Source organism: Chiloscyllium plagiosum, unplaced genomic scaffold, assembly GCF_037043375.1.
Source record: "Chiloscyllium plagiosum isolate Xiang-an unplaced genomic scaffold, Cpla_swu_hap1 HiC_scaffold_30, whole genome shotgun sequence".
Taxonomy (NCBI): Eukaryota; Metazoa; Chordata; class Chondrichthyes; order Orectolobiformes; family Hemiscylliidae; genus Chiloscyllium; species Chiloscyllium plagiosum.
Genome location: NW_028270168.1, coordinates 46,173,773 through 46,316,272, shown reverse-complemented (window position 1 = coordinate 46,316,272; position 142,500 = coordinate 46,173,773). Strand labels below are relative to the sequence as shown.

General features: G+C 42.8%; 1 protein-coding gene across 3 annotated transcripts; it reads right to left on the bottom strand.

The window, feature by feature from the left end:
* Positions 1-45,823: 45,823 nt before the first annotated feature.
* stk40 (serine/threonine kinase 40) lies at positions 45,824-122,483 on the bottom strand. 3 transcript variants are annotated; one of them, XM_043717907.2, is made up of 11 exons: positions 122,322-122,483; positions 98,652-98,778; positions 96,717-96,802; positions 94,990-95,130; positions 94,445-94,666; positions 93,171-93,223; positions 73,733-73,848; positions 61,156-61,300; positions 56,257-56,376; positions 54,703-54,787; positions 45,824-49,796 (listed from the first exon to the last, which is right to left on the bottom strand). In XM_043717907.2, exons 1-11 carry the CDS (start codon positions 122,322-122,324, stop codon positions 49,581-49,583), a joined length of 1,314 nt encoding a protein of 437 aa, XP_043573842.1. In that variant the 5' UTR covers positions 122,325-122,483; the 3' UTR covers positions 45,824-49,580. The 3 variants fall into 3 exon arrangements, with proteins under 3 accessions (XP_043573842.1, XP_043573844.1, XP_087833037.1); XM_043717909.2 differs by lacking the exon at positions 122,322-122,483 and adding an exon at positions 120,673-121,020; XM_087976911.1 differs by lacking the exon at positions 122,322-122,483 and adding an exon at positions 120,894-120,967.
* Between the last annotated feature and the right edge of the window lie 20,017 nt (positions 122,484-142,500).

Sequence of the window (142,500 nt, the reverse complement as noted above, 5' to 3'; positions counted from 1 at the left end):
TTTCCAAATGCATGTATATCTTATCTCTCAGAATCTTCTCAAGTAACTTACCCACCGCAGATGTTAGGCTTACTGGTCTATAGTTCCCAGGTTTTTCTTTGCAGCCCTTCTTGAATAAGGGCACAACATTCACTACCCTCCAATCTACTGGGACCTCACCCATGGCTAATGATGATGCAAAAATATCAGCCAAGGCTCCTGCAATTTCTTCTCCAGCCTCTTGCAGTGTTCTTTGATATATCTGGGCGTGAGGCCCCTTTCAGTCATGGCTGATAATGGGTTGCACCCTCATTGTTCTGGTTTTCTGCTTCCCTGAAGCAACGTTGCTGGTCAGGACCAGGAGATTTATCCACTTTCATACTTTTAATACATCCACCACCTCCTCTACTGGGATATGGACTGTCCCCAAGGTATCATCACTAACTTCCCCAAGTTCCCAAGTCTTCATGTCTTTCTCCATGGTAAACACAGAGGAGAAATATTCATTGAGGACCTCACCCATCTGCTGTGGCTCTACACCTAGATGTCAATGCTGGTCCTATAGGAGTTCTATTCTCTCTCGAGTTACTCTTTTTTTCTTCAATATACTTACCTTTTTGGATTCACCCTAATCTTCTCAGCCAAGGCTAACGCATGCCCCTTTTTGCCTGCCTGATTTCCTTCGTCAGTAAATTCCTGTATCCCCCGTTTACCTCCAGGGATTTCTTTGATCCCTGCTGCCTGTACCTGAGCAATGCCTCCTTTTTTCTGGTTATTCAGGGTTCCATGTTCCTGCCAAACTTGCCTTTCACTTTCACAGGAACATATAGACCTTGAACTCTAAGCTATCTCGCTTTTTGAGGCCTCCCACTTGTTAGAGGTCCTTTTGCTTGCAAATAGACAACTCCAATCAACCCCTGCAAGTTCCTGTCTAATTCCATCAAAATTCGATTTGCGCCAGTTTAGAACTTGAACCTGTGGGCCAGTTTTGTCCCTCTCCATAACAATTTTAGAATTATTAGAAACATGGTCATTGGTCCCAAAGTGCTCCTCCATTGTAACCTCCGTCACCTGTCCTGCCCTATTTCCCAAGAGTTGGTCCAGTTTTGCCCCTTCCCAAGTAGGAACTTTTATATACTGCTTGAGGAAAATTTCACCCATCAAAACCCTTAATGCTCTGGCAGTCCCAGTCTACATTAGAAAAATTAAAATCCGTTACTATGACAACCCTACTGCTCCTGCAAGTCTCCTCACTCTTCCTGCATATTTATTCTTCTAATTCCTGTTGACTATTTGGAGCCAATCATACATTCCCAACAATGTGGCTCAGAAGGGAAAAGGGGAGAATAGAAAAGTGCTAGTTTTAGGAGACTCAATAGTTAGAGGAACGGACAGGAGATTCTGTGGTTGCGAACGGGACTCCCAGAAGGTATGTTGCCTCCCACTTGCCAGGGTCCGGGATGTCTCTGATCGAGTCTACAAGATTCTGAAGGGAGAGGGTGAGCAGCCAGAAGTCGTGGTGCACATTGGCACCAATGACATAGCCAGCAAAAGGGATGAGGATCTAAAAAGTGATTTCAGGGAGTTAGGTTGGAAGCTAAAGAGCAGAGCAGTAATCTCAGTTTTACTACCGGTGCCACGTGCATGTGAAGCGAGAAACAGGAAGCTAGTGCAGCTAAACACGTGGCTACAGGGCTGGTGCACAAGGGAGGGCTTCATTCTGGGCAAGGTAGGACCTGTACGTGAAGGACGGGTTGCACTTAAACTGGAGGGGCACTAATGTCCTGGGTGGGAGATTTCCAAGAACACTTTGGGAGGGTTCAAACTCATTTGGCAGGGGGATGGCAACCAGAGCTACAGATCAGAGGAGAGGGTAGTTGTTGAACAGGCAGAAGTAAAATGCAGAGAGTCTGTCAGGAAGGATACACAGTTGATAGGGCAAAGGCATGGGTTAAAGTGTGTCTATTTCAATGAGTGTCAGGAATAGGAGTGATGAACTTAGAGCATGGATACGTACTCGGAACTACGATGTTGTGGACATAACGGAGACATGGATTTCATAAGAGCAGGACTGGTTGCTGGATGTTCCAGAGTTTAGATTTTTTAAAAAGAACAGGGAGTAGGATAAAAGAGGAGGGGGAGTAGCATTGTTAGTTCGAGAGTGCACCACAGCTGCAGAAAAGGAGATTGTTGAGGAGGGTTTGTCTACTAAGTCAGTATGGGTGGAAATCAGTAACAGGAAAGGAGCAGTCACTTTATTCGGTGTTTTCTATACACCCCCCTCCCAATAGCAGCAGAGAGATGGAAGAACAGATTGGACAGCAGATCCTGGAAGGTGCAGAAATACCAGGGTTGTTGTCAAGGGTGACTTCAACCTCCTTAATATTGATTGGAACCTCCTAAGTGCAAATAGTTTGGATGGAGCAGATTTGTCAGGTGTGTCCACGAAGGATTCCTGACTCAATATGTAGGTAGGCCGTCTCCGGGGGTGGCCATATTGGATTTGGTGCTAGGCAGCGAGCTAGGCCAGATGTTAGATCTCTCGTTGGGACAGTGTTTCGGTGACAGTGATCATGACTACCTCACCTTTACCATCACCATGGAGAGGGACAGGAGCAGACAGTATGGGAAGATACTTAATTGGGCAAGGGGAAATTATACTGCTATTAGTCAGGAGCTGTGGAGTATGAATTGGGAACAATTGTTCTACGGGAAATGCACAACAGAAATGTGGAGGATGTTAAGGAGCACTTGTTGTGAGTGTTGGGTAACTTTGTCCCACTGAGAGAGGCAAGGAATGGTAAGGTGATAGAGCCTTGGATGACAAGCGCAGAGGAGCTTCTTGTCAAGAGGAAGAAGGAAGCTTACTTAGTGTTGAAGAAGCAAGGATCTGGCACAATTTAGAGGATTACAGGGCAGCTAGGAAAGAACATAAAAATGGACTAAGGAGAGCTAGGAGGGGGCACAAAAAAGCCTTGGTGGGAAGGATTAGGGAAAACCCAAAGACATTCTACACTTACGTCAGGAATAAGAGAATGATCAGAGAGAGAGTAGGGCCGATCAGGGAAAGTGGAGGGAACTTGTGCCTGGAGTCTGAAGAGGTTAGGGAGGCCCTAAATGAGATTTTTGCTTCAGTATTCACTAGAGAGAGGGACCTTGTTGATAGTGAGAACACCGTGGACCAGGTTAATAGGCTTGACCAGATTGATATTAAGGAAGTGGATGTGCTGGAAATTCTGGGAAGCAACAAGATAGATAAGTCCCCAGGGCCAGATCTGATATATCCAAGATTACTATGGGAATCGAGAAATGAGATCACTGCGCCTCTGACAGTGATCATTGCATCCTCACTCTCCACAGGACTAGTACCGGATAATTGGAGGGAGGCGAATGTTGTTCCTCTATTCAAGAAAGGGAATAGGGAAATCTCTGGGAAATACAGACCAATCAGTCTTACGTCTGTGATAAGCAAGGTACTGTAAAGGATTCTGAGAGATAGGATTTATGACTACTTGGAAAAACATAGTTTGATTAAAGATAGTCAGCGTGGCTTTGTGAGGGGCAGGTCTTGCCTCACAAGCCTTATTGAGTTCTTTAAGGATGTGACGAGACAGGTTGACAACGATCGAGCGATGGATGTGGTGTATATGGATTTCAGGAAGGCATTTGATAAGGCTCGCCACGGTAGGCTAATTCAGAAAGTTAGGACGTATGGGATACAGGGAGGTTTGTCTGTCTGGATACGGAATTGGCTGGCCAAAAGAAGTCAGCGAGTGGTAGTGGATGGAAAATATTCCGCCTGGAGGTTGGTGACCTGTGGTATCCCGCAGGGATCTACTCTTGGGCCTTTGCTCTTTGTAGCTTTTAAATGACTTGGATGAAGAAGTGGAAGGGTGGGTTAGTAAGTTGCCGATGACACAAAGGTCAGCGATGTTGTAGATAATATCGAGGGCTGTTGCAGCCTGCAACATGACATTGATGCAGAGCTGGGCTGAGAAGTGGCAGATGGAGTTCAACCTGGATAAATGCGAAATGATTCACTTTGGAAGGTCGAATTTGAATGCTGAATACAGGGTTAAAGACAGGATTCTTGGCAGTGTGAAGGAACAGCGGGATCTTAGGGTCCACATACAGAGATCCTATAAAGTTGCCACCCAAGTTGATCGGGTTGTTAAGAAGGCATATGGTATTTTGGCTTTCATTAACAAGGGGATTGAGTTTAAGAGCCGCGAGGTTTTTCTGCAGCTCTATAAAACCCTGGTCAGACCGCACTTGGAATATAGTGTCCAGTTCTGGTCGCCTCATTATAGGAAGGATGTGGATGTTTTAGAGAGGGCGCAGAGGAGATTCACCAGGATGCTGCCTGTATTGGAGGGCTTCTCTTATGAAGAGAGGTTGAGTGAGCTCAGGCCTTTCACAATGGAGAGAAGGAGGAAGAGAGGTGACTTGATAGTGGTGTACAAGGTACTGAGAGGCATAGATAGAGTAGATAGTCAGAGACTTTTCCCCAGGGCAGAAATGGCTGTCACAAGGGGTCATAAGGTGATTGGAGGAAGGTATAGGGGAGATGTCAGAGGTAGGTTCTTAACGCAGAGAGTGTGTGTGTGGAAGGCACTGCCAGTAGTGGTAGTAAAGCCATTAGGGACACTTAAGCGACTGCTGGACAAACACATGGATGGCAGTAAATTGAGGGGTGTGCCGGTTATGTTGATCTTAGATTGAGGTAAATGCTTGGCACAACATCGTACGCCGAAGGGCCTGTACTGTGCTACACTGTTCTATGTTCTATGTCACATTTCCCTTCTTATTTCTTAGCTCCACCCACAAAGCCTCACTGGATGATCTTTCAGTTATTTTATGTCTGATCACTGCTGTGATACTCACCTTAATTAAAAATGCAACTCCCACTCCCCTCCTTCCACAACCTCTGTCCCGCCTAAAGCACCTGTACCCTGACACATTAAGCCGCCAGTCCTGTCCCTCCGTTAGCCAAGTTTCTGTAATGGCTATAATATCCCAGTCCCACTATAATATCCACGCCCTGAGTTCATTGGCCTTATCTACTGTGTTAAAAGGGGCCATTCAGCCTATCAAATCTGCACGGACCCTCTGAAATATATCCCACCAGGTCCAGCCCTCTACTTTATCCCTGCATTCCCATGGCTAATCCTAGTCTGCACATCCCTGGACACAATGGGCAATTTAGCACGGTCAATCCACCAAACCTGCACATCCCTGGACACTATGGGCAATTTAGCACGGTCAATCCACCAAACCTGCACATCCCTGGACACAATGGGCAATTTAGCACGGTCAGTCCACCTAACCTGCACATCCCGGGACACAATGGGCAATTTAGCACGGTCAATCCACCTAACCTGCACATCCCTGGACACAATGGGCAATTTAGCACGGTCAGTCCACCTAACCTGCACATCCCGGGACACAATGGGCAATTTAGCACGGTCAATCCACCAAACCTGCACATCCCTGGACACAATGCGCAATTTAGCACGGTCAATCCACCAAACCTGCACATCCCTGGACACAATGGGCAATTTAGCACAATCAATCCACCTAGTCTGCACATCCCCTGAACAGAATGGGCAATTTAGCACGGTCAATCCACCTAACCTGCACATCCCTGGACACAATGTGCAATTTAGCACAATCAATCCAACTAGTCTGCACATCCCTGGACACAATGGGCAATTTAGCACGGTCAATCCAACTAGTCTGCACATCCCTGGACACAATGGGCAATTTAGCACGGTCAATCCAACTAGTCTGCACATCCCTGGACACAATGGGCAATTTAGCACGGTCAATCCAACTAGTCTGCACATCCCTGGACACAATGGGCAATTTAGCACGGTCAATCCACCTAACCTGCACATCCCTGGACACAATGGGCAATTTAGCACGGTCAATCCAACTAGTCTGCACATCCCTGGACACAATGGGCAATTTAGCACGGTCAATCCAACTAGTCTGCACATCCCTGGACACAATGGGCAATTTAGCACGGTCAATCCAACTAGTCTGCACATCCCTGGACACAATGGGCAATTTAGCACGGTCAATCCACCTAACCTGCACATCCCCTGGACACAATGGGCAATTTAGCACGGTCAATCCACCTAGTCTGCACATCCCTGGACACAATGGGCAATTTAGCACGGTCAATCCAACTAGTCTGCACATCCCTGGACACAATGGGCAATTTAGCACGGTCAATCCAACTAGTCTGCACATCCCTGGACACAATGGGCAATTTAGCACGGTCAATCCAACTAGTCTGCACATCCCTGGACACAATGGGCAATTTAGCACGGTCAATCCACCTAGTCTGCACATCCCTGGACACAATGGGCAATTTAGCACGGTCAATCCACCTAACCTGCACATCCCTGGACACGATGGGCAATTTAGCACGGTCAATCCACCAAACCTGCACATCCCTGGACACGATGGGCAATTTAGCACGGTCAATCCAACTAGTCTGCACATCCCTGGAAGCAATGGGCAATTTAGCACGGTCAATCCACCTAACCTGCACATCCCTGGACACGATGGGCAATTTAGCACGGTCAATCCACCTAGTCTGCACATCCCTGGACACAATGGGCAATTTAGCACGGTCAATCCACCTAGTCTGCACATCCCTGGACACAATGGGCAATTTAGCACGGTCAATCCACCTAACCTGCACATCCCTGGACACGATGGGCAATTTAGCACGGTCAATCCACCAAACCTGCACATCCCTGGACACGATGGGCAATTTAGCATGGTCAATCCACCAAACCTGCACATCCCTGGACACGATGGGCAATTTAGCACGGTCAATCCAACTAGTCTGCACAACCCTGGAAGCAATGGGCAATTTAGCACGGTCAATCCAACTAGTCTGCACATCCCTGGACACAATGAGCAATTTAGCACGGTCAATCCACCAAACCTGCACATCCCTGGACACGATGGGCAATTTAGCACGGTCAATCCACCAAACCTGCACATCCCTGGACACGATGGGCAATTTAGCACGGTCAATCCACCAAACCTGCACATCCCTGGACACAATGGGCAATTTAGCACAATCAATCCACCTAGTCTGCACATCCCCTGAACAGAATGGGCAATTTAGCACGGTCAATCCACCTAACCTGCACATCCCTGGACACAATGTGCAATTTAGCACAATCAATCCAACTAGTCTGCACATCCCTGGACACAATGGGCAATTTAGCACAATCAATCCACCTAGTCTGCACATCCCCTGAACAGAATGGGCAATTTAGCACGGTCAATCCACCTAACCTGCACATCCCTGGACACAATGTGCAATTTAGCACAATCAATCCAACTAGTCTGCACATCCCGGGACACAATGGGCAATTTAGCACGGTCAATCCAACTAGTCTGCACATCCCTGGACACAATGGGCAATTTAGCACGGTCAATCCAACTAGTCTGCACATCCCTGGACACAATGGGCAATTTAGCACGGTCAATCCAACTAGTCTGCACATCCCTGGACACAATGGGCAATTTAGCACGGTCAATCCAACTAGTCTGCACATCCCTGGACACAATGGGCAATTTAGCACGGTCAATCCACCTAACCTGCACATCCCCTGGACACAATGGGCAATTTAGCACGGTCAATCCACCTAGTCTGCACATCCCTGGACACAATGGGCAATTTAGCACGGTCAATCCAACTAGTCTGCACATCCCTGGACACAATGGGCAATTTAGCACGGTCAATCCAACTAGTCTGCACATCCCTGGACACAATGGGCAATTTAGCACGGTCAATCCAACTAGTCTGCACATCCCTGGACACAATGGGCAATTTAGCACGGTCAATCCACCTAGTCTGCACATCCCTGGACACAATGGGCAATTTAGCACGGTCAATCCACCTAACCTGCACATCCCTGGACACGATGGGCAATTTAGCACGGTCAATCCACCAAACCTGCACATCCCTGGACACGATGGGCAATTTAGCACGGTCAATCCAACTAGTCTGCACATCCCTGGAAGCAATGGGCAATTTAGCACGGTCAATCCACCTAACCTGCACATCCCTGGACACGATGGGCAATTTAGCACGGTCAATCCACCTAGTCTGCACATCCCTGGACACAATGGGCAATTTAGCACGGTCAATCCACCTAGTCTGCACATCCCTGGACACAATGGGCAATTTAGCACGGTCAATCCACCTAACCTGCACATCCCTGGACACGATGGGCAATTTAGCACGGTCAATCCACCAAACCTGCACATCCCTGGACACGATGGGCAATTTAGCATGGTCAATCCACCAAACCTGCACATCCCTGGACACGATGGGCAATTTAGCACGGTCAATCCAACTAGTCTGCACATCCCTGGAAGCAATGGGCAATTTAGCACGGTCAATCCAACTAGTCTGCACATCCCTGGACACAATGAGCAATGTAGCACGGTCAATCCACCAAACCTGCACATCCCTGGACACGATGGGCAATTTAGCACGGTCAATCCACCAAACCTGCACATCCCTGGACACGATGGGCAATTTAGCACGGTCAATCCACCAAACCTGCACATCCCTGGACACAATGGGCAATTTAGCACGATCAATCCACCTAACCTGCACATCCCTGGACACGATGGGCAATTTAGCACGGTCAATCCACCAAACCTGCACATCCCTGGACACAATGGGCAATTTAGCACGATCAATCCACCTAACCTGCACATCCCTGGACACAATGGGCAATTTAGCACGGTCAATCCACCAAACCTGCACATCCCTGGACACGATGGGCAATTAAGCACGGTCAATCCACCTAGTCTGCACAATTTGGACTCTTGCAGTATTCTTGGATGTATCTGGTGGGAGACAACCAGAGCAAACCCACACAGACACGGGGAAATGTACAAACTCCACATCGACAGTCACCCAAGGCTGGAATCATACCCAGGTCCCTGGCACTGTGAAGCAGCAGTGCTAACCACTGAACCACTGCACCATTCCAACTCCATTGAATTGTAGTTAAAAAAACAGCCAATTACTCATAGCAAACTCTGACAACGCAAGCGGTTTTAACTAGAGGCAACTTGTTCTTCTGAGTGATGTTGCGTTGGGGGACAAATACCAATCAGGACACTTGAGAGAGTTATTTCCTCTTCTTCAAGCTATGCAAGGGGATCATTTATATCTGCCTGAGAGGACAGATGGGGATTCTATTTAATAGCTTATCTGAATGACCTCACTTCCAACAATGCAGCACTCCCTCAGTACTGCCCTGGAGTGTTATAGATCGGAATACAGAAACTAGGAGCAAGAATAGGCCATTCAGTCTTTTGAGCCTGCTCCACTATTCAATCTGATTATGGCTAATCATCCACCTTGTTCCTGCTTTCTCCCCATACTCTTTGATCCCTATAGTCCTACGAACCATATTTAATATCTTCTTAAAAAATTCAATGTTTTGATTGCAATCGTTTTCTGTGGTAAAGGTTTCCACTAAGTCTCTTGGTGCATTTCTCTTTATCTCACTCCTAAATAGTTACCCTGTATCCCTGTATCCCTGTAACCCTGTAACCCTGTAACCCTGTATCCCTGTATCCTGTAACCCTGTAACCCCTTGTCCTGACTCCCCAGTCATTGGGAACACCTTTCCTGCATCTACCCTGTCTAGCCCTGTTAGAATTTTATAGGTTTCCATGTGATCCCTCCTCATTCTTCTAAACACCAGTGAATATAGTCCTAACCGATCCAATCTCGCCTCATATGTCAGTTTTGCCATATCAGGAAAATCTCAATGTTCACCTTGATCTGTGTGTTCAGGTTTCTGCAGTGGAACTTTGACACACTGTCCCTTGATTAAGTTGAGAGTGTCACCACTGAATCACAGCTGGCAGTGAACTAGCAAACATGAGCTCCATCAGGGCTCTCCCTTCTCATGACTATTCTAAAAGACAGACATTTGCTGGGGCACAAGGCACTGGCAGCACCTCAGGGGTCCCATGAGACACTGGAGTCATTATCAACATTTTATTGTTTAAGATTCCAGTCGTAACCTTGGTTACATTGGCCAAGCAAACTGGGGGGAGATGATCCTGATCTTGATCCCCACTTTGATCTAACTCCTGACACCAGCCATGATCCCAAACTTGAAACCAATCCCAACTATAACCCTACCTCCAATCCCACCTCATGATCCAGTTCTGAACCATGCTGACACTAATGAATTGAATTAAATTGAACTGAATTGAATTTATTGTCACGTGTACCAAGGCACAGTGAAAAGCTTTGTTTTAGATCACAGAGTTAAGTAGCATAGATACTACATAATAGGTAAACAGCAGCAAAACGAAAACACAGGTACAGGCGAATGTTAAAAGTTTGTGAGTCCATTCAGTATTCTAACAACAGTCGGGTAGAAACTGTTACGAAACCGGCTGCTGTGTGTGTTCAGGCTTCTGTACCTACTCCCCATGGTAGAGGTTGTAGATTGGAATGGATCTTTGAGAATGCTGGCAGCCTTTCCTTGACAGCGGGCCTGGTAGATGGATTCTATCGGTGGGAGGTTGGCCTTTGTGATTGCCCGGGCCGAGTTCACTACTCTCTGTAACCGTCTGAATGGTACAGTTGCTATACCAGGTAGTGATACATCCAGACAGAATGCTCTCGATGGTGAACCTATAAAAGTTGGCAAGGGTAGTCACCGTCATGCCAAATTTCCTCAGCTGCCTGAGGAAGAAGAGATGTTGTTGGGTCTTTGTAACCAGTGTATCCACATAAAGAGTCAAAAAAAGCTTGTTGTGGATGACCACTCCCAGGAGCTTGACACTCTCGACACGTTCCTCCTCTGTGCTGTTAATGTGTAGGGGTCATGAGAAACATCTCGCTGAAAGTCAATAATGAGTTCGTTGGTTTTGCCAGCATTGAGAGCTAGGTTGTTCTCAGTGCACCATTTTGCCAAGTCTTCCACCTCTCGTCTGTAATCTGTTTCGTCGCCATCTGAGATTCGACCGACTATGGTGGTGTCATCAGCGAACTTGTAGTTTGATATTCGGCAATGCAGCCATGGGTATACAGTGAGTACAGTAGGGGGCTGAGTACACACACCTGGGGGCTCAAGTGTTGAGTGTTAGTGACGATGAAACATTGTCCCAATCTTCACTGATTGTGGCCTGTGGATCAGGAAACTGAGGATCTATTTGCAGAGTGGGGCTTAGTCTGAGATCACTAAGTTTAGTAATCAGTCACGAGGGGATAATAGTGTTGAAGGCTGAACTGTAGTCAATGAGTAGGATTCTTATGTAGCTGATCTTGGTGTCAAAATGTTCTAGGGAGGAGTGAAGGGCAAGTGATGCACCATCTGATGTGGATCTGTTGGTCTGATAGGCAAATTGGAGTGGATCAAGAGTGGTGGGGAGACTGGAGTTGATTAATGCCGTCACCAGCTTTTCAAAGCACTTCATGACCACTGAAGTTAGGGCCACTGGGTGGTAGTCATTGAGACATGCTGCATGGGCCTTCCTAGGCACAGGGATGATGTTGGCCATCTTGAAACAGGCAGGGATAGTGGCAAGATGAGGTGCTAAGAGTCTATGTTCAGCCTGTTACTGTCCCACTAACGTGGATGAGGAGTCATGTGTAGGCTGACCATGGCATTTTCCCTTCCCTAAAGGACATTACTGAACCAGATGGCTTTTTATGACAATCAATATTGGTTACACAATCATCGTTAGGGTAACCTATAATTCACACCTTTCTTGAATTTGAGCTTTCACAATCTGTCAAGGTGAGATGAATCCCCATGCCTGAGGTTCTGGTTTCCTACTCGAGTGACATTACAACAACATCACCATCTCAAAATAAAGAACACTAAACAGTAGAACTGTGTAACTTAATCCCAGTCGTGCTGAAGGGAATGTGTTTAGATTGCGCGTAGTGTGGCTATCACGTGGGAAATTTGCCTTTTTATTGGAAGTGTTATTTTGACTTAATTCATATATAATCAGTATAGGTTCTGATTCTTGTTAAAGTAAAAGTTACCACAAGTGAAATCTTCTCAGCAATTTTTTCATTGGGTGGTTGCTTGATAACTTTGGTTAACAGTTGTCCCAGGGGGATTGGTAATACTTTCAGGACTAAGATCAACAGATTTCTATTGGGTAAGGGAAAGAGGCGGATGGAGCTGAGGAGGGTAAATGAGCCAGGAACTAACAGAAGGAGAGAGGAAGAGGGTGAGAAGCTGAATCAAGTACTCCAGCTTCACAAGCGGGTCTTGAACCCAGACCTCCGGGTCTAGGGGTAGGGACACTACCACTGCACCACAAGAGTGCCCCTCCCAAGATTTCCAATGTGTATTTAACCTATTTTTCTAATCAATCTGTTCAGAGATGTTATTACACACTTCTGGAGCAGGTGGGACTTGAACCTGTGTCTCCCAGTCCAGAGATAAGGATACTACCATGGGGCCACAGCACGGCTATATTTCCAATTGACAGTCTACAATTGTTTTCAGGCAAGAGACAGTCAGCAGCTGCTGAAGATCTTCCAGAGCCTATAAAGTATAACCTAGTCAGTGTCGCTGAGCACATTTTTCCAATATTGGACAGAAGCTTTCCATGTACTTTCAAGTCCAAGAAGATAGTCACTATGTATTCAGACATAATTGATTTCCTAACATCAATAAGAAAAAGGCTTTCTTCACGGAATGATCTGCATCTTGGAATGTGCCAGCCCTCTTATTTACAGAGATGACGATGATTGATAACTTTGGCATGTTTGAACTGTTATCAGAGAGTCTCCTGTGGTGAGGTCAAAGTGTCTGTTGAAATGGTTGGTTTGAATGTTCCTGCAGCCGAAATTTCACAACTGTGGCTGAAAATATTCCAAATCAACAGGTTTTACAATTTTACTCTTGTTGATGAGGAGCAGGGGGCCATCAAGTCTTTCAAACCTTTTCCAGCACTTCAGTTGAATGACGTCTGTCTGTGTCCATAACCCTCCTTAACCAAATCAACAGCTATTAATCTTAGTTTTGAAATTTTTAATTTTTGGTGAATTCCACATTACCACTAGCCATTGTGTGGAGAAGTGTTTTCTGATATTGTCCTGAATAGCCTAGTTGGATTGTCCAACAAAAGGAATTAGTTTTTCTCAATCTATTTAAACAAATCTTTTGATAATGTTAAACACCTCAATAAGATCCCTTGTTAGACTTCTAAATTCAAGCAAGTACAAGCTCAGTCAATGCCATGATCACAGATTGTAACCATAATCACTTTTAGACCTCACGAACCTTGACTCCAACGAGTGTATTTTTGAAAGAGGACTGATACAACCAAATAACTGAAGATGTAATTTCAGTGGTTGTCTGGTGAAAATTTCTCAAATGTTACACCTGTACAGAATCAGTGAAGCTTCAAAGGGATGGACTTAAAGGGGACAAATAAACTTAAATCTCCTGCGAGTTTGTGAACATGACAGCAGTCTGGGTGTGAGACATTTTTGCCTTCCGCTTTCAAGAATATAGAAGAATACAGAAGATGTGGTAATGAGCTGACATGCTCATTTGAACTAATCTGGCTATGAGCACCAATGCATTGGAAAGTCCTTTGTTATTCACCTTATCTATGCCCCTCATGGTCTTATAAACCCCTTTAAGATCATCTCTCAACCTCCTATGCTCCAGCTAAAAAAGTCCCAGCCTATCCAACCTCTCCTTCTAACTCAAACCTTTCAGTCCTGGCAACGTCCAGGTAAACCTTGTCTGAACCCTTTCCAATTTAATAATATCCTTTCTATAGCAGAGTGACCAGAACTGGACACAGTACTCCAGTAGTGGCCTCTGAAATGTTCCATACAACCTCTATATGATGTCACAACTTCTGTACTCAATAGTGTGAGCAATGAAGGAAAGCATCCTAAACATCTTCTTAAACACCCTGTCTACCTGTGACACAACTTTCAAAGAACTATATACGCAAACCCCTAGGTCTCTCTGTTCGAAAATACTATTCAGGTCCCTACCATCAATGGTATAAATCATGCCCTTGTTTGTTTTACCAAAATGGAATATCTTGCATTTATTCAAATTAAATTCCATCTGCCACTCCTCAGCCCAATGGCCCAAGATCTCTTTGTAATCTTAGATCATTTTCTTCACTCTTGACGACATCACCAATTTTGATGTCATCCGCAAACTTACTAACCATGTCTCCTAAATTCTCATCCAAATCGTTTATATAAATGACAAACAATCGTGGACCCACCCCAATCCCTGTGGAACACTGCTGGTTCCAGGTCTCAGATATGAAAAATAACCCATCCACCACCACCCTCAGTCTCCTACCATCAAGACAATTTTATATCCATTTGGCAAGCTCTCCCTAAATCCCATATGACCTAACTTTACTAGTTCGCCTACCGTGCGGAACCTTGTCAAAGGCTTTATTAAAGTCCATGTAGACAATATCTACCGCTCTGCCCTCATTAATCTTATTGGTTATGTCCTCGAAAAGCTCAATCAAATTAGTGAGACTCTATTTCCAAGGCATTCAGCCATGTTGACTATCCATAATCATTCCTTGCCTCTCCAAATGCATGTAACTCCTATCTCTCAGAATCCCCCTCGAACAATTTACCCCATCAGTGATGTCTATAGTCCCCTGGCTTTCCATACAGCCTTTCTTAAAAAGAGGCAAAATGTTAACTACCCTCCAGTCTTTCAGCAATCCACCTGTGGCTGCAAATGATACAAAAATCTCTGCTAGGGATAGTACAATTTCTCCCCTATCTTCCCACAACGTCCTGGGATACCCTTGATCAGGTCTCTCTGGAGATCTATCCACTTTTATGTTTTGTAAGATCTCCAGCACCTCCTCTTCTGTAATGTGGACTCTTTTCAAGACATCAGTATTAGTTTCCTTAAGTCCCAGAACTTTCATATCTTTCTCCACAGTAAAAACTAAAACTAATATAGAGGAACCTCGATTATCCAAATACCAATTATCCAAATATCGAATTATCCGAAGGGGATCTCAAGGTCCCGATAGAAACATTGTGTCAAAGAGCCAGTGTTGGCCAGGATTGGGGGTGGTCGGGGCGGGGCCGGATGGGTTTGTGGGGGCAGGCGGGGTGGGAGTGGAGAGGGTTTGGGGGCGGGCGGAGGGACAGACAGTGTTGGGGGTCAGGGGCTCACGCTCACTGCTGCCTCGTCTCCTGCATGGGGAGCAGACTTCACAGAAAACTCCGAGCCCCAGAGAAAATCAATTGACCGAATAATAAATTATCCGAATGAAATAGTGCCCGCCCATCTCGTTAGGACAATTGAGGTTCCTCTGTATTCGGTAGTATCTCATCATTTTAAAAGATAAATTCACTTGGCCATGATTTTGATACACAGACAAAACAAAATGTTTAGAGTGGGCAAATTGTCACTTTTAAATCAAAATCTAAAAAGCTGCGAAAGGCTCTTCTTGAGATCGCTCTGCTACAGTGTAGAGATGTACGTATTCTAAGCCAGCACATTCCTAGAAGAATTAGGGTAAATTACTCTTAAGGATTTAGAAGTTTTGTCCCTGGAAGAGCTAAGAGACTTAGTGAGGCACTTGGGGTTAGGATTTCATTTGAAAGCCGGAAAACTGTGGAGTCTTGTATAAAGTGGGGGCTTGAAATGGATAAAGTTGTGATAGAGAGATTACAATTGGAATAGAGGAAATCAGAACTTCAAGAAGAAGAGGAAAGAGAGAAAAGAGAGAGAAAAATGGGAAAAAGAATGGAGGAGGAGAAAACAGAAAGAAGAGTCAGGGAAAAGAGAGAGAGTTTGAATAAAGACAGTTCAAACCAAAGAGCAAAAGTTCTACTGTGTTTCATGAAGACAGCATTGGCTGGGAGTTAAAGTCATCATAGTCTTAGCAAACACACAGGCTTGGTCTTCCATTAGAGAATTGACTGGTGGTGGTTTAACCTGAGGGTAACCACACCTCAGACAAGGAGAGAAGAAGTGTCCTTCATGGTAACCTCAGCCAGTGTGAGAATGGAACCCAGCTTGTTGGTATCACTCTGCATCATAAACAAGGTGTCTAGCTGACTCCGCTAACCAACGAGACTTAAGGGTAAGAGCAACACGGTTGGTTCCTAAATTCCTAAGTTTGAGGAGGAAGAGATAGAAGCTTTCATTGGAGTCATGTTAACACCAAAGGCAAAAAGATTCTTCAATTCCCTCAAACCAATGGCTCCTCACAGTCAGCAGGTAATGGGAAAGCTTAGGTGCACTCCTGTGAATTTCCTGTTCTATGTTCTATTTTCCAAAACCAATAGCTGGACCTAAAAGAGAAAAAAAAAGTCTACAAAATTAAACTATTTGTATTGAATATGCTTTGTGAAAAAAATGGTTGGCTTATTTACAGTAGAGATGGGCATTGTGTATGTATGTGAGGCAGCCTCTCAAAACAAGAATGACACTTGCTTAGGGCAAGATCCTGTATGTAGAGGCTTTTAACATGGGAGGCTGTTGTACTGCAAGTACACATTGACAACCTCCCACTCTTACTGCCTCCCATCCGTGTACCAGGAGGAGTTACAGATAAATCATCAATCTGTCTGACTGCTTTAGGACACATTCCACTGCTCTGATGCCCTTAAGTGGGCGTAGACCCTGGACCTTCTGGTCCACAGATAGGAACATTACCAACTGCACCACAAAACCTTCTGGAGAGAGACTCACCCTTTTTTTTTAAGGATTGACAAAGAGGCAAAGCCTTGCTCATTAGTTGGATAAGTGATGCATCAATCACAGTCTTATCTCTGAAGACCCAGGTCAGCTTCTCATCCAGTCTGCTGCTGTGCTGAGGGAGAACATACAACATTGCAACAGGGCTGCTCTTCACATAAGGCACTAGCAATTCAAAGCAGACAAAAATGGGGAGTGCTTCAACAAACACTTTCCTATCATATTCTCCTGTCTTCACAGATGCATGTTTTTTTAAACATTTAGAGGAGGTTTGAGGTCATTACATTCCTTAGCTATATCCATCATTTCTAGAAAGGTTTCAGTATGTGAAACGACTTGTTTAACATTTCAAATGATCTGACTGCTATAAGACCAATCTTGTGGGCCCTTGATAAACCTTCCAGCTACAATCAACACTGACTTATAACTAATTCAAACATGTCAGTGAATGAGAGAAATGAGTGTTTGACATGGCTCTGCATAACTTGTCTCCTGGGGCAGGTTTTACACTGAGCACTTAATGTGCCCTTGTTAAAACTGACCTGTACAGGTCTGTATGGATTCTTTGAACCTCAGGGAAAGGAATATTTACAGAGTGCTGAATGAAAGGGAAGCTGCCGGCTTTTCCAATCTAATTCACGAGTTGCCACGAGCCACAGGATAAATATCTAACTTTGCAGAAGGCGGTGCATTCCTAACCCACCTTCCAGTGTAGCTTGCTCACAGTCAACTCACATGGACCAGAGGATTAAAGCTAATCGACAGTGTGTCTCATATTTAACTTAATCCTTCCAAAATAAACGTGATCAATTCTTCCTTCGAATCAATACGAAAGCAGTACTATCACTGATAAAACAAAACCAGTGCTCTCTGGTGTTAGGTAGTGCCTGTATCGAAGTCATTTGGAATCCTAGTATGTTTTACAAACAGCTTTCTCACTCAGTAACTTACCAATGGGTCCAGTAAGCAGGCCTCATCTCCTAGAGACTTACCTTGTACACGGTAGTTCCGCAGTAGGCATACATTATCGCAGCATTAACTATCACGCCATCTGCAGCCATCTGGATATTACATAGTCTGCTACACACTGCGGCAACAAGCTCTTGATCATCATGAAGTACACATTATGTTGTACACACTGTTTGGCTGAATGGCCTGTTTCCACATTGGAGGAATTCTATGAATGAACTTGCCGAGGGCTTTTTTTTTAATAGGTCAAGCCAACTTATATCTACATTTAGAAATAATAAGTAAAATGAAACAACAATTCTGCCATTGGGAGAGAATGTTAATGAGAGATTAGATAGAGGTGTTTAACATGAAAAAAGGGATTTAGCAGAGGAAACAAGGAGAAGAAGCTACTGTTAGCAGGAAGGTCAATAACTAGAGAAAAATTGGCAAAACCAAAAGCTGTGGGGAGCTGGGGAGAATTGTTTTACACAGTAGATGCTATGCCTGTCTCTTTGTTGGCTACGTAGAGCAGTTGATCTTCTGTAATTACACCGGCACCACTCCCCATCTCTTCCTCCGCTACATTGATGACTGCATTGGCGCCACCTCGTACTCCCGCGAGGAGGTTGAGCAATTCATCAACTTCACCAACACATTCCACCCTGACCTTAAATTTACCTGAACCATCTCTGACACCTCCCTCCCCTTCCTGGACCTCTCCATCTCCATCAGTGACGACCAACTTGACACTGACATTTTCTACAAACCCACCGACTCCCACAGCTACCTGGATTACACCTCTTCCCACCCTACCTCTTGCAAAAATGCCATCCCGTATTCCCAATTCCTCCGCCTCCGCCGTATCTGCTCCCAAGAGGAGCAGTTCCACCATAGAACACACCAGATGGCCTCCTTCTTTAGAGACCGCAATTTCCCTTCCCACGTGGTTAAAGATGCCCTCCAACGCATCTCGTCCACATCCCGCACCTCCGCCCTCAGACCCAACCCCTCCAACCGCAACAAGCACAGAACACCCCTGGTGCTCACCTTCCACCCTACCAACCTTTGCATAAACCAAATCATCCGCCGACATTTCCGCCACCTCCAAACAGACCCCACCACCAGGGATATATTTCCCTCCCCACCCCTCTCCGCCTTCCGCAAAGACCGTTCCCTCCGTGACTACCTGGTCAGGTCCACGCCCCCCTACGACCCACCCTCTCTTCCTGGCACTTTCCCCTGCCACCGCAGGAACTGTAAAACCTGTGCCCACACCTCCTCCCTCACCTCCATCCAAGGCCCTAAAGGAGCCTTCCACATCCATCAAAGTTTTACCTGCACATCCACTAATATCATTTATTGTATCCGTTGCTCCCGATGCGGTCTCCTCTACATTGGGGAGACTGGGCGCCTCCTAGCAGAGCGCTTTAGGGAACATCTCCGAGACACCCGCACCAATCAACCAAATCGCCCAGTGGCTCAACATTTCAACTCCCCCTCCCACTCTGCCGAGGATATGGAGGTGCTGGGCCTCCTCCACCGCCGCTCCCTCACCACCAGACGCATGGAAGAAGAACGCCTCATCTTCCGCCTCGGAACACTTCAACCCCAGGGCATCAATGTGGACTTCAACAGTTTCCTCATTTCCCCTCCCCCCACCTCATCCTAGTTTCTAACCTCCAGCAACACGATCCCCTTCACTTGTCCGGACTTGTCCGACCTGCCCAGCTCCTTTTCCACCTATCCACTCCACCCTCTCCTCCCTGACCTATCACCTTCATCTCCTCCCCCACTGACCTATTGTACTCTATGCTACTCTATCCCCACCCCCACCCTCCTCTAGCTTATCTCTCCACGCTTCAGGCTCTCTGCCTTTATTCCTGATGAAGGGCTTTTGCCCGAAACGTCGATTTTGCCTGTCCTCGGATGCTGCCTGAACTGCTGTGCTCTTCCAGCACCACTGATCCAGAATCTGGTTTCCAGCATCTGCAGTCATTGTTTTTACCTTGCAGTGTGGAATGCTCTGCCTGACAGAGAGGTGGAAGCAGATTTAACAGCAACTTGCGAGATGGAGTTAGATACAGACATTTTTTAAAAATTGTAAGACTTTTTGGGTAAGAGTGGCAAAGATGCACTAATTGCTTCGCGCTTTCAAAAAGCCACTTTATTAATGATTGGCAAAAAGGTCTCCTTCTGTACTGTATGATTCCAAGTACCATTACTACAAACTTCATTAACATAATGGGAATGCTTTTATTGAATGGTAACATGAACAGACCCTGCATACTGGCCAAATTCTAGGTTGTCTGTATAACAGAAGTAGCACAATCGAATCAAACTAATGTATCTACATTATCTTTGAATTGCAATACACAATTGGAGCTTTTTCAGTAAACCAAAGGAGATGATCAAACATTATGCTAAAATTACACTCAGTGCTACTGGCTGAAGGAGTGGAAAAACAGAGCAGCAGAATTCATTTTCCTTTCCCACAGATCCTGTCCTAAAATATCCACTGGGAAGGACAGAGTTGAGCTGAACTGCAGTGCCACTGAAAGAACAGTGGCCCAGTTAGTAGCATGCTTCCCTGTTCGCAGTGATCACATACTCAAGTCACATTTCAGAAACTCTGATTGATGGCACTGAAGGCGTGCTGTTCTGGTGGCGTTATTGCCTTATGTTTGAGATATTAAATCAGAGTCCTCATCGTCCCTCTCAGGTAAACGTGAAGACCCTAATCCTGCTAATCCATGGAGATCAGTGGAGTTCTCCCTAATACCTTGATAAACATTTCTCAATCAATATTTTTAAAACTGGTTAGTTATTATCACACTTTTGTTTGTGGGAACTTGCTGTGAACAAATAGCACAAACTGCACCTTCTACTTTCTACAGCAGTGACTAAATTTAAAAGCTTATTCATAGATTGTAAAACATTTTGGGATGCAGTTCAAGTCCTTCTGTCTTTTAACACTCATTGGTTTCAGTTTTGAAGGATCAATGCAGTCTAACCAAGCTACCCTCACATTCTGGTAGTGAAGAAGTAAGACAAACCAGGGCAAGATTTACACAGTTAATGATTGATCCCTTGGGAGAGCTGTTGAACAGAGAGATCTAGGGGTTCAAGTACACAATTCTTTGAAAGTGGAGTTGCAGATGGACAGGATGGTGACGATTGTGTTTGGCACAATAGAGGGTTTGAGTTATAAGGAGAGGCTAGATTGGCTGGGACTTTTTTTCCCTGGCGTGTTGGAGGTTGTGGGTTGAATTTATAGAGGTTTTAAAATCATGAGGGGCATAGATAAGATAAATAGCCAAGGTCTTTTCCTAGGGTAGGGAAGCTCAAAAGTACATGACATAAAGAGAGAGGGGAAAGATTTAGAATGGGCCTGAGGGGCAACATTTTCTCACAGTGGGTGGTGCATATGTGGAATGAATTGCCAGAGGAAATGGTAGATGCAGATACAGTTAGAACATTTAAAAAAACATTTGGACAAACACTGTACATGAACAAGAAAGGTTTACAAGGATGTGGATCAGATGCAGGCAAACGGGACTAACTTGGTTTGGGAAACCCTAGTTGGCATGAATGAGATGGGGGAAGGGTCTGTTTCCATGCAGTATGACTGTATGACTCTGAGCTCCTTGTGATCTTCAGGCCTCAACTTTATTTAAATCTGGTAGGCCAGCAGCCAAAACTGAAATGGTGGTGGGTGTCCCGGATATAGCACAGGTGTCTATCAGTACTCAGTGGGGACCTACTTCCTGAAACAGCCAACCACTTTCAACACTTGACAGTAAGCCCCATTACTGCGAGGTGAGGAGACTCAAAACAACCCCATTGTCTTCACTCAAAGTTGGCCATTGGGGTGAGGTCCTGAAAGATGGACACATGGAAGGAGTCTGTTTGGGAAAGAGCAGGTGAGTGGGATAAAGAAAGAAATTTACATCTGAGAAAGGTTGAACAATAAAACAGCTAAGGAGCAGTTGCTGTATGAATAATTATTTCCCAATCCCACACAGATGAGGAAAGCATCCCTTGAAGAGGATAGAGAAAGCCAAGTCCGAACAAATCAGCCATTCACTGCTTATTGAGTTCAAGGTGCAGTTTATTTTGGCAAAATAAAATTTGAAAGCAGCAGGCATTTGAGAGCTGCTGATCCCTTTCCTGACCAGGAGTACAGCAGATAAATTGTTTGAGTTCAATCAGCACAGACCACTCAGTGAGCCCTTTCCCTTGGGTTAGAATCCAAGAGTCAGAGAGCTGAATTACATTCAACTGAGATACAATTTGGGAAATCCATACGTTATACTTTCTGAGCAACTGTGATCAGAACTCAAGGTTTCTACTGTTCAGGTGACATGGGAGCACTGGATAGAGGGTGTAGCTTGGGGAAAGGGTGAATTTAAGTTGCTCAGGCCTAAAGGATATGTCACTGAGTCTTCTGACTGACTGAGCATTGCAACCTCAATTTCCTTCTCCTGCCCAGAGGGGCAAAAACAGTAAAATAAAAGGATAATACTTGAAAGTGCACATTCTGGTCATTCTGGACACCATTTTGAAGTCAGAACAATGGGCAGAATCTTATAATGGGCGTGTGCCTTGGCGAGATGTGTAGCAGAATCAGACAAAAAGCGCAGCAAAGTCTAACCCATCTGGATGCTGAGATTATCTCATTCCATCTTTTATAATTTTCGCAAACAGTGTGGTGAGATTCTCATCAGGCAGTGGTGAGATTCCAACTGATGCTCGCTTGCTAAACACTTTGTTAACTCCTCACAGCCTGAAGCCCTCCCACACTCACATTCCAGCCTGAGTTACTCAATCGTGATTATGAGGGGAATTTCCTCTCACCTTCATTCTGTGTCTGCAGACAGTGGGGGCCAATGATAGTCTAACTGCACAGCTGGGAATAGCTAACACAGCATAAGCAACAAATGAAACCTCAAATGTTCTGGTCCATATAAACTTGTTACCACATTTAGTTTTGAACTAAAGGGAAGGACGTTTGTTTACTTAATACATTCCTCCATCAATTTACTACAAAAACATTTACTGCAAAGTCTAGGTGCAGGGTCAACTTGTAAAAGTATCGATTATGAACTCATCTGGAGTGTTATGGAATCACTGTTAACAAGGTCAGTTGTAGTAGCTGAAGGTAACATACTAGCTTTTACACACTAAATATATCATTTTTTTTCTCCTGAAACACAATTACCTGAAATTGGGCAAAACCTATCAGATGGATGAAACCTATCCCAGTGTTGGGGAAGTTCTGAACCAGGGGGTCACAGTCAAAAAGTAAGGGGTAAGCCATTCAGGATTGAGATAAGGAAGAATTCCTTCACTCAGAGAGTTGTAAACCTGTGGAATTCTCTCCCACAGGGGCCAGTTCATTAGATATATTCAAGGGAGAGCTGGATGTGGCTCTTGCAGCTAAAGGGATCAAGGGGTTTGGAGACAAAGTGGGAGGGAGATACTGAAATTGCATGATCAGTAATGATCGTATTGAATGGTTAGTGCAGGCTTGAAGGGCCGAATGGCCTACTCCTGCACCTACTTTCTAAATTCCCATGATTTTCTAATGTGGGGAAATGTAAGGTTATACACTTTGGCAGAATGAATAGAGGAGCTGAACAATAAAGGTGCAGAGAAAGACATTTGGGTGTATTCGTACATAAATCACAAAAGCTAGCTAGCATCCACGTTTAGCAGATAATAGGAAAGGCTAAAATGCAATGTTCATCTTTATTTCAATAGGAATGGAGTTGTAAAGTGGGGCAGTTTTGCTAAAACAGCTGGAATATTGTGAACAGTTTTGGATCCATTATCTAAGGAAAGATAGACTGGAATTGGAAACAGATCGGAGAAGGTTCACCAGCCTTATCCTAGTTGTGAAAGAACGATCTTCCAAGGAAATGTTGAGTGAGCTGGGCATGTACTTGTTGGAGTTTAGAAAAATGAATGGTGACCATATTGAAATGTACAAGATTTTAAAGGAGCCTGGCACGGAGATGTGGAAAGGTTGTTTCCCTTAGTGATGGAGTCTAGAACCCGAGAGTATAATCTCGGGTCACACTTAAGAGAGAAAGGGCCACCTTTAAGAGAGAAACGAGGAGGAATTTCTTCCCTCACAGTGTACTGAAATTGTGGAATTCATGACAGTAGAGGACTGTAGATGTGTGGTCAGTAAGTATGTTCAAGGCTGAGATGGACAGATTTTTAATCAATAAGTGTTTCGAGGGTTATGGAGAAAAGGTAGGAAAGTGGAGTGGAGAATGATCTTTGTGATCTCATTGAATCTAGGAGCAGACCCGATGAGCTGAATGGCCGATTTCTGTTCCTACGTCTATGGTCTTAAACCATCAACATTCCCATCATTGCCAAATAGTTTGCCTTACGAAGCTCAAATAGAAACAATGACCATTGCGGGGGCTCAAACAGAACCGAACCACAGCAAGAATCTTTCAGAAAGGACGAAGGAAAATCTCTTGGGGTGCGAATATAAAAAGGTGTCTTTCTGGATGGGGAACTTTCAGTGAAACAAATGATGTGTTTCTCTGGAGGCTGAACAGTAATCCTGTTATGTTGGTGCAGATTCAACAGGATATGATAAATCTGGCTCTTCAAAGCTTGTACAATCCGTCTCAGAATGGGGACATCTGGTTCGCATGTGACCTTCTGGTTTAACAGAGCGTTCATTGAAGCAACAACCTTCAGGACAGCGGAAGTCTCAGCTACAGCAGCCAAGCAGTGTTTGTGCTGAAGGCCAGCACAGCTCACAAGGTAAAAGCAGCAAAAGAAAATAAAATGGTGGCAGTCCATCCTGTACATTATTGATTCTCCATGTTGGACACATGCAAAGGAAGTGCAGTCACATGTAGTGAGGGGGAACCCCTATATCCAGATAACTCCACATTCTTAGATTGTATTAGGGACAATGAGAGTCTTTCACAATACAAAAATAGTGTCCAGGGGTGTGCAGGCTAGGTAGGTTAGCCATGGGAAATGCACGGTTACAGGGATAGGGTAGCAGGGTGGGACTGGGTGGGATGCTTTTTGGAGGGTCAATGTGGGGTCAATGGGCCAAATGGAACTGCAGGAATAATGGAACTGCAGGAATTCTATGATTCTATGGGAGTGCAGTAGAGGAATGGGTGGCACGGTGGCTCAGTGATTAGCACTGCTACCTCACAACACCAGGGACCCAGGTTTGATTCCAGCCTTGGGCAACTGTCTGTGTGGAGTTTGTACATTCTCCCCGTGTCTGCGTGGATTTTCTCCCACAATCCAAAGATGTGCAGGTTAGGTAGATTGACCATGGTAAATTGCCTGTAATGTCCAGGTATGTGTAAGTTACGTGAATTAGCCATGGGAAATGCAGGGTTACTGGGATGGGTTGGGTCAGAGTGGGCTGCTCTTTGCAAGGTCTGTGTGGACTTGAGCTGAATGGTCTGCTTCCACACTGTGGGAATTCTATGAAATGAATAACAGAGACATGGATTAATACAAACAGAGGATCCTTGGAGGGTACAGACTCACTAACATTTATGTCATTTACAGAAGGAAACCACTCGCTCTATTGTGTCCCCAACAGTCAACAAAGATCTGATTGCCAGCTCTTGGCCATAACCCTGGAGGCTATGGCGATGTGAGTGAATATCTGAAGACTGCTTAAATGTACGAGAGTATCTGACTCAACCACTTCTTCAGGCAGAGTATTCCACACTCCTAACACCCTCCAGCTGAAAAGAACCTCTTCTCAACTCTCATCTTAATCTTCTATCTCTTACATTAAATCTCTGCTCTCTGGTTATTGAACCCTCTACTAACAGTAAAAGGGCTTTGCTCTCCACCCTATTTGTGCCCTTCCTCAAACTGTACACCTTCATTAGGTCCCTTCTCAACCTTCACTGCTCCAAGGGAAAGAGCCCCATCCTAGCCAATCTTTCTTCATAGCTCAGGCCTTCCAGTCCAGGCAGCATCATGGTAAATCTCCTCTGTACTCTCTCTAGTGTTATCACATAATCCTCCTGTAATGTGGTGACCAGAGTTGTACGCAGTACCCCAGTTTTGGCCTAACCTCCCCACTTTTTATTCTATGCCTTTGCTAATAAAGACAAGTATCTCATCTGCCTTTTTCAACATCTTATCTATCTGACCTGCTCCTTCAGGGATTCAGGGATGTGCATAAGAGGGTCCCTCTGATCTTCAGTTCTTTCCAAATCCTACCATCTAGGATGTAATACTTGCCTTGTTAACCCTCCCCAAACACATTTTCCTGTTGATAGATTTTCGTTTTTGATTTCACTTTCTTCCAGCATTCTGGGACATCCCCATTCTTTATGTCATTTGTTCACTCTTGGGATGTGGGCACCGCTAGCTGGGTCAGCATTTATTGCCCATCCCTAATGGCCCTGGAGAAGGTGGTGATGTGCTGCCTTCTTGAGCTGCTGCAGTCCATTTGGTGTATGTACACTCCTGATGCCCTTAGGGAAGGAGTTGCAGGATTCTGAAGCAGTAACTCTGAAGGAACAGTGATATCTTTCTAATTAGGCAGAGTGAATGGCTTGGAGGGCAAATGGTAGAGGTTGTGGGTTTGGAGGCTGCTGTTGGTAAGCTATTGCAGTTGGTAAGCTGAGCGTTGATGGTGAAGAGGGTGTGTGGGTGGACTTGTTCAGACCTAACTGATTATCTGCCTCCACCAATGAGAATCTGTGCTGTATTGCACTCCAATCCCCTATTAAGAACAGACCAGTGATATTCTCAGCAAATCAATGGTCTCCTGCCTCATCAAAAGTTGCCAGCCAATCAGAGACCATTGGATTTTGGGGTGTAGAGACCATCATTGAGGTCTAACCTTCAAAGGATCAACGATAGAAAGGTAGGCCATTTGCTTTTGGGTCTCACAGGGTGGGGTTGCGGTGTAAAAGGAATATGGGGTCTGAGGCAAACGTAAGGAGTATGGCTTCCAATGACCATGCCAAGCCCAATATCCCAAGTGACCCCACACCAGTGCAAATAGCCCACCCCCTTAACCTGTTGGGCAGGTCACCCTGGCTTCCCAATCGTGAAACTCACTCTATTTGCCATGTGCAGGGGAGCCAGGTAACCAGGTTGGTGGTGAACTGATGCCCTTGGCAAGGCTGCCAATTCATAATTGAAGGGAACTCATTGATGGCATGTTGAGATGGCCTCCACTGGATCTTCTTGCCCGGCATTTAATTGCTGAGGTGGCACTAATTGGGTACATTTTGATCCTGGGACAAATCGCCCAATTATCCACCCTTCTCGACAACTTCCTTGTAAATCCAGAGAGAGGGGAAATTGTGCTCAGTGTAAATATATGTCATAGACAGGAACCATTTAGTTTACTGTATGTGATGTCCAAAGTAAATCTAGCCAACTTCATCACCAATGTTTCTGCACATGGTTTGTAGCTGTGTCGTTACAGTACCTCAAGCACATATCCAAGTGTTTTATTTTAAATGTGATGAGGGTTTCTGTCTCTCCCACTTTTTCAGGAAGGGGGTTCCAGACATCTAAAACAGTTTAATCGAAATAACATTTCCTCAACTCACATCTGATCCTTCAGGCTATTATTTTCATTCCAACTTCCCAAGTTATTGCTTTCTCTACAAAGGGAAATATTTCCTTCCTATCCACGCTATTGTGGTCCATCATAATTTTACCCACCTCAGTTAAATCCCCCTTGGCCTCCTCTGTTTCAAAGAAAACAGCCCTAGCCTGTGGAAAGCTATCCCAGCTGATGCAGTCCCATCAATAACGGAGATACCTGCATACCCCTGAATCTGGGTTCTTCATAACTCTCGGCGTCATTCATTCCTCACTATTAGTTGCTGAGTCTTTATTTACCAAAAGCTTTAAAACTCCCTCCACAAATCTTTCCATCTCTCTCTCTCTCCCTTTTGCTCTAAAATATTCTGTAAAACCCACGTTCAATCCTAATTTCATTTTATATTGTTCTGTGTCAAATTGTGCTAGGTGACATTTCTATGGGGCACTTTGGGATATTTGCTGCGTTAAAGGTGCTTTACAAACACTTACTTAAGTGATTTAATTTTGAATCACTTCTTCCTCATCTCTGGAATTCTGCTCTGTTGTCCGCTCTTGGAGAAAGGATGTAATGAGGTCAGCTGCTGTGTGGCCTTGAACAAAACCCAAATTGAGCACCATTGAATGGTAGTTGTGAGTAGGTGTTACACAATCAAGGATCCTCCCATCACATGATTAATGACTGAATGATTGATGGGTCAGCAATTGGCCAAGTTTGATTTGTCTATTTTTCTGTGGACAGGACATACCTGGGCAGTGTTTTGCTTCTTCAGGTGGATGCCAGTTTTGTAGCTGCACGAGAACAGCTTTGCTGAGAGAATGCCTCATTCTGTACAACAAGTCCGCACGTTGACATACCTTTGATTCATCCAGTGCCTTCAGCCAATACTTGACATCACGTGAAATAAGTTGAAATGGCTTGCAAGTTGACAAATATGAAGCTGGGATCTTTGGGAGGAGACATAGATAGATCATCTACAGGCCACTTCTGGCCAAAGATGGTTGTAAATGCTTCAACCTTGTCCTTTGGACTCATATGTGAGGCTCCCCCCACACATGGAGTGCCTTCCTCCTGTTACTGGTTTAATTGTCCACCCACATTCAAGATGTAGCAGGACTGCAGGGCTTAGTCTCAATGGTTGGTTGTGGGATTACTTCGCTCTGTTTCTACCATTAGGCCTGTATGTAGCCCTGGCTTGTGGTTTCATCTGATGCTGCCCTGGGGATCTTCCAGTGAAATCAACATTGAACCAGGAGTGTGTGAACATGATGAAGGCCTGGGGGAAATGCAGTGCTGGAAGATCACAGGGGATTAACATTTTGCTGTAATGGTTCACAGCATTACATCGATTTCTTGATCAAATCTGAATATCTAGCATGATGGCAATGCTAAATAACACAAGTCTCCACAAGAACTGTGAGGTTGTCACCTCTACCAATACTCTCAGGCACAAAGTGTCTGTGACATGGAAGTTGGAGAGGACAAATCAGGTATTTTATTTTTCATATTGATTCTCTCACCACCAACAAATTTGATTTGGTAGCTATGTCCATAAACTCAAGCCACTCCTATTGATGGACCAAAGTATATTCTGTTCCCTTCCTACCCTCAATGATTCTTCTAAGTGCTTTTCAACATGATAGAGCATTGATTTAACAGCTCAGGGAAAGGGTGGAATGGAGATTTTGTGGCTGTGCTTGGCCAGAAGCCGCAAGACATCATAGAGACCCATTATTGTTGTGGTCTCCAAGGAACAGTACCATCAGACTGTAAGTATCCCACTCTCTCCAATGAGGAGGACAGGACATATTCATAGAATCCCTACAGTGACAGAAGCAAGCCATTCAGCCCACTGAGTCTGTACTGATCCTCCAAAGAGCATCCGATCCTCCCTATCCTTTTCCTGTAATCCTACGTTTCCCATGGCTAATTCACCTAACCTACACATCCCTGGACACTACAGGCAATTTAACATGTTCAGTCTATCTAACCTGCACATAGAGTCATAGAGTCATAGAGATGTACAGCATGGAAACAGACCCTTCGGTCCAACTCGTCCATGCCAACCAGATATCCCAACCCAATCTAGTCCCACCTGCCAGCATCCGGCCCATATCCCTCCAAACCCTTCCTATTCATATATCCATCCAAATGCCTCTTAAATGTTGCAATTGTACCAGCCTCCACCACTTCCTCTGGCAGCTCATTCCATACACGTACCACCCTCTGTGTGAAAAGGTTGCCCCTTAGGTCTCTTTTATATCTTTCCCCTCTCACCCTAAACCTATGCCCTCGAGTTCTGGACTCCCTGACCCCAGGAAAAGACTTTGTCTATTTATCCTATCCATGCCCCTCATAATTTTGTAAACCTCTACAAGGTCACCCCTCAGCCTCTGACGCTCCAGGGTAAACAGCCTGTTTAGCCTCTCCCTGTGGCTCAGATCCTCCAACCCTGGCAACATCCTTGTAAATCTTTTCTGAACCCTTTCAAGTTTCACAACATCTTTCCGATAGGAAGGAGACCAGAATTGCACTCAATATCTTTGGACTGTGGGAGGAAACTGGAGCAGCTGGAGGAAACCCACGCAGACATGAGGAGAATATATAGACTCCACACAAACAGTCGCCTGAGAGTAGAATCCAATCTGAGTCCCTGGTGCTGTGAGGCAGCAGTGCTGACCATTGGGCTGCCATGTCGTCCACTATCTGGGAATAGTGATGGAGATGTTTGAAATGTCTGTTGATATATGACCCAGGAAGTGTGATTATGTCAAACTGTTAGGTGACTGGCTGGAATAAATTTCATCAGTGGGAATACCAGATCAGTCCCCAGATGTTAGTGAGGAGGATTTTGCAACATCAAGTGGACCCAATGTGCATTTCCTGGGTCCAACTCAATGCCAGGGTCCCAGCTGAGTGTTCCAATCAGTTCTATTCTGGCGTCTTTACAGCAATTTGATACAATTGAGTGACAGTTAGAAGCCAATGATATGAGTATGAAATTCTTTACACTTGCACCCCCCTGTTCCTATTATAGAATGGAGGTATTATGCATCAATATATTAGAAAGACAAGAGCAGCAGACATATAGGGACATCTTCACCTGCAAATTCCCCTCCAAGCCACTCACCATCCTGACTTGGAAGCATATCGTCGTTCCTTAACTGTCGCTGGGTCAAAATCCTGGTGCTCCCTTCCTTAGGGCATTATGGGTCAACCTCTAGTACATGGACCTCAGCGGTTCACAAAGATGAATCACCACCATCTTCTCAAGGGCAATTAGGGGATGGACAATAAATGTTGGTTTTGGCTACCAAGTCTGCATCCCGAAACTGAATTGAAATAAAATGATCTAAACTGTGTAATGAGAACTTTTAAACACATATCCATTATATATGCTTTGTCTACGTTTATTGTGTGAAAAATGCTACTGACTTTCCATGCATATTTGAATTGTCAAACAAATGCATGATACAAAATAAGATATTTCAGGTATTTTTCTAATCAACCTGCTCAGAGATGGTATTACACACCTCTGGAGCAGGTGGGACTTGAACCAGGGCTTCCCAGTCAGGGGTGGGGACGTTACCACAATGCCACATAACTATATTTTGTGATAATTGAAGTGAAAGGCACAGGCAAGTTGTGTGCTGTGCTGATTTCTTTTTCATTTGTTGATGAGGAGTGAGTGTCACTGGCTAGGTCAACATTTACTTCCAATCTCTAATTGCCCAGAGGCCAGTGAAGAGCCTACCAGCTTGCTGGGTTAGGATGGTAGATTGGTGTCTCTAAAGGTCATCGTGAAGGAAATGGGTTTTTAAATGATAACCAGCAGTGGTTACAGATATTTCTGCTAATCAACGTGTTCAAGGATGTTATGACACCCCTTTGGAATAGGTGGGACTTGAACTCCCGACGCCTAGCCCAGAGATAGAAATATTACCACTGTGCCATGAGCACCATTTTGATAATGGTTACACAGTTGCAATTTGGCCTGCTTTTTAGTAAATTCAAACTTCTCCATTTGCCTTGGTGAGATTCGAACCCATGTTCCCTGAAAATTAGTTTGGGGGTAACTAGTTCAGTTGGTGTGTTGGGGTGAGTGGTCAGGGTGAATCAGAGCTTCAGTTCCATAGTTACCCAGGAGTTACAGTAGGTTTTATCCTTTAACCATTCCTGGGTAGCTATTAAGCATATACAAGTTGGAAGCTTCTAAATTCTCCAACTTTAAGAGGCTTTTGCTAAGGGTTCCAGACCCAGGGGAATTGCCCATGAGAATTTTCAATTACTTTGGCAATTTTCAGGGACTGTGCTGCATTGGGAATTCTGCATGGTCCCAATGTGCAACTCCAGTCTGTGCTGCAACAACTACTATCTGGCCATCAAAGTATCTGGGCCAATAATAACTAAAGACTTCTCTCTTATAGCATTCTTTCAATGACTTCTTTAGTGATGAATGTATTTGATTCAGTATCTGTGAAAGGCCTACTGATTTTGATTTGATTCGATTTATTGTTGTTGCATGTATCAAGATACAATGAAAAGTGTTGCTCTGCAGGCAGGTCGTACCTTCCAAAATGCATCAGGTAGCAAAACAGAGTGTAGAATACAATGCTACGGCAACAGAGAAGGGGCAGAGAGAGAGATCAATGCATTCCTGATGAAGAGCTTATGTTTGAAACGTCGACTCTCCGGTTCCTTGGATACTGCCTGACTGACTGTGCTTTTCCAGTGTCACACTTTTTAACTCTGACCTCCAGCAGCTGCAGCCCTCACTTTCACCTATTAATATTTAAGAGGTCCATTCAAAAGCCTGATACTCGTACTGAAGTTACAAATCACACAACACCAGGTTATAGTCCAACAGGTTTAATTGGAAGCACTAGCTTTCGGACTGCCGCTCCTTCATCAGGCAGTTGTGGAGTGCATCGCTGTGAAAGCTAGTGTGCTTCCAATTAAACCTGTTGGACTATAACCTGGTGTTGTGTGGTTTGTAACTTTGTATACCCCAGTCCAACAACCAGCATCTCCAAATCATTACTGAAGCTGACAGCCATAAGACCAACAGTGCCACTGCCTGGTGGTTTGCAGTATCACAAGTACAGCCCATACTGTATAAACCTTTTCCTCAAAGTGAATTACCGTACTCAGAAGAGAAGGAACAACTTGATTCACTTTACAATCCTGAAGCAGGCAGTCAGTACTTGCAGCTGCATTGTATTTCCCCCTTCCCCAGCTATTCCCATGAAAGACTGGCTTAACGCTGCTGCTTCACAGTGCCAGCGACCCAAGTTTGATTCCGGCCTCAGGTCACTACCTGTATGGAGTTTACGTGTTCTCCCTGTGTCTTTACGGGTTTCCTCCAGGTGCTCTGGTTTCCTCCCACGGTCCAAAGATCTGCAGGCTAGGTTGATTGGCCATGATAAATTGCCTATAGCGTCCGGAGATGTATAGGTTGGGTAGACTGGCTATGGGAAATGTAGGGTAACAGGGATACAGTTGGCATGGGGGTCTGGGTAGAATGGGCTTCAGAGGGTCGATGTGGGCTTGATGGGCCTAATGGCCTGCATCCACATTGTAGGGTTCTATGATTCTCCAGCTCAGTGCTAACTGTGGCCAGTAGGGGGCAGCACTTACCTTATCATGACAGGCATACTTTCAAGTTCTATTTCAGTGTCTTGAGCACAAAATATTGTTACAATCAAGAGTGCTGCATTGTTGGTACTTTTATTTTCAAGCTTAGGCTTCCTCCACCATTTCTGTATTGACCCAACTCTATGGCATTATTTGAAAAGCAGGGCAGTCTGTTAGTGTCCTGGACAACGTATATCTAACAACCAACCTAGGTTTGAGGCAAAATGCTACCTATATCTTGGAAAATAAGAATCAAAGTACAAGAGTCACAAGGGACCCAGAGGTACAGATACACAAAACTATTAAAAGTGGCAAGATTGACTTAGTGGGTGGCATGGTGGCACAGTGGTTAGCACTGCTGCCTCACAGCGCCAGAGACCCGGGTTCAATTCCCGCCTCAGGCGACTGACTGTGTGGAGTTTGCACATTCTCCCCGTGTCTGTGTGGGTTTCCTCCGGGTGCTCCAATTTCCTCCCACAGTCCAAAGATGTGCAGGTCAGGTGAATTGGCCATGCTAAATTGCCCGTAGTGTTAGGTAAGGGGTAAATGTAGGGGTATGGGTGGGTTGTGCTTCGGCGGGGCGGTGTGGACTTGTTGGGGCGACGGGCCTGTTTCCACACTGTGAGTAATCTAATCTAAAGACTTTAAAAAATGCAAATTGTTGACATTTATTTGAAGAATGACTTCCAAAGAAGAGAATTTATATAAAACATACGCAGAGCCTTGTATGACTTCAGTTGGACCTCTGTTTTCTTCATTATAAAAAAAAACACAGGCCCTAGAGAAAAGTGGAATAAAAGATTTGCAATGATGATACCAGCATCAGGACAATACAACTATAAAGACAAATTATAGAAACTGGGGCTCTTTTCCTCAGCAAATGAAAACTAAAGGCTGATCTGTTAGAGGTCTTCAAAATTATGCTGATTTGATTTGATTTGATTTATTATTATTGTCACGTGCACCTCGGTACAGTGAAAAGTTTTGTTCTGCGTGCAGCACAGGCAGATCATACCATACCAAGTACATTTGGGTAATAGAACAGAGCGAAGAATACAACATTACGGCTACAAAGAAGGTGCACAAAGAGCAGGATAGGCATTAAATTTGAAATTTGAGAGGTCCATTCGGAAGTCTAATAAGAGTGGGGAAGAATCTGTTTTTGAATGTGTTGGTACGTGAGTTTAAGCTTTTTATCTCCAGCTCGTTAGAAGAGGTTACAAATTTTCAGTGGGGTAGATGTAGAGATACTTCCACTGGTGACAAAATCCAAAACTAGGATAATAAATGTAATATAGTCACTAATAAACTCAACAAGTCAATCCACTTCCTTTGGAATGTGATGAGAATGAAAACCTTACTCCCATGTGGAGTGTTTGAGATGAATAGTATCAAATACATTTAAGAAGTAGTCACTTAAAATAGCGAAGAAAACAAGAACCCTGATGAAGATGGTGGGAGCAGGAGGGTGCATGGGGGTTTTGAGGGAGGGTCTTTTAAAAATTCCTTTATGGGATGTGTACATTGCTGGCTGGCCAGTGTTTATAGCCCATCCCTAGTTGCCATCCTGAAACTCTGCAGTGCACCTGCTGTGGGGAGGACATTCCAGGATTTTGACCCAGTAACGGTGATACATTTCCTAGTCAGGATGGTGAGTGGGGGAACTTGCAGGTGGTGGTATTCCCATATATCTGCTGCCCTTGACATTCTAATGAAAGTAGTCATGAGTTTCGAAGAACCTGATTGAGGATCTTTGGTCACTATCTGCAGTGCATCTGTAGATTGTACACACTGATGCTACTGAATGTCGGTGGTGGGGGAAGTGTATGCTTGTGGATGTAATGCCAATCAAGCAAGCTGCTTTGTCCTGGTTGGAGTCAAGTTTCTTGAGAGTTGTTGGACTTGCATCCAGCCAGGCAAATGGGGAGTATTCCACCACAGTCCCGATTTGTGCCTTGTAGATGGTGGATGGGCAGGAGTCAGGAGGTGAGTTCCTCCCCACAGCATTCCTATCCTCTGACCTGCTCTTATAGCCACAGTGTTTATGTGGTGAGTCAAGTTAAATTTCTGGTCAATGATGACCCCCAGGATGTTGAAAATGGAGGATTTAGTGATGGTAACACCATTGAATGTCAAAGGGTGGTGGCTCGATTGTCTCTTAATGGTGATGGTTATAGTCTGGCATTTGTGTGGTACGAATGTTACTTCCCACTTGTCAGCCCAAATCCAGATATTGTCCAGATCTTGATGTATTTGGACATGGATTGTTACAGTATCTGAGGAGAATTGCTGAACACTGTGTAATCATTGGCGAAAATCCCTACTTCTGACATTATAATGGAGGGAAGGTCATTGATGGATAATGGTTGGGTCATTGTTCAAGAAACATCAGCATAGACATAATGAACCAAACAGGTTTTATTCTGTTACTGTAAGATCCTATTTTAAAGATTTTAACATTTCTTACACCAACGTTCTTCATAGGATCTTGCTGTGCTCCAATTTGGTATATGTTTAAAAATTAATTGGAATATCTTGAGGTCATGAAATACATCATGTAAATGCAAGTCTTTATGATGCGTTTGTGTCCCACCTCTATATCTCTGCGATTGGTAGTGGGACACTCGCTCAGAAAAGCAGCCGTGGGAAATGGACTTTCGGATCTCTTTAAAACCTTCTGAGCTGGTTTCTATAAGGGTGATACAGGAAATGAAAGACATGTGTCACTACAATAGCAGACAGCCTGTTCCTGCCACCTCCTCAACACCAACAACTTCAACTGCCTGCCTTCTGAATCAAAGTTCATTTATACAGTGCAAAATCAGAGGATATGATTTAAACTTAATAATCAGGAAACTGGTAGTCAAGTATACTTGTCAAGTAATGGTACATGCTTCTCAAACAGATGGGGCGGGTATCAGCTATACAAGGCAAGTAGATTCTTTTCTTAAAAAAAACTGGAAATCAGAAACAAAAACTAATATTGCTGGAAAAATTCAACAGGTCTGGCAGCATCTGTGGAGAGGAAACTGAGTTAACGTTTTGGGTCCAGTGACCCTTCTTCAGAAGAGGTTCATTTCTTGGTGTGCGTTTTTCAATTCCTTCGGACCAGGAATTTGTATCCTATCCCTTTCTATCTCTGCTGCTTTAAAATGGGATTTAAAGTTGAACTCTCGCCAAGTTGTAAATAGATTAGAACCCTACAGTATGAAAACAGGCCCTTCGGCCCAACAAGTCCACACCACCCCTCCGAAGAGTAACCCACCCAGACCCCATTCCCCTACCCTATATTTACCCCTGACTAATGCACCCTAACACTATAGACAATTTAGCATGGTCAATTCACTTAACCTGCACATCTTTGGATTGTGGGAGAAAACCTATACAGACGCAGGGAGAATGTGCAAACTCCAGACAGTCGCCTGAGGCTGGAATTGAACCTGGGTCCTTGGTGTAGTGAGGCAGCAGTGCTAACCACTGAGCCACTGTGCCACCCCAAGTTGTTAGTCAAATTGTTTGCTGAGGAGTAATTTTCTTTCTGATTCTTCTCATAAGATTCTTGGTGTTTTAGTGTGTGATATAAGTTGCTGCTGTTCTTTGTTCAATGAAACACTCTTAGCTGTGGTTGCAGTAGATGGGTACCATCAGCATGGAGTTTAGCCCCAGTTACATCCCTGTACCCATCTTCACTCTGTACAGGGGTAGGCTGGTCTCCAGCTATGCTGCCTCCCATAGTTTCACAGCTAATACACATTGTATGTGTCCAATACATACTCATGTGGAGGTGATGGCCTAGTGGTAATTATCGCTAGATTATTAATTCAGTGGTCCCAGAAATAGTCAGGAGACCTGGCTTTGAATCCTGCCATGGCAGATGGTGGAATTTGAATTAAATAAATATTTGGAATGAGAAGTCTAATTATGACCATAAATTCATTGTCAGGAAAAACCCATCTGGGTCACTAATGCCCTTTATGGAAGGAAACTGCCATCCTTATCTGGTCTGGTCTACATGTGACTCCAGACCTGCGGCAAAGTGGTTGACTTTTACTGGAATTAGGGGTGGATAATTAGTGTTGGCCTGGCCAGTGATACCAACATCCTGTGAATCAATTTTTAAAAAAAAAAAGTTGTCACTTTATCAAGATACTGGAATCTTCAATGCTTGTGTAACATCACTCAGCTTGCGTCCACATCATCTTCAAGAGATGACAGGAGAATATAGAACATCACTCGGAAGGTGGTAATCAGACCTGACTAACTCCATCATCATAAGTCAGCATGGATACCTCACTCTCTTAGAATTATTTCAAGAGAGGATGACATTCAGAAGAAAATGGACAGGAAGTGGAGGCAAGGGTGACTGCATGTGAGTACTGAAGAGATGAGCTCAATGGGATGATACATACTCTACTAGCTTGGACAGTGCACCACTGACTGGGCTCAAATGATTCTCTTCCCATTTAGTTCTGGCTTCACAGATATACTTGGGCCATTTGTTAATCACGAGTCTGTCTTTGAAAAGTGATCCTGCTGGATAATACTCGAGGTCAGTTATTGATTTGGTGCATGTCAGGCACTTGCTAATGAGTGAAAACCAAAAGAACTGCGAATGCTGTAAATCACAAACAAATTTAGAAATTGCTGGAAATTCTGTGGAAGGGTTACGGGACCCAAAATGTTACCTCTTCACAGATACTGCCAGAACTGCCATTGTGTAGCTTTAAGACTAGGCTTTTGTAACAATCAGCTAATTTATACATGTTAATTATTTGTTCTACTATTAGTAAAGGGAAAAAGGCTATTGTGCACAGTCTTGCATGTTGCCCCTAGGAATAATTGTGATAACGCATACATAGCCCACAGGGAATAACTAAATAAATCTCCTCATGGGGCTGATTGAATTTCCCTTGGATTCCCCTTCCATTCCCTTGGAGCAGGCAATGGCCTGCCCAATAGGAACTCATCACCTGAGCCCTTTATAAAGCAGAAACATTGTGACTGCCTGGCCCTCTGCTGAGGTTATGTTCATGCTCAGGTGTTCTTGGAGTGGGAGCACGTGAAGTTCATTAATGCTGTTGATGCCTTTAGACAGAGGTGGGCTTTATTTGCCCCTCCATTTCCATTTTGATTTAGTCCTTTCCCACTCTCCCTACCTCCCCCTCACCTTCTGATGGTTAGCATTGCCCACAATGGGCTTTGCACATAATTGGCTACATGGGTGATTTAGTAGTGGCAATTAACAGATGAAGAACAAAGTAAAAACACCATGGTGACGTGGTGATGGAAAACACATTGCTCAGTTATATGTAAGAGCATTGCTGGATATAAAGGAAAAAAAATCACATAGCAGAACCTCTCTTTTTTTGCTTTGCACCAGACAGGAATGAACAATTGCCCCCTACAGTTCCTCCACACTTTAATGGAGCTGACTGAGGCCCTCACCCAGCTCTCAAGAGGCAAGTCCCCAGGGTTAGGCAGACTGACTGTGGAGTTCTTTAGGGTATTCTGGGATATCTCAAGGAGCCACTATTTAGACAATAGACAATAGGTGCAGGAGTAGGCCATTCTGCCCTTCGAACCTGCACCACCATTCAATATGATCATGGCTGATCATCCTTAATCAGTATCCTGTTCCTGCCTTATCTCCATAACCCTTGATTCCACTATCCTTGAGAGCTCTATCCAACTCTTTCTTAAATAAGTCCAGAGACTGGGCCTCCACTGCCCTCTGGAGCAGAGCATTCCACACAGCCACCACTCTCTGGGTGAAGAAGTTTCTCATCTCTGTCCTAAATGGTCTACCCCGTATTTTTAAGCTGTGTCCTTTGGTTCGGCACTCACCCATCAGCGGAAACATGTTTCCTGCCTCCAGAGTGTCCAATCCTTTAATAATCTTTTACGTCTCAATCTTCTCAGTCTTCTAAACTCAAGGGTATACAAGCCCAGTCGTTCCAGTCTTTCAGCGTAAGGTAGTCCCGCCATTCCAGGAATTGACCTCGTGAACCTACGATGCACTCCCTCAATAGCCAGAATGTCTTTCCTCAAATTTGGAGACCAGAACTGCACACAGTACTCCAGGTATGGTCTGACCAGGGCCCTGTACAGCTGCAGAAGAACCTCTTTGCTTCTTTTTTTTTTACAGTGAAGGGGAGGGTAGGGAATCTCCTGTTTATTTTTATTTATTTTTTTTAATTTTAACCCCCACACTACCACCTAAGTGCGGTAGTGCTTATTTTATCCCCAGCACCCATGGCGTGTGTGCGCAGGTGTGAGACACAGTGAAAGACACAAAGTGCACGAATCTTTATTCAATTTCCACCACCAGGAAGATAGGAAAACACCCGGGTGGCCAGTGACAAACACTGCCCTTCACATCAAAGGGCAGTGCTGTGTGATCAAAACAGTGAAGGGGAGGGGAGGGGAGGGGAGGGGAGGGGACATGGTGGTTTATTTATTTATTTTTCTGCCCTCCCTCCTGCGTACCGGGTGAATCCCCTCTTTATTCTTATTAAACCCCCACACTACCACCTAAGTGCGGTAGTGCTTATTTTTTCCCCAGCAGCCATGGTGTGTGTGTGCAGGTGTGAGACACAGTGAAAGACACAAGGTGCACCAATCTTTATTCAATTTCCACCACCAGGAAGATAGGAAAACACCCGGGTGGCCAGTGACAAACACTGCCCTTCACATCGAAGGGTAGTGCTGTGTGATCAAAAACAGTGCCTCTTTGCTTCTATACTCAATCCCTCTTATTATGAAGGTCAATATGCTATTAGCCTTCTTCACTACCTGCTGTACTTGCATGCTTACCTTCATTGACTGGTGTACAAGTACACCCAGATCTCTTAGTACTGCCTCTTTATCTAAATTGATTCCATTTAGGTAGTAATCTACCTTCCTGTTCTTGCCACCAAAGTAGACAACCATACACTTATCCACATTAAACTGCATCTGACCACTCACCTAACCTGTCCAGGTCACCCTGTAATCTCCTAACATCTTCCTCACATTTCACCCTGCCACCCAGCTTAGTATCATCAGCAAATTTGCTAATGTTGTTATTACTAATACCATCTTCTATATCATTAACATATATTGTAAAAAGCTGCGGTCCCAGCACTGATGCCTGCAGTACCCCACTTGTCACTGCCTGCCATTCCGAAAGGGAGCCATTTATCACTACTCTTTGTTTCCTATCAGCCAACCAACTTTCAATCCAAGTTAGTACTTTGCCCCCAATACCATGCGCCCTAATTTTGCTCACTAACCTTCTATGTGGGACTTTATCAAAAGCTTTCTGAAAATCCAGTACACTACATCTACTGGATCTCCCTCGTCCATCTTCAGAGTTACATCCTCAAAAAATTCCAGAAGATTAGTGAAGCATGATTTCCCCTTCATAAATCCATGCTGACTCTGACCTATCCTGTTACTACTATCCAGATGTGTCGTAATTTCATCCTTTATAATTGACTCCAGCATCTTTCCCACCACTGAGGTCAGACTAACAGGTCTATAATTTCCTGCTTTCTCTCTCCCACCTTTCTTAAAAGGTGGTACATTAGCCACCCTCCAATCCGCAGGAACTGATCCCGAATCTATCGAATGCTGGAAAATAATCATCAACGCATCCACGATTTCTAGAGCCACCTCCTTCAGTGCCCTGGGATGTAGACCATCAGGCCCCGGGGACCTATCAGCCTTCAGACCTAACAGTCTCTCCAACACCAATTCCTGGCAAATATAAATTCTCTTAAGTTCAGGTCCTTCAGCCACTGTTACCCCAGGAAGATTGTTTGTGTCTTCCCCAGTGAACACAGATCTGAAGTACTAATTCAATTCTTCTGCCATTTCTTTGTTCCCCATACTACATTTCCCTGTTTCTGCCTTCAAGGGCCCAATTTTAGTCTTAACCATTTTTTTGCCTTTCACATACCTAAAAAAGCTTTTACTATCCTCCTTTATATTTTTGGCCAGTTTACCTTTGTACCTCATTTTTTCTCTGCGTATTTCCTTCTTAGTAATCCTTTTGTTCTTTAAAAGCTTCCCAGTCCTCCGTTTTCCCACTTATCTTTGCTATGTTATACTTTTTCTCTTTTAACTTTATATGTTTCTTAACTTCCTTGTCAGCCACGGCCACCTATGCCTCCTCCTAGGGTCTTTCTTCCTTTTTGGAATGAACTGATCCTGCATCTTCTGCATTATATGCAGAAATATCCACCATTGTTTAACTGTTTAAGCTTGCAGCACTGTGGAGGCTGTGGATTATACTTATATTGGTTGTGGGTAGTTGCACCCCCTTTTCTGTTACTTAATAAAGTTTTTTGTTGCCATTCAGCCCCACCCACTCCTGACCTTTGGGCATCTGGTGCAGAGGGGTATGGGTAGATCAGAGGATCTCCTCAATGGGCATGGCCAAGCAGCTCCAAGCAACAGGCCAGGAGATGGTTATAACTACTGTGGGGGTCACCCTGGCTATCTTTGTGCCTGAGTGTCCTCAGAGAGGTAGCATGGTATCCATCAATACTCTTGATGCTTTTAGTGAGAAGTGTGCACAGTGGGGGATAGAGTGCTTTATCTCCCCCTCCAACTCAATTTTGATCTCACCTCTTCCTGGTTTTCATCACCCAAAATAGGCTCTGCATGTAGACTTCTAATTGGCTGCATGGGTGACTACTGGTTACGGTTAATAGATTTGAACTCAAAAATTGAGTTTTTATTTTAACAACAATAACAAAGATTTCCTTTCCAGTCAGGCTTCCTGAATTATTGCAAACAGGAATCTCTGATCACTCATCAGATATGGGGCAAGTACTTCCTATCTTATCATTTAAATACACTGTACACGCAGCTGAAGAGAACAATTCATCCCAAATGTTACTGTCCAACCTACTGTACAGTGATTAACCTCTTGCATTCATAGATAAAAATCTAACTAACAGTTCAGTCTAAAGTAACTTGTGGATGAACTTGATGCAGATGATGATTCTCCACTTTATGTAGAATGAGGCAAAGGTGGGTGGGCCGCTCCTCAAAGGGTAGGTAACACATTATAGCAATGCCCCACAACCTCCCTTTCAGCAAAGCGAGAGACAAAGTCGTGTGTGCTCTGGTCACACAATACAGTGATGCTGAAATGGACTGTACCCAGAACCCGTGAGATGAAAATTTCATAGGGCAATAAAATTCAAGTGCAGGCAAGTCACTACAAACTTATACACAAAATACTGATTAGACCTCAGCCTGAGTACTGTTCTGGACTCCATTCAGCCCATTGAATCACACTGACCCTTCAAAGGTCATCTCACCCACACATCTCCCCCCCCCGCCCCCCCACTCTACTCTATCCCTGTGACCCTGCATTTACCATAGCTAATCCATCTAACTTGCACATCTTTGAAGTGTGGGTTGAAACCAGAGAACTCAGTGGAAACCCACAAAGACACAGGGAGAACGCGTGTGGAGTTTGCACAGCCTGGTGCTTTGAGGCAGCAGTGCTAACTACACAGACACCCGCAAATAGGAAGCATGTAAATGCACTGGGGAGAATCCAGAACAGGTTTATGAGAATGGTTTTCCAGGGATGAGACACTTCAGTTATCAGGAAAAAATGGAGAGGGTGGAACTGCTCTGCCTGGTGATGGAGAAAGCCAAGGCGATTTGAGAGACCTTTTTATTATCATGAAGGGTCTAGACAGAGTGGCTAGAGAGAAATAGATCCTGCTGGTAAACAAATTGAGAACCTAATCCCAGTGAGTATTTAGAGCCTGAAATGTACTGCCTAAAAGTGTGATGGAGCGGGTTCAATTGAGGCAGTGATTATTTAGAAAGAATGTGCAGGGTTGCAGAGAAAGGGCAGACGGGTGCTCCGGTTTCCTCCCACAATCCAAAAATGTGCAGCTTAGGTAAATAGGCCATGCTAAATTGTCCGTAGTGTTAGGTGAAGGGGTAAATCTAGGGGAATGGGTCTGGGTGGGTTGCGCTTCGGCGGGTCGGTGTGGACTTGTTGGGCTGAAGGGCCTGTTTCCATGCTGTAAGTAATCTAATCTAATCTAAAATGTGCAGTCAGTGCAAATACAAACAATCGTCAACTTCTACATCGTAACATTCTGTGATTGACAGCATTTCAGTCCAGCTAAGTTGGTTTGCGACGCAGAGTGATGACAACAGGGGTGGGCTCATTTCCCATGCCGGTTGGAGGTTCCTGCCTTCTCAACCTCACCCCTTGCCTAAAGTCTCTCACACACGCAATGGCAGCTTTTTTTTTAATTCAAAGTTCTACTGGTAGTGTTGGAGGCTTGACATGGTGTAGCATTCAGGAGGACTACTCACACCCAACCATCAGGCAAGCAAATAACCCCAAGAACAAAACCTTCAAAGACTATAACAGAGAGATGGCTGAATGGTGCCACATCTATACTCCAAGAGCAAACTTTAAAAGAAATGCCATTGTGTACATTTTAGACAAATAGCTCTCATTCATCCCTCAAGAACACAAGGAATGTGAACACAGATAATAGAGCAGCATGAGCCTGTTCAGCTAATCAATACAATCATGGTTGATGCTTTGGGGTCAAGACACAGGAAGGAGCTATACTTGATAGCACATTCTAAAATGACCCATAGCAGCTCTCTTCTCCAAATGTTTTCTCTCACATCCTTCATCAAGCACAGCCACTGATTTTGACAGTGCGGGGCTGGTGATTTTTGAGACCAACACATGAATCAAAAAGGAATACAACTTAGCAGGGGCAGTGAACTTATCTGGGTGAGATATACACTGCCAAATAAAGTTGGTAAGCTAATAGGAAAGGAATATGAAAATATTAACTGGAATATCTACACTATTTTCATGATTAATTGTTGAGCTGGATATCAGTTTATGCTTTCATTGTTAATTACAGTTTGCAGTGCACATCATTAAATAATCTATTGTGTCATAATAGCACGTTGTCCCTAGAGGGCGCATCCATGCCTGTAGCTACATCCAAAGCTGCCTTTGCAGCCACAATTTAGAGATGGTGCTGGACTGGGGTTTATAAAAATTTTAAAAACCACACAACACCAGGTTATGGTCCAACAGGTTTATATGGAAGCACTAGCTTTTGGTGCGCTGCTCCTTCATCAGGTGATTGGCACCTGATAAAGGAGCAACACTCCGAAAGCACGTGCTTCCAAATAAACCTGTTGGACTATAACCTGGTGTTGTGTGATTTTTAACTTTGCAGCCACAGGTAGTAATCGAAAAGGCAGTGAGAATGAAGTTAGTGCAATGAAAATAAATGATAACTAAATTCGAACTTAATGGAAGCATTACATCAGCTTTACAGCAAACATTAAAGGAACTAAGACATTTGGAAGAATTGCCCGACTGTTCTCCACAATAATATGCTGGGCCACTTGAAAATATAGACATGAGTCAAACTTTGCATCTCCATGCACCTCAGCTGCAGCAACAGCCCAGACTTTACACTCAATTGTCTGAAGTGAGTCTTCAAAACAACGCCTTACATTTCAGAGCAAAAATAGAGTGCTACAGTGAACCACCTCAACAAAAGGGAGTAAAAAGCAGAACACAGCACAGCAACATGAAGCAGACTAATAATCACGAGATATACAGAAAGGCTGTCGCTGCAGGAATGTGGATATTATCAGCCTTAATGAGCAGCACATCATATTTTGACAGCACAGCATTCATGATCTGCGTAGCATGAACTAGAACTTAAAAAGCCATTAACCTGGAGAGAATCAGATATTGAATAGAATAGCAGAGAACAACACAGTCGTTAAACGTATTATTTTTTTCACATATATGAATAAACACTAAACAAGGTACACTCGGGTTCTTTTTTTGAAAAATAATCCATAGGAAGTCGGGAGTGGAACAGAGTCTCAGATAGACTTAGTTAGGTTGGTTCCCTCTCTGAGCTGATACAGCTGTAGCAGCGTGACAATACTGTCGTATGCCTCGAATAAGGACTGCAAACGTGTCGGTGGAATTTCCACCACAGCAAGTGGTGAAGTTTAAATTGATAAATTAATTTGGAATATAAAACTGACAATTTCTTATTAATTATGAATTTTTGTAAAAACCCATCTGGTTCACAAATGTCCTTCAGGGAAGGAAATCTGCCATCCTTGGTCTGGCCTACATGAGACTCTAACCCAAGGAAATGTGGTTGACTCTTTATTACTCTCTGAAATAGCTGAGCAACCAACTCAGTTTTGGGACAATTATGGGGAAGACAACAACTAGCCTCATTAGTGATGCCTACATTACACGAAAGAATAAATAATCACAACTTTAAGACATCCCACTTGCCATTCAGTGACAGATCTCTAAACAATGCAACATAAACCAAAAATGAATACAATTAACTGGGAAAAGGGGAGATATTACCAATTAAGATTGCTAAGTTAATTAGAAAGGGATGTGAAAATATTCACTGCAATATTCTATGAATACTTATTCATTTTGTAGGAAAAGCAATATATTTGCAGACAGCAATGTCTCAAACAGCGCAATAAATGACCAGAGAGAATAATTCTAAGAAATGGAGGTGTCCCCATTTCTGAGAGAACACACACAGCGCAGATTTAATAAACCTTGTTACTGTAGCTCAAGCACTGAAAATGCATCCATGCTGTACCAGTGTAACATGATCAAAGAAAACTTAGTAGAGGGAGCTTTCAGCTACATCTGGCCTGGGAGTATGGCTGAGGATACTCATGACTTGAAATGACATATCTTATTCGAAAGGAGCAGCACTCTTTAACCTTGAGCCCAATCACCACATGAGTTGTGGCCATCCTTGGACATAATGGTCTCTGTGACACTGAGATCAACTTTACATGATTCCATTGGAGACTGACAACAGGTAACTTGATATGAACCCATTCAACCACAAATCAAAATGAACATCTCTACAGTATGAAATTTATTGCTGACATGCAAGTAGATTTTAAATGAAGTACAAAAATATGTCATCTTTATTTATACAAATTTGTATACAATGATCACAATTCCTTTCTACTGACATCTCATACAACGTACTTCAATTGGTACACCCAGAGGCAGCTCAAAGCACACAAATCATCGACATGCATGGGCTGCTGCATTATTCCAGTCTGATTAGATAATCACTTTTACCATAAAGACATAATTCGAGGGAAACAAAAAAAAATGCTCAATAAAAAGATTTCCCAGGATGAAGTAAAAAGCCACAGCTTCTAATTGTGACAAATTGTAATACTTTGCCTTTCCACTGAATTAAGGTTACCAGGAATTATATACAATTTATTGTATTACAAAAAAAAGTAACTGGAGCAGCCAGACTGGAGTAAGGCTCAGAGAACTCAGTGAATGAGGAGTTGAAGAAACAGTCTACGATGTAACAAGTGATGGGGCCACTCCTCTGCTGATCTCTCCATTGGGCTCAGCACTCCCCAAAGCAGTTATTTTTTGGAAAAGCACGAGCCAAGACCCAATAGCAGCACAGCAGGGTCTTTGGTGAAACCCTTCATCCTCTACAGCACTGATATGCCCTCAGTGGCAAAATCATAGTTACCTTACCATTAATAACATCTAACACAGGAAGGTGAATTCCACAGTGCTGATAAGTACCCCCCAAAAAAACTAATTTTCATGGATCCTAAGCACTGTGGTTAAGAGTCAGTAAAAAATACAGCCTCTGATTCCAAAATGCCAACTTCCAACAAGAATATATTAAAGATCAACAAGTTCATGGGTCGAGACCTCAACGTGTGCATCACTCTACCAGCATCACAATATCTTCAGATCCAACTCAAGCTGGTCAGTGAAATGGGGACTATTTCTTCAACAACCCTCCTGTCGCACCATTAAAAGCTACCTTGGCCTTTAAAGGCCGTTCAAAAATTATTTACTTATGCATTTTTAAGACCTTCTATGCTTTACTGCATTCATATTGGAGTCTTATCATAAACTGCTACTTTGTGTTCCACTGAAATTGATTAAAATACCACACTCAAAATGGGACACATTCACTTACCCAAGTTGTCCCCAATGGTGGAATCAGGGGCTCTTCAAACTCACTTTAGTGAAGCACTGAATGGACAGTGCGACTTCCATGAAAACCTGTCTCATTAATATAAGCAAACATTTGCAGAACAGTTTCAGGACTTCACCTCTGTACATACGAGTCCGCTTGCTGCATGATAATGGACAGGCAATCAGATGCCCCAACAATATACACACTAGCACCAGAAAACCCACTTCCACAAGGACCCAAAGATCTGCAGAATGTTGGAAATCATCAACATAAGACCAAACTTCACCCTACCCCAGGCATTCAATTTGTTTACCCAATCACACAATATAAAGCTTTGAGGAACATTGTATTTAATAAATATAACCCTTGACCGCATCACAGCATTTCTCTCCCCTCCCAACAAAAACAATCCACAAGTTCACACTGGCCAGAGATCACTTGAGATCATCCCTGAATGGTAGAGGTTTCCTTGTTTAACCACCTGTCACACAAGAGGCCAAACCTTCCCTCAATTGTTAAATTTGAAATAAATCGACTTGAGTCCTTGTATATTTTCACAGGTTCAACAAATTTGGGCAAGACAGGCATTTATCACTGGTTTTAATACTAACTAAAATTCTCAACATTGAGAAAACTCAAAGAAGTTGAAAGCCACCACAAAACAAAACGTACACCAAGCTCCATGTTACTGCAGACCGCCCTGGAATCATTGTACACACCCTCCCCTCATTAAAATAGGGGTTTAAAAAAAAACCCAACATAACTCCAAAGTCACTTAGGCAACATTTGGCTGGCATAAGTAATTTGTGCTACAGTTAAATGACACTCCCAAGACCCAGCCTTGAAAAAGGATCACCAGAACCAGGAGTATGGTCTGTCAATCAGGAGGCAAGCATCTGAACCTCAATCTTTGGATGGTTGGAATAAGATTAAGTAGTCTCTGTTGCCATTTTACAGAGTGATGGGAAAATGAAAATGCAGAGTAGGTTGAGATCTATTGCCCTTATTAAAGGGTCCATATATGTTCTTCACTGGTGACTCTTCTGGGACTGACAGCAAACTAGAACAGATCTGAAAAGATCAGATTGTACTGGCCCATCATAAAAGCAGACCTGATGTATTCACAGATCCCCAAAAGGTACAAGTTTTATACCTGAGCCAGACTGACTGGATGAGGTGGCAAGCAATAAATGGATCATTCCCCAATAAATGGTAAGATAGAGGATTGGCTGAGCATGACCATTATTGTGTAATGTGATGGCCACTTCTAAAACAGTAAATCAAAAAGTCCATTGTTACTTACAGACAAAGTAAAATGCACGCCCAGAGAAAAGGCAAGTGGGAAGAGGCAGACATGACACAAATGGTCCATGCAGCAGCACAAAATCTGTGCAATGGTTACAATAAAAGAAAGATTTGCCTCATAATTGTCCAGTTAACCAATTCTGCAGGTGATGAATGTTTTACAATTACAAATCCTGTGCACTTAATGCAGTGAAACCTAAACTGAAGGGACTCACTGAATGCTCAGAAACACAACAATGTCACGTTGTCACCAGGCCCACTGCTACCAAACCAAACTACAATTCTGTCAGGTCATTTGATTGGGAGATGACTAATTCATTTCAAAATCACTCCCACCACAAGCAAGATGCCTGCTGCCACCAGTCTTCTATAAATTCAAAGTCTCCATTGACTCAAAAGTGATGTATGAAAGGGCAAAACCACTACTGGGCACTGAAGCACCATGAATAGTTGTGTAGGAATCTCTCTTGTTCAATACTTTAGTGAAATCCTGGTGGCAACGCTGAATGTTCTCCCTGAGCTTGTAAAATAAAAGAAAATGACACACTCAACTGCTCTTTAGTGTTCTAACAGTTTCTGCAGCTCAGTGAACTTGACAAATTCCAGTAGCTCTGCTGAACAACTGCTGAAGTATGTCATGAGTTTTTAAAAATCCAACCTCCAAGCTAACAGCTTTCAAATTCCAAAATAAAAATGACTAGAAAAAGATGGGAAAGGCCAATTAAAGTGATCTTTGCTGTTAAGTACAATAAAAGCAACATATCTACGGATCACATTGATTTTCTTTCCTTCACATTTTCCTTTGTTGGGCATTTTGTACCACACTGAATTCTGCTCGAAAATCTTTCACAAAAAGGGGATGAGGAAGGGAAAAAGAAAACCCAACAAGCTACATTTTAGTCTACTATTCAGCGGGTAATGCAGGCAAAAGGGATTCCACAGCGAATGAACACACCCAATTCTTAATGCTCTTAAAATCTCTTGCAGTACAAGTCCTTTTCAGAATCACAACATAGGACAAAACAAAACTTAGCTCAGTCTCTCAATCTATAATTCTGAGAATGTCTTGGTTAAATGAAGAAAGAGGTAGATTATATAAAGTAAAAACTAAACATCTACTACGGCCCCAGATGATGTTGCAATACTGTCCTTTCTTTATATGGGTATATAAAAAAAGCCGTCTTATTTTGCCTCTTAAAATAACAGTTTTCCTTTCGAAGAGACTCCGTCCAATGCTACATATCGGTCACAGAATACTGTATTGCTCAGGATTGGTACTACGTGGCATGATGAGTATTACTGTGCTGTGAACTTGGCTTGTGGAGCTTCAGATGCTGTTTCCAGCTGTCATTTCCGCAAGTAACGCTGAGCAAGGATTGCCGCATCGAGGGGATTTATGGGCTGAGCATCGTGGCCCAGGCGTCGCACTGGCGGGATGTTGCTGAACTGTCGCTTGTGTGCAAAACTCTTCACCTCGTGCATAGTGTTTCCCTCAGCCAGCATCAACTGCTGCCGCATGTAGTTTTCAAATTCATATTGTGAGGACTCTTCTGTGACTTTTGCCTGAGAAGGAAAGCAAGATTTTTTTTTAAAAATGTGTAGCCTTTTCCTCTCCACACACCATCACTATAAAGAGCTGGGAGTCAAGTCATTAGAAAAATGTAAGGTTCCCAACTGCATCAAACTTCTCATCTGCCACCCCACGCCCAGCACATTTAGTGTTGTGGTGTAAATACATCTGAGGATGGAAAACTGTGGCACTGTTAGATTCACCAGATTTGATCCCAATATAGCGGGACTGTCCAATGAAGGGGAGATTGGACAAACAGGACCCAGATTCATCAGTGTTTCAAAGACTGACAGGCGATCTCATTGAAATCTACAAAATATCGAAAAGGATTAAACATTGGTGAGGAAGACTAGTAGCAGGGAGTACAAATTTAAAGATAAGAGGGAGTTTCCATTTAGGATGGCAATGAGAAGAATTTACATTCATTCAGAGGGCTGTGAATCTTCAGAATTTCACACCCCTGTCAGCCATGATTGTATTCAAGCAGGATCAATAGTTGAATGACCTACTCCTGTCTTTAGGCATCAGTTGCTGAGAGTAGTAGTAAGCATTTAGCCAATCATACTTCACCCTGGTACCTGGTAATTCTTTGTGCAACCTACATTTGGAACTAAATCTTCTAAATGTAATGCTGTGTGCTTACATTGTTCAGTTGGATATAATAAAAAGACCTACCATGATCTTCCTCAAAAAGGGCATTTTAAGAAGTGACTTTAATGACAACATATTAAATCTTGAGTTTGAATGTGTCAAGTCAGTAACTGTTTAGAAAGCAGTTAGGAGCTGGTATCTGAACTTGCATGTGGTTTTGGTGAAATTTCTGTTCAGCACAGTAAATTAATTCTAGGGAATAATATACTTTTTTCCATTTGTGGTATTTAATGAGTCCCTCGTTAGGTACAGCAGCTTGACGCAGAGCAAACTCCTATACTTACAGTAACAACCTTGCACTGTCCCAATGTACCTCCATCCTAATAAGTTGATGGTGTGTGGCCCTTTCCCACAGAAGACTCTGCAGTCTCTCAACACAAGTATACATTAAAAGCAAATGAATTTGTCTAGTCCTGCATTTGTAAAGAGACTGCCAATATTTCTTATACATTAGAATCTTCTTTCAATCAGAGACAGGTGGCTTTTAACTGCAATGCTTTGCTGGATTTAACCTCAGACACCACAAATGAAGAAAATTTAACTGTAATTTTAAAAATGCATGATTGCTGGCAATGGTCCATTCATCAGTCAACTGCCTTCCAATGTTCCTTAAAGTGCAACTGAAGGAATGGTTAGAACACACAGCTCAACCTCTTATTGCTCAACATGTGATCCCATTCAAATACCAAATTATAATGTATGTAACTAAAACACAGCACATCACAAGATCACACACTTCACTCTGCATCAATTGTACTGTCCCAGCAGCAGTGGAAAAATGTTTCCATTTCAGAAACCTCTGCTTGCTGTGAAGACAATTATTGAAAAACAGCAACAAAAATCAAGATGGACGTGGCTGACAGCTGGTCTCTAGCATTTAATTTGATAATATTAACAACTGAAAAAGCCAATTAAATCAATGATTGGTTACACAGCCCTTCAACACTGAAGAATCACTAATTCCAACACTTTGCTGACTCTGGGATCAGTGATGACTGCACAGCATTACTGTGAAACCAGGAGGAAATCTTGAATAAGAATCAAAATTCAAACGTACAACAAAAACAAAAAATGCTGGAGAACGCAGCTGTCCAGCAGCATCCATAGAGAGACAGAGAAAGAGAGTTAACATTTTGAGTATGATGATTCTTCTGTGAAGTCCTCTAGCACTTGCGGCTTTTTTGCTGCTTTTATTTCCTGCGTCTGTTTTATTTTGTTCTTTTCCAAAATAATCACAGCTCAATATCCAGTCATAGACTTCAAGGATGACTAACTTATCCTCTTTCCTCTAAGGATCTGGATGAAGGCTTTAATTTTTTTGTATTCTATGTATAATTGATTAGATTTTAAAAAAGCCTGCAAGTTGTAAATCTAAGTTTACAGATGGCAATAAATTAGGAGGCACAGCAAATAGTGCAATTGGCAGTGGAAAGGTAAAATGAAGGAACAACACTGACAGGCAAGACACGTTGTAGGGAAGTGAGAGGTTACTCACTTTGTATCTAAAACACAACTCAGAATAAATTCTAATGGAAAGAGCCTACAGCCATGGATGAGCACAGGCATTTAAGTAAATGTCAACATATTACTAAAATCTAATGCACAATCACAAAGGCAATTGGAATATTGGTCTCTAACTCAAGGGGTTTAGAGTGAGGAAGCAATTTGTCTTCAAGCCACTGAGACATTCAGCTTTGCTGACGCTGTGTGGGGGGAGAAAAAACATGACCAAGGAAGAGTTACAATGCAGGTACACTGGAACAATCTCAGAACTTAAAGGATTAAATTGAACGCACGTCAAACATATAAACCTGACTTGCATTTCCTCGAGTTTACAAGATTGAGGGATGATGTAATCGCAGTGTTTAACATTAAAGTACTGAGTCAACACAGGGAAGTCTTTCCACTTGGTGAGGGAGGTTTCCAAAGAAAAAGAGCTACAATATTTTAAAAAATAATTTGTGCTAGGCTATTAAGGTTAGAAATCAGGAAGTACTCTGTATCACAGAATTGTTATGGTGCAAAAGGAGTCCATTCAGCAAATCATATCTGCACCAAATCTCTAAAACAAGGATATTATTTAATTCCATTCTCCTGCCTACTGCCTATAATGACATATTTTGTTCCTTTTCTAAACAGTTGATTTTCCCTTTGAATGCAACAATTGTATCTGCCTCTACTATTCTCTCAGGCAGTACATTCCAGACTTCAACCACATACAGCATGAAAAAGCTTCATCTCATCTTACTTTTGCTTCTTTTGATAATTTCATTAAATTTGTGCCCTCTTGTTCTCAACTCTTTCACACAAAAGGTAGTCGAAATTTGGAACACTTTTCCCAAATGGATATGGAGGCTGACAAGTTTTGAAAGTTTCAAAGTTAAAAAAATCATAACACCAGGTTATGGTCCAACAGGTTTATTTGGAAATACTAGCTTTCGGAGCGGTGCTCCTTCATCATTAAGTAGTGGGGCAGGATCACAAGAAACAGAATTTACACCAAAAGATCATAGTGTCATGCAATTGACAGGATATATTGAACAAACCTAGATTGCTGTTAAGTCTTTCATCTTTTAGAATGTATTGCAGGTATCGATTCATTAATATGTAAATACGCACACACAAATACTCTCTCCCTCACATGCATCCATACACACAAGTTTATAGTCTATTGCAGAATTGTATTTGTAGATGGATTCTATTTTATTCAAAAAGTACACAATCTGCAGGGAGTCAATCCATGTGACATTTCATAAAATCCTACTTTGGAAACAGAACCAGTCGGAGTCAAGGTTGGGATACAGACAGACTCTAACCTCACACCTTTAATGCACTGAGACATCACTTTTTTTTTAAACAAAACCTCAAGTTATCTCAGCAAAATGACTTGAAAGAAGCCTGGGGCTTACATCTAAAGCATCAACACTTGCAAAGATAAAAGATGAAAGACTTAACAGCAATCTAGGTTTGTTCAATATATCGTATCAGTTGCACGACACCATGATCTTCTGCTATAAATTCTGTATCTTATGATCCTGCACCACTAGTTACCTGATGGAAGGAGTACTGCAACGAAAGCTTGTACTTCCAAATAAACCCGTTGGACTATGACCTAGCGTGATGTGATTTTTAACTTTGTCCACTGCAGTTCAACATCAGCACCTCCACATCATGAAACTTTCAAAGCAGAGACTGACACGTGAGGGGACAGACAGGAATGAAAATGAAGTTGAGGTACAGAACAGTCACAAGTGAGTGGAACATATTCAAAGGATTAAAATGTTGATACTTCTGGTCCTCACTCTTTCCCAGTCAATGAATGCTCTAGTAGTTTATTCTGTCATATAATCAAAAGCATCTCTCACTGAGAAGTCAGCCAGTGGACAAATATGGCACTGAATCAATAGAACAGAATGGCTCAGGTGGCAGTCTTTTCTGAAGTTCAGATGAAACAGCAGTTGGGAAGCTCACATTTATCTATGGAGAAGGGCATTCCGTGCCTGATCACTATTCAGTGTCACTTTATTCCGAGTGTGTGCAGTTATTAAAAGGGAATAGAATCCACTTGGCTATGATGCCCCTCATGGGCAAATGAGGACACTCATCACTTGGGAGTTGCTACTCACTAAGAATTAAAAAGAACACAAAGAATACTAGTTTTAATGAGTTGCCAGTGGATAAGGTACCAGCCTTCAAAGACAGGAAGCAATGTCAGCAACCAGCTTGATTGATTGATTGAAGTGATCTTGTCTCAGTACCAAAAGCAAGGACATACTGCATGGTCAACTGCCCAGATTAATCCAGGTGCACACCCTAGTTGAGTCCATGTCCAAATATCTGGATTCGTTGCAACTTAAACCAAGCACTAGCTGCCAAATTAACAGCAGAAACATAAGGGGTTAAAGGCAAATGAAACAGGTGGTGAATTTTAAGAAATATTCAAAACTGTCATGAAGCCAAAGAGCAAATTTTACAGGTTCAATGACAAAATGACAAAAAAAAAATTACAAGTTCAGGCTTAAACATCTTCTGGGTCATGAAGAAGTATATCAGAAAATTGCTTACTTGCAAGTTTGGACTCATGCTATGTGCAAATAGTTCCAATCCAGACTGATTAATTCCTGGTTACAGAAATAAACTTAATACACTCGAGTAACTTGATTCAGGCGGACTTATTTTATTCCTACTGTTAGCAAACTTATAGGTACAATATATCAGGCACAGCAACTCAGGCCTAGGAGTTCTTACCTCCTGTAGGATTTCTGGATTGTTGACTTGGTCATCAATATCTGGCACCACCTGCAAAGGGCCATGAAGTGACGAAAGAGATTGCCTACAAGAGGATATAGAAGCAGTGTATCAGAAAAATCTGCTGTTGCACTTCATCTAAACAGTTGATGAATAATGTTACAACTTGCATTTTAATACAATAGCAAGCACTTAGAAACAGCAATTCCATTAGTAGAAATCTGATGCAAAGCAACATCTTCAGCCAGGGAACTAGGCTTAAACCTAGGAAGCTGGGGTGGGGAGAAAGAAATGAAGAGATTCCCTTTTGGAAGTCATAAAGGAGATTTACTCAATAAGGTACTAATGATGGATTCACAGGGCAATGAGATATCTTCCAGGAAATTAATCAGCATGGCAAGAAGGGAAGTAATGTAATTGAGATTTCAAAAATGGTTGTACTCAAGAGATAAAGACTTGCATTCGTATAGCACTTTCCACATGCACTAGAGGTCTGAAGATACTTCACAGCCGAAGTAGTAAGTTTTGAAGTGTAGCCATTATTATAATGTTGCAAGTGTGGCTGTTAATTTGCACACAGCAAACTCCCAGAAACAGCAATGCGATAATGACCAGATAATCTGTTTTTGTGATGTTGACCAGGACACAGGGACAACACTCCGCTCTTCTTTAACAAAACGACATGGGATATTTTTGCATCCACTCACGCAGGCGGATGTGGTTTCAGTTTAGAGTCCCAGCAGAAGAATGGTATCCGCAACAGTGCAGCACTCCCTCTGTACTGAAGTGTCAGCCTTGAGTTTAACGCTCAGGTACTTGGTTGGGATTTGAATCTCATGAAGAGAAAGTGAGGACTGCAGATACTGGAGATCAGAGTAGAGAGTGCAGTGCTGGAAAAGCACAGGTCTGGCAGCATCCGAGGAGGAGAATCAACGTTTCGGGCATAATTCCTGATGAACGGCTTTGCCCGAAACGTCAAATCTCCTGCTCCTCCGATGCTGCCTGACCTCTGATTTTCCAGCACTACATTCTCGACAGCTTGTAAGAAACCACTATTTAATAGTAAAGTCATGCATCATTTGCACTGCTTCAAAAATATTGTCAAAATTGTTCAAACCAAAACTATTTTTCATCCGAATGTGCTGAATGTACACTTTTCTACTCATGCTTTTGCAACACCCTGAAATTTGTAAGTTACAGTTAGCTGTGCAAGTTTAAGTAGTCAATTCTTTTATGAAATGACTCAACAAAATTTACAGTTCCAGGTGACAAAGGCTCCGAGTGGCATTTGATGAGGGGAAAAAAAAGACATGAGGCTTTAAAAGGGATCAGCCTGATTGCAAATCTTTTCCTGATTGATTGCAAGCATGCAGTCAAATCACAGTGATACAGGCAAGCTAGACAGGATCTCAAAGACAGAACCTCTGACAATATGGATTTGAAGTGAAGTGTGTCGAGAGGAAGGTAAGAAATCTATAGCTGTGTTAAGAGATGAATGATTTAGGGTAGGGTCATAAACAAGATAATTTTGTATGTACAACATAGCAAACTCACCATGTAGCTATGATGGAGCTCAGTGAATCCAGCACTTCAGTGGCTGTCAGCCTTTGCTGAGGGTCCAGAAGCAACAGCTTTTGAATCAAACAAACTGTGTTTTCTGACACACGGCAATCCCTGCACGAGGGAAGGGAAGGAAAAATAAAGCAGACAGTTATGGCTGGACAGTATTTTTAATGGAAAAAGACAACATACATTGACCACATAACAATATTATGCCAGCTGTATAGTAAGACTTGTATCAATTTGACACAAAGCAGCGTAAAACATGTAAACGTATGAGTCACAAAGCAGCACACCCAATACTTCAGGCACAAGACAAGCAACTAGAAACCAATGAGTAATGCTCACAAAATCCATCTCCCCAAACAAAACAACCCCTACAGATCTATGCAATAATGAGACTTTTCAAAACACAGCAAGCTTAAAGGTTTCAGAACAAATGCTCCCACATTTAGAATCAAAGCAACGTTTCTTGGAAAATGAATAAGAGCTTAATAAATCATTGATCAATAAGTGTATTGTTCCAAGTACTGCTTTTGCTTTTAATTATAAAGCAGTTGTCCGTGAAATGGCAATTTGATTTTTTTTTAAAACAATGAACTATCGTTCAACAGTTCTCTGAAAGGCAGGAAGGGAAATTGCCAGGTTGGCATATAAACCTGTGAAGTGGTGAATACTGACTAAATCATTTCTTGCAAATCTCAAGTCATTTGGTGAATACCGGGCTTTAAATTTTCATTCCCCATTTACAGTCAAACCTACGACAAACTTTTCTTAAGCAGTTCTCAGCGTCAGACTCCACAATTAATCATTACAAAGGATTGCAATTAACATGCTCGGTGGTGCCTCCTCCATCTGATTATCCTTTAAATTAGCAAGTCCTGGCGCCATCAGGAAACTGCCAGAGGGAATGATCAAGTCTTAGAGAGTTGAATCATTCTTCAAGAGTCAGATCCAAGAATGATTCAGCAGGAACACACCCATTCATTTATCACTCTCACATTATATTTACAATTCTGATCTTCATCACTCATTCTAACCCAAACTGTTTGGTTTGCAGAGGACTTTCTGACTACGACAAATTTTACATGATTTCTCTGACTTGAGAAGCTTTCCATTCTTTTCACCTCCGTACTCTCACTTCAGCAGAATGTGGGCACAAGAAATTTTCCAGAAATTGACTACAATTTGTGCTGACACTTCAGTACAGTATGGCTAGAGTAGGGCATAGTATTAATGCAATCTTTTAGGTGAGACATGTCTGCCTGTTCAGCTGGATGAAGGAAAGCACATGGCAATTTTTGATTGAAGAGAAAGAGTCTGATCACTGTCAGCAACATTCCTCCCTCAACTTCAAGTAATGTGGGGTATAGAAGTATGGCTGACAGTGCCACATAGTTGATACTGGAAAATGTTGCATCAAGTCATTGTGGAATCCAGCTAAGGCTACCCAAGACTGAGCAGCAGAACATGGCTGACAATAGTTAGAGGGCTTGGGAAAATAGTTGCTTAATGCAGTCTTCATAAGTAGAACGATAGTAACTCTGTAGACTCAAGGTTACTGGACTTAGATATAATATGCAGCTGCAGTATTTATGTATAATGACATTTCGCATTAATTAATGCTCTTGAATTACTAAATCAATCTGTTACAATACCAAGAATAGGCTTTCGGTAAGATTCTTCAGATAATCATAAATATAGATTCAGAACTAGCTTTAGATCCATTTATATACGAGATGAAAAGATTCAAACTAGTCTCAGACAGACAAAGCAGCCCCCATATTATTAGAGAGAGATAAGAAAGTCTGGTAGAATCATGAAACCATGGAGAACCGGGGTTGACCACAAGCCTGTCCATCTCTTTGTGTCATTCAGTGATATGATTAGCTTAATTGCTGTACGTCCTTTGGGTTAAGGATTATCGACAGTTAAACTACATACACGACAGCAAGTAAATTGCTAAGGCAAGCTTGAACTGTATAAGATGCTGTACTTGGGATTGGGGTGGTGGTGGCACTTTCAGCTTGAGCTCTTTGAAATAAATTACTTACAAACTTTGTGTGCCTTATTGCTCTGGAGAAATGACACAACTGAAAATACAGGTTACCTGAAACCACCAGGTGACTCAGACTCTCATTGGAAACTAACAAATCCTTTACCAGTTTTTGTTTCAAATGCCTAAATTTGTTTGGTGCTTTCATTCCACTTCCACTTCATGCAACTGCATGATTGGTGGATGGCGAGGGAACAACTGGTCAGTTTAGTGTAACAATTAAGTTACACTATTGGAAAAAAAATGGACCTACTGGAACTTTCTGTAGAATTGGTGGAGTGGGAGGGGGAGTTGAAGTGTTGAGCCACGGGGTGGTTGGGTTGGTTGGTCCGGGTGTCCCAGAGGTCCTTGGACTCCTCCATCGCCAGACCATAGCAACACGACGGTTGGAGGAAGAGCGCCTCATCTTCCCCCTAGGAACCCTCCAACCACAAGGGATGAACTCAGATTTCTCCAGTTTCCTCATTTCCCCTCCCCCCACCTTGTCTCAGTCAAATCCCTCGAACTCAGCACCGCCTTCCTAACCTGCAATCTTCTTCCTGAACTCTCCGCCCCCACCCCACTCCGGCCTATCACCCTCACCTTGACCTCCTTCCACCTATCGCATTTCCAACGCCCCTCCCCCAAGTCCCTCCTCCCTACCTTTTATCTTAGCCTGCTGGACACACTTTCCTCATTCCTGAAGAAGGGCTTATGCCCGAAACGTCGATTCTCCTGTTCCTTGGATGCTGCCTGACCTGCTGCGCTTTTCCAGCAACATATTTTCAGCTACTGGAACTTTTCCCAGCTTTCACTTTCATCAGTTTGCAACTAAACACCCAAATGGTCATCCACCACAACTTTTGTTTCTAAAAAACAAAGGAATTTTGTATATAGACTGTTATCATATTTGCCTACAAATGAATATGTTTGAAAAGGAATTTCCTAGCTGCAAAAAGAACATAAAACCACTCCTTGATTTCACAATTAAAGCACAAATGTTGAACTCTCTTTAAGGTGTCACTAATTTCTGAGGTAGTCCTACAGGTGCCATGGCATTCCAGGATTTTGCCTAACTGACAAATCTTCACAAGCTAGCACAGACATTGTTCAACAAACAGTGCTAGCTTTCAGGACTAACTTGTATAAAGGCAACACAGTAGTGTATTTGTCCGTATGTTGCTGAGATCCCAAAGTGCTGTCTCCCAGTTACATCATTTAACATTGAGCTGAATAGGCTGATGAGAGATATAGATAGATTCATCCAGCTCACAAAGAAAACTGAAGCATTTTCATATCCCTTTAATAGTGGAAGCATATTTTAAAGAACTCTGAACATATATTTCATGGTGTTTGTTTTGAGTAGTGTTGTTTAAACACTGACTAATAACCAGAAAGCTGACATGGAGGCACTGTGGAGCCTAGCTAGTATGTGGCAAGTGACTCATCAGCAATAAAAGCTACAGTCACCAATCCCACTCCCAGAAATTTCAGCAACTTTGTTCATTTCAGTTGTACATGCAATTCAGCTTCTTCAGATTGTCAGGGTCAGCAACACTTTCAACAGCGGTACAAATTTGCACCTTACCCAAGCAAAAATAGAAAGAAATAGACAAGTCAGCTCATTAAAGACAATATCTAAAAAAACCAAGAGAACAGATACAACACTGACTCATGTAAGAATAATGGCAGATCAATGCAAAGTGGTCAGATTGGAAGAAACAATGAAATAGATCCAGCAGCCTTCATAGATATGCCTTTTAAGATTAGATTAGATTACATTACATTAGTGTGGAAACAGGCCCTTCGGCCCAACAAGTCCACACCGACCCGCCGAAGCGCAACCCACCCATACCCCTACATTTACCCCTTCACCTAACATTACGGGCAATTTAGCATGGCCAATTCACCTGACCTGCACATCTTTGGACTGTGGGAGGAAACCGGAGCACCCGGAGGAAACCCACGCAGACACGGGGAGAATGTGCAAACTCCACACAGTCAGTCGCCTGAGGCGGGAATTGAACCCGGGTCTCTGGCGCTGTGAGGCAGCAGTGCTAACCACCGTGCCGCCCACTAACAATGAGTAAACAATGAAGAACTGCAAACGAGGCCCATTAATTGCGTAATTACAGATCCAATACAAGCAAGAAGAAATATGCCCAATTAATGCAGTGCTCTGGTCATTCAGCACCTCAACTCTGTTCACTAAGACATTCAAGGTCTGGAGGTAGGACAAGCCCGACTCCGAGGCAGCGCAGTAGAGAAAATTGAGCTCTTCAGCTTTGAAGGCAGATGTCGAAGAGGTAATCTTAGAGATATTCAACATTATTAAATGGTTTAAAAAAGGCAAATCCAAACAGTAAAACAAGGTGACATTGGTGTGAACCAACAAAAGCTAAAAAATGGAAAATATATCAGAAAGCGCTTTACACGAGGGGTAATCGACATATGGATGTACTCCCAAGCAGTGAAATAAAAACCACTGAATCACTTAGGTCAGGTGCTACAATGAAGGGATCACAAGGACTTACTGCAGGGACAAATACTTCCTTTAAAAGTGAAAATCTTATGAATAAGCAGACTAGTTTCATCTGCATTTAACAAAAAAAATCCACTTTTAACTTGTTTAACTGTCTCTTGAACTCTCAATTACAAACTGTTGTAACATGGCCACTCTAAACTGCTTTGTGAAAATAACAAATACCTTGGATCAAGAATTGCTCCATCTAGCTCTCCATTACGTATTACAGTCAACATCCAGAGGATATGACAAGTATAAAAAACATTGACATAAAATCACATTTGTAACAAGTACACAAATTATTTTTAAGCCAAACACAAAATTACCAACTTACTCTGGGATGGTATATTCAGCCGCTTTTATTTTCCTGAAGAGCTCTTGAGGTATGCTGTCATAAAATGGAAACTGCCCATAAAGCATGGTGAAGAGCACTACACCAAGTGCCCACATGTCACTGGGTTTGCCCCTATACGGTCGACCTGAAAAAAAAACACAAAATAATGTACTTGGCTAAAGCTGCAGCGTTCTTCGTACATGTGACTCATTAACTAAGAAACTTGGCTGTCTTACAATCGGCTTCCAGGCCATGCCAATCCAACCATACAACAGTACAAGGGGTTGACAATGTAACCAAGGACGTCTTGCATTAAAGATTGTTTTTTAATTATTTTCATTTCTACGTCATCACAGATACCATTAAGTGCCAGTGCAGACACAAACATTAGCCTTCAGTGCAAGGCTTAGCAGAGCCCCACAGACCCTGAATGCTCACTGCTCTAATTTCCCCCATCCTGAACCATGACAGAACATGGAACTGTTGCTTGGAATCCTACATGAAATAATACTGTTCTTTGCACATTTAACAATGTTAAGCGTTGCTTAGATCACAGAAGCATTTCACTCAATGATTAATTTTTGCATTTCAGTCTTCTATGTAAACTTAAATAAGATCTTAAACGTTCATTACTTTGACCTACACAATTTGGTTTCAATGTGTACAGTACTATCTCCAAGATGCATTTTGGAAACTCTTCATCAGCATCTCCAAAACCTGCAACCTCTACCACATGAATATGGGTCCGCAATTCAAGCTGCAGACAGCTCCTTAGCATCTCATTTACTGATTCCAAAGCTTTTCTGTAGACTGCGTCATTAGAAGAGTTTTAATTTTTCAAAAAACATAGTAAGAGTTGTGTTTACATTGTGAAAATATAAAGCTCATCACGATTCCCCACTTTCCTGTTTAAAATTATTTTAACAGAAACCACCATGCTCTAAAATAAACTTGTTTGAGTGGTACAGCTACACCAATCAATACAGGCCACAATTATTAGTGTTTCTAACATTGCCTGACACAATTAGCTAGGTTTGGCTCGAGAATAAGCAAGCAAACAATTGTCTTAATTATACGCATCTTAAGTAAACTTTTGGTTTCAAAGAGACTTTACTGAACATTATACAAAGAAATTATAATGTGAAAATTAGGTCTGCTTCAATTTATTTTTCTTGATATTAATAGAAAATGTACTTTAGTTATTATATGTACAAACTAAGCAACATACTAGAGTATTTGTCACGTTAGGTACTTGGTTTAGAAATGCCAAATTTTCAGCACATAGTTCCCAACAGTCTTTACTGTGAGCAATTTTTCTTTTAAGGAAAGTTGCTTCAGGTTAAAAAAAAATGCCCCCGGGCCAGAACAAGGGCTGCAAGCACAAGGCAACATCACCTGAAATTCTCCCCCAAAACATCCTGATAGACAACTACATTGCAGTTCCTCCACTGTCATAAAGTCAATGTAGTGGCACTCCTAACTAAACAGCCCTATAGAAGTGCTTTCACCCCACAGTTAAAAAATCACACAACACCAGGTTATAGTCCAACAGGTTTGCTTGGAAGCACTAGCTTTCAGAGAGTTGCTCCTTCATCAGGTGGTTGCGGCTGTGACGGTTGTGATTCTCCACAACCACCTGATGAAAGAGCAGCGCTTCGAAAGCTAGTGCTTCCAAATAAACCTGTTGGACTATAACCTGGTGTTGTGATTTTTAACTGTGATTTTTAACTTTGTACCCCTGTCCAACACTGGCATTGCCAAATCATTTCACCATATAGACTGCTGAGTTCCAAGTGTTTTTATTTACTCGTGATATGGGCATAATTGGTCGGCCAGCATTTATTGCCTATCCCTAGTTGCCCTTGAGAAGGTGCTAGTGAGCTTCCTTCTTGAACTACTGCAGCCCATGTGCTGTAGGTTGACAAAATGCCCTTCAGTTTAGAATTCCATGATTCTGACCAGCAGCCATAATTAATCGTTTAATGAATGAGAGAAGGTCAATGAAGAAGCAGCTGAAGATGGTTGGACCTCGGACACGACCCTGCGGAAATCCTGCAGAGAAGCACTGCAGCTGAGACGACTGACCAACAACCACAACCATCTTCCCATATGCCATGTACGACTTCATTAAGTAGAGTTTGCCCCCTGATATCCAGTGATTTCAGTTTACGATGATGGTTCACAGTGCCTCACCGATGTTCAGCCTTGAGTAGCTAGATCTGTTTGAAGCCTGTCCCATTTAGTACAGTGATAGTGCTACAATCATGATGGAGATCATTCTCAATGAGAAGGCAGGACTCATCTCCACAAGGACTGTGTGGTGATCACTCTTATTGATACTGTCACGGACAGATGTATCTGCAGCTGACAGATCGGTAAGAATGAGGTCAGGAGAAAGTGAGGACTGCAGATGCTGGAGATCAGAGCTGAAAATGTGTTGCTGGAAAAGCGCAGCAGGTCAGGCAGCATCCAAGGAACAGGAGAATCGATGTTTCGGGCATACCTGAGGGCTTATGCCCGAAACGTCAATTCTCCTGTTCCTTCGATGCTGCCTGACCTGCTGCGCTTTTCCAGCAACACATTTTCAGCAAGAATGAGGTCAGGTATGTTTTCCCTCTTGTTGGTTCCGTCACCACCAGCTGCAAACCCAGTCTAGAAGCAATGTCCTTTTGAACCCTACCAACTCAATCAATAGTGCTGCTGCAGAGGCACTTTTGGTGGTGGAAACTGAAATCCACCACCCAGAGTGCATTTTCCACCCTTGCTGCCCTCACTGCTTTCTCCATTGTTCAACATGGAGGAGCACTGATTCGTTAGCAGAGGGAGGACAGTTTGTGATAATCAAGGAGGTTTCCTTGCAAATGTTTAACCCAAAGCACAAGACTTTATGGGGTCCAGAATCAACATCGAGGACTCCCAAGACAACTGCTGGGTATGGGATGCCAGTGGGACAAGACATATCCAGGGATGATGGTGATGGTGGTGTCAGGAACATGGTCTGTAAGGTATGACTGTGTGAGGCTGTTGCTTGACTGGTCTGTGAGCGAGTGCTCCCAATTTCGGCACTAGCCCCCAGATATTAGTAAGGAGGGTTTTGCAAGGTTGACAGAGCTATCGCTGCCATTGTCTTTTCCAGTGCCCAGGTTAATGCCAGGTGGTCTGGCATTTCATTTCTTTGTTGAGACTTCACAGCAATTATTCGAACTGAGTGGCTCCTAGACCATTTCAGAGGGCAGCTGAGTTCAGACCCATTGCTCTGGGTCTGGAGACACATTTAGAAGGCCACATCAGGTGAGGATGGCAAATTACCTTCCCTGAAGGACATTAGTGAGCCAGATGGATTTTTCAGACAATCGACAATGGTTTCATTGTCACTGGTGAATTCTTAATTCTAGAACTCGTTTTAATCAAATTCAAATTCCGCCACGTACTGTGGTGGGAATGAACCTGGCACCCGAGATTATTAGTTGATTTTCTGGGTTAATAGTTTAGCGATACCACCGCTAGGCCATCGTTTCCACTTAGCTCATTATAATCCTATAACAGAAATGAGTGCAACAATTTAGCACCAATGACACTTCCAAACCAGGTTACAAATGAAATTACTAAGTTCTGGGATAGTTGGGGTTTTTGTGGTTTGTGCATGATCTATTCAGAATGTGAAACGTGAACTCCTGACTCATTCTTGTAAAGAGAATGAAAATGAAAACAGAACGTTCACACCATATTTTGAGTTTCAAGACGTATTTGACATAATAAAAATTGAAGTGAATGAACGGTAAAACGATATCCCACAATAAAACTGAAGGCCATCGTTTAACTAATGTGCTTACCTTACGTCGATTTTGGTTCAGAACAGCCAAAATTAAGACAGATTGCACTCAAGACATCAATCACAGAAATTTATATCATGCGCGGCAAAGAATGACAGCAAGTGGTTCCCCCCACAGCCTGCTGAAACTGTAGAACGTTTCTTCAATTCAAAATTGAACCAACTCCACACAGGAGAATTAAAATTGAAAGTAGCATTTTTACCACAGGAAATCTAGGCACTATGTAAATGAGAATAAAGTGTGCTGACAGAGTGAGATAAATTCGGGAGCCAGTCTTTTTTTTTCCCCCTTTATTGTTGTGTGGGATGCTGACAGTGTTGCTCAGCATTTATAATTTAGCCAGTATTTGTCGTGCATTCCTCACTGCATTGAACTGAAGGGCCGTCTTCAGAGGGCAGCCAATAATCAATCACACTGCTCTGGGTTTGGTAAACATGACAGATTTAAAGGGCATTAGTGAACAATATTTTGTTTCAAACAGCAACTTTGATGATGGCTGTACTGACCACCAGGACGAAGCCTAGCTTTATATTCCAGTGTTATTAATGGTCTTTAAATTCCATTGGCTGTCCCAGTGAGATGCGAATGCCTCATTGCCAGAATATCAGCCTCGGCCGCTGCATTACTCGCCAAGTGATGTTACCAATATACCATAGTCTACCATGAAGCACGGATCAGTGGGCTGAACGGCCTGTACTGCACCATAAGTTTTGATGAATTGTATATAATGATTTCTGAAGCTGTTGATTCCTTGCCCTTTAACTTGCCTGTTAGTGAATAAAGGATACCAGAGGCAGGGAGGGAGCAGAACTTGAGCTTTTTCTCATGTAATATCCAATCGTAGGAACATAGGAACAACAGCAGGCCATTCAGCCCATCAAACCTGTTCCACCATTCAATCAGATCATGGCCGATCTTTTGCCTAATTCCTTATACCTGCCTGTAGCCCATAGCCCTTAATAGCTTTGCTCAATAAAAAAATGAGCATGTAAGATTTAAAGCTAACAAGTGATCAAGCATCAACTGCAGATGTGGAAGAGAATTCCAAACCTCTTCCACCCCTATACAGGAAAGTGCCTAACATCCCTCCTCACTGGTCTGGTCTGAAACTTTACACTACGCCTCCTGGTTCTTGAACCCCAACCAGTGGAAACAGTTCATCTTTATCTACCCTGTCTTTTCCTGCTAATGTCTTGAAGACTTAACTTTCTAAATTCTAGAGAAGCAGACCTAATTTGTAAAATTTGTGCTCATAGCTTAACCCCCAAGGTCCAAGAGCCATTTTTGTAAACCTATGTTGCACTCCCACGAGGCCAATATATCCTCCCCAAAGTGTAGTGCCCAGATCTGCTCTCAATACTCCAGGAGAATCTAAGCAGGGCTTTGGATAACTGCAGCATAATGTCTACATCCTTACACTCCAGCTCTCTTGAGAAAAAGACCAGCATTCTATTAGCCTTCTTGATTATTTTCTGCACCTGTTCATGACTTTTTCACATCTGAACTGCGAAGTCTCTTTGGAGATCCACTGTATGTAAGTTCATGCCATCTAGAAAGTACCTGACCTATCCTTTGTGGACCCAAAACGGATAACCTCACAGTTGCATGCATTGAACTTTATCTGCCAAAGTTTTGCCTATTCACCTAGTCTATCAATATGTCTTTGTTAACTTTATGTTATCATCTGCACTGCCTACAATGCAGAATAACTGTATCATCATCATATTTGGTGATATGACTTACTTTATTTATTAGCAACTTGAATAAAAGCAATGAGAATAATTGAAAACCTAGCAGATCTGTGGAACGCCACCAGTCACATCCTGCCAATTTGAGTGCCTACCAATTCGCCCGACTTTGTTACCTGCCAATCAACTAATTTCCCAGCCATGTCAATAATTTGCACCCAATTCCATGGGCTTTTACTTGAGTTAACAGTTTCTTCTGTATGACCTTATCAAATGCCTTCTGGAAGTCCAGAGAAACAACATCTATAGGCATTCCCCTGTGCAATACCTCTATCACCTCTTCAAAACATTCAATGAGGTTGTCAGGCATGACCTAATTGTCACAAATCTATGCTGGCTCTCCCTGATTCACTGAAAATTTGAGGTGCTCAGTTACCATGTTCTTGATTTCAGACTCTTAAAAATTTCTCCGCCACCAATGTTAGGCTAACATGCCTGTAATTCACTGGTTTTCCTCTTTTATCCTTCTTAATAAGCAGTGTCAGGCAACTTTACAATCCAGAGTATCTAGGAAATGCAAATATTATAATTAGGGTATCTACAATGTGCTCTCCCAAATCCTTTAACACGCGTGGGATGGATACTGTTGAAGAATTATCTAGACTCTAAACACTAGCTTGCGTTCTCTCCACCCATGCTGCCTTACCTGCTGTGATTTCCAGCATTTTGTATTTTGTGTGGTTCCATTACTTTCCTTATGATCAATGTCTTACTTATGTTCAGTCCCTGTCCCTCATCCACTATTAATTTCCTCAGGACTTCTCGAAAGCTCTCTTTCTTTACAAGAAATACTGAGTCAAAGTAATTATTCAACATGACTGCTACTTGCCCATAATGATTGACAATAGCCCACTTTCAGCAAAACCAACTCAAAATAAGGAATGCAATGCTTTCTGATGTTTTTAGAGTAATTCCAAAAAGAGGGTCACCATTGGGAGAAAAATATTTTATATCCATTCACTATACTATGATTAGTCAATCATTGCCAATTCAAATTTTTAACTAAAATGCATAAGTTTTCAAAAATAAGGCAGTAACTTAATCAGAAATGCATCAAGTTCATACAACTCCAAGAAGCTTGTCCAGAACCTATTTCCCACTAAATCCAGTTATCTTTTTACAACTCCAGCCAAAATAAAGATGTAAAGTGCAACTCGCTATACAATGATTAAGCAACATACAACTATTCCCACATGCTCACAAATTGCTCAGCAGAAGGTCTTGTTTATTCAGGACAAAGCTTTGTTGGTTTGTACACTGCAATTCCCAAGGTTTTATTGCTAAATCAGTATGAACTTTAATTACCTGAATATAATTTACCTAAATATAATTATAGATTTGTTTTCTAACTGTTAGCATATTAATAATTTAATTAAATTAGTAAAATTTCAAAAATTCTGTTATACATCAGAAGTATTGAAAGGAATTGTAGATTGAAAAATATTGGTTCTCTCCCCTGTGGATTCCTGAAAAAAGGAGGAGACTGAATCAAGGTCAGAGGACACAGTGGATCATTAGTGAAATAAACAGCCAGTGGGTAATATTAGGAGTGCTCATGTTGCTTGGTTTCTTTTAGAACACAAGTTCTTGCTTCAATGGGCAGAAGTCCAAGAGTGTAGAGCTCGGCTCAATAGTGCCAGACACGAGTGGTACAGTTCCAAGAGTGGAATCTGTTATATAAGGTAAGTCTGGTTTTATTTTTCACTCCCCCTCATCATGTCAGACAGTTTTATTGGAGATTCAAATTTCAAAAACAAAGCCACACAGTAATCAACTTTTAAACAGGTTGTTGATGTGGCTGGCCCAGTTAACTTATTGGCCAATGGCAACCACCATGTTGCTGATAGTAGGGGAAAATACTGGTGAAGATTGTAGGGGTGGGACTAACCAATGCAGCAGTTACAAATTTGATGTGGGTTGTATCCTGCACACAATGACACAGATAATTTAGCAGAAGCTGGAACAAATAAACAACTTGACTCAATAAAAGAGGGACCATTTTGATGAGACAGCTTAAGGCGGGCAGGTTGAGTCTGCTTCAAGTAATCTCTACAGCAATATCCTCGAACCACAGTGAGCAACCGCCAATAACCACGACCATCTTTCTCTGCGATAACTGTAACTACAGCCACTGAATGTTTCTTTCCCTCAATAGCCTCAACCTGACTAATATCTCCCAATTTGAAATTAATGAATCTCACTTTTCCTCAACATTAAGCTCTTGTCCACCATTTCTCAGATTTTTCATATACTGACCCAAAGCCACATGTTTGGACATCAGTTGGCAGGGCTGAGACAATCATGTCAACTTTGTGATCTTTTGTTGGGAATGCAGTATGGTAGAACAATGAATATCCAAACCCAATTCCTCCAACAGCCGATAGTCATGGTCAGTCTCAAGTGCCTTTGTTGATCCTACAGATAATCAGATGATTCTGATGCAAATTCCAACAAGCATAACTCAAATAATGGATATAGAGAAAATGAAAACCATGTCTAACATTGCGAGTAACAACAGATACGCACAAATGCTTGGTATGTTATATTACAGAATTGGTGTCAGCGATGAACGTGGGGATCAATGCCACACCATATAGATAATCTAAGTGAAACTGACCAATGACCACTGGTATCCAATATCACATCTGCTTTTTTTGGCATCCCAACTATTTTGTAGAAAATTGTGTAATTTGACACACCCACTGCAGAAAAAAAATGTTTTATAACACACACTTACCACATCTTGTTTATAAAAGATGAACAACAATTTGCTACATCCAGATTCTACTCCTCAATTATTATGGCTGTGCACTGCTGCTCATTCAAATCCCATCAACTGTTGTGACCAGAAAGCCATCAACGTCAGCTTTTGACACCTAACTAGTTTATAGAAAGCCGATTACTCCGTTAGTTAACAGCTGGTTCTTGATTGATTTTGTTTTTAGATTTACACATTCTCAAAATGTCAGTGTTGCTGGTGAGACCAACACTTCTTGCCCATCCCTCAATTATCTGAATATGGAGGTGAGACCAGAGCATTGAAATGCTGTAGTACGGTAGGTCTTTAGCCAAACAAGTGGCTTCCTCGGCTATTTCAGCAAGCAATCTAGAGTCAACACTAACGGCATGTATTTGATACCACAAACAGACGAACTGAACTGATACCTCAAATTTTTTTTTTTAAATTACTTGTTCATGGGCAGTTGACTTTGGTGGCCATCAACACTTCAGACCAGGAAGCAGTTTCAGTTTATAAAACTTTTGTCACTTTTCTCTAAAACTTGTGAATACATACCATCACTTAGGGAATTACAACTGAGCAAGCATATAGTGAACAAGAAATGCCCATTTCCAGTTGACTTATTCTGACATACTATGCTCAAGGCTTGGTCTATGTACTTGTTCGAAATCTAATTTATTGTTTAAGTTATTGAGATTTAATTTGCTTTGCAAGGTCAGAGCGATTAAACTGATGGCTGCTCTTTCGTTTGACAGGTAAACATGGTACACCACCATGTTTGCAATCCGCTTAAAATCTACATGACAATAGTTACACATCTACTAGCCCCAAAACTGTGAAGTTAACACACAAATTGTGATAAACATTCATAAATACACCCATCCAAATGTGAAGATTCTCCTACTGCTTACTTGGTAAATTTACTAATGCAATACTGAGTTGCAGAGAGCTGAAGGTCCACGATTCAAACTCTGGCTTTTACACGATTTACTAATTTCACCAAAATGGCAAGACAAAAGTTGCCTTAGTATCATGGTTAAGTCAGGGCAACAGAGAGAAAGAACAATTCTGCTCCCTAAAGCAACTGTTTGGGTAAATATCAGTGTCAGCTGCAATGTCTTCCCACTGCTTGTCACCACTTACTATTAAGGCTTTGATGAAATACTGTCCATTAGAAAACCAGTTAGAAATCTTGAGCAAATATATTCAGAACATGATGAAAGAAATGGAGTGGGGAAAGGAGGAATACTGAGCAGCCACAACTCAAACACTAACAACATAATTTCCTCCAAACAATTTGCAAAGGAAAAGCAGTATTATCATAACATGAAACAGGAGTCAAGTGCTTTTGAGGGTGATGGGAAAAAAATTGATAAAAGCTTCATAAAGGTAAATTGTTGACAATTCAAAATAGTAGTCATCCAATTAAACATATTGTTGCTATTTGACCAGCCTAAACATACTGTTACATCATGTCAAGTATACAAAATACAAATCAAATCTCTAATTAAAGTTACTGCTGCAAGATTGCAGAATTAAGATTGGTAACAAGACTAAGCTGAAGAGGCTGGATGCCATTTGTGTTGCATCAACAGTACCACATTAGAATTTAGAAGTACGCACACTCCATTCCTGTCATTGTGAATTGTGAAGGTGAACAAGGAAAAGCTTGCAAGCTGAGAGAAAGTGAGGAGTGCAGATACTGAAGAGTGAGTCAAGAAGTGTGTCGCTGAAAAAGCACAGCAGATCAGGCAGCATCCAAGGAGCAGGAAAGTCGACATTTCGGTCATAAGTCCTTCATCAGCGTGGAAGCTGCCAATTTCTTGGAGAATATTGCTGTGTAAGAAAACAAACATTGCAGTATAACCCAACCAGTCATACATGCGATGCCAGCCCCACACTGTACAGTTGACTTGAGTGCTCATTAATGCATTCAGCCACAAAGAAAATCACTTCAAGACATTGCACTGCAAACCTTTGGACAACTAGAGATGCAAAACAACTCAGCTTTAGTAGCAACATTGGCATATCAAGAAACATATGATAAAAGCACAACAAAAAGTTAGAACAATCAGAAAAATCACAGATTTAATTCCCACCATGCCCAATGAGCTATCACCTGAAGTGTGACAACTGGTTTCAGTATTTGTGGAAGAGAAGCAGCCGAACTCCATATTCTGGTCACTTACCAATGATTCGATGGAGGAAACTGCACAGATGTGAGTCTCAAAATAAAAGAGCAAATCAAGTTCAACTGCGATATCCCCTCTCCTTTTTTATTCATTCTTGGCTCTTGTGCAATGCTGGTGTTTTATTGCCTATCCTTAAGTTTTCCTTATTGACTTGTTGGATCATTTCAGAGGCAAATAAAAGTCAAGCACTCCTGTGGGAGTGAGGTCACATACCAACCAAGTTGGATATGGACAGATTTTTATCTCTGAAGGACATGAGTGAACAGGAGAGGTTTTTACACCAATTCAACAGTTTGATGATCATGAATGAGACAAACCCTGGATTCTAGACTAAATTAACAAAATTTAAATTTCATCAGCTGCCATAATGTTTCAAGTCACATCTCTGAACATCTGGATTACCCAGAGTTATCAGTTGTCAGAAGACCTGAAACACTCTTGTAACCAAGAATCGCACTATTACTGCACTAACGCAGATCTACAATGAATTGCAAATACCTCTACACTACTTCAAGTAGACAGAATAATTAAACTGATGAATAGAAACATTGGTATTCCACACATTTTCTATGATCATCAATACCACTAACCAATACAATTGTAGCAAATATCTGAAATAACCTCAGCATTTCAGCATTCAGTCTGGCTGGTAAATTCATGTTGAAGTTCTTTCCAAACTCATAACTCACTGAGCCGCTCCACTTCACAACCCTCTCCTATCCACTCAGTTACCATAACTGTAACACCAAGCTACCCAGGCTCTTTATGGCCATACCACCACTACTGACCGTATCTTAACTCAAGCTGGAGCTAAGTTGCACAAAATCTTGTTTGTCCTCTCCACTCCCTCTGCTTCGCTGACGTTTCAAACATGAGTCATGTGACCTGCTCTGAAGTCTGCCTGACACAAAGTCTGGTGGTTTGAAATGATCAAAAGAAAAGCTCATTTTACAGAGAAGGCTGTGCAAGGTATTACATTGCACGACAATGGTTGCAGATCCTGAGTTTTAAAAAAAAGACTCTGCCTCCAAACGTCCCTACAAGAGGTTGTAGGTATCAGATTTCAAACAGTTTGCACTATAAATTGTCTACTTATTTCAAACATAAAAGGGAGTTGAGGACGAGTCAAGGTAAAATCACCAGTTTTTTTTCCCTAGATGAAAGTTTGTATGTTTCATATGGCTTTGAGAGTAAGATGGCAGAGAAAGTCAGTTGGCTTTCTATTGGTTTACAAACTTCTCACTAAACCAAGGAACAAAAAGAGAGTAGTTCTAGGAGGTCAGTAGTGTGAAGTTGTGATCTTTTGCAAGGTACAGCATCCGGATGCAGAAGGGAGACTAGTTGAAATGATACATTCAGCAGCCAACTCAAAGATCTGGGGAAATTTGTCTGGAATCTGGAAAGCTAGGAGAAAGAAGCAGCAACAGAAATAGATTTACTGTTATCCAGGGGCTTAAGAAGCTCCTAAAACTGATCAAAGTACCTTGGAATAGTCATTCAAAATTAATACTCAGCAAAGTGGGGTCAGAGAAACTCACTGAAGGTTGGGTCCTGGAGTGTTTGCTTTAAGGAGTGTAATTTGCAGAATGTGTTTCAAATATAAGTTCAGGAAAAAAAATTTTTTTTATCATTACTGCTTTTAGTCAGTACAGGTTTTAAAACATGAAATCCTGTGTATTTTTTCAACAGGAAATTCAAATCTCTTCAAAAGGAGTTATAGGAACTTACAAGAACTGAAAATTTGAATATTCATATCTGAACTAGAATGAAGACCTCTTTTCAACAGCAAAAAAAGGTACTTCCTCACATTCTCTTACATCTGTTTTGCCAGTTGTTAAAGCATCTAGATGATAAATATGATTACAGTACGGAAACACTTTAGTGGAAGCTGGAAGGACTGAATAACAGGAAAAAATAGTGGGTGTAGAGACTGGAGAAGGCTTTCCTGTCTCATATTGCTATACTCAGTAAACACTGATGCAAGAACACAGGCAGCCTTAACATTGCAAACCACCCACTCTCCTGCCAACAGTATATAGTCATCAGACAGAATTGGGAACTCACCACTCAGAACATCAGGGCTAATGTAGGCAGGGCTCCCCCGCTGATCTTTCAGTAAATCATCCTCACTAACTAGATGCTTTCCAAGACAGAAGTTAGTGATGGTGATTCTGTGCGTCCTATGGACAAAAGAAATAAAAAAAAAGAGTAAGTGTGCACCAAATGTATTTATTTCAAAGCACTGAAGGTGGAGAACAGAAAGGAGACCAGAGAAGCAAGTTAGAAGTAGCCTGCTTTTAAACAAGCTGTAAAATATGCCATGAACATCTAATTTTTTTTCTCTGAGAATGAGAATTTGACATTCCTACAACCAGCTTCACAAATAGAAATACCAAATGTCAGTGTCCAAGCAGCATATGTAGATTATATCATGTATTATACAGTAATGATGTTTTCTGTGGACAGCTAAGAGTCTGGAAATCAGGAAGTTGTTGAATCAGTAGATTCTCTACATCAATAATGCAGTTGGTTACAGCCAACACCCTCCAAGACGACAAGTTGGTCAAATGCACAACTTTGCACATCAACACACTATAATTCTTTGGAGAGATTGTTGAGCATATTATAATACGAACAGCACTTTTCGATTAACTGATCTTGTTGCACACCACGTACAACCCCCAAAAAATTAATGGTAAAACAGATTACATAAATATTGTCTCAATTTTATCTTGAAAAACAGCCAACAGCAAACCAAGATCAAGGCTGAAGTTTGCCACTGAACAGCTGGACTAAAACAACAATTATAGGATCAAAAGACATAGCAAAGCAACTTCAGAGAAACTTCAGCTCTGACTCGAAACGTTAGTCTGTTCTCTCTCTCCATGGATGCTGCCCGACCCGCTGTGATCTCCAGTATTTGTAGTTTTTAGTACAGATTCCAACAACAGCAATTTGTTCCTACGCCTTCAGAAAAAGCAGCCAATTTAAAAAACCTACCCCTTGCATTCTCAGGACATTTTGATAGGAGATATTTCAAGTTGAAGGTTATGAAGGTGGGTTGGGGGAGAAAGAGGGGTAGCTAAGAGTGCGATAGGTGCCACACCCTAACCACCCAAAGCCTGCAGGAAGAACGCCTCATCTTCTGCCATGGGACCCTCCAACCACATGGCATCAATTTGAACTTCACCAGTTTCCTGATTTCTCCACCACCCCCCACCCCATTATCCCAGATCCAACCTTGTAAGTCGGCACGGCCCGCGGCCTGTCATACCTGTCCATCTTCCTTCCCACCTATCCACTCTACCCTCCTCTCTGACCTATCACCATTACCTCTACCTCCAACTACCTTCCCCGCTCCCACCATCCCTACTCACCTCTCATTTATCTCTCCACCCCCTTGCCTCACAAGCCGCATTCCTGATGAAAGGCTCCTCCCAAAACATCAACTTTCCTGCTATTCGCATCTGCCTGACCTGCTGTGATTTTCCAGCACCACACTCTCGACTCTGATCTCCAGCATCTGCAGTCCTCACTTACTTCAGTGAATATAGACCTAACTGATCCAGTCACTCTTCATACATCAGGCTTGTCATCCCAGGAATCAGCGCTGGAAATGTGTAGCTGGAAAAGCGCAGGTCAGGCAGCATCCAGGGAACAGGAGAATCGATGTTTCGGGCATAAGTCCTTCTTCAGGAATGGGGAAAGTTTGTCCAGCAGGCTAAGATAAAAGGTAGGGAGGAGGGACTTGGCGGAGGGGCGTCGGAAATGTGATAGGTGGAAAGAGGTCAAGGTGAGGGTGATAGGTCAGACTGGGGTGGGGGCGGAGAGGTCGGGAAGAAGATCTCAGGTTAGGAAGGCGGTGCTGAATTTGATGGATTTGACTGAGACAGGGTGGGGGGAGGGGAAATGAGGAAACTGGTGAAATCCGAGTTCATCCCTTGTGGTTGGAGGGTTCCTAGGCGGAAGATGAGGCGCTCTTCCTCCAACCGTCGTTTTGTTGTGGTCTGACGATGGAGGAGTCCAAAGACCTGCATATCCTTGGTGGAGTGGGAGGGGGAATTGAAATGTTGAGCTACAGGGTGGTTGGGTTGGTTGGTCCGGGTGTCCCAGAGGTGTTCTCTGAAACGCTCCGCAAGTAGCCGGCCTGTCTCCCCAATATAGAGGAGGCCACATCGGGTGCAGAGGATGCAATAGATGATATGTGTGGAGGTGCAGGTGAATCTGTGGCGGATATGGAAGTTTCCTTTGGGGCCTTGGAGGGAGGTGAGGGGGGAGGTGTGGGCGCAAGTCTTGCACCTCCTGCAGTTGCAGGGGAAGGTGCCGGGAGTGGAGGTTGGGTTGGTGGGGGGTGTGGATCTGACGAGGGAGTCACGGAGGGAGTGGTCTTTACGGAATGCTGATAGGGGAGGGAAATATATCCTTGGTGGTGGGGTCCGTTTGGAGGTAGCGGAAATGACGGCGGATGATGCGCTGTACATGGAGATTGGTGGGGTGGTAGGTGAGGACCAGTGGGGTTCTGTCCTGGTGGCGGTTGGAGGGGCGGGGTTCAAGGGCGGAGGAGCGGGAAGTGGAAGAGATGCGGTGGAGGGCATCGTCGACCACGTCGGGGGGGAAATTGCGGTCCTTGAAGGAGGCCATCTGGGTTGTGCGTTTTTGGAACTGGTCATCCTGGGAGCAGATGCGGCGGAGTCGAAGGAATTGGGAGAATGGGATGGCGTTTTTACAGGGGGCAGGATGGGAGGAGGTGTAGTCCAGGTAGCTGTGGGATTCGGTCGGTTTGTAGTAGATGTCCGTGTTGATTCGGTCGCCTGAGATAGAAATAGAAAGATCGAGGAAGGGGAGGGAGGAATCTGAGACTGTCCAGGTGAATTTGAGGTCGGGGTGGAAGGTGTTGGTGAAGTGGATGAACTGTTCAACTTCCTCGTGGGAGCACGAGGCGGCGCCGATACAGTCATCGATGTAGCGGAGGAAAAGGTGGGGGGTGGGGCCAGTGTAGTTGCGGAAGATGGATTGTTCCACATATCCTACGAAGAGACAGGCATAGCTGGGGCCCATGCGGGTGCCCATGGCTACTCCTTTGGTTTGGAGGAAGTGGGAGGATTGGAAAGAGAAGTTGTTCAGGGTGAGGACCAGTTCAGTCAGTCGAAGGAGGGTGTCAGTGGAAGGGTACTGGTCGGTACGGCGGGAAAGAAAGAAGCGGAGGGCTTTGAGTCCTTCGTGATGGGGGATGGAGGTGTAGAGGGACTGGATGTCCGTGGTGAAAATAAGGCGTTGAGGACCGGGGAAGCGAAAATCATGGAGCAGGTGGAGGGCATGGGTGGTGTCCCGAACGTAGGTGGGGAGTTCTTGGACTAAGGGGGACAGGACGGTGTCAAGGTACGCAGAGATGAGTTCGGTGGGGCAGGAGCAGGCAGAGACAATGGGTCGGCCGGGGCAGTCAGGTTTGTGGATTTTGGGCAGGAGGTAGAAGCGGGAGGTGCGGGGTTGTGGGACTATGAGGTTGGAGGCGGTGGAACCCCACTGGTCCTCACCTACCACCCCACCAATCATGTACAGCGCATCATCCGCCGTCATTTCCGCTACCTCCAAACGGACCCCACCACCAAGGATATATTTCCCTCCCCTATCAGCATTCCGTAAAGACCACTCCCTCTGACTCCCTCGTCAGATCCACACCCCCCACCAACCCAACCTCCACTCCCAGCACCTTCCCCTGCAACCGCAGGAGGTGCAAGACTTGCGCCCACACCTCCCCCCTCACCTCCCTCCAAGGCCCCAAAGGAAACTTCCATATCCGCCACAGATTCACCTGCACCTCCACACATATCATCTATTGCATCCTCTGCACCCGATGTGGCCTCCTCTATATTGGGGAGACAGGCCGGCTACTTGCGGAGCGTTTCAGAGAACACCTCTGGGACACCCGGACCAACCAACCCAACCACCCTGTAGCTCAACATTTCAATTCCCCCTCCCACTCCACCAAGGATATGCAGGTCTTTGGACTCCTCCATCGTCAGACCACAACAAAACGACGGTTGGAGGAAGAACGCCTCATCTTCCGGCTAGGAACCCTCCAACCACAAGGGATGAACTCGGATTTCACCAGTTTCCTCATTTCCCCTCCCCCCACCCTGTCTCAGTCAAATCCATCAAATTCAGCACCGCCTTCCTAACCTGAGATCTTCTTCCCGACCTCTCCGCCCCCACCCCAGTCTGACCTATCACCCTCACCTTGACCTCTTTCCACCTATCACATTTCCGACGCCCTTCCCCCAAGTCCCTCCTCCCTACCTTTTATCTTAGCCTGCTGGACAAACTTTCCCCATTCCTGAAGAAGGGCTTATGCCCGAAACGTCGATTCTCCTGTTCCCTGGATGCTGCCTGACCTGCTGCGCTTTTCCAGCTACACATTTCCAGCTCTGATCTCCAGCATCTGCAGACCTCACTTTCTCCATCCCAGGAATCAGTCTGGTAAACCTCCTTGCACCTCCAACATAAAAAGAACATTCTTCCTCAAATAAGGAGGCCAAAGCTGCACACAATACTCCAGGTGTTATCTCAGCAAAGGCCCTTGGCAATTACAGGAAGACATCCTGTACTCAAATCCTCACACGTAGAAGACGAATGTACTATTTGCCTTCTTCACAGCCCACTGATCTGCATGCTTACTTTCAGCAACTAGCTTACAAGAACACCCAGGTCACACTGCACCTCACTCTTTCCCAATCTACTGCCAATCAGATAATGATGATCTTCTTGTTACAAATACCAAAGTAGATCACCTCATTTATCCACATGATACTCCATTTATCATGCATTTGTCCATTCACTCAAATTTTGTCCAAATCACACTGAAGCATCTCTGCATTCTTCTCACAGTTCACCCTTCCAACCAACGTTGTCTTGTCTGAAAAGTTCTCTGTTAAATCCCTCATCTTAAACATCAACATATATATATCATGAAGAACTGGGGTGCAGGCATGAACTTCCTGTTATACCCCACGAATCATTGACTGCCACTTGTAAAAAGACCTGGTTAATCCTATTTTTTTGTTTGTCTGCCAATTAGTTCCTTATATATGTCAGTACAGTACACCCAGTCCCAAGGATTTATATTTCACATTCAAATCTTTGGCGTGGGACCTTATCAAAAGTCTTTTGAAAGTCCAAGCAAACCATATCCACTGGGATCCCCATAGCAACTCTAGTCTAATTACATCCTCGAAAAATTCCAGTACATTGGTCAGTGGTTAGCACTGCTGCCTCACAGCGCCAGAGACCCGGGTTCAATTCCCGCCTCAGGCAACACACTGTGCGGAGTTTGCACATTCTCCCGTGTCTGCGTGGGTTTCCTCCGGGTGCTCCGGTTTCCTCCCACAGTCCAAAGATGTGCAGGTTAGGTGAATTGGCCATGCTAAATTGCCCGTAGTGTTAGGTGAAGGGGTAAATGTAAGAGACCAGCGAGTAGATTTGAATAGCAGAATAAGGCTGGGAAATTACAGAGGCGCTCTGGATTAATTAAACCTTCATATTGGATGGAGCTCAAGTGACAAACAAAGAGGCAGAGAAGTCAAGCTTGGAGATGGTGAAGACAAGAATGGATAAAAATTACTAAGGTATACATGGGAGAAGCAATAAGGTATACATGGGCGAAGCAGGTATTATGGTAGAAACAGATGGTGTCAGTCATGGATACAACATGAAGTTTGAAGCTCAGCTCAAGGTTGCAAACAGTCTGAGCAAACAGTAGGGAAAATATCAGAACAGAGATTTTCTGGCATCCACTACTACTATCAAACAAGCAGTCACCAAGGGTCATTACATAAATGTGAAATAGGAAGGTTGAATAAGAGAGGATGAAGTCGATTTTCTGATCATATGGGGAAAACGCAAAATCACATGTAGGTCACATGACAAAGGTGAAGCAACAGAGCGAGCAGATCAGAAATCTTCAATAAAGACAAAGGGGTAAATGCATTTTGACTCCAAGTGTCATTTTAAAAGGTGTGAGTAGGATAAAAATGCGCTGTAAAGATTGAAGAGATGACCACGGTGTCAGATGGCAATGGCACATGAATGGGACAATCACTGTGAACTCAATTACAGCTGTTTTAAAAAGGAGGGAATCCAACACTGTGGTTAAAGAGACGCCTGACATTTTTCCATAATAGTGCAGGCAACACCCAAAGAACTGAACCTTAGCATGAGTCAGTGCCTTCAGGAAATGAGGACTTTTTTAAAATTGAACATTTTTTCCATCTTTTAGCTTCTCAAATACAATTTCACATTTCTAAGCAGGCTGACTAGATCGTTAACCAGATATATATATATATATATATATATATCTTTGGTTCAAACATCCAATTAACAAAATACATCCACAGGCTAAAAAAGAAAACTTAACCTTTGCTTGAACTGGTTGCAACAATTTCTAATGCATACTGACGCCAATTTGATTTGAACTGTGGGAATATGCTTCCTTGCAACAATCTTGAGGAAAAGTTAACTTAAGTCTGCAAGAAATGGAAGTCTGAAATGTTTGAGGACATTCATGCTCTCGTCTTGCTCCATCAGAAAGAACATGAACAGAAACTAACAGCGCCCTCAAATCTCTGCCACTCGCCTTCCTGCCAAAGATTTACCACTTCACATATGAACTTGATGAGAAAATTCCTGACAAATGAGCTCCATCTGAAATATTAAGCAGGATTCCCCTTTCAGAAGTTGAGCATTGCTGACACATTACGAAAAGCACACATTTATGAACTGCATAGTTTCTGTAGTTCTATGTTGCAAATATACCTACGAGGGAAAGTCAGTTACCCTCAAAGGCAAAGCAAATTAATTTTCAAGAGGGTAACCTAAATAAATTTCTTAGTCATAAACTATGAACATTATTAAATCTCCCTTTAATCTTCTGTGCTAAGGAGAACTACCCCAGCCCCTCTGGTCTCTCTATATTAAAAGAAACAATTCAAACAGAATTGTGATTAGAATTTGAATAAAATGTCATGGAACATGTGCTCATGTGAGTTGTACAACACCCAGCAGTGCCACAACAGACTGTCCAAGTTTAAACTAAGCCTGTAAGTCAAGGGTCAATATAATGCATAGATGGCTGAACTTTCCAGCCAAACAGCATTTCCAATAAGCTAAGTAATCCTAATGGTTACAAAAGGCTATAATATTGCACCCAATAGCACTAGCTGCAAGGGTGAAGATTGGGGACAGGTTTGGTATGGTGGCTCAGTAGGTAGCACTGCTGCCTCACAACTCCAGGAACCTGGGTTTGATTCCTGCCTCGGGCAACTATCTGTGTGAAGTTTGCACATTGTGCGAGGAAACTCATGCAGACACAGGGACAATCTAAAAATGTGCATGCTAGGTTAAATTGGCCATGCTAAATTGCCCAGAGAGTTCAGGGATATATACATTAGGTGCATTAGTTAGGGGTAAATGTAGAGTAATAGGGTAGGGGAATGGGCGTGGGTGGTTTACTCTTCGGAGGGTCAATGTAGACTTGTTGGCCCAAATAACCTGTTTCCACACTGTACAGAATCCATGATTCAAACTAACTTGTGATGGAAGCTCATAGTTGAAACGTTCTTCAACCAAGGGAAACTTATACCAGACACATCTTGGTATGAACAATGCAATAAGAACAACTGTTAGGTCCCTACAATGTCCTTAAGGTCATCACATGAACAAACTTTTCCAAGAACAAAAGACTTAATTTGACAATTCTACAGTAGTATTGTTTTGAAAGCCTGGAACAGGTACACATCAGTCAGCAACTCAAACCACAGATGGCTGCAATTAAACTCGCATATGTGACTCACCTTTCAGCAATGCCCCACCACAATAACAACCAGCATCAAATATAGACCAACAGCCTGAAGCTAAATTTGTATTTCCAAACACGAGTCTGGTCAAGATTAGGGAAATGATAAACACATATGGAAAGGATTTCACAGAATACGCATTTGATTACAGAACCTAAATATTGCAAGGGTGGATCACTGCAAAATAGAAGGACATTATAATCAACAGTCCCCAGCACCTGCCCCCAACCTTCAACCTACATAAGTCCTTGTAGCTAGTGGTTATGCATGTAACAAGGTAAAAACAATGACTGCAGATGCTGGAAACCAGATTCTGGATCAATGGTGCTGGAAGAGCACAGCAGTTCAGGCAGCATCGAGGAGCTTCAGCAAAATGCCAGAAACGTCGATTTTGCTGAAGCTCCTCGATGCTGCCTGAATTGCTGTGCTCTTCCAGCACCATTGATCCAGTTATGCATGTAACCCATGGCCAGACAAGGTGCAAGATCCAGTGAAATACCAATAGATACTAATTTACTTTTGCAAATGTCTGCAATTAACCTTGAAGATGAAACTACTACACTTCATGGGTACTACTCCACTTACATGAAGTTATAACATATTATGTCAAGTTTCAGTATCAAAGTTGCAAAGTATCATTATGTATGAAAACAAAGTCATTCATAGCATCTCAGTTCCAGCTTAACTCCGTCAAAGCTCCTCAAGCAATGTCCAAGACCCAAACATCTTCAGATGCTTCATCAACAATCTTCCTTCAATCACAAGGTCAGAAGTAGTGATGTTCTCTGATGATTGCAATGGTACCTTTCACAACGACTCAGACTCTGAATCAGATAATGTCTACACATACTAAGACCTACACAACATGCAGGCTTAGATTGATAAGTGGCAATGACCATGTGTTGACTAAGAAAGACTCCCTTCCAACAAGAGAAATCCATCATCCCTTGACATTCAGTGGCACTGCCATTGCTGAACTCCCCATTGACATCCTGAGGGTTACCACTGAGCAGAAACATGATCAGTAATTTAAATACTGACTACAGCAACAGATCATAGCCTACAAATTCTGTGGCAAGTAACTCACTACCTGAGTCCACAGAGCCTGGACGACATCCGTGAATGCACATGTCACATGCATGATATTGCATGAAATCAATAAAATTTGAAGGAGTTGTACAGGTTAAACAGACCAAAAGACAGGCTCAAATCTTACTTTACATCATCTGCACACCAGGGCCTTCCCTGAAAATTATTTGCTTTTGGGAAGGGGGCACACACAGCAGAAAGGAGTGAATCTACTTGAACAATTTAAGTCATTTCAAAAACCAGCAAGTTATGACAAATATTATAACATTTGAGGCATGCAACTTAACCACACATCAAATCCAACTCTCAAACAATGGGCTGTGGATGCCGCCAGAATTGCAAGGCACAGAACAGAAATTCTTAATGTACATTAATGTAATTCATTTTAGGCTTACTATGCCTACATCCAAATAGTGTTGCATATGAACACATTGCAAAATAAATAATAGACAGGATTTCTAAAATAAGGAATTCTAACTTTAGCTCCACAGATTGATTTTAATTTGGAGGTGGGGACAGAGAGACATTCAGGCAGGAAGGAAAGAAAAGGGAAATGCAACTGCAATGACATCATTCCATATAACCCAAGTCACATTTTCCCATCACCATGCTATTCCTGATATGTGCTCAGGTCTAAAAAGAAAGCCAAGTGTTGCATTGGTATTCTTGATCTCTGATCAATGGTCCATATTGAGGTAGCATGTTTCGACCAGATAATGGGGCTTCCAGAATTAGCCAGTGTCACCAGAAGGAGGATGCAATCTAATACAGACACACATACAGCTTGCATGCTGCCTCAAGCTGCTACACAGGATATACATGTGCACTCTCTAGATTATCAATTTATGCCCCTTCTCATCCAACAACACAACTGCTCTCGCTTACAATTCCAGATGCTCATGGCTTGCTGCATTGGCAGAGGTGCTGTACTGCAGAATCTTAAAACAACATGTCACCCCTTACAGGTGGGCAGAAATGTTCCACAGCACTATTCTGCTGGATACTATTCATTCCTCAATAAGAGACAGATCATCTGTGATAATTCTCACATTGCTGTTCATGAGAGCTTGTTGTGTACAAATTGGATACCATATCTCCTTTATTATAACAGCGAATGGACTTCAAAAGAACCTCAGCAGCTGGAAACTGCATTGTGATGCCTTTTGTGAAAGGCACTATGTAAAGGTCTTTTCTCTTTTCTACCAGGGTTACAAAGCAGTTAGGAAAGAACTGAAGAATAGACGTAGGAGAGCTAGAAGGGGACATGAAAAAGCCTTGATGGGTAGGATTAAGGAAAACCCCAAGGTGTTCTACACTTGTGAGGATTAAGAGGATGGTGAGCTTGAGGATAGGGCCAATCAACAATAGTGGAGAGAACTTGTGCCTGGAGTTGGATGAGGTCGGTGAGATCCTTATCGAATATTTTGCTTCAGTATTTATTCGTGATAGGGACTTTGTTGTTTGTGAGGACAGCGTCAAACAGGCTGGTATGCTTAAACAGGCTGAGGTTAAGAAAGAGAATGTGCTGGAAATTAGAAAAATATGAGGATAGGTAAGACCCCTGGGCCAGACAAGATATACCCAAGGTTACTGTGGGAAGCAAAGGAAGAGATTGCTGTGCCTTTGGCAATGGTCTTTGCATCCTCACTGTCCACTGTAGTAGTACCAGATAATTGGATGGCGGCAAATGTTATTCCCTTGTTCAAGTAAAGAAAAAGGGATAATCCTGGGAATTACAGATCAGTCAGTCTTACGTCAGTGGTGAGCAAATTATTGGAGAGGATTCTGAGAGACAAGATTTATGATTATTTGGAAAAGCATAGTTTGACTAGAGATAGTCAGACAGTTTTGTGAGGGGCAGGTCATGCCTAACAAACTTTACTGAATTCTTTGAGAATGTGACAAAAGACATCGACAAAGGTAGAACAGTGGATGTAGTGGAAATGAATTTTAGCAAAACATTTGATAAGGACCCCACTGGTAGGCACAAACAGAAAATAAGGAGGCATGGGATACAAGGAAATTTGGCTGTCAGGATACAGAACTGGCTGGCCCATAGAAGACAGAGGGTGGTAGCAGATGGAAAGTATTCAGCCTGGAGCTTGGTAACCAGTGGCGTTCCAAAGGGAGCTGCTCTGCTCTTTGTGATTTTATAAATGACTTGGATGAGGAAGCGGAAGGGTGGGGTTTTCCGATGACGTGAAGGTTGGAGGAGTTGTGGATAGTGTGAAGGGCTGTTGTAGATGCAATCGGACGCTGTCAGAATGCAGAACTGGGCTGAGAAGTGGCAGACGGGGTTCAACCTGGAAAAGTGTGAAGTGATTCATTTTGAAAAGTTGAATTTGAATGCAAATTACAGGATTAAATGCAGGATTCTTGGCAATGTGAAGGAACAGAAGGATCTTGGGGGCCGTGTCTATAGACCCTTCAAAGTTGTCACCCAAGTTGATAGGATTAATAAGGGAGCTTATGGTGTGTTGCCTTTCATTAGCGAGGGAATTGGGTTTAAGAGCTGTGAGGTTATGCTGCAGCTTGATAAAGCCATGGTTAGACTACACATGGAGTATTGTGTTCAGTTCTGGTCACCTCGTTATAGGAAAGATGTGGAAGCTTTAGAGAGGGTGCAGAGGAGATTTACCAGGATGCTGTCTGTGCTGGAGGGCATGTCTTATGAAGAAAAGTTGAAGGAGCTAGGGCTTTTCTCATTGGAACAAAGAAGGATGAGTGATGACTTGATAGAGATGTACAAGACGATAAGAGGCATAGATAGAGTGGATAGCCAGAGACATGTTCCCAGGACCGAAGTGGCTATCATGAGGGGTCATAATTTTAAAGGTGATTAGAGGAAGGTTTTGGGGAGATACCAGATGTAGGTTCTTTACATATAGTGGTGAGTGCGTGGAATGCACTGCCAACCATGGTAGTAGAGTCAGATACATTACAGACATTTAAGCAACTCTTGGATATGTAGGTTAGTTTGATCTTAGAGTGGGATAAAAGGTCAGCACAACATTGCGGGCTGAATACTGTGCTGTACTGTTTTGTGTAAGATGGAAAGCCCAGAAAAATCAAATGTGGCAGAGTGGCGGAGTGGGGGGGGAGAAAGAGTAAAAGTGTAAGCAAACAGCTTTCATTCAAGACTTTAGCCAGAAGGGACTTTTTACATCTAAAAGACATTTGATTTGGGATATCACAAGACAAGACTAACAGGAAGCTCTGAGCTCATGGACAAACTCTGTGGACCCACTCAAATGTAAACATGCTTCTGGCACAATTCCTGAATCAAGACAATAGAAGGGAACACATTGTTAAGGGAACACGATACTCTATCACTGGGAATCAACACTTTTACTCTCTCGAATCCATCCCAAAATCTCTTTCAAAATTCCAGTTGAGCCGAATGGAGTAACTTCAATTCAATGTCTCAGGCTAAAAGAAAGATAAAACAGAAGAAATTGCACCTTGCTAATCAGCAAGTCAGGTCCAGGTGCCCAAGATAGAAGTCAACTCACCCTCCTGTACATATTTGTTTAAAAAAGGAGAGACACTGATGGGGCTCCTCAGGAAGCAAATGTGATGCCATAGTGAGCAAAACATTTTAGAATTACTCTGGCTGGCACTGATTTAGGGTTACAAACCAAGCAGCAGATTTCTATTAGAACACCACTCAAAACAGCATTATACTCATTTTGCCAAATTCATTGCATTTATTATTTATTAGTTTCAACCAAGTGGGAGCTGTTTTTGCTGGCCAGCTTGTTTGCAGCCATTTTCATCAGTTATGATATTGCTCTCGCCTGGCTCGGCCCCTTGCCCTGGGTGACCCCTAGCCTGCTAGAACATTCTGAAACAATCACATAACTACTTCTTTTCCCACAATGTTTATTTGCAGACACTTGTTAAGTAAAACTGCAACCCAGCTAGATGCTATCAATGGGTGTACGTAGTATCTGGAGTACGCATTGACTCAAGGTCTGAGAACAACAACTCATTATGTACAGTCTTAGGTGAGGCCAACTTCAGACTGGTGTATGCTCACTCTTGATTATCATGTGGATCTGTGTCTGATTGAGCAACTGTCAGATCGGCATCTGTTGTACTATTTAAATCCGTGGCGATCTGCAGCACTTTGGAGTATCACCTGACTGGACTAAGACAAGGTGTGCTCCCCATGATATCATGCAATAAAGTATATCAATGCTCTGAGGTCCGAGTCTGGAGAATTTCTTCAACAGGTCGTACAACAGTTTTGGTTGAGTTGTGTGACTTCACAGCCTAGTTGGAGGAAAGTTACATCACTGATATGGATTTGGAATTGGATCAGTTCTTAGCAAGACCAAGTATGGACAGCAATTTTCCTTCCCTTCAGGACATCAATTCATTTGTTTTTTGTTAAATGATACCCTGACAACTTTCACCAATTTCAGCTTCACTTTTAAATTTGAATTCAAATTCCCAAACAGTCATGAACTCACTTTCTGAATTACTGCTCCAGTCATCACTATTCTTACTATAAAGTTCAAGTGTTCAAGGCAAAAATAAGCTAGTCTATGCTAACTCCTATGCTTAAACTTGCAAATACTCATGACCTGGCTCACATATGAAGAACAGGCACATGGGACTATTGAGATGCTGATGGATGTAGCATGAAATCCCCTAACAGCAGTCTGTGTCTTGAGAGGAGACAGAAAAAAAATAAAAACGGAAAAAAATGCTTCCAAAGAGGTCAAATTTTATTCTTCATTTATAAACAGTGATTGGAGTTTGCAGCATCAAGATACCTAGCATTTTGCAGCCTCTCTCAAAGGGCTCCTGGATGGGGTTAAACAAAAAGAAAGTTTCATATTGGCGCAATAGAGACTGGTCTTCTGAAGTCGAGATTACTTATATTGGTTATGGGCATAAATAGATCACGTTGGAATTTTCACCTTAAAAATTAGAGGAGAATAAACCTGAAGCTATTGTATAGCCACAGGGGAGAATTTGAACAGAAATACCGGTTACATTGAATTTATCATTGTATCTGAAACCCCTCTATAACCAAGGTATTTTGAACAAATTGTCCCACACAGATCTAGTCCAACTCTTCAAAATGAAAATCATACTCAACAAGACAGAAGTAACAGAATTCAGAAGCAGCAGTTACAATGATGAACTAAAATATTCAAAAAAGATATGTAACACAAAAGCATTTCAATATGGCACTGCCTTATCACAAAGCAAAAACAGGTTGTTAAATCGATGGCATGCTTTTGAGAAAGAACAGAAGCACTCGTGAGGTCTCATTACTGCTCACAAACTGCCATCACCTAAACCTAACATTAAACTACATTTATGTAATGTATTTGCACAACTTTCAAAACTGGAATGCTTGAAGTATGCTTCTTGCAGTATCTGAAAGTTTAAAAGCAAATGGGGGAGATGGTACTGGGTGGGAAATAGAAGGTACAAGCACACCCCCACATTGGGTAGGACACTTGCTGCTTTAATTGCTCCCTGTGCTGCATTGCCCAGAGTTATAAATATGAGCAAGCCTTCTCTTGCGTCAGCACAATTTACACTGCATGAGTCATCCAAGCCATGGTTCCTCTGGCAAACGACTATTGTTTGCTTCTGGTGAAGGGCTCGGAAAGCCTCTCCCTTTACACGGGAGGAAGAACTTTAACCCTTCAACTACCTAATTTTGCTAGCCTCCCATACTACAGAAATGTTTCCTTTCCTTGCCTGACTCCAAAAATTATCAGAGCAAAGCGCAACACAGTGTGGAGCTACTTAGATGAACGCGGAGCAGAAAAAGCCAGATATGCTAAAACAAAAAAAAATTCAACTGTATGCACTCTCAAAATGTTATCTTGTCTCCAAAGGGTTATGGGAATTTTAGCCAATGCACAATTAAATTGAAATATTCAGTATCAAACCACTGAGTGAAACAAAATCATGACAGTGTGTACGCTGGCTTCAATTCAGCATTGTGGATAGATATTATTTCCTTTCTTCTTGTAAAGATAGTGTGCAATCTGTGTGTGCTCCTCAGCTAACACCAATTAACTATAAAACTAAGTTGTTTGCTAATTCAATATTGTGTAGAGCAAGATACTCTTGTCGAACTGTTTTCAAAATAAAATACAAAAGTTGACAGGATGCTCAACCTCTAAAAATGAAACAAAAAGTTGCGAGCTGCTTCTTGTCAGTTAAACTAAGATATCACAAATTTCACAATGAAACTCAATGTTCTTTCAATGGATAATCAAAGCAACCAATCAAACTGCATTCCTAAAGCACTAAATGTAGAGATTTATTCTCATGATTCAAGCGTTATCAGTTCTAGACACATTAAACTTGTTTAAAAATTGCCAGCTACATTCAAATATCTTATTGTTTGTATAAGGATTGGAAAAACTGAAATTCAAAACATCTGTTCATCCCAAAGTTGAAAACAAAGGCAAAACCAAAAGCAAAGAAAACACTGTCAGGGAACTTGCACATGTGTTGCATAGTATACATTCAACTGTAGGATGAACCTCATTGATTTTACCTTACTGAAAGACAAGCTTTTGGTGAAATTTAGCACAGATTCCACAGCTATATCAACATAGAATTTAGAACAATACAGCGCAAAACAGGCACTTTGGCCCTCGACGTTGCGCCGACCTGTGAACTATTCTCAGCTCGTCCCCCTACACTATCCCAAAATCATCCATGTGCTTAAGGATTGTTTAAATCTCCCTAATGTGGCTGAGTTGACTACATTAGCAGGTAGGGCATTCCACGCCCTTACCACTCTCTGCGTAAAGAACCTGCCTCTGACATCTGTCTCAAATCGATCACTGCTCAATTTGTAGTTATGCCCTCTCGTACAAGCTGACGTCATCACTGTCTTTCACTTTCTACCATATCTAATCCTCTGATCATCTTGTGTGTCTCTATCAAATCCCCCCTTAGCCTTCTTGTTTCCAATGAGAACAGACTCAAGTCTCTCAGCCTTTCCTCATAAAACCTTTCCTCCAGACCAGGCAACATCCTGGTAAATCTCCTCTGCACCTTTTCCAATGCTTCCACATCCTTCCTGTAAGGGGGTGACCAGAACTGTACACAATATTCCAAGTGTGGTCGCACCAGCGTTTTGTATAGTTGTAGCATGACATTGCGGTTCCGGAACTCAGTCCCTCTACCAATGAATCCTAACACACCGTACACCTTTTTAACAGCACTATCCACCTTGGTGGCAACTTTCAGGGATCTATGCACATGGAGTCCAAGATCCCTCTGCACATTCACACTACCAAGAATCTTTCCATTGACCTCGTAATCTGCCTTCCTGTTATTCTTCCCAAAGTGCATCACCTCACATTTAGCTGCATTGAACTCCATTTGCCACATCTCAGCCCAATTCTGCAGTTTATCCAAGTCCCCCTGCAACCTGTAACATTCGTCCAAACTGTCTACTACTCAACAGACTTTAGTGTCGTCTGCAAATTTACTACTCCATCCACCTATGCCTGCGTCTAAGTCATTTATAAAAATGACAAACAGCAGTGGTCCCAAAACAAATCCTTGTGGCACACCACTAGTAACTGGACTCCAGACTGAATATTTTCCATCAACCATCACTCACTGCCTTCTTTCAGAAAGTCAGTTTCTAATCCAAACTGCTAAATCACCCCCAATTCCATGCCTCTGCATTTTCTCCATCAAGCCTACCATGTGGAACCTTATCAAAGGCTTTAGTGAAGTCCATGTATACCACATCAATTGCCCTACCCTCATCTACATGCTTGGTCACCTTCTCAAAAAACTCTGAGGTTTGTGAGACACGACCTGCCCTTGATGAAACCATGTTGACTACCTGAAATCAAATTGTTGCTTGCTAGATTATAAATCTTATCTTTTATAATCCTTTCCAAAACCTTCCCTACTACAGAAGTAAGGCTCACTGGTGTATAATTATCTGGGTCATCTCTGCTGCCCTTCTTGAACAAGGGCACAACATTTGCAATCCTCCAGTCCTCAGGTACTAAACCTGTAGTCAGTGATGACTCAAATATCAAAGCCAAAAGGTTCTGCTATCTCCTCTCTAGCTTCCCAGAGAATCCTCGGATAAATCCCATCCGGCCCAGGGGACTTGTCTACTATCACTCCTTCTAGAATTGATAATACCTGTTTATAACTAACCTCGATCCTTTCTAGTCTAATATCTCGTACCTCATTCTTCTCAACAATATTCTCCTTTTCCTGAGTGAACACCGATGAGAAATGTTCATTTAGTACCTCTCCAATCTCTACAGGGTCCACACTCAACTTCCCACTTCTGTCTTTGACTGGCCCTATTCCTACCCTAATCATCCTTTTATTCCTCACATACCTACAGAAAGCTTTAGGGTTCTCCTTTATTCTATTTGCTAAAGACTGGTCGTGTCCGCTCTTTGCTCCTCTTAACTCTCTTAAATCCTTCCCAGCTGATCTGTAACTCTCCATCGTCTCATCTGTACCATCTTACCTCATCAACATAAAAGGGAAAGAAACCTGAACATTTTTTCAACAGATGTTAATATAAAGTTCTACCATGTGCAATTAAAGAACAAGGTTACTTTTGCTTGTTTCTTCATTTCCTTCCTCTTGTGCAATATAGACACAGCAACTTACACCTATGTAGTATAGGTTCTCTGACAGACTAACAGTGATAGCCAAAAGAAACAATTTAAAATCTCATTGAGTCTATGGAATACTAGAAACTGTTCTCTTAACAATTTAATAAAAATAATCTTGACTTACTGACTTAAGTGCATGCTTTTTAAGGGGGAAGTCTCTCCAACTGTGACCATTATAGTGCAGTATTAATAGACGTTATGTAACCTACTGTGGGCAGGAGTAATATTGTGGCTTTCAAAAAGACAGGATTCATGTAAGTGCTCATTTCTTAAAAAAACTGACCATGTAATTGGCAAATTTGCCCAGTTTACAGACATGGTTAAATACATTTCGCAAGACGTGCATAATGAACAATGACAGAATCCAAATACAAAACATACTCCCTCACACGACTGAATGATACAGCGGTAAGTATCTTTTGCAAAAGTAAATTGAGTTACATTCATAAAGCATATGGAAGCAGGTCCAAACTTTCTGTTCTTTTATGGATGCAATAGGGTTATTGTTCCAGGCTACTGAACTCAGACTTCACAAATGCAGTCGTCATTTATATGTGATCTAACTACACGAACTTGCTTTCAATCTTTTGAAAAATGCGAACAAATTAAGACCGACAATTCTGAGTTGTGCAGCACAATATCATATGCTGTACTGAAGGTACATTCATTTGGCCAAGAATTTCTCTATTAATGCTCAATTATTTTCCATCAATTGATAAGCTTTGGAAACTTTGTAATTAATCAAATCTCTACATAGAATTAGTAAGCATTGTGATATTTTTGACATGGGATTTTCGTTTTTGCACTGACTTTTGATCAACACATTTTGGACGGCACAGGGTAGGGTGGGAATTGTAAAGATAAGGAAGGTAAGAAACAAGGCAAAAAGGGACTGCAGTGACAAGAGAGATCAAACATCAATCCTTATACAAGGGAAAAAAAACCTCATTTGTTGAGCTAAATAAACAGTTGGTTAAACTGGTCTCACACATCTCCAAGCAACTGATCAGAGAACACCATTCATTACAATGTTTCCCTTCCATGAAGGGCAAGCGTGCGTTTTTTTTTCTGATTAGGAATGAAGGAAGATGTCAAAACACAAGACCAAAGCCATATATATATTACACATATATGTGAAATAATAAAATTAAATGGTACAACACATCACCTAAATCTAAAAGAAAAAGAGAGTTTCCTTTCAGGCATCCATTGACCAGATTTATACTCAGTAATTGGTGGTTTTATTACAGATTTCCAGCTCTCATGTTTTTCTCTGCAATGCCTGAACTGCTTCACATGAATTAGTGCTTTCAAGTTTCATATTTACATCTAGAATACAAAGATTTACGACACTGTCAAGTAGTGACTTATTGGTGCCTCCTGGCTGACTCAAGTCAAACCAGTTACAACTGATTGCTTTACTGAAACAGCATTACTAAATAAAGAAGCAATGAGATATGGCTATGCATTGTGTTGGACACTAGCGCTTACCTTTTGAGCTGGGTTAAAACAGTGTTTAGGAGAACAGTTTGAAAATTTCTCCTTATCCACCGCTCATTACCTGCCAGGTGAGAAATCATTTTTAAGTAACTGTAGCCCAATCTGTGTGGGTATTGGGACCATAATGCACACTTGCTTGCAACTGGCAATCATACACAGAAAGGCCAGGAGTGACTAATGGGAGAGAAGCAAAACATCAGTGATGCAACAGACTGACCTTTCAAAGCTTTGAGTCAAATTATACCAAGTGAAATAGAAGAGTTTAGAATTAGCAGTGCCAAATCGTATCTGGAAATGCTTAACACAGTAGCCACAGCAAGTGTTACATTCTCCTTGCACCAATATCACTCAACTTGATGAACCAAGTATTAACACTATATTGATTCAACAACCGATACGTAATCAATTTCAAATTACCTTTTATTTAGCACCATGTTCCCCAGCTTCAGGTCCCTGTGCACAATGTTCTTCTGAAGAAGAAAGGAAAACAAAGATTTTTTCTGTAATCGATCAGCCTTCAGCAATGCAACCTGCTTGAAGCTGAACATAAATTAATTTATAAAAGGTTCATACAGTCAGAAGCTTGGTTTACATCAAACCACACAGCCACAAAATTTTAAAGATCAGGTTTCTCAGTAGCAAAATCACAAATGACATTATGAATTACAAGGATGGAATGTCATCATTTTTGATCTGATGTCAGAATGGTCCAGTAGAGTTTGGAGCATCAATTCAGCGCTGCTTTGTTATGATAACAACAACTGACTAATGATCTGTCCAATGTCTGCCCTGTCGCATATGAAGTATCATTTTCTGACTGCCAGAATATGTCTGATTTCTAAATGAGGATATTTTCAGAAACCTTTTTGTCACATGCTACATCTAACCAAATGAATTCCTACCCCACAATGTTCACAGAAAAAAAGCAACAGATAATCAACAGTTAAGTACACAGCATGCAATAGCACTGCTTGAATCACTTTTGAAATGGTTCAGGTTTGAGCCACAATTGTTCCTTAATTGACAAAAAAGTGAGGTAAAAACAAAATGGAGAAGTAAGGAAAAAGTAGATTAAATACTATATTCCCTCGGAAATATAGCTGGTCTTAGTTACAAGGTAGATACTTAGTCCCCACTGAGATGCTTACTGCATATTTAAAACTAGACAAATTAGATTAAGTTAAACTAATAGGTGTTTACTTAAACGACTAAGTCAATGGAATGATATGGTCATACGGGGAAGCACATCAAGGAAGTTCAGAATATAAACAGAAACTAGACAGGGTGAACCTGTCTAGTACAGCAATGAACTAAATGGAAATTTACACATTATTAGTTATGACTATGAGAAATGAATCAAGGTCAAGGTACATAACTGCAGCAATCTAACAATGTTCTTCAATGGTTCTAGCGACTGAGTGGCCATTTTGTTGCTGTTCTGTCCTTTAATCACAGGTATTCGAGACCCTGTGATGTTAATATTATTTTTCCTTTAAAGTCACAGGAGTTTGCAGTGGTTCTTCTCAATCAACTGGATTACTGCCTCCCCAGTCTTTGCAGATATATGCATTGGCTCCAAACAAAAAAAAACAAACTCAATGCAGACAATAGGGGTTAGGAAAACAGCATCTGCTGCAACATTAACATCCTGATCAGAAGTAAAAAATTAATTAAACACAAAATCTTTTTACCTTATGTAAAGCTTCCACTACCCGTACCACATCATAGAATATTGCGATTGTTTCACGCTCACTGAGCCTCTTCTCTTTGATGACATAATGTTGTAGATTGATGAGATCTGCAGTTTTATCACTAAAGTCATGGGCACAGAGGCAGTCAAGAACTAAACAGATCCTTTTCTTCATCCTCCGCATAAGCTTGCTGGATTCAAACTCTTCGACAACAGCCCTATCCTATAAAAGAGTAAACATTGAGAATCAGTCCATCTTTTGAGTCACTTGTAGACTTTAAGTATACAAGCATTCCTTGAGTGCTTGGAAACTTTTTCTCCAGAATGCCTAGAATTTGCCAAATTCAAGAGAAAATTGGTTTATTGCTTGATAAGGATGAATGTACTGGGCTCCAGGAGAAAGCAGGAGAGTAACACTCCATAACTTGCTCTATATGAGAACCAACAGGTCAAATGGCACCTGTGCTATAACCATTGAGTGTACAAGAAAAATGTTATTAATGGGATTAGTAAAAATGCATACATTCTGTGCTTTCTTACAGTTACCTGAAAGAGGCCATGGTGATGCACCACTCCATCTTGATTGGGAAGCAAGGACAGAAGCGAGTATTCTGTATGCAAAAGCATCTTTCCTTGTCTTTCTTCCTGAGTTTCCATTCTCTCACCTCTATCTTCAAGTGTGAGAATCTAAAGGGAGGAAAAATAGTCAGAATTCAAACGTTTATTTACCATGAAGAGTATTTTTCTTCATTTTAACAACAGATTGTCACAAGGTTTATAAAACACATTGAAGTCATAACATAGAAGTAAAAATATTCTTCTTTGATCTCATGGAAGCAACTTTTCCTGGAAAGATACAAGTATTTTTCAGCAAATATGAACCCTAAATAATAGGATGACAAATTCAATACAGGTCATAGCTACTGGAATCACTGTACGTCTGCTATTTCCACATTTAAACTACTTATTCTAATCCAATTTCCCACTCTTCCCACCGGCCCTCCAATATTTTCTCATGTAAACAACTAGTAACATCTTTATAAGGAAAAAAAATTGTTGTTCTCTGTTCTTACACTTCCACCAAGCTCAATTTATGGCTGCTTACAGATTCAGTGAAATAATCCTGTTCTCTTAAAACATTTGATCCTTTGTACTGATAGCCTTAGCTTGTCAGCGTCTCACCATTAAGATAATAGTGCACCGTTTTGACCACTCTGCAGTTCAAGAAGATCTATCCTACTTTTATTTTTAGCCCCTTTATAAATAACATGCAGAATCCTACTCCACCAAGAAATATGCTCTTCAGAGATTTGTCCATCTGTATTCGGTCACCATACTTGATAATTTTACAGTTACATTCCATTAACTGTTTTGTTCCAAGAAAACAAAGCAGGCCATCAGATGAGATGTCTGAGCAGGTGTATATTATATGCAAAAGATAGATATTGGACAGATCACAATCTAATTCTAATCACAGTTTTCCAGCAGCGGGAAGGAAAAAAAAAGGAAATCAAACATGTTATGCTTTGTAACATGTGCGTACCACTTTTATACATTTCCTTAAGGGATTCTGCATTTATTTAATTTGAAGTAAATAGTATTCTGGTGTCTAGTCTTGACAGCCATTCATCCTGAGAGAACCTGGACAACAAATGCGTCAGCAAGAAAGCACCAAAGTTCAACTCAATCAAGCCTTTTAATGCAGACATGGTTTTGCTTTCCCTGGGGGCTTAAAAAATGTACTGTAGTAACTAGATACAACAGTAAAATGTAGTTACAAATAAACAGTGCAGACTTGCTGGCACTTGGAGATACACAAATATCAGTGACTGAAATTTGGCCTCATGTCAGCACCTTCCTAGGTAAGGATCCTCAAAGCAGCGCAGCTGCAAGTGAGGAGATCAGAATGGCTTTGGAGCTCAACCTTCACTGGGTTAATGTATCACACTAACATGATAACATACTTTTACTGTAAAATATGCTTTGCAACTATATTATGCTGTCACCTTAGGAACAATAGTTCTTTGGAATATTTTTGATGTGTGATGGAAAGGTTTATAATTGAACTCGGACTCTTGTGGTATAGTGGCAGTGTTGCTATCTCCGAGCCAGGAGGTCCAGGTTAGGGTCCCACCTGCTCTGGATGTGTCATAAAATCTATAAACATATTGGTTACAAAAAACATCTGTAATTGAACGTATCAAAGTATATTTGTTCTTCCATGAAACAGGTTTTTATTTTAAGTACAGTGTTAGTCGGCTTTCTTCACTTACTTTTAATTGATAGAAGTCATCTGTTCCATCTTTTCTCGCCAAACACTGAACAATGCTCTGTACAGGCGAATTTCCCAAACGAGGACCTAACCAAGAGAAATAAAACTGCTTTAAAAGCAAAGCACACACCCTAGAGATTCCTTTCAATTTAGTGGAAGGCCTATGACTAACTCTCAATTACATAAAAGACTTCCCCAATGTGTAGGACTTCTTACTCATTTCAAAAATCAAGGTCATTTTGTGTAATAAGTGCCACTGAGAACAGTTCAGCAAGTGACTAATCGTTTTTGAGTCACTGAAAACCATAAAAACAACATACAGCTGACAAGTCCTGCTGAAGGATAAAGTTAATTTTCTAATCCGTTTCAGGACACAGCAAAGCAACTTTGTTATTTGTTTCAAACATGCCTTGAAACATAAAAATAAAATTGACAAGAGCTCAAGTAGCTCTTTAATCAGAATAAATTTCCTTCTCTCCTCCACTGTTTAAGTCAAATCTGGATTTACATGGCCTGGTCCTGCAATCAATTCTGTCTGTGCCTCCATGTTGGCACGTTGCTCAACCTCATGTGATGTCTTAACCCTGTCCTCAATCAAAATTTCCAGCAGACAACCAATGGAGACAGAAATCCCAGGCGATCTTTCTCCCCCCCTCTGCTTACACCATCAGGTTGGAGTTCTCACAGGTCTTCGACAATAAAACTGCGATAGGACACAAAAAAGCTATGTCACAGAAATAAACCATTCAGCTCATGGTATCTCTCCTGACACTAAAATAAAAACAAGCTGCCCACTCTACAGTATTTCAAATCTGCTAATTCACCTAGAGATCAAACTCAGGAATTCCTGGCCTAGCAAACTCCACCACAGATTATCCTCCAGCTTCTTCACATGCTCAAAATGATTTGTATTCAGTTAGCCACCCTTGTGGTAATTTACCAAACCTGTGTTTTGGAAAGAACAATCAGCTTTTTTTTTTAGATTAGATTACTTACAGCATGGAAACAGACCCTTCGTCCCAACAAATCCACACTGACCCACCGAAGCGCAACCCACCCAAACCCATTCTCCTACATTTACCCCTTCTACTAACACTATGGCCATGCTAAATTGCCCAATTCACTTAACCTGCACATTTTTGGACTGTGGGAGGAAACCGGAGCACCTGGAGGAAACCCACGCAGACACGGGGAGAATGTGCAAACAGTCAGTCGCCTAAGGCGGGAATTGAACCTGGGTCTCTGGCGCTGTGAGGCAGCAATGCGAACCACTGTGCCGCCCACTCAAAATACCACAGACTCCCCGCGTGACAGGCAGGGACACTAACCACTACACTACCGAGGATTGGATCAGCTTCACCTTCAACAAAAAAATCTCTGCTGGCCGAAAGTACAGCTACCACCGCATCCTCCAAACCACTACGGCTCAAGTCTGGACATTGGAGTTTGGTAGGATATTATAACACAGTTGATTACATTCGAACAGAATCTCTGGTCAGTATTTTTTTTTACTCGAGTCTGTGCACAGACTGTTTTGTTATGGAGCTGCTTTGATGGTTCCATTCAGAAAAGCAATTGGTCTCCCAGCCACAGAAACCAACTGTCCCAGGCGTGGCTACCCTTTAACTGAGCTGATCTTACACAAGCATGACTACTGGCCTCAGTTTCCGAGGTGACTGAAGGAAGGGCAATAACCTATGGTCCAGCTGATCACAGTCAAAGACTGAAAACTGGACATAACAGGAATATGCACTATAGCAGAAATCATCTGTCAACACTCACCATCCCAGCCTGCTCATGAAGAGCAGCAAATAAGGGGTAAAGGGTGCCTCTGGAACTGAACACGAAATAAGTTCAAGAGCAGAAGGGATATGGTAAGAAAGCAAATTGATTGCCCAACACCAATATTCAAAGAACTGAAATTGGATAAACTCACCCAAGATGAATGGCCCAGCTCTTTTGCTGTTACTTCCAGAGATTCCTGTACAAAGAGCCTTTGAGCGTGCTGAGGATTCACCAGCTCCTCTGTCTGCTGCTCTCCTCTTCATCCTGCAGTCTCCACTCTAAAGAGAAGGAAACATTTTGAACCATTTGCTATGCCTAGGTTGATTCGACAGAATTATTTTAAAATGACCCAAACAAACCTGTTTAACAAGATGCAAATGATCTATTTCATATACACAAATTAATCCCTATAAGGATCTAAATTGGGTTTGGCAGCTCAGAGAAGCAGAGGCACTGACGCTGTGAGAGAAGCAGTGGTAGTTGATGTGCTGCAACCAGCAAATCAGTCATGAAAAGGAAGAGTGAGTAATCATACAGAATCTACTCAGTATCATAATGGATGAGCTTTTCCATGAAATTGTGGATATTTGATTATATATATCCCTTTTGTCATGAATTATGTCATAGCAAATTAAACAGTAAAATTAAAATGTCAATAAAATGTCATTTTATTCTTTAAAGAAACATGGAGTAGCTTCCCAGTAAAATTGTGTTTAGCATCCTTTTGCCTTCATCTGCTAAACGCTTGCTGCCTTTGATTATTTTTGTCTATCAGTGTTCTTTCCAAATTACAAACTACTAATATCCTGACAAGGAACCACTCTATTGCCTTTTCTCTTGTACTGAGCTGAAGAGAATTTTTACTTGACACATGGAAAGTGATATTGCACCCTCCCAGAACGGAGCACTTGCAATTACGTTCACCCTCCTTAAGTCGAAACCTAAAGTGCTGACAGCAGCACAATGATTTTGGATTGTTCATTCAGTTTAGGGTGATCACGTGATTAATTTTCCAACTTCAGTATTTCAAAGTTGATTATCGACGTTATGATTCAAGTAAACAAAAAACTTGAAGATACTTATTAAACAAAGATCAAGTCTATTTTAGTTAAAGTGGAAATTTGCTGCTGTCGTGTTTACAGAGAGCTAGGTTTTCACTGATTGAAAAAGGTACAATACACCACAAATTTGTGTGAAAACAGGATATGACTGATTGAGAGAAACTGACTTTCAACAAGCCTGAAATCTCACTCTCAGTGGAGTCTGTGTACTCTGCTTCTGTTGTCACTGCATCAACTATGAAGCTTGGAGAGGCAGTAGGAGTCTTTTGAGCACTTAAACTTCAATTTGCCCAAGTTCTCAACCACTAACTGCAAAACAGTATGCTTCTCCTTAAAAGGATTTAACACAAACTATTTAACACATTCTGAATAAATTGTGATGAGCATTTCAATGAACATTAAAATCTCAAAAAGAAAATGGATATTTCAAAGAATCTGCAGTGATTGTAACTAGGTCAGCCAAGTGGATCTCAGAATATGAGTTGCCAGATTGGACCAGATTAACAGCCCCAATCAAAGAGCCCCGGCTGACAGATAAGAACAGGAATGTCAAACATCTTGTTCACCTGGAGATGGCAAAGATCCTCCTGGATAAATAAAGGGTGACTTGGTGATGGGATACCAGCGTCTGTGGAGCTACTTCAGTGGCAATGAGAAAAAAAGCACACTCCTGAAGAAATTCATTCGCAATAGTGACTGAGTTTTGTTAAGCATTTGTGGCATCATGTTGTTATTTGGGAAGCATGACCCCTTCAATCCTGCCAAGGACTGGGCACAGGTATGTGGAAAGAATGTGTTATTTTCTCCTGAGCAAATTATTTTGGGGCAGACGAAAAGCAATGACCAATTCTCCTTACAGCTTGTGGACCCGCAGCTTTTTCAGTTATTAGGAACCAAACATTCCCTGAGGCACCACACATTAAAATCTTTCAAGAGTTGATGGATTTAGTTAAGGAATTTAATTACCCAAGCTGCCTCTAATTCTGGGATGCTATCGGTTTTACCTGACAGCTCAAGAGATTTGACTAGGTTAACACAACTTACAGAGACATGTGACTTTGGTTTAACCCTTAGTAAGATACTGAGAGATCATCAGGTATGTGGGGTTAATGGTTTAACCATGCAAAAGCATCTATTAACCAAAGCCCAACAGGACTTCAAACAGTCACTAGAACTGGCTTTACCATTGGAAAATGCAGCAAGTGGAGCATGATTTGCAGGGTATTCTGATGGAAATGAGCACTGTCGCCAGCCAGACTGAGCTTGGGGAACACCACTTGAGTGAAAACAATTGCATAGCCTCACTCAGGACATATGCTGAGCAGATGGACTCTAGGTCAGGCAAAAGCAAAACCCCAAAACAAAGCCAAGCCTCAGCCAAATGGTTAAATTCTCTTCAGGGATAGTTCTAGCAGAATTGCTAATGGGGAAAATACTTTGTAGCAGGTTAAATCAGATCTCCCCGGACCTAGGGAGGTTGAAACGGCATCAGGGATGTAGTGATTATACTGAGGTCAGTCAGGTGATCACAGAATGAGTTGCCTGATTGGACCAGATAAATGTTTCCAATTAAGGAGCCCTAGCTGACAGACATGAACAGGTTCCGTTCACTCAGAGTTGGATGAGAGGGAACTGGATTCATGTTATGGAGTCTCCCCGTGTAAATGAATGGCGACTTTGTGACTGGATACCAGTCTCTGTGGAGTTACTTCAAATCTCTTCTCTGCAACAGCACAAACACTATCGCAAACACTAGGCTTGTCCCAGTTTCTAGAAAACCACTTTTTTCAACTCAAACAACACTTCAGAGTATTCATTTTCTCTTCAAAGAAAGTGAGTGAGGGGAGGGAAGAGGAGTGAGAAACTTGTGATCATAAAATTTTTCAACCAGTACATTTGTAGATGCAACATTGCTCTTAAATTTTTTAAAGTTTAACGTAACATCTTAGTATGCACCACTAAACCTAATTTTGACTCAAACGTTACATTAAAAATGCATCTATCGTATGCTTCTCATAACATCAGTATACTCTTTGCCCAAAATCGTAGACCATAAGACATCAGGGCAGAAGTGGGCCTCTCAGCCAATCAAGTCTGCTCCAACAATCAATGAGATCACTGCTGATCTGATAATCTTCAGCTACACGTTCCTGTCTTTCTCTCATAATCTTGGATGCACTTACTGATGAAAAATCTGTCTATTTCAGTCTCGAGTATACTCAACACCCTTGTCTCCCTAATCCGCTGCAGTAAAGAATTTCAAACTCACTACTTTCGGGGAAGGGAGAGGGAGAGGGAGAGGGAGAGGGAGAGACTTAAGAGAATGACCCTCAAAGTCTGAGGTCCTCCCCTATGGTCCCAGACTTTCTCGAAGGAAGAAACATCTTTTCTAAACACCAACCCTGACAAGCCCCCAAAGTATCGTACATGTTACAGTAAGTCACCCTTGCAGATGTGTCAAGATTATGTCTCCAAAATGACATTATTATGTATAACTTTTGTGCTTGCAATCTGTGCAGCAACAAATACTGTGTCATATAACATGGATTAAAGCCATCATAGTCATGCTATCTACTCTGCTGCTGAACGAACAGGGCCTCTATACCTATAACTACACTACAACACACAGAAAGAAACTCAAAAAGACAATGCCCATGAAAACTGGCTAGAGTAGACAGACATTGAATTTTATCTATCAAAATAATGCTTTTTTTCCTCCCCTTCAGACCTACAAGTGCCTTTGGGTATTGATCTTATTCTTCAGCATTCAAGGTTTCAATTCAAGCTTACACATTCTACATTATAAATTACACAATGATTTCTCCATTCACATTTATTGGGTAACTAAGTTAGAAGGTGGTTGAGGCACCAGTTGGTCATTTATTTCACAAGAGCAATGGTGATGAGTCTCATGTAAATTTTCCAAGAAATAACAGAAAGCTTCTCAAAAATGAACTGCTGGTTCCCACATAATCACACAATTTAGTTTCAAAATACATGATGCATTAACACACCCTTCTTCATGCAAGATGAGTGTCTGCCTCGTCCTTCTACAAACAGCTGCATTTTTCTAATAAAAGGCCACAGACCTGCTCCTTCTGTCTGCACAGACGCTACTCAAATCGCTGAGTACCTCCAGCCTTCGTTAGAACAAAAAATTGTGAATAATAGGGGCCTAATCAAGTCAACAAAACTAGCAAGAAGGTAAGCCAAATTTTGAGGAATTAAAGAACAGAAGAGATGTTGAGAAGCCAAGTTTAGTGTAGAAGATGCAGCAAGGAAACTGAAGAGAGAGGTACAGAAAAGCTGTAGTCCAAGGACTAGAAAGTGAATGATGCTACAGAAAAGATGAGAGTGAATAAATGTTATTCATGCATTAATGATAGGAAGACTAATGAAGATGAAAATAACGGACAAGCAAGATTATAGTACCGGTTAAGATACATTCATCCGATTGCAAGATTCCACACTTATAAGGACAATGCTGGAGAAGTAGAATTTACAACCTATAACTGCTCCACACTTCAATATATAGTTTAAACAGTTGGTTCTGCAACAGCACGTGTTTCTTCAACTTGAATTAGCTTTAACGAGATTGAAGAATTTAGAGTGAACACAAACTTTCCTTACCTGGATTGGCTAAAACACGATTCCGGCTCTATTAGTTGAAATAGTGCAGCTATTGCGTGATTTCCCTATATTGCGAGATTGCACGAGAACGGGACTATTGCATTATATCAGAACCAACTGCAGTTTCAACCTGGCAGAGCAGCATAATGAAATCCAGAGAGGCTGCACCACACTGACACTATCAATACAGCCAAATGCAGTTTAAAAGCTAGCAGGGCACCGGTACCTCTTGTGTAAGCTGAAAACAGGCTTCATATGATATCTCAATCCATTGCAACTTGCTATATTTTTATAACATTAAATCACTTAATTAATACAAGTACAGCTTCTCTGGCAGTTTAAAACATCGATCATTTACAGCTGCTTCTGTTTAAAGGATGTGACTCTAAATTCTCATGCTTCATTGAGGTTTAGCAGAGCGGGTAGAAAAAAATAGCTTCATATAAAAGTGGTTCAAGAACCAGAGATCATAGATTCAATATCATTGGCAAAAGATCTACAGAGCTGAAAATGTGTTGCTGGAACAGCGCAGCAGGTCAGGCAGCATCCAGGGAACAGGAGAATCGACGTTTCGGGCATAAGCCCTTCTTCAGGAATGAGGCAAGTTTGTCCAGCAGGCTAAGATAAAAGGTAGGGAGGAGGGACTTGGGGGAGGGGCGTCGGAAATGTGATAGGTGGAAAGAGGTCAAGGTGAGGGTGATAGGTCAGACTGGGGTGGGGACGGAGGGGTCAGGAAGAAGATTGCAGGTTAGGAAGGCGGTGCTGAATTCGATGGATTTGACTGAGACAGGTGGGGGGGGGGGGGGGGGGGGGAGGAAATGAGGAAACAAGGTGGGGGGAGGGGAAAAAGATTTCAGTGAGTCCCTCTCTCATTGCACCCCCCAGGTATCCCTCTAAAAAGATCTTCAGAGGAAAACAGACAAAAAGAAATGAAGAGAAACCAAATATATCAACTCTTAGAAAAACCCAGCAAAGACACAAAAAGCAAAATGATCTCTTTCCAAGCATAGACTCAACAACATTATGCACTATTTTATGAGGAGTGGTAAGGATTCAATTGTCAAGTCCAAGACTAAAGGGAATAAACTCAGAATAAAAGGTTAATGATGATTTGAAACAGATGAGGAGAAATATCTTTTCTCAAAAGGATGGTAAATTTGTGGATTCTGTACCACAGAGAACTGTCATGGTTGGGTCATTAAGTATATTCAAGGCTGAAATAGATTTTTATTCAGCAAGGGAATCGAGGGTCATCAGGCTAAGGCAAGAAAGTGGAGCAGAGGATGATCAGATCAGCCATGACCTCACCGAATGGCAAAGCAGACTCAATGGACTGAAGAGCTTACTTCTCCTACATCTTATGGTTTTATGCAATATTAGTAGCTTGCGCCACAAAAAACCGGTACTAACCTACAGATAGGAAGCATGGAATCAGAGTTATCCATATGTTAACAGACAATTACAAAACAACATGAGAACTGGAGCTCTATTCAGCTGCCTCGAAAAAAAATTGGAACAGCAAAAATAAAATGTTCAAATCAACTAGCTACAGGATTATTGAGATAAAAGGTTTAAAAATAACCTAAGGCAAAAATTATTCAAAGCATAATTATTCAAATTATGTCAGAAATGTATTGGCAGTGATCTGCCAAAATATGGCCAAATAAGACAAGTTATAAAAATCAATTCAGACTGCACAGGAGGTCACCTAATGTGCCAGGGATGGCTTTTGAAAGAGATACCCAATTAGGTTCATTTCATGGCTCATTTCCCATAGCACTACAAAATTCTCTTGAATACATCTAACTTTCCTTTTTTAAAGTCATTGAATCAGCTGCTACCATTCTTTCAGACACAGTGCATTACCATCATCTGCCAGGTACAATGTAAAATCAAACATTTCTGCGCATTATCTCTGGTTCTTTCGCTCATTACCTTCCATCTGTATATTTTGCTACCACTCCTTCCTCCTGGTAATGGAAACAGTTTTTCCCACCTACTCTACTTATATATTCTACACTTTTTAACAGCTCAAAATCTCCCTGAACATTTTCTGCTTTAAGGAGAGCAATTTTGGTTTCTCAAGCAATTCAAAAACTTCCAATTCCTGGTATGTCCCAGGAGAGACCAAATATTACATTCAAAATACTGAAGTATTTTTAAAGATGCTGACTGATGGATTTTATATCTCAAGTATTTCCTGTCATTTCAAAATCCATAATTTCCTAATTTTTTTTTGTTTTCACAGTTCCTTGGATATGATGAAGTCTATGATGTATGTCACACTGATAGAGACCCAAAAGCAAAGTTCCAGTCTCAAGCATTAAATTCACCAATGTTCCCCTGGAATCTGGAACTGCAACCTCTCGGTTAAACATGAAAACTGCAGCCAAAGACTTTTCTTATAGTTCTGTTCAATCAGCTTTAAAATCTGTTTCAATAATACAGATTCAAAGCATAAAAGCAGATCAGTTCTCTCGGATTCACTATCAAATTATGCTGGTACATGTCAGATTTCACTTCCTAAAAGGCAGCGTGGATGTTTCAATCACTCCTATACATTTCCTTCAAATACTGTAAATGGAGCTACTTAATCCTTTCACAGGACTAAATTCCTGTGGTTAACACTCAAAGCAACAATTTTCAATCCCGTGAAGTCATTCCTAGGCAACAGTAGCTAGTACTTCTTTCTTAATTCAGTATTTCTTTCAGAGATAAGATCAACTTTTTTCCCGAACAAATTAGGATACAGTTCCACAGCATTCAACTTCAATCCAGAGCAACTTCTAACAACATGGAAGGGGAAAAATAACTATCTTACAGACATGACAGCAAGCAGGTCAGAACATAAGTTTCTACTACACCCAATTCTACTACACCCAACACTCTAAACAACAACACTTACTGAAAAGGAACATCCAGGTTTTTAAGCCTTAACCAATTTGTATAAGCATGGTAACAGGCACACTGGGTTCTGAGGACTAAATAATAAAGCCAATCTATTTCGCAACTGAATTTATGGTCAGCTTCACGAGTGTGGATACTTACCAATTGTCCAAATTAGATGATGTGTAATTCCAGACAAAGCATCTATAGCAATCCAACATGAAGGAATAGGACAAAATTCAATTCCTCACAATATCCCTCATGATATGCATTAAGCACAACAGTAGCATATTCAAAGCTGTACTGATCAATAACTGGTACAACTCAAACAGGCAGTAGGACCAGTGATTTTCCAGCTCAGTGCAATAAGCAGTGTGAATTGAGGGGATCACCCAAACACTGAGGGAGAGGGCACGAGAGAGAGAGAGAGAGAGAGAGAGAGAGAGAGAGAGAGAGAGGGCACGAGAGAGAGAGAGGGCACGAGAGAGAGAGAGAGAGAGAGAGAGGGCACGAGAGAGAGAGCACGAGAGAGAGAGAGAGAGAGAGAGAGAGAGAAAACGAACGAGAGAGAGAGAGAGAGAACACGTGCATGTGTACACAGCTTTTATTGCACTTGAACCTCTGACTTTGAAACCACAAACATCTTATACTGTTCAAGCCTACCTGGATGGAAGGAACTGCACGATCCATGGCTCCTGTCAGTCTGATTTTAATGAAAACTAGTAATTTGCGGGGTGTCATTAGAAGGGACCAAAAGCATCCTGCAGGAAAACAATGAGGCTGAATAGACACATGACTGCAGTGCCACATGGTTAAGGAACAAGTTGCTTTGTTACAAACATGTGACTGTAAGGCCCAGCCTACTACTTAGGGCTGAAAGTGCAGCCTTGCCAGAACTCTTCACAACTCAGAAGAAGTTTAAAATGAGTTGATGAGTGCATTATTGTCTATTTGTTGTCTGGATCAGCCCATTATCCTCATAAGAATGATTGCGCTATCATACTTAACCACAGAGTCATCAAAAGATTTAAAATAATTGGTAGTCTGGTTGGGTGCTGTCACCATTTATTTCCCAAGAAAGTATTCACACTTTCACAAGATAAGCAGTTGCAAATTACTACAGCCAAAATCAAGGGTCACAAAGCATACAGCTGCATTTAAGTCAAACCTGTGCTCTACATCTTCAAACCCAGTTGAAAATCTGGTACATGAGGCCCTTTAAACCAAGCTTGACTCAGCATGAGCCCAAATTTAAAGACCGTGTCTTTCTATATATTTGACTGTGAACTGAAATGGGAAAAAAAAGAACTGTTTTTAAAAGACAAGGCTTGTTGTAGGATTACTGCATTACTTTTGCAGGTGACACTTAAGTACTGTTTATAAAGCCACCTGTTCAAGCAGTAGTAAAGGGTTTGCAGCTGAGCCAGAACTAAGGACGGTGTTAAAATGGAGATTCAACCAGCAACAAGTTGCTGATTGACAACTGGTCACTAGTCCACAGACCAATGACAAAGGCATTCTGCCTGCCAACATCTGTATGAATGGGCTCCCAGGGAGATGAATAGTCCCAGACTGTGAACAAGTTACTGAGAAGCCATTAGTCTCTGAAAACTCAGGAGCTTTGTTATTCTCTGCCATAAAAAAACACCAAATCCTGAAGAACGCCAGTTTATTTTTCCTTCAGCAGTTGCTATAAGCTGTGAGTTTTAAGAATAAGTTAAAACCTTTTATAAGTGTGAACCAGTCAAATCTGTGTACCTCTAAACGACTCACATCATCTGGAGAAGGAAGATCAATAATGTTCCGATCAGCACAAATATAATCTCAACAAATCCTGTTAACAGGGGCCACTGAACTGCCTTCCCTCTGCCCACATAACCCTTGTTTTTTCCTCCTGTCTGTATATAGAATATAAAGGGGGAGGTGATAAAGTTTTAACCAGTAGAGCTGATATATCGAAAGTCCATAATTACTTACCTGCAGCTCTAATCTACTTATATAGAAGAATCAGTCAGCTTGATAAATATGTGCTTTCTGTTCATCGAAGTCTGAGATTCCAGTATATTGGAAAATTATACGTTCTTCTAAAAAATCTTGAACTTTTGAGATAAATCTAGGAAACGCAGAGCTTGATTTCCAGCACATGATTTTGTGTTCTGCCTCACTGGATAAAACACATAAAATAATCACACTGGGTCAAAAGATCCCGGATCCTGGAGTTGTGGCACAGCTCGCTTAAGCAGATTAAAAACAATTTTAGCCAGCTCTCGTGACAGTGTTAGTGTCCTGAGCTCTTGACGAGAAAGTAGAGGTTGAAATCCTACCTGCCTTTGGAGTGGATCAGGACACGGATAATCTGGCTTACTGAACATAATTTAATTACTATTAATTTATAAATTTTAAGAAAAATACTCAAAATGGAAAATCATCTCAACAATTAGCAAATAATAAATGTAACAAAGGCTGTGATGATATATAAGTACCAACATAAATACGAAAATTAAACAGAAATTCAAAGGGTTTAAACTAGGTGAATGGAAACTATTAGCAGTAATCCAGATTGGAGGACATGCACTAATGATTTTGAAATTGAACAGTGAACCGAAAAGAAATGTGATTATAATTTGAAACAAACTCTGTGGTAAGGAAAATAAATTTCTTTTCAGTAATTCACTTCTGTCTATTCCTGTTTCTTTTTCTCTTCCAAAGTTAACACTTATTAATTCTTGTACCAACCAGTGACCAAAGACAGCATTCCACAGAGATGTCAGACTTCACACCTTTTCAGAAAAAAGACGCAAAAGGATTTTCAATCCCACAATTTCATTCTGAAGAAAAAGGCTGCGCTCCCCAGAGTTCTCTCTGGTCTTTAGCCCTCGCTAGCCACCAACAATCAAATTATTTATTTCACCATGGGGCCTTGGCTGGTCAGAAATTATCTGTTGCATTTTCTACATCATAACAGTAACTGCACTTCAAAAGTGTTGCTCAGCTGGAAAACATTTTCATTCTTCCAAAGGTTGCAAAAAAAATGTACTAAGCAAGCATACGTTGATCTTTATCTACAACATATTCAGCACAATAAAATCCAAAACTTCATGAAAGCAAATAAATATTTTCACATGAAAGCTTCATTTATACAGTACTCAATACACTAAAGTATTAGGAACCTTTGCACAATAATATTTTGTGTGGAAGCGCGAATATTGTACAATTGTTCATTGTATTAGACTTTGCTGATCTTAAAGTAACTGGATTCCCAGTAAACCTACAGATAAGCATGAAACTGTTCATACTTTCCGCATGTAGTTGAAAATCACAACACCAGGTTATAGCCCAACAGGTTTATTTGGAAGCACTAGCTTTTGGAGCACTGCTCCTTCATCAGGTGGTTGTGAACATGTGCACGTAAACGGTAAGCAATACCCAGCAGCACATAGCTTCTTCCAAACTTTAGTTGCGACTGGGGATCTAGCTGTTTAAAATCAAAGTGAGGTATTGATAATTTCAGATCTGTCAGTGATGACAGTAATGTTAAAGGCAATTAGAAATGTAAGACACAAGTACAAGCAAACCTCAAGATGGGATTTATTTATTTCCCTCAACTGTAACTAAATAAAACTAAATGTTGCTTGGACTGCTTTACATAAGGAGCAAAGAGTGTGCTACAGAGGTGGAGATTCCAGATACCAACTGAATAGGACTAAACAAAAAGCATTTGGAAGCAAAAGTTTAAATAGTGACTAATTACCACAGATTCCCAAAGGAGAACTCCCAAAACCACCAAATAACCTTACCACAGTCAGCCCCATCTAAATATTTCCAAGAAAGAGTGTCAAGATGTTATCCTTCACAGATCTTTAAAATTCACATTTGGGAGGCCAAATTACATGTTTTATCAACTAATTATTAATGTGATGATATTGCCAGTACTAAATTTAGCAATTTTGATTCAAATAAAAAAGGATTGCAACATAGGTCAAGGTAGAGACTATTGGCACTTCTACACCACAAGTGCAGGCAAGTTTTCCTTTGTTGGACACATGCTCTGATCAGAACGAGTCCGGGTCTCAAAGGCAAAGCAAAGTGTTAAGGTCTTGCCATTGGATGCTGGCTTCTAGTTTTGGCAATGTAAATACAAAGCCAGTTGCGCACACTCACTCTCTGTATTTATAGAGGACTAGCAAAGACACCAGGCTTCTACTGACAGCAAGGAGATAACTCTCTCTAAACAGTGTATGATTTTACATGTGAAATGCTTAAAAGGTTGTTACAACGGAGGCTAGCATTTTACTCTAAGTACAGTTTTTTTTTAAAAAGGGTTGCATGATTATTACAGCTAAGTACAAGACCAGTATCAATGTTCACATAATCATGATTATAATACGTGATTATTCTTTCTGTAAAATAAAATTGCACATATCCAGAATTTCAGGGAAAAGAAGCAAATCACATAAACCTTCTCGGCAGGAACACACAATGAACAAAGCAGTCTTTTTGATTCCATTACAAAGCTTTTTTTTCCACAAAAAAGGAGCCAATAGTCACATCTTTAGCCTGCTTCTTAGAAACAGACCAGAATTTTTCACTCGCCACAACTGCCATATTATGCGACAGCCTACAATCATAAAGTAACCACAGCTATGACAGGAGCTTAAATTCGTCTGTTCCGTAAGGTCACTTTCACAATCTCCAACATTGTGAGCAGCAGCAATTAACATAAAAAACATTATAAAGATCAGATCACTTACACCAGGTTTTATTCATTTTCTTTGCACTCACCCCAACCAATCCATGAAGTACAGACTGGAACTGCTATGCACAGTCCAGAGCGCTCAAAGGCAGCCATTCTTGACCATTTATATATGCGTTAAGGCACCATAACCAAATCTAATATTTCCTTTATGAATGCAGTGTTCGGTTTCACTTGAAATGTGCAGGAAGCCAATTATCACACTCTTAGCCGCTGCCAAAGTTCTGATCAACTATACCAGCAGAAACAATCATATCTTGAATTGTCTGTTTGCCCAGGTATTTGATCTGTATTGGCTGGGCATATCTGTTGAGACTAAACAAACGTGCCTGTCACCTTTGAACAATGCTTGACAAAGATACTGCTTCTCATTTCAGAAAAGCAAGCTGCAGTTCTGACTGATGTTCTCACCAATGTAATAAAACAAAAGAATTGCAAATGCTGAAAATCTGAAACAAAGACAGAAATTGCTAGAAAAACTCAACAGGCCCAGCAGCATCTGTGGAGAGAAGGCAGAATTAATGCTTTGGATCCAGGTCACTGGACCAAAATGTTAACTCTGCTTTCTCTCCACAGGTGCTGCCAAGCCTGCAGAGTTTTTCTAGCAATTTCTGTCTTTGTTCGTCACCAATGTATTTATTTTGTCAGTCAGTTAACACCAGCGTCATTAGCAGCAGCAGCAAACTGATAGTGTAAACAAGAGTGTTGATGCTACCACTACTAGGATCAGCGCACAGCTGTCAAACAGATGGTTCAAACCATCACCTGCACCAGCAACACTAACTGGCCACTGAAAACAGCCTTCATAGACCGTCAACAGCAAACACAATGGCAGGAGCATTCTTAACCTTTATAGGCCACTTTTGGAATATTGCGTGCAATTCTGGTCTCCTTCCTAGCGGAAGGATGTTTGAAACTTGAAAGGGTTCAGAAACGATTTATAAGGATGTCGCCAGGATTGGAGGATTTGAGCTACTGGGAGAGGTTGGGCTGTTTTCCCTGGAGCGTCGGCAGCTGAGGGATGACCTTATAGAGGTTTATAAAATCATGAGGGGCATGGAAAGGATAAATAGACATGGTCTTTTCCCTCGGATCAGGAAGTCCAGAACTAAAGGCCATAGGTTTAGGGTGAGGGGGGAAAGATATAAAAGAGACCCAAGGGGCAAATATTCACAGTGGGTGGTGTGTGTGTGGAATAGGCTACCAGAAGAAGTGGTGGAGGCTGGTATAATTGCAACATTTAAGAGGCATTTGGATGGGTATATGAATAGGAAGGGTTTGGAGGGATATGGGCCAGGTGCTGGCCGGTGGGACTAGATTAGGTTGGGATATCTGGTCAGCATGGACAAGTTGGACCAAAGGGTCTGTTTCTGTGCCGTACATCTCTATGACTCGAGATATCATTGAACTCTACTGACTGCACCCTGGCATCAGGCGAGCTTCTTTCAGAAAAACAATTCCAAACAACACATACGTACAGTGGTTTTAAATTGGAACCTGGTGTTGTAATGTTCGCCCATCACGAGAAGTAGAGCTGATCGAACAGTGAAGTTAGGAGCCAGTACTGGAAACCACTTTAGCAACCAGTTCTACAATATAACTAGACCACAGGATATAGTGAGATCACTCCATTACACTGGTTCATTATTATACACAAAGATAAGTTATCAAATGCTCAGCAAAAACACTAAATTTCAGTGGTTCAGATACACTTGAAGATCCAAGTACCTACTTGCAAACAAAAGTAAAGTAGCAAAATCATTTCAAACAAGACCACTTCAAAAGCTCAAAACGGATACCCACTCAACGTATTAAAGCAATTGCGAGCAGGAACAAAGTAGGACTGGACCTCAGTCATAAGGTGGGACATCCACTTTAAGAATGTTTCTAAATCTCATGCGGGGCCAGGGGGTTGACAAGCCACCCGTGCAAGCCTCCATTACAGACACTATTTCAAAAGGTCAAGGTATGATGCACCCAATCAAGATAAAAATTGGCACTACCCATTTCTGTTGGCAAAGAGTCATCAATAGCCACTCGTAGTTCAGCTGCCCCACCAAGCTGAAGGACCACCACTTTGGCAATGAGCCAGTAGAATAGTTCAGCTACATTGTAGGAAGCAGTACGAGTTTGAAAGCACATGAAGGACAGTATAAAATGAATGCCAATCTCCTCTGGGTCAGGAAAACATAGTCAATAGAGAGCTCAATATGGACATTTCACTCCAAATCAAGGAACTAGGATTGCCAAACTTTTGGTGGTCTTTCAGATCCATTCCTCTTCTGGGGCTAGCTTACACTGAATCTAACGCTTTCAAATCAGTTTCATGGAATTAATCCATCGGGCTAGTAAACAGAAATGCTCAGAAATAGAATATGGATGCTATTTTATAGAAGGAGACAAAAGAACTCATGCTAACTCAAAAAAAGGCAATAAAATGGAAACAAATTTCAAAATGAGGAAATTAATGTCAGTGAGGCAAATAGGAACAATGCATTTACAGAACAAAATTCTGGACAGGGCAAATTCCCAGACCGAATCTCCTGACTGAAAAATCTGCAAGATGGGGCCACAGCCTCAGGTTAGGGTGGGATTCCTCAACTGGAAGAAACTTCTTCACTCAAAAGACGGCTATTATTTGGAATTCTCTGCCCCAGAAGGTAGCGAATGGTCCATCATTCAAATATTAGGGATTTGGACTTCTCAAAATTAAGATCAGTCATCACCATACTCAATGAAGCAGATTCAAGAAGCCTTATAGTCTACATTCGCTCCTCATACTCCTTTTGTCAATAGAAGGATATGTTGCTAAAGAAAGATGAAGTAGAGTGGCAGGAGGCACTAGCAAAGCATATAAACTAGTATTGGGCCAAATAGCTTCACTTAACTAAACTTACAAACAAAATGTAAGCTATTGTTAAATGATTGCTTTGAAAGCACAACCGCAAAGGCCCAGCATGTGGAATTTATGTTCAGAGCAAAAGGTAAGTTACAGCACATAAATAAAAGGACACAGGATGAGAATGTCACTGGCTAGCCCAGCATTTATAACTAATCTCGAATTGCCCAGAAAAAGGTGAGCATCAACCACTTCCTTGAACTGCCTCAGTGCGTCAGGTATAGGTACACCCATAACGTTGTTAAAAAGGGAGGTTCAAGATTTTGATCCAGCAACAGCGAAGGAACCATGTAAGCACCAAGAGTTCATCACCCTGCACTTGCGACCATTTGAAGGAAGAAAATAAGACCTATTGCAGGGATAACCCTGCCTCCTTAAATCGGTTCCTTCAAGTGGTTGAACAGCTTCTGCTGGAATCAGAAAACAGATTCCAACTATCAATAGGCAGTGGACATGACCTTCCAAGCGTGACAAATCCAAAAACGGCAGAGACTGCCGCAGCTATCTTGATACATTACCTTCTTTGACCTCACAAAGGCCTTAGACTCTATCTACCAGGAGGGTTAAGGGAGGTCCTCCTCAATTTGGTCGCCTACAGAAATAAGCATTGTCCTTTGCTTGCTGTGTGACAATATGCAAGACATGATTTTCACCAACAATTCTGACTGACCCAATACCTGAGCAAACTAAAATCAAGCAAACCTGTGTCATCGCACCAACACTCTTCTCCACCTTCTTTCCTACAATATTTGCCTCCATTTCTGTAAAGATTCCACAAGAATGGAACTTCTTTTCCAGATACACTGGAGACCATTCAATCAAAGTTTGAGAGAAGATTTGTAGCTCGGGTGCTCGTTGTTGTGGTTCAGTTCGCCGAGCTGGGAATTTGTGTTGCAGACGTTTCGTCTCCTGTCTAGGTGACATCCTCAGTGCTTGGGAGCCTCCTGTGAAGTGCTTCTGTGTTGTTTCCTCCGGCATTTATAGTGATTTGTATCTGCCGCTTCCAGTTGTCAGTTCCAGCTGTCCGCTGCGGTGGCCGGTATATTGGGTCCAGGTCGATGAGCGTATTGATTGAATCTGTGGATGAGTGCCATGCCTCTAGGAATTCCCTGGCTATTCTCTGTTTGACCAGTGTAGTGTACAAAATCCCACGCAAGGACTGCACAAAACACTACGTAGGACAAACAGGAAGACAGCTAACGATCCGCATCCATGAACACCAACTAGCCATGAAACGACACGACCAGCTATCCTTAGTAGCCACACACTCAGATGACAAGCAACATGAGTTCGACTGGGACAACACTACTATTATAGGACAAGCCAAACAGAGAACAGCCAGGGAATTCCTAGAGGTATGGCATTCATCCACAGATTCAATCAATAAGCACATCGACCTGGACCCAATATACCAGCCAGTGCAGCAGACAGCTGGAACTGACAACCGGAAGCGGCAGAGACAAATCGCTATAAATGCCGGAGGAAAGATCACAGAAGCGCTTCACAGGAGGCTCCCAAGCACTGAGGATGTCACCTAGACAGGGGACGAAACGCCTGCAACACAAATTCCCAACTCGGCGAACAGAACCACAACACCATTCAATCAGCATCACGTTCAGTCCATAACCAAGACCACCTCAATGCCTATTGTCATTGATCTGTATTGTGGCCCAGATGTGAAGTTTTGACACTAAAATACTCAACCTCTTTCAAATCCCTCCACAGCTTTGTTCTTATCTATCTTTGCAGTCTCCCATATCAACACTACGATGAGGGCTGTGCCTTCAGTTGCCTAGTCCCCAAGTCTGGAATGCACTCCTTACGTTTAGATCAGAGTGGTGCTAGAAAAGCACAGCAGGTCAGGCAGCATCCGAGGAGCAGGAAAATCGATGTCTCGGGCAAAAGCCCTTCATCAGGAATGTGATCACACTTTCATTTGAACTAATATCAAGTTATGTGACTTGGTGCAACACCTTGCTCGATCACACCCTTGCAAAGCACCTTGGGACATTTAATCACAAGACAATGCAATTACTGTGGTTAGGCATTTTGAGGGTGGCATATGATCCAGAAGAAAAAAAACTACACATCTCCAAATTCCTTCTTTTAAAAAAATTCTAAGGCTAGTAATCTGCCTGTGGAGTTATTCTGCCAACAAACTAAGAGGACTTTGTTAGCTCAGTCAGCTGAACAGACTGTTTGGGGAGCCAATGGCCTAAGGGTATTATCGCTGTACTGTTAATCCAGACAACCTGGTAATGTTCTGGCGACCCAGGTTCAAATCCTGCCACAGCAGATGGTAGGATTTGAATTCACTTCTTTTAAAAATCTGGAATTAGGAGTCTAATGATGACAATGAATCCATTGTTGGTTGTCAGAAAAATCCATTTGTATCTTTTAGGGAAGGAAACTGCCACTATTACCTGGCCTTGCCTGGCCTACAAATGACTCTAGACCTACAGTAATATGGTTGACAGTTAACTGCCCGCTGGGCAATCGGATGCTGGCCTAGCTAGCGTCACACTGATTCTGTGAATGAATTTTTAAAAATTATAAATAGGAAGGTTTACTATCTCAGACGGCAGAAGTTCCACCACCTCCCCCTCAAGGCAATCGAAATTCTAGCATCCATATTTGTAAAAATCATTTACTATCACATATACTTAGCTTATCAATAAGATGCACATTTATTTCACACAACAGCATGACAGTGATTCCTGGTAGCTTAATATTGAAAATCTCAAAAGTGGAATAGAATAGGAATGGCAGCCATCAGTACCATCATAACATGACATGGGATGTGGAATATTAGTCCCTTAGCCAAGAACACATGCTTGAGGATCAGAGAAGAAATGGGCATTCAAGAAATTTTGTCATTACAGCCTGACCATCCATTACTATGTTTGCACATCAGATTCTTGGTTTGGAAGTTTTAAACTCTGGTGTCTGCACATGCTTCAGAGATCCTGAGCAGCTTTCTGCTTCAAGGCTACACACTTTTGGGAAAACAGGACCATAGTAATCTCAGCAATCAGAAACAAATTCCCATGGCCTCGGCCCTTCTAATCAACTTGCATGAGAAAACATCAACAAGCAGGCATTGAACAGCAAGCACCAGAAGAGTAAGGCTGAGCCAGTAAGCACATGGTTATGTGCTGCTCCACTAGATGCTCGAAATGCAAAATCAAGAGAGACCTGTGCTCATGTCTCCGAAGTGGAAAGCTGGCTTTTGAGCAAATATCAGTGATTCTACAAGTAAAATGACAACTTACAAGTTCAACGCCAACACCTTTCTCATATTAATCAATGTAGAAATCAACTTCAAGGTTCAGAGCTATCCAGGATTATTCTAACTCATTTCATACCAGTATTGTCAAAGGGATCATAGCAAAGCTGGTCAAATTATGACATAAGCATGGTATTGCAAAGGACAGACAGAGTGAGACTGTGACGCTCTTCAGTGACACTGCAGAGGTGCGAGGTTATGCCTCTGTACAGGTCAATTAGAAAATTAGAAAAATACTCAACTTGCATAAATATCATCTTGTAACTGGAAAATCCAAACAAGAAACAGAAACTTCAAATCTCCATATGATAATGGAAGCTACTATGAAGATGAAGGAACAAAGACATTCCTTCCAATCAAAGTCTTTGTTCCAGGCTTTATGAAATATAAAGCACGTGGCTATAGTGGGGGTGGCTCAGTAAAAAGATGAGAAGATGAAGGTGTTGGCGGGGTGGGGGGGGGGGGGGCACACAGAGAAGAGGAAAGTGGTTCACATGTGGAGGGATGCCAAGACAGTGGGGTGTCACACAATTGGAGGAATACAGAAGGGCCATGGTACATGATCAGGGGCTTACAGGGGTCAATCAAAGTTCAGGTGGTATACAGGGGGGCACCCCTAGATCAGGGGGTGTGCAGGAGGGCACCACTAGATCAGGGGATATACAGGGGGGCAACCCGAGATCAGAGGGCATCCCTAGATCGGGGGTATACAGGGGGCATCCCTAGATCAGGTGGTATACAGGGGGCATCCCTAGATCAGGGGGTATACAGGGGGCATCCCTAGATCAGGGGGCATACAGGAGGGCACAAGATCAGGGCAACATAAGGAGGGAGCAGTGGTGATCAGAGGGGATTGGGCAGACAGGGTCCACACGGAGGAGGGCCAGTGAAGGGAAACAGGGCAGGGGAAGAGTTTGCGGGGCTAGGGGGCGGGGAATGTGTGGGGGCGGTGGGGTAATTTGTGAGGGCCGGGGGGGGGGGGGTTGTTGGAGCCGGGGGGTAGTTTGTAGGGATCGGGGGGGGGGGGGGGGGTGTTAGTTGGTCGGGGCCGGTGGGGGGGGGGGGGGGGGTAGTTTGTAGGGACCGGAGGGGGTAGTTTGTGGGGGCAGGGGGACGGGGAGGCAGTTTGTGGGGGGTGGGGGGGTAGTTTGTGGGGGCAGCGGGGGGTAGTTTGTGGGGGTAGTTTGAGGGGGCGGGGGATAGTTTGTGTGGGGGTGGGGGGGCAGTTTGTGGGGGCAGGGGATAGTTTTTGGGGGGGGCGCAGTTTGCAGGGGGTGCAGTTTGCGGGGGGGGCAGTCCGTGGGGAGGGCAGTCCGTGGGGGGGGCAGTCCGTGGGGGTAGTTTGTGGGGGGGGTGGGCCGGGGAGTAGTTTGTGGGGGGGGGGGGGGGCAGGGGGGTAGTTTGGGGGGCGGGTGGGGGGTAGTTTGTGGGGGGGGGGGGTAGTTTGTGGGGGGGCGGGGGGTAGTTTGTGGGTGGGGGGCGGTGGGTAGTTTGTGGGGGGGGGTGTTTGTGGGGGCAACGGGGGGTAGTTTGTGGGGGGAGCGGGGGCAGTTTGGGGGGGTAGTTTGAGGGGGCGGGGGATAGTTTGTGTGGGGGTGGGGGGGCAGTTTGTGCGGGCAGGGGATAGTTTTTGGGGGGGGGGGGGCGCAGTTTGCAGGGGGGGCAGATCGTGGGGGAACGGGGGGTAGTTTGTGGGGGCGGGGGGCCGGGGAGTAGTTTGGGGGGGGGGGGGGGTAGTTTGGGGGGCGGGTGGGTAGTTTGTGGGTGGGGGGTAGTTTGTGGGTGGGGGGGCGGGGGGTAGTTTGTGGGGGGGGGGGCGGGGGGTAGTTTGTGGGGGGGGGGCGGGGGGTAGTTTGTGGGGGGGGGCGGGGGGTAGTTTGTGGGGGGGGGCGGGGGGTAGTTTGTGGGGGGGGGCGGGGGGTAGTTTGTGGGGGGGGGCGGGGGGTAGTTTGTGGGGGGGGGCGGGGGGTAGTTTGTGGGGGGGGGCGGGGGGTAGTTTGTGGGGGGGGGCGGGGGTAGTTTGTGGGGGGCGCGGGGGTAGTTTGTGCGGGGGGAGGCAGTTAGCGGGGGGGAGAAGGGCAGTTAGCGGGGGGGAGAAGGGCAGTTAGCGGGGGGGAGAAGGGCAGTTAGCGGGGGGGAGAAGGGCAGTTAGCGGGGGGGAGAAGGGCAGTTAGCGGGGGGGAGAAGGGCAGTTAGCGGGGGGGAGAAGGGCAGTTAGCGGGGGGGAGAAGGGCAGTTAGCGGGGGGGAGAAGGGCAGTTAGCGGGGGGGAGAAGGGCAGTTAGCGGGGGGGAGAAGGGCAGTTAGCGGGGGGGAGAAGGGCAGTTAGCGGGGGGGAGAAGGGCAGTTAGCGGGGGGGAGAAGGGCAGTTAGCGGGGGGGAGAAGGGCAGTTAGCGGGGGGGAGAAGGGCAGTTAGCGGGGGGGAGAAGGGCAGTTAGCGGGGGGGAGAAGGGCAGTTAGCGGGGGGGAGAAGGGCAGTTAGCGGGGGGGGAGAAGGGCAGTTAGCGGGGGGGTAGAAGGGCAGTTAGCGGTGGTGAAGAAGGGCAGTTAGCAGGGGGGGAGAAGGGCAGTTAGCGGGGGGGAGAAGGGCAGTTAGCGGGGGGGAGAAGGGCAGTTAGCGGGGGGGAGAAGGGCAGTTAGCGGGGGGGAGAAGGGCAGTTAGCGGGGGGGAGAAGGGCAGTTAGCGGGGGGGAGAAGGGCAGTTAGCGGGGGGGAGAAGGGCAGTTAGTGGGGGGGAGAGGGAGGGCTGTTTGTGGGGAGGGGGGGCAGTTTGTGGGGGGGAGGGGGGGCAGTTTGTGGGGGGGGGAGGGCAGTTTGTGGGGAGGGGGGGAGGGCAGTTTGTGGGGGGGGGAGGGCAGTTTGTGGGGGGAGGAAGTTTGTGGGGGGAGGAAGTTTGTGGGGGGAGGAAGTTTGTGGGGGGAGGAAGTTTGTGGGGGGAGGAAGTTTGTGGGGGGAGGAAGTTTGTGGGGGGAGGAAGTTTGTGGGGGGGGGGCAGTTTGTGGGGGGGGGGCAGTTTGTGGGGGGGGGCAGTTTGTGGGGGGGGGCAGTTTGTGGGGGGGGGCAGTTTGTGGGGGGGGGCAGTTTGTGGGGGGGGGAAGAGGGCAGTTCGTGGGGGGGGGGAGGGCAGTTCGTGGGGGGGGGGAGGGCAGTTCGTGGGGGGGGGAAGGCAGTTCGTGGGGGGGGGAGGGCAGTTTGTGGGGGGGGCAGTTTGTGGGGGGGGCAGTTTGTGGGGGGGGGCAGTTTGTGGGGGGGGGCAGTTTGTGGGGGGGGGGGGGAGGGCAGTTTGTGGGGGGGGGGGGAGGGCAGTTTGTGGGGGGGGGGGGAGGGCAGTTTGTGGGGGGGGGGGAGGGCAGATTGTGGGGGGGGGCCAGTTTGTGGGGGGGGCCAGTTTGTGGGGGGGAGGGCAGTTTGTGGGGGAGGAAGTTTGTGGGGGGGGGCAGTTTGTGGGGGGGGCAGTTTGTGGGGGGGGGCAGTTTGTGGGGGGGGCCAGTTTGTGGGGGGGGGCAGTTTGTGGGGGGGGGCAGTTTGTGGGGGGGGGGCAGTTTGTGGGGGGGGGGCAGTTTGTGGGGGGGGGCAGTTTGTGGGGGGGGGGCAGTTTGTGGGGGGAGGCAGTCTCCCCCCCCGGACCCCGCGGCCCTCTCCAAGTCGCTCACTCACCCCGTGTGCTGGCCCTCGGCACCGACTCCACTAAAGCCACTGTCCGCCTGTCATCGCCAGGGGATCGCCTGCGTTGCGCCGCACCAGCCTCCCCGGGACTGCGGGGCGGGCGTTCTGTGTTCTCTCTCTGGTCCGCAACGAAAACCCGGTGCAAACGCTGGCGGCGGGGAGGGGGAGGGGGTGGTGTGGGGGGTGCGGATGGTACAGAGATTCCTATTTACCGCCGGCTGCAGTGGATGGTGGAAACCATCGTCGGGGAGCCCGAAGCCAGCGGGACGAGGCGACACCGAGCACCGCGGCCGCGATCTCCATCCCGCCCCGGGAGCCTCGCCTTTGCCCAGGCCAGAGACGGGAGAGTAGGGCGGGGAAGACCACCTGAAAACGGAAATGATGCACGGCCCGTCGCTCGTCTCCCCCGCCTTGATGGACAGGTAGGAAGCCAGAGCTCGGCCAATCGCAACCAGGCACTCGGTGCTGGGGCGGGGCTAGTCTGGCAGCCCGCTCACCCTGGTGCTGTCCATCACCCGGATTGACAACACTGTCGACCAATCAGAGGCGGCGCAGGGGCTGTGGGCACGCGGCCTCCCTGGAAGAGAATGCAGAGAGCACGTCTGTGCTGGCAAAGGAGCTGTTCAGTGCATTCACAACATTACGTCGCTGCTTGAACCACAACCGTTTGCATTTATCACATAAAGCCTTTTATTCATCTAAAGCATGCAACATTTTAGGGTTTTTTTTGGTATAAATTTCAAACCTTCGTATCTAACCCAACTGGGGCTATCCTGATGGTATAGGCAGTTTGCTTCAGCAATTGGGGGAGATGTCATTTCACAGCATTGGCTTCAGTGGAGCTGAATGTTGACCGAGTGATTTGCACCTTTTACTGCTTTGGACACACAGTTGCAACAGATATTGTTGGGGTCCAAAGAAAGATTCGACTGCACCAGAAGAACTTTGGAAGTTTCGAAGCGTTATCCTATCAGCTTGCCGCTCTGCTTTAAATCAAAGTCAGGACCTTTAATCCAGCATCATTTAATTTTTATTGCCCTGATCACAGACATTGCTGGTTGAGCGTTAATATGTGCCTTTGCAAGTGCCACTTCTCGACTTCTGATAAACAACTACAGCGAAGTTATTTTATATTTGTAAAACTTTTTTTAAGATGAAGGCGAATTCTCGACACCTTGTCAAAGAAAAATATCTTTCAGAGGAACAGGGAGAGCCCATTCACAATATTACTTTTCCGAATCCACATACACCCAATCCTGAGGAAGGATTACTTTACCCGAAACGTTAACTCTGGTTTCACTCCACAGACGCTGTCAGACCTGCTGAGTTTTTCCAGCAATTCCTATGTTTGTATTTACACCCCAGTGCCCCCCGCTCCCCTTTTTTAAGCAAAGTACCGTAAACTTTCTTGACCTTATAATTGAAATCGAATCACTTCGTTGACAAAATTCAACACACATGGCTTTGATCAACGCTAGACCAGAAAGTCACTATTTCCAATTACTCCTGTGAGCTCGAAAAACTTGCACTTTATAAATAAATCATGCCGAATTTAGAGACGGCTGTGATATTTACAGACCAGTCAAATTCCCCCCTCCCACACAGCTCGATGCAAGGTGAAATAGTTTCGCTGTACCTACCATTGCAGTGTCCCGCCAGCTATATTAGGTTGAGTCTAGAGCTCAGTCAGATCTTTAACAGTCTTTCCATTCAGACTGCTGTCACTGACCCCCGCATTCTGAAGAAGCTGAAAGGTCGCAGATTTTTCGTCGAATGAATCCGATCACATTTCCTCTCTTTGAAAAGGTCCTCCCCTTCCCTCCTGCTACAATTGCTTCCTTCTCCCAGGTAGTTGCAAAGCGCAAACATACACACACTAGACAGGCAGTTCAGAGCCAGCCAACCATTTGCACTGTGAGCAAATCTATAATAGTGCACAGCTCCAACCAATCCAGTCACCCCTGATATCATAAACCGTGCCCTCCTGCTGAAGCAGGTATATCAAATCGCCAGCCATTCGATAAAACAGGAGTTTAAAAAAGGAAACATGTTTAGACTTTAAAACAGGCTGTGACAGCATGAAGACACAGCCGAGAGGAGAGCTGTGCCAACGCATTTAACAGCAAAACGTCAAAAGTGCAGATTAGTCTCAAATGTGAATGGCAATAAAAAGCTGGGAAGACTGAGTCACACATGGTTTTGTCTATCAATCATTCTTGAGGAGGCGCTGCCATTAGCCAAGCTGAGATACGTGCAGTTACTGAAAAGGAATCTGCATTTACATGTCACCCTTACTATGGTAAAATATATCGAGGTGCTTAGTAGGTGTGTTATCAGTTAAAATTGGGAGCTGGCATAGACTCAGTGGGCCAAACGGCCTCAATGCTGTGCCATAATTCTCGGATTCTATGGTTGGCCTACATAAGGATAGTGACAAAAAGCTTCATAGTGGAGACCAAATACGTCACTTTATGGAGCATCTTAATGCAGGGGAGAGAGGTTTCTGGTCATTTCAGAAGTACCGGTAGAGGCAGCTGAAGATATGGCCATCAATGGCAGTTCGATAGAAATCAGGACATGCAAGGGGCCAACATTTGAGGGATGCTATAAGCTGGAAGCAGGAAAGAATGAAAGCAACATTGGAATACCGAGGTAACAGCGAAGCACAAAAACAAGCAATGGCAGCAGGCCATTCAGCCTCTTAAACCTGTTCTGCCTACAAATTAGATCAAGCCCATCTCAGAATCACAGAATTGTTATGGTGTCAAATGAAGCCATTTGGCCCATTGTGCCTGTATCGATTCTATTACCGAATATGATTTTTCTGCCTTTTCCCATAGCTTTGAACGCCATTTCTATCCAAATAATCAACCAATGCCCTTATGAATGCCTCAATATGTATTTTAGTTGAATTTAACTTCCTTACTACTCTTATTGAATAAAGATATATCACTGTTAACATTTTCAATTAACATCAAAGGTATAGCATCTTTCCGACAGAAATGCCAGATTTTCACTGTCCATTAGAGTTCTGAAGAAGGGTCACTGAACCTGAAACATTAACTTTGCTTTCTCTCCACAGATGCTGCCAGACCTCCTGAATCTTTTCAGCAATTTCTGCTTTCTGAATACACTACAGTCTTTCCAATGTAAATATATCCTTCCTGAAATAATATTTGGAGAGCCTAAAGTATTTCTTAAGCCCTTTCTGGCTGCATGTGTTTTTTAACATCTTATGACAAAAGGTCATTGTGGGGAAGTGTGAGCTTATATGCTTTGGCAGGAAGAACAGAGGAATAGAAGAGCTGAATATTATTTAAATGGAAAAAGGCTACAGAATTCTGCAGCACAGAAGGATTTGTAAGTCCATGTGCATAAGTCATAAAAGGCTATAGCATGCAAGTTCAGTAGTTGATGGGGAAGACAAATGGAATGTTTGCTTTTATTTCAAAGATAATGGAATTCAAAATATGGAAGTCTTGCCAAAACTATTCAAGGCACTAGTTAGGCCACACTTGCAATATTGTGAACAGTTTTGGCCCCTAAGGACCAAGGGGACCTTGGTCCCCTTGATTCTAAGGAATGCTGCACTCTGTAGCTTTTGGTGATTTATGCACAAAGACTTCCAAATCCCTCTGTGCTGCAGCTTTCGGCAGCCCTTTTCCATTTAAATAACATTCAGCTCCTCTATCCCACTGTTCTTCCTGCTAAAGTGCAGAAACTCACATTTCCCCACAATGCTCAGAAGGTGTTAAAGACACACTGGCATTGGAAGGAGTCCAGAGAAGACTCTCTAAGTTTATTCTAGGTGTGGAGGGATTGTCTTGTGAAGAGTGGTTGAGTAGGTTTGTCCTCCTTGGAATTAAGAAAAATGAGGGGTGTCCTTATTGAAACATACCGATTCTTTAGCAACTTGACAGAGATTGGAGCAGAGGGATTGAAGGGCTGCGTGTTGTGAGGGTGAGAGGTTGGAGCCCTCCAATCTCTCTGCTCCAATCCCGACCTCACCACCAAGCCAGCAGATAAAGGGGGCGCAGTGGTAGTCTGGCGCACTGACCTCTACACCGCCGAAGCCAAACGCCAACTCGAGGACACCTCTTCCTACCGCCCCCTCGACCATGAACCCAACCCCCCATCATGAAACCATCATCTCCCAGACCATACAGAACCTCATCACCTCAGGAGATCTCCCACCCACAGCTTCCAACCTCATAGTCCGGGAACCCCGTACTGCCCGGTTCTACCTCCTTCCCAAGATCCACAAACCTGACCACCCTGGCTGACCCATTGTTTCAGCATGCTCCTGCCCCACTGAACTCAGCTCTACCTACCTCGACACTGTCCTATCCCCCCCCAGTCCAGGAACTCCCCACATACGTTTGAGACACCACCCACCCACTCCACCTCCTCCAAGACTTCCGTTTCCCCAGCCCCCAACGCCTCATCTTCACCATGGATATCCAATCCCTCTACACCTCCATCCGCCATGACCAGGGCCTCCAAGCCCTCTGTTTTTTTCCTCTCCCAACGTCCCCAACAGTACCCTTCCACCGACACTCTCATTCGTTTGGCCGAACTGGTCCTCACCCTTAACAATTTCTCCTTCGAATCCTCCCACTTCCTCCAAATCAAAGGGGTAGCCGTGGGCACACATATGGGCCCCAGCTATGTCTGTCTCTTTGTTGGCTATGTTGAACAATCGATCTTCCGTAATTACACCGGCACCACTCCCCACCTCTTCCTCCGCTACATTGATGACTGCATTGGCGCCACCTCGTGCTCCCAAGAGGAGTTTGAGCAATTCATCAACTTCACCAATACATTCCACCCTGACCTTAAATTTACCTGGACCATCTCTGACACCTCCTTCCCCTTCCTGGACCTCTCCATCTCCATTAATGACGACCGACTTGACACCAACATTTTTTACAAACCCACTGACTCCCACAGCAAAGTGGATTACACCTCTTCCCACCCTACCTCTTGAAAAAATGCTATCCCGTATTCCCAATACCTCCGCCTCCGCTGTATCTGCTCCCAGGAGGACCAGTTCCACCACAGAACACACCAGATGGCCACCTTCTTTAGAGATCGCAATTTCCCTTCCCACGTGGTTAAAGATGCCCTCCAACGCATCTCGTCCACATCTGCACCTCCGCCCTCAGACCCCACCCCTCCAACCGTAACAAGGACAGAATGCCCCTGGTGTTCACCTTCCACCCTACCAACCTTTGCATAAACCAAATCATCCGCCGACATTTCCACCACTCCAAATAGACCCCACCACCAGGGATATATTTCCCTTCCCACCCCTTTCCGCCTTCCGCAAAGACCATTCCCTCCGTGACTACCTGGTCAGGTCTATGCCCCCCTACAACCCACCCTCCCATCCTGGCACCTTCCCCTGACACCGCAGGAATTGCAAAACCTGCGCCCACACCTCCTCCCTCACCTCCAACCAAGGCCCTAAAGGAGCCTTCCACATCCATCAAAGTTTTACCTGCACATCCACCAATATCATTTATTGTATCCGTTGCTCCCGATGCGGTCTCCTCTACATTGGGGAGACTGAGCGCCTCCTAGCAGAGCGCTTTAGGGAACATCTCCGGGACATCCACACCAATCAACCACACCGCCCTGTTGCCCAACATTTCAACTTCCCCTCCCACTCTGCCGAGGACATGGAGGTCCTGGGCCTCCTTCACCGCCGCTCCCTCACCACCAGACGCCTGGAGGAAGAACGCCTCATCTTCTGCCTTGGAACACTTCAACCTCAGGGCATCAATGTGGACTTCAACAGTTTCCTCATTTCCCCTTCCCCCACCTCTCCCCTGTTCCAAACTTCCAGCTCAGCACTGTCCCCATGAATTGTCCTACCTGCCTATCTTCTTTTCCACCTATCCACTCCACCCTCTCCCCCTCCGACCTATCACCTTCATCCCTCCCCCACTAACCTATTGTACTCTATGCACTTTCTCCCCACCCCTCTAACTTATCTCTCCACCCTTCAGGCTCTCTGCCTGTATTCCTGATGAAGGGCTTTTGCCCGAAATGTCGATTTTACTGCTCCTTGGATGCTGCCTGAACTGCTGTGCTCTTCCAGCACCACTAATCCAGAATCTGGTTTCCAGCACCTGCAGTCATTGTTTTTACCTATATTCAAGGGTTGTCCAATCAGCCATGATCTCATTGAATGGTGGACCAGTCACAATGGGCCAAATGGCCTCCATCTGCTTCTATATCTTGTAGTCTTATGGACCTCTGTTTCTCTCTCCACAGGTTCTAACAGATCTGCTGAGTAGAACATAGAAACATAGAACCCACAAGCATGCTTCTCCATTCATTGTGGTCATAGTTGATCTTTGAGCTCAATACCCTAACCTGCCCTCCCACCGTATCCATTGACCCCTTAAGCCACATGAGCAATACTTACATTCTTCTTGAAAACACATAATATTTCAGCCTCAACCAAGGTTCACCACTCTCTGGGTTAAAAATTTCTCCTTATCTCCTCTCCCACATCCTATGACCCCCTGCTTCTGGACTTCCCTACCATCACGGAACACACTTCCTGCCTTTGACCTGTCTGGTCCTGTTAGAATTTTATTGATTTCTAGGAGATCCACCTTCATTAAGGGGAGGCGACAGCCTAGTGGTATTATCACTAAACTGTTAAACTCAGCTAATGTTCTGGGGATCTGGGTTTGAATGAAACTATTGTCAATTATCAGACAGCTATTTGGCTCAATAACATCCTTCAGTGAAGGAAACCTGTCAGCCTCACCTGGTCTGGCTTACATGTGACTCCAGAGCCTATGCAGTGTGGTTGACTGTCAGCTGCCCTCTGAAATGGCCTAGAAAGCCACACAGTTCTGTCCATCGCAACAAAGTCTCAACTAAGAATTGAAACGGGTTGGACAACCTGGCATTGACCTAGGCACTGGAAAAGACAAAGGCAAGAAACAGCATTCAACCGTGAAAAGTCATCCTTACTAACATCCAGGGGCTAGTGCCAAAATTGGAAAAACTGTCTCACAGACTAGTCAAGCTACAACCTGACATAGTTCAACTCATTGGATCATATCTTACAGACAACGTCCCTAACCACCATTACCATCCCTGGATATGTCCTGTCTCAATGGCAGGACAGACCCAGCAGAGATGCCAGCACAGTGGGATACAGTTGGAAGGGAGTTGCCCTGGAGTTCTCAACAAGTCTCGTAGTTTTGGGTTAAACATGAGTAAGGAAACTTCCTGCTGATTACCGTGTACTGTTCCCTGTCGGCTGATAAACCAGTACTCCTCCATGTAGAATAACTCATGGAGAAAGCACCGAGGGCGGTAAGGACACAAAATGTACTCTGGATGAGAGATTTCAGTGTCAACCACAGAATCTGACTCGGCAGTAATACTACTGATCAAGCTGTGCTGGTCATAAAGGATATAGCTGCTAGATTGGATCTGTGGCAGGTGGCGAGGCAACAACAAAAGGAAGAAACATACTTGACCTCATCCTCACCAGGCTGAAGATGCATCTGTCCATGAGGGTATAAGTAAGAGTAATCACCACACAGTCCTTATGTAGACAAAGTCCCACTTTACCATTGAGATCACCCTCAATACTGCCATTCGGGACAGAATTCTAGGATTTTGACCCAGCGACAGTGAAGGAACTACATCATATTTCCAAGTCAGGATGGTGAGTGGCTTGGAGGGGAACTTGCAGGTGGTGACTGCAATGGTTCAAGAAGGCACTAGGGATGGGCAATAAATGCTAGTATGCCCATATTCCATGAGTGAATACAAAAATTATCTTCTAAACTCCAGTGAATAAAATCCTAACTTAATCTTTCTTTGTGTGTCAGTCCTGCCATCACAGGAATCAATTTCATAGAATTATAGAATTCCCTACAGTGTGGAAACAGACCCTTCAGCCCAACAAGTCCACACTGAACCTCCCACCCAAATCCATTTCCCTACCCTATTACTTTACATTTATCCCTGACTAATGCAACTAGGAGAAAGTGAGGACTGCAGATGCTGGAGATTAGAGTCAAAGAATGGTGCTGGAAAAGCACAGCCGGTCAGGCAGCATCCAAGGAGCAGGAGAGTCAATGTTTCGAGCATTAGCTCTTCACCAGGAATGTGGGAAAGGCCCAAGGGTGCTGAGAGATAAATGGGAAAGGGGTGGAGCTGAGGGGAAGGGAGCTGTGAATGTGATAGGTAAATGAAGGTGGCAGGTGATGATGATAGGGAGCGGATGGATGGGAAAGAAAATGGACAGGTAGAACGGGGGGGGGGGGGGGGGGGCCGAGTTGGCAGGTTGGATCTGGGATAAAGTGGGGGGAAGGAAGATAACGAAACTGGGGAAACCAACTTTGATCCCATGTGGTTGGATGAGACATTTTTCCCTCCAGGCATCGGGTGACTAGAATTTGGTGGTGGAGGAGCCCAGTTTCCCCACCTCCCCTCGCCCCAACCTTATCCCAGATCTAACCCTCCAACTCGGCACCACCCTCTTGAACTGTCCATCTTCTATCCCACCTATCTGCTCCACCCTATCACCATCACTGCCGGCCATTCAGAAAAAGATCCATAAATTCCTAGTATTTCCTGTCTGCTAACCAATTTTCTATCTATCTCAACACGCTATTCCCAATTCAATACGTTTAATTACACATTCATCTCTTATGTGGGATTTTGTCACAAGCTTACTGCAAATTCAAAAACACCATATCCACTTGCTCCCCATGATATTAGTTACATCGTTGAAGAATTCAGGTAAATTTGTTAAGCATGATTTCCCTTTTGTAAATCCATGTAGACTGTGTCTGATTCTATCACTATTCTGCTTTAAAATCCTTGATAATGAATTCTGGCATCTTCCCCACGACCAACATTAGACTCACTGGTCAAGATTTCCCTGTTTTCTTTCTACCTCCATTTTAACTAGTGGGGTTACATTCTCTTGGTAAAAACAATGACTGCAGACGCTGGAAACCAGAGTCTGGATTAGTGGTGCTGGAAAACCACAGCAGTTCAGGCAGCATCCGAGGAGCAGTAAAATCAACATTTCGGGCAAAAGCCCTTCATCAGGAATAGAGGTTACATTCTCTGGGAATCTATATGAACTGTCCAAGAGTCCAAAGATCTTGGGATGACCACTAATTCATCCATTATTTCTAGGGTCGCTTCCTTAAATATGCTGAAATGTAAATTATCAGCTGTGGATATAAATCCAAACCCTGAAGTTTTGTGAAGAATTTGTTAATATTGAAATGGTGCACTTGCCTCTGCTGGTGGTGGAATATATCACAGCAGGCAAAATGTGAGCAGAGTTTTCAAAACAAATTGTTTGATTAGGTTAGCTTGAAGGTCTTCCGTGAAATGGGGTTCGTATTGAAAAGATTTTGTTTTCAACTTTGTAGTTACAAAACCTCAACCAGGCAGAGAAGTGCTGTGCAATTGTAATGATGTTAACATAGCATGATATATATGCACTACAGAGTGCCCTCTTTATTTGTTAGTTGCTATAGCTGCTTGCTAATATTTTGTGATTTCCGTAGAAGGACATTCAGATTTCCATGGAAGGACATTCCGATCTCTGTGTGGAGCATCATTCTGCCGTCTCTCTTTATTTAAATTATATTCTGCTTTTCTAGCCTTCCTAATAAAGTGGATATCCTAACTTTTTCCCACATTATACTCCACCTACAAAACTTTTGCCCACTCACTTAAGCTATCGTTACCTCTTTGCAGATCCCTTGAATCCTCCTTACAATTTGCTTTCTTATTTAGCTTTGTACAAGCAGCAAATTTGGCTACAATCTGTTTTGTCTTTTCATCCAAGTCATTGTATGGATTAAGAACAGTTGAGGCCCCAGCACTGATTCCCATGACACTCCACTAGTTATAGTTTGTCATACTGAACATGATATATTTATCCCAGCTCTGTTTCTTGTGGGTTAGCCAATCCTCTATCTTTGCTAATGTGTCATTTCCCAACACCATGAACATTTCAGCAAACTTTTATGTGGCACGTTATTGAATGCCTTTCGAAAATCGAAACACTCTCTCAATCTATTGTTGCCTCTTTATTCACCCGACTTGTTCCTTCCTGAAGAACTCCAATACATTTGCCAAACTTGATTTGCCTTTCACAAACAAGGCCGATGCTGTCTGACTGTATAACGATTTTCTGAACTTACTGCTGCTACTTCTTTAATAATAGACTCTAACATCTTCCCAATGACAGATGTTAACTGGCTGAAAAGTTTTCTGTTTTCTATTTCCCTTTATCCTTGAATTACATTTGAATTTACATTTGCAGATTTCCAACCTGTTGGGACCTCTCCAAAATCTAGGGAATTTTGAAGATTACAACCAATGTATCCACTATCTCTGCATTCATTTCTGTCAAGCACCGAGGATGAGAAATCCTTACTACAAAGATACGTGTGTCCATGGATGATGGGCTTTGTGGTATATTTCATGTTAGACTTGGATACTACACTGTGGAATGAGTAGACAAATGGCCCTTTACTCAATCTGTGCCAAGTGCTGAGGTCATGACTATTTAATGTACATTTAATGTGTCTTGTGGGATTTTTAGATAAAAAGCACCAAGCCCTGTAAGTCTTATTTATAACATATCAACCTTAAGTGGCAATTAGCAACAACTATTTTAGATCTCGAGACAGATAACCTTTTCCTTTAACTAGGTGATCTTCAGCTCAAAGCAGTTTGATTTGCATAGCAGTGATAAGGACAATGAGGGAATAAAAGTCTCAACCACTCACAATTTGTTATCTTTCACTAGGAAAGTGTAGGCATCTTCATACCCTAGATATAGCCTAATCCTCAAACCAACAACCATTTTGGTCCAATCAGATGCTGTAACTTGGCGAGTTTGGATGTGGGAGAGTTTCAGCCACATCTAAAGGCTTTAAAAAGTGCCCAGTGACCTTTAAGCCCATTGAGATGCAGCCTTAGAGTTATAATATGTTTGTTGTTACATATTATACTTCAACCACAAATTAGTGACTGGGAAACATGAATCATGAGCAAGGTTATTTTTCATGCTCCAAATGTACGCCTACTTCTTTTCAATCTTTTACACTGCTTTCTCTTTTAGTAAAAGAAGGAGCATTATCTATCTGAATGGAGGCTGAGAGCAAATATTTTAATTTTCCCACAGACCCCAAACTTGAATTGTAACTCACTTTACTGTAGGTAGGGCCATTGTTTGAAAAATAGTTCAATGTCCAAGTGAAATGTGTAGTTCAGAATAGTAGTTAACTTGAGGATTGAGAACGTTTCAGGATCTAGCAAGGGCTATCAAAAAATGGGGAAAATGACAAGTTAGCTAACCAGAAGTACACAAGCAGATTGTAAAACCTTTTACAAGTATAGAAAATGGAAGAGAGCACCCAAATTAAGTAAGTGTTGGTCGTTTGAAGCAGATACGGGAAAAATTAAAATAAAGGAAATGTCTGAGGCATTGATCAAGTGTTAGTGCCCATCTTTACAGAAGACACAAGTTACATAACAGAATTGGAGGTTAACCTAGTGCCAAATAAAGTGTGGAAATTAAGGTAATGTCAGCAAAGACAAAAGTACTGAAGAAAGTCAAGGGACTAAAACTCTGACAGATCCCTAATGATTTAAGATTGGAAGCCACTAAATGTAACATCTCTCTTCAAAAGCAGTGAACATGCAAACAGGAGCTACATGCCAGAAAGACTGAAATCTGACAACAAAAAAGGGATGGCATCTATTATGGAGGAAATCTTAACAAAGTGCAGTGAGATCAGAACAAGTCAGCAAGAATTGACAGAAGGGAAATCATCTTTAACAAACTTATTGAAGTTTTTTTTCAGGATATACCTGAAGAACTGGTGAAGGGGAACCAGTAGGTGCAGTGTACTTGCATTTCTAAAAGTTATTTGATAAGTGCTGCACAAGAAGTGAATACACAAAATCAGAGTTTGTGGTGTAATAGGTGATTTGTTAGTATGGAAAGGTTGTAGGTTTACAGACACTGTATGTAGGAAGCAGAGAGCTGCTTTAAATGGGGCATTTTCAAGTTGGCAGGCAGTAACTAGAAGAATGTCAGAAGTATCAGTGGGGCTTCAGCTATTTATAATGCATATTAATTAATTCAAATTTGCCAATGATGAGTTAAGTGAGAATGTAAGCCATGAGCAGGACACAAGCAGTGCAACAAAGAGATATATACAGGTTAAGTGAGTGAGCAGCAAGTGACAGATGTGAAGAAATATGAAGTTATTCACTTTGGATATAAGAAAAGCAGAATATTTTGAAAAGGTGTGAAACTTTTAAATGTTAATATTCAGTCCACACAGAAGAAAGACATAAAGTTAGCATTAAAGCTTCCAGCAAGCAATTAGGAAAGCATATTGTACATCGTCCTTTATTGCCAAGTGATTAGAGCACAAGAATAAATAAATCTTGCTGGTATTGGACAAGGTTTTGGTGACACCTCATTTTGGTCACCATATTCAGGGAAGGATATCTTTGCATTAGAGATGGTATAGCAAAAGTTCACTAGATTGGTTCCTGGAATTAGAGGGTTGTCCTTGGATGACTAGCTGAGTAAATTGGGCATATACTGTCTGGAGTGTCTAAGAATGAGAGGTAAATTAATTTAAGCGTGTGTGATTCTGAATGAGCGAGACAGTGAACACACTGGGAAGTTATTTCCCTCAGCTGAGGAATCTTAAAGATATGTTGCGGCTGTACAGGACATTGGTCAGGGTACTGTTGGAATATTGCATGCAATTTTGGACTCCTTCCCATCAGAAAGATGTTATGAAACTTGAAAGGGTTCAGAAAAGATTTACAAAGATGTTGCCAGGGTTGGAGGATTTGAGCTATAGGGAGAGGCTGAGTAGGCTGAAGCTGTTTTCCCTGGAGCGTCGGAGGCTGAGGGGTGACCTTGTGGAGGTTAACAAAATTATGAGGGGCATGGATAGGATAAATAGGCAAAGTCTTTTCCCTGGGGTCGGGGAGTCCAGAACTAGAGGGCATAGGTTTAGGGTGAGAGGGGAAAGATATAACAGAGACCTACAGGGCAACTTTTTCACGCAGAGAGTGGTACGTGTATGGAATGAGCTGCCAGAGGAAGTGGTGGAGGCTAGTACAATTGCAACATTTAAGAGGCATTTGGATGGGTATAAGAATAGGAAGGGTTTGGAGGGATATGGGCCGGGTGCTGGCAGGTGGGACTAGATTGGGTTGGGATATCTGGTCGGCATGGACGGGTTGGACTGAAGGGTCTGTTTCCGTGCTGTATATCTCTATGACTCTATAAGGGGTTGATCATTTAGGAAGGATAAAAGGAGAACTTTCTTCACTTAAAGAGTTGAGAATCATTGGCACTTCCTATCCCAGAAGCTTATGGATGCAGTACCATTGACTTTATACAGAGCGTGATAGGTGCCTGAAACGTGTTGCCAGCAGAGGTAGTAGAGGCAGGCATGGTGGATTCATTTAAGTTGAGTCTGGACAGATGCATGATCAGGTGGGGTGCAGAGGGATACAGATGCTTTGGAATTGAGTGACAGGTTTAGACAATGGATTTGGATTGGCTCAGGCTTGGAGGGCCGAAGGGCCTGTTCCTGGGCTGTAAGTTTTCTTTGTTCTTTGTTCTTTGAGTACCTTTCAGATGAGGTCGACAGAATTTTGATCTCTTGTGTATCAAGGGAGTGGGCAGGAAAGTGGAATTAAAGTCAAAGATCAGCTGTGGCCATATCGAATGACAGAACACACTAGATGGGCCATACAATTTACTCTGGTTATTATGTTTTTGTGTTAATGTCCTTAAATTCTGTGGTATTACAGACATCAGTGAGGCTGAGAAGCAATATGAAGATAAATGTTCCTGACAAACAATGTCCTCTTACTTGAATATAATGTTATTTTTAATTCCATGCAAGTGGTGGACATTAGCTGGCATTTCATTTGAATCAACATAAATAGACACATTTAAAATTGTGGTTGTTGGTTTGTGTGGTGTACACTTGCAATTCTAAAAAAAAAAGAGAAGCATGTAAATATTGGTTCCAGTTATATCCTCCACCAACGGGCTTCCTGGAATAGAACACCCTGGCAATCTCCCGGACAAACTGTCTGGGTGACTGGAGGCAAAGTAACAATCTCAAGTTTTAACAGTCCTTTCTTTTGGAGACATCAGTTCTGAGAGAGCTTAGGTCTCTGGGGCTGGTACAGATATGGAGAGCAATGTGAAGCAGGTCCAACTACAATGCTCATCTATTGCATGGTCTATCTGATGTGCAGTTACAGTGAACTAAGCAGAACTGAATAAGCAGCATTTTGCATCTTGTTCAGCAAACGTAATTCCACATCTTTTGTCTCCATGCCTATGTTTACACTCACTCCACTGAAAAATTGGAACTCTCTAAGGACAGCAAGATATGTATATAGAGTGAGAAGCCAACCCTGTGTCTCTTCCACCAACTAGACCATCATTGTGCTCAGTTCTTCACTTTGTGGAGCACAATGGACCACAAATGCATCTGTAACTCATGCATCTTAGCTCGTTAGCTTATTTCCATCTAACAGCAAAGAAATGAAGCCAACACCCTCAACTGGGGCCTCCAATAGAGCTGGGGAAGAAAAATATCTATGGGGGTTTAGTTGGAAATTGGCCTGTTCACGTGAAGAACCGCAGAAGAAACCCGCAATCCTTAATAGATGTCATCCTCAAATCAATAGACATTGACAACCACAGCAGACATTTTATCAGCTTCCAAGGCCTGGCAGAGCTGCATGTGGTGTTTATCACCAGGGTCAGGGCATTCGGTGGGGCCTGGCTTCAACAGCATTGCCTCATCCCAAGTAGTAGTCAATCATCCTTATATAACAGAGAGGCAGAATGTCTGAGGAGCTGCTCCCCCAATCAAAGGCTGTTCTTCTCCTCCATTTGGCTGCTGGTAGATACATGAATGAGTTTCTCAGCAGTAAATATGTGTGTGAGAGAGAGAAAGACAAACTCTGATTGAAGAAACAGCCAAGAGGCTACATGACTGCAATGAGTGAGCAACTGGGATTGTTCTTGGCTAGGTCTGAGTCTACATCTTTTGGGTTGCAGGGGATGAGGGATCCAGCAGAGTCTAAAACCTGGCAATGGTTATTAGTGATGGAGTGGTGAGCGAGTTTTGGAGAGCTTGATGTGCTTGAACTAGGCCCAGGCCTCAGGAATTGTCACAAGCCAGGTCTGGTGCATGTGCTTGCTGCCCCCAGGTGTTGGTGCAGGGAGGTGTGCAAGGGGCATTTGTTGGTTGAAAAGGAGAGGATTCCAATGGGTGGTGCAATGTTGGAAATTGAAAGGCTATAACATGGGGTGTGATAGAAAGGAGGGGATCGCAAAAATGGTTGTTGGAAAAAGGTCTGCAAGGAGTTGGTGGAGGAAAGGACAAGGCTGTAAGGGTCGGGAAGTAAGGAGGAGGCTGAAATGAAGACAGAAAAGAAGACTACAAGTTCAAGGAAAGAGAAAGATGGGAAAGTGGGAGAGGTGAAGGAGGGTGCAAAGGAGTGAGAACAGTTTTAAATCTGTTAAGAAAGGAATACTGAGCTAACCAGGAGTCAGCAAAACTTGGAATCATTGAGATAATGAATTCCTTGAAAATGAACATGGAATCTCTGGCTTAAGGCTACAGAAATTCAGGAGCTCAGTAAGACTCCCTCAAAAGATATCCTCATTAATGTGACCAAATTGTGGAGGTGCCCTTTAACTCACAAATCCAGCTCAATACAAATACAAATCCAGCTCAAATGAAACAATGCAGCTCATGCTCAACAATGAATCATGACGTCAAGGTGTGCAGGCAATTGCAAAACAATACCACACTCATTCAAAGCTGGAATATATTGGGGATAGGTTATTTTTAACAGCGTGTCTGAGTTCTAGTCTCTCCCACAAAAGTAGACATCCTTGTGATATCCGCCCTATCCAAGTTTCCACAAGGTTTTACATATTTCAAAAAGATCACCACTTATTCTTCAAAACTCCCAGGAGTATAAGCCTATCCAGTTCAATCTTAAGATAATCCTACACCCCAGGAATCAGTCAACTGAACTAGGTCTGAACTGAAGCGAACAAAATTATATCCTTTTCAAGCAAAAAGACCAAACCTATGTACCTTCTACTCCAGGTGTGAACACTCAAAGTCCCTGTACAATTGCAGCACAACATCCTTCCTCTTATTTTCCAATCCCCTTGCCATAAACATCAACATTCCATTGCTTTTTTATGATCATTTGCTGTGTCATGATCATGATGCAGAAAGATGGCAGTGCGGACGTGCAGTAGTTGATTGATGGAGCCCAGCATGAGTGAGAGATCGAGCCCTCATGGGTAAAGCCCAGCAGGGAGTGACTACAGGCCCACGGCTCAAAAAGGACTGTAATTTGGAACTTTCAATTTTATTTCGTATTTATTATTTGATACTGAGAAGAACTGTAATGTTGAACTTTTAGCTTATTTCTTTATTTTTCTACTTTTTAACCTATGATTTTATACCGAGGTGCCTTGCATCTAAGATGACCCTGCGAATGGCGATATTGTGCACTTTTCACTGTACTCCTGTATGCCTGTGTTTGAGTACACATGACAATAAAAACTAATTGTAATTCTAACATACCAGGACACCCAGATCCCTTTGTACTTCACAGTTCTACAGTCTCTTTCCATTTAAATAATATACTGCTTTTCTGTTCTTGTTTCCAAAGTGGACAAGTGTCCATTTTTGCACATTATACCCCTTCTGTCATTTTCTTGTCCACACGTTTAACCTATCTATAAATCCCTTTGTCAATGCTTTACTTCTTTTTGACAACTTACTGACCAATCTAATTTGCTTATCTTCAGCAAGACTGAGACTAACTAAGCTCTCTGATCATGTATGGTCTGTGTATTGTGTTATCCTACAAATGCCTCAGCTAAATCAAGTCTGTAGAATCAACAACACAGTGTCCACTCATTGTTTCAATCTATCTTGGAATAATTAAAAATTGAACTCTTCAAAATTGAACCTTGAACTCATAAGCTTTAATAATGCCATGCTTGACATGTGAAGAGTTGTTGTGGTCAGTGACAAATAAAAGTTAGAAATTTCAAGTACAACATTGGGCTAGATTTTGACTTTGATTTATTGTGTTTTGTCATTGACTCCAAATTTGAGATTATGTCCACCCAAGGAAAGAGTTTTTCTTTATCAACCCTATCAAATGCTTAAACACCTCGACTCAGCCATCGTTTGTGATGCCACAGGCCTTCAAAGCCAGGAGTAGCATTGGGGTTTTCCTGCACCATGAGAACATTTCACCAGATCAGAATTTTTGACAAGCAAGATTAAGACTAACCAAGCTCTCTCAACATATCCAGTCTATACAATGTGTTATCCTGCAAATGCCTTAGTTAAATCAGGCCGATAGAATCAACAACAGTGTCCACTCATTCTTTCAATCTATTTTGGAATAATTAAAAATGGAACTCTTCAAAATTGAACCCTATACTCATTGGGTTTGAAAGTTATGAAATATCTTCTTTCTGAAGCATTTCTATAATTCCAATCATCCAGTACATAATACAGATTTCTTTGTCAAAATTGGCTCCTTTCTGTATCTCTCTTTACTGGAGACCCTGAACTTAGAGTGTCTGTAGGTCCTCTCCTGATCTCCCATTGTCATTCTGGTAGATCCTGATTGGTTGGGTGTATATGGGCCTTCTGTCTTTCACTCTATCTCACTTCCCAACTCTCTACCACGACTTGCACAATGCACTCATCCTCATAGTGAACAGTCTTCCTTTGTGAATTGGAAAGCACACACTTACTTAATGGAGATGAATGATTTTTGGCTCAGAGTCAAAAACTCTGTTTCCCATCTCCAACATGTTTATTACTAATAAACTCAAGTATTAGAGCAAGGCTCTTGTTGAACAGTGGTAATATTCCTATCTCCGAACCCAAGAGGCCCAGGTTTCAGTCCCATCTATTGCGGAAGTGTTCCACAATATCTATCAACAGGGCGATTGAGAGTGAAATGAACAGTGCTTAAAGAGATAGCTGCGAAGGAACAATGGTAGTTTTTATAAAATGCTCCCAATTTTCCTCCCTGCTTTCTAGTACAGTGCTTTTGGGAAATAAATCATTGATTACTGGAGAATCCAGTGTCAAATGTTAGCCACCTTAACTGTGCAAAAGGCTGATCATAGAGAAAGCTGGGTTTAATTTTGCTTCTTCTTCTGGCTAAGCACATTTCCTGCCACAATGAAGTGCAAAACTGTGAAAATCGCTCTTCCTCATGAGTGCCATGGAATAACTTGAAGAAGAACAGGAGGAGAAATCTACCATGAAGATGAACAATGCTAAATCTGTAGCTGCCTCTTAGAAGGAAAATAAAATGGAGAAGTGATTGCCCAAGTTGAATGCCTACATCTGCAAGCACACTCTCTGTAGTTTCCAGTGTAATTATGGTAATACATAGAATTAATGAAAATCTCCCCACACTTCATGCAATGAATGCCTTTGGTGTGTGGTGACTGGTATATAGGCCATTTCCTGTGTTGTCTTGGCTGTTGTCTTGGCTGATCTCAGCCATTGAATGCAGTAGAACTCTTCAATCTCGCCTACTGGGAAATGAGTCGCTGGGTTAATGCTCCTGAGGATAATCAAGTGTGTTCAGGGAGACATTCAAGAAGGAGGATGAAAGGATGCCCTCAAGTAACTCACTGGCAAGACCACACACATGGAATGAGACCACTTGAGTGAGGTGGCGAGACCATGTTCTCCATATCATATAACTCTATTCCAATTCACTGAAACATCTTCAGCAGAAGATAAATAAATTCAAAAGAAATGAAAATAAATCAAGATCACCCTCATTGTAATGGCATATTCAAGTGAAGGCCAACTCTGAAATTTAATCTGCAGAAGCATCTGCTGAAGCGGTCATATTCAGCCAGAAGCCAATTCCTGACAGTACAAATTCTTGGGGACATGGATTTGTTACTTTGAACAAAAGACACAAGAACAATGTGAGGAAGAACATTTTAATGCAGCAAGCTGTAGAGACCTGAAGTTCAGTAGTTCTGAGGCTGGCAGAACCAGGGAGAGAATGAGTAATACTTTGAAATGAATGTACCGGTTGTACTGGAGTTCTTTAAGATAAAAGGACCAGTATGAGTCATTCACAAGATTTACTGGTTTTTCCTTCTGGGAAGCAGTGATAATAATTTCAAGAGGAAATTTGCACTTGAATAAAAGAAGCTTTGTAAGGTTACGGGAAATGAGCATGGGATGAGGACAAAAACACTGTTCCACGGGAAGTCAGTATGGATTCATTGGGCTAAATGTATTCCTTCTTCACCACAGATGATCTGCAACTCCAGTGAAGAGAAACAGTAATCCATAAAAGATTACTTTTGAACTGGGAAGTCTCTGGCAATTTTAGCAACGAACGAACAGGAGACTGGATCACAATCCTGTGACTGGAAAGTATACCGATTACCAGGTAGTCCCAGGTATAAAAAGAGATGAATGGGAGGACACTGTGTCTCCTTTACATTAACAAAGGATGAACTGGTCTCCCTTACAGAGGGGGTGAGTTGCTTATCAGCAAGAGATGGGCATGTATGCTAAAGTGTCAAAAACACAAAACAGATTGACTGCCTATCTTGCTGGCCCAGAGTTGGAAAGGTGCTCGTTCTGTGGAACATTAAGAAGGACAGGACCTTAAGCCTTGTGACAAGTCAGTCTCTGGCTGGAGAATCAGCAGCAATGATTCAAAGAGCTTATAAAAGTAAATTATTTTATCAAAGGGAAAGGAGTTTAAAAATAAGGAAGTTTTGCTCAAACTTTACAAGGCATTCACCAGCGGGAATATGATGAACAGTTCTGGGCCCTTTATCAATGGGAAGATACATAGGCATTGGAGGCAGTCCATAAACAGTTTGCAAGTTTTATTCCAGGATTGGCTTAAAGGTAGTTTTCTATAATGCCATGGTTGCATTCTTGTGCGACCCTGTGCTATATAAAAATTTTTCAATAAAAAAGCACTTACTGTTGGCATTGCAATCACGTTATAGCCATCACATGTTTAAAAAGGTCATGCTTTAGAAATAGCGTCTCCTATTCGTCAGTCGCCTTACAGCCAATCAGTGTTGACGAAACGCACGTTATAGCAGAATGACCTGTATAAGGAGATGTTGTACAGATTGAGCCTGTACTCATTAGAGTTTAGAAGAATGAGAGGCATCCTTATTGAAACATCTAACATTTTTCAGGGCATCGACAGGATAGATATGGAGAAGTTATTTTCAGTTGTGGGAGAGTCTAGGATCAGAAGGCATAATCTTGGAGTAAGAGGTTGTCTGTTTGAGACAGCGAGGACAAGGATTTTCTGCTCAGAAGGAATTGTGTGGAATTCTTTACCACAAAAGGCTGTGGAGGTTGTGGTGTTGAATATTGACATGGTTGAGATAGACAGATTTTTAATCATTGAGGCAATCAAGGGATTTGCGGATGAACCAGGAAATTTGAGCTAAGTATGATCAGATCGGCCCTGGTCTCATTGAATGGTGAGAAGGACTTGATGGGCTGAATGGTCTAATTCTGCTTCCACAGTTTAGAGTCTTTTCATTCGGAAATATAAGGCTAGGGTTCAGAGGCACTGACTTTCAGATTTTGTTTTGGCCAGCTGTAAAACATCCCCAAGTTGGCATTGTTGCACAGTCGACATCTCAGGTCTGAATCATTAATTGGTGTTTCATATTTGAATTTCCACTGGTGCCAGTGGTACATTGGGCTTGGACAATTCTTGTGAACTCACAATTACAGCCATCTTGTCAGACCAAGCGCAGCACTCTTTGGGGAATATATGGAGACTGCTGCATGAAGGGATACTCCATCTGTGCTCCTTAAAATGGGGAAATTGTGTACATTTTAGTTACAAATGCTTATATCAAATCTGAGACACCCACCAGGAGAGACCTGAAAGTGGACTTACAGAAACCAGGAGTAGGGGCCATAATCGTATTTACCCCACGATTTTCTACCATTCTTGTGCTATAGGAGTTGAAGTTTTTTGCAGCTTCACAAGAACATCGCAGAATTTCTTGCCAACGGTGGTGAGTGCAACTCAGTCACAGAAGTCGGGGAGAGGTTTTGTATGCTGCGTTTTTTCATCTGGAAAATGCAGGCATGGCTACCTGAATGCTCACGTCAACTTGTCAGCTGACGTGATAAGCCTGACCAGGCCATATTTTAGCAGACATTGTGCTAGCACAAGAACAAGAACAATATCTCAATGTCTGTGGTTAAAATGAAGGTTTTATTCATTTAACCCACTGCACTAATTAGGAAATGAAGGATGTTTCAGGAAGTAAGTTAAAGATAAAATTTTTTCTGCTCCCATGGGTATTTCATCTACTGTTACTTTGCAGAGAGCTGTGCTTTGAGAACAGGAGAATATAAATAGGAGCAGGAGAAAACTATCTGACCCCTCAAGCCCACAATACAATCACAGTTCATCTTCTGGCTCAACTCCACTTTCTTTTCTGCTCCCATATCACATCATTCCTTGAGAGGTCAGAAGTCTGCCTGACTCACCTTGATTAGTTAGCAAGTGGATTCTGATTGGTAGATACATTGCCATGGAGAATGCAAATAAAAGATGTCCTGATAAGTAGAAGACAAAAAAATTTCAATAAAATGAGCTCGTGTATGTCTATTTGCAGCCACATTGTATCCTTATCATGGCTTGCATACCCATTTT

Coding starts and splice junctions, on each gene's coding strand:
- stk40 (XM_043717907.2), bottom strand. Junction 95,131..96,716: donor ATGACTTCTATCAATTAAAA/GTAAGTGAAGAA, acceptor TCCTCCCTTTAG/ATTCTCACACTTGAAGATAG. Junction 93,224..94,444: donor TAGTGGAAGCTTTACATAAG/GTAAAAAGATTT, acceptor TTTCTTCTTCAG/AAGAACATTGTGCACAGGGA.